General features: G+C 42.2%; 1 protein-coding gene across 1 annotated transcript; it reads left to right on the forward strand.

Moving 5' to 3' along the window:
- Window positions 1-38,638: 38,638 nt before the first annotated feature.
- On the forward strand, window positions 38,639-120,925 carry LOC126234880 (glutamate receptor ionotropic, kainate glr-3-like). Its single transcript, XM_049943620.1, has 6 exons — window positions 38,639-38,922; window positions 56,829-57,078; window positions 68,348-68,686; window positions 69,939-70,003; window positions 109,561-109,794; window positions 120,688-120,925. Exons 1-6 carry the CDS (start codon window positions 38,639-38,641, stop codon window positions 120,923-120,925), a joined length of 1,410 nt encoding a protein of 469 aa, XP_049799577.1.
- The last annotated feature ends 23,254 nt before the right edge of the window (window positions 120,926-144,179 follow it).

Here is a 144,179-nt window from a genome sequence, read left to right on the forward strand (position 1 = left end):
GATACAGATGGCCGCACCGTAGGTGCAACCACTACGGAGGGGTTTCTGTTGAGAGGCCAGACAAACATGTGGTTCCTGAAGAGGGGCAGCAGCCTTTTCAGTAGTTGCAGGGGCAACAGTCTGGATGATTGACCGATCTGACCTTGTAACATTAACCAAAACGGCGTTGCTGTGCTGGTACTGCGAACGGCTGAAAGCTAGGGGAAACTACAGCCGTAATTTTTCCCGAGGACATGCAGCTCTACTGTATGAAATTAATGATGATGGCGTCCTCTTGGGTAAAATATTCCGGAGGTAAAATAGTCCCCCATTCGGATCTCCGGGCGGGGACTACTCAGGAGGACGTCGTTATCAGGAGAAAGAAAACTGGCGTTCTACGGATCGGAGCGTGGAATGTCAGATCCCTTAATCGGGCAGGTAGGTTAGAAAATTTAAAAAGGGAAATGGATAGGTTAAAGTTAGATATAGTGGGAATTAGTGAAGTTCGGTGGCAGGAGGAACAAGACTTTTGGTCAGGTGATTACAGGGTTATAAATACAAAATCAAATAGGGGTAATGCAGGAGTAGGTTTAATAATGAATAAAAAAATAGGAGTGCGGGTTAGCTACTACAAACAGCATAGTGAACGCATTATTGTGGCCAAGATAGACACAAAGCCCATGCCTACTACAGTAGTACAAGTTTATATGCCAACTAGCTCTGCAGATGATGAAGAAATAGATGAAATGTATGACGAGATGAAAGAAATTATTCAGGTAGTGAAGGGAGACGAAAATTTAATAGTCCTGGGTGACTGGAATTCGTCAGTAGGAAAAGGGAGAGAAGGAAACATAGTAGGTGAATATGGATTGGGGGGAAGGAATGAAAGAGGAAGCCGCCTTGTAGAATTTTTCACAGAGCATAACTTAATCATAACTAACACTTGGTTCAAGAATTATAAAGGACGGTTGTATACCTGGGAGAATCCTCGAGATACTAAAAGGTATCAGATAGATTATATAATGGTAAGACAGAGATTTAGGAACCAGGTTTTAAATTGTAAGACATTTCCAGGGGCAGATGTGGATTCTGACCACAATCTATTGGTTATGAACTGCAGATTGAAACTGAAGAAACTGCAAAAAGGTGGGAATTTAAGGAGATGGGACCTGGATAAACTGAAAGAACCAGAGGTTGTAGAGAGTTTCAGGGAGAGCATAAGGGAACAATTGACAGGAATGGGGGAAAGAAATACAGTAGAAGAAGAATGGGTAGCTCTGAGGGATGAAGTAGTGAAGGCAGCAGACGATTAAATAGGTAAAAAGACGAGGGCTAATAGAAATCCTTGGGTAACAGAAGAAATATTGAATTTAATTGATGAAAGGAGAAAATATAAAAATGGAGTAAATGAAGCAGGCAAAAAGGAATACAGATGTCTCAAAAATGATATCGACAGGAAGTGCAAAATGGCTAAGCAGGGATGGATAGAGGACAAATGTAAGGAAGTAGAGGCTTGTCTCACTAGGGGTAAGATAGATACTGCCTACAGGAAAATTAAAGAGACTTTTGGAGAGAAGAGAACCACTTGTATGAATATCAAGAGCTCCGATGGCAACGCAGTTCTAAGCAAAGAAGGGAAGGCAGAAAGGTGGAAGGAGTATATAGAGGGTTTATACAAGGGCGATGTACTTGAGGACAATATTATGGAAATGGAAGAGGATGTAGATGAAGACGAAATGGGAGATAAGATACTGCGTGAAGAGTTTGACAGAGCACTGAAAGACCTGAGTCGAAACAAGGCCCCGGGAGTAGACAACATTCCATTAGAACTACTGATGGCCTTGGGAGAGCCAGTCATGACAAAACTCTACCATCTGGTGAGCACGATGTATGAGACAGGCGAAATACCCTCAGACTTCAAGAATAATATAATAATTCCAATCCCAAAGAAAGCAGGTGTTGACAGATGTGAAAATTACCGAACTATCAGTTTAATAAGTCACAGCTGCAAAATACTAACGCGAATTCTTTACAGACGAATGGAAAAACTGGTAGAAGCCGACCTCGGGGAAGATCAGTTTGGATTCCGTAGAAATGTTTGAACACGTGAGGCAATACTAACCTTACGACTTATCTTAGAAGAAAGATTAAGAAAAGGCAAACCTACGTTTCTAGCATTTGTAGACTTAGAGAAAGCTTTTGACAATGTTAACTGGAATACTCTCTTTCAAATTCTGAAGGTGGCAGGGGTAAAATACAGGGAGCGAAAGGCTATTTACAATTTGTACAGAAACCAGATGGCAGTTATAAGAGTCGAGGGGCATGAAAGGGAAGCAGTGGTTGGGAAAGGAGTGAGACAGGGTTGTAGCCTCTCCCAGATGTTATTCAATCTGTATATTGAGCAAGCAATAAAGCAATAAAGGAAACAAAAGAAATATTCGGAGTAGGTATTAAAATTCATCGAGAAGAAGTAAAAACTTTGAGGTTCGCCGATGACATTGTAATTCTGTCAGAGACAGCAAAGGACTTGGAAAAGCAGTTGAACGGAATGGACAGTGTTTTGAAAGGAGGATATAAGATGAACATCAACAAAAGCAAAACGAGGATAATGGAATGTAGTCAAATTAAATCGGGTGATTCTGAGGGAATTAGATTAGGAAATGAGACACTTAAAGTAGTAAAGGAATTTTGCTATTTAGGGAGTAAAATAACCGATGATGGTCGAAGTAGAGAGGATATAAAATGTAGACTGGCAATGGCAAGGAAAGCGTTTCTCAAGAAGAGAAATTTGTTAACATAGAGTATAGATTTAAGTGTCAGGAAGTCGTTTCTGAAAGTATTTGTATGGAGTGTAGCCATGTTTGGAAGTGAAACATGGACGATAACTAGTTTGGACAAGAAGAGAATAGAAGCTTTCGAAATGTGGTGCTACAGAAGAATGCTGAAGATAAGGTGGGTAGATCACGTAACTAATGAGGAGGTATTGAATAGGATTGGGGAGAAGAGAAGTTTGTGGCACAACTTGACTAGAAGAAGGGATCGGTTGGTAGGACATGTTTTGAGGCATCAAGGGATCACAAATTTAGCATTGTAGGGCAGCGTGGAGGGTAAAACTCGTAGAGGGAGACCAAGAGATGAATACACTAAGCAGATTCAGAAGGATGTAGGTTGCAGTAGGTACTGGGAGATGAAGAAGCTTGCACAGGATAGAGTAGCATGGAGAGCTGCATCAAACCAGTTTCAGGACTGAAGACCACAACAACAACAGATGTATGAAAGTGATGGGGCGATTCTCATGATCGGATCATGTAGATATGTATCTGAATCTGCACGTAGTGAACGGAAAAGCGAACGTATCCAGATGGGGATATGATGGATTGGCTTTCGCCCTAACTGTAAGAAATTTATCGCTATGTGAATAAATGTACGGAAAATTGGGTAAGGTTATGGCAATGAACTATTTGGTTTCTTCTTCCAGTTTGTCTTCTTTACTCTTGCTTGAACACGAGTAAAGAAGACAAGCCGGAAATGAAAAATCTCTGGCGTTCTTTTCGTGTGAAGGACACAGCATCAATTGCCATGACAATGCACATAACAACCATCTTGCACACAACGCTCTAAATCCAGGACTCAAGACTAAGAACTAGGAACAACTGACAATGACTGCGTGAGGTGCGGGTATGGCGCTCAGTACACAGGCCAGACCTGGTGCAGTACATTTCAGCGTCGTACGGAGTATGCCAGGAGCGTTCGCCTAGCTGTAGAAGACCACAATACGAGAGCAGGGCGTCAACGAAGGACACGTTTGTTTTTGAATAGACGAAGATGCTGCACCGCGCTAAGGGTTTCTGGGACTCTGTCCTCAAAGAGTCGATGGAAATACGATTACGTTTCTCAAAAGCTGACATATTCTCAAATGGAAGAGAGCGACATTAGCAAATGTTTGTATAATACACTCCTGGAAATGGAAAAAAGAACACATTGACACCGGTGTGTCAGACCCACCATACTTGCTCCGGACACTGCGAGAGGGCTGTACAAGCAATGATCACACGCACGGCACAGCGGACACACCAGGAACCGCGGTGTTGGCCGTCGAATGGCGCTAGCTGCGCAGCATTTGTGCACCGCCGCCGTCAGTGTCAGCCAGTTTGCCGTGGCATACGGAGCTCCATCGCAGTCTTTAACACTGGTAGCATGCCGCGACAGCGTGGACGTGAACCGTATGTGCAGTTGACGGACTTTGAGCGAGGGCGTATAGTGGGCATGCTGGAGGCCGGGTGGACGTACCGCCGAATTGCTCAACACGTGGGGCGTGAGGTCTCCACAGTACATCGATGTTGTCGCCAGTGGTCGGCGGAAGGTGGACGTGCCCGTCGACCTGGGACCGGACCGCAGCGACGCACGGATGCACGCCAAGACCGTAGGATCCTACGCAGTGCCGTAGGGGACCGCACCGCCACTTCCCAGCAAATTAGGGACACTGTTGCTCCTGGGGTATCGGCGAGGACCATTCGCAACCGTCTCCATGAAGCTGGGCTACGGTCCCGCACACCGTTAGGCCGTCTTCCGCTCACGCCCCAACATCGTGCAGCCCGCCTCCAGTGGTGTCGCGACAGGCGTGAATGGAGGGACGAATGGAGACGTGTCGTCTTCAGCGATCAGAGTCGCTTCTGCCTTGGTGCCAATGATGGTCGTATGCGTGTTTGGCGCCGTGCAGGTGAGCGCCACAATCAGGACTGCATACGACCGAGGCACACAGGGCCAACACCCGGCATCATGGTGTGGGGAGCGATCTCCTACACTGGCCGTACACCACTGATGATCGTCGAGGGGACACTGAATAGTGCACGGTACATCCAAACCGTCATCGAACCCATCGTTCTACCATTCCTAGACCGGCAAGGGAACTTGCTGTTCCAACAGGACAATGCACGTCCGCATGTATCCCGTGCCACCCAACGTGCTCTAGAAGGTGTAAGTCAACTACCCTGGCCAGCAAGATCTCCGGATCTGTCCCCCATTGAGCATGTTTGGGACTGGATGAAGCGTCGTCTCACGCGGTCTGCACGTCCAGCACGAACGCTGGTCCAACTGAGGCGCCAGGTGGAAATGGCATGGCAAGCCGTTCCACAGGACGACATCCAGCATCTCTACGATCGTCTCCATGGGAGAATAGCAGCCTGCATTGCTGCGAAAGGTGGATATACACTGTACTAGTGCCGACATTGTGCATGCTCTGTTGCCTGTGTCTATGTGCCTGTGGTTCTGTCAGTGTGATCATGTGATGTATCTGACCCCAGGAATGTGTCAATAAAGTTTCCCCTTCCTGGGACAATGAATTCACGGTGTTCTTATTTCAATTTCCAGGAGTGTAGTTTATTACGCCACGATCACTTAAAGTTATTTTCACATTACGGGTTGCGGTTTGTAGTTGCCATCTTCAGATGAAATAAGACCACTAAAACGCTTTGTACAGATACATAAAAAATATACGAGGGCTATTCGAAAAGTAAGATCCGAACTGTCGCGAAACGAAAACCACCGTGAAAATCCAAAATGTTTGATTTCCAACATTTAGCTGCACCTTGAAGATACTTTTCTACATAGTTGCCGCTCCGACTTAGACATTTGTAGTAGCGTTGTACCAACTTTGCAATTCCTTCGTCGTAGAAGGCAGCCGCCTGTGTTTTCCGCCAATTCTCTACGCTGGTGTACGGCTGGTTGCCTGGGCCAAAATGTGGTCTTCATAGCCGACGGTTAATGTGAGCAGAGGTGAAACTCAGGGTTGGCCGGTTATGGGGAGTATTGTGGGTGATCAAACACTTCATATCGAAAACGCTGCACGAACACCTTCATTACCCTTGCAGAGAGCGGACGAGAATTGTCATGAAGAAGCAACCGCAACGCTATTTTCTAGGCATCTTCACCTGCTCACTGTGTAATCAAAACTAAAAAGAGTGACGTGATGCGATCGACGGGTTGACTAGAGACACTGTCCAACACATCTCTGCAGAGCTTCATCGAATTTTCACAGTGGTTTCCATTTCGCGACGGAACGGAAATTACTTTTTGAATAGCCCTCGTAATTATACACTTTGCCTGAACATTATGGAGTCACTAAAATATTTCAATGAATATACGAGTATATCATACTGCCATAAGGCAAAAAAAGCTGCCAGTCTTACATGTAAGATTACTTGAAATACGTGCATGTCCCTGCCAAATGACATGTGTGGCACTTACAAATCCTCCGTGAAGTCAAAATTGATGTGGATATAAGAAACGCAGAACCCAGTGGCTATTTAAAATTCGATTGTAACAACGTCTGTGTGACCACGTTAGGATACTTAACATGTCCGTGCCTCCATGTCACGGCCCTCAAACCGTAAACGGCCACACATTCTTGTAAAATTGCACTGTACTGTTACTTCCGTATGTTACTGTGTGGGATACGTAGATATATATCCATCTGTTCGTTAATCTCCGGATCAGATGACACTGACCGTGTGCTGTATGCCCAGATTAATCTGGAAATAAACTATACGAATGCGAGGTGTCTGATCATTCACAGCTATGTGAAAGAACACATACCACGCATTTATATAATATACCGGGTCATAAAAAAGTCAGTATAAATTTGAAAACTGAATACATCACCGAATAATGTAGATAGAGAGGTGCAAATTGACACAAATGCTTGGAATGGCATGGGGTTTTATTAGAACCAAAAAAAAAAAAAATACCGCAGTTCAAAAAATGACCGACAGATGGGACTTCATCTGATCAGAATAGTAATAATTAGCATAACAAAATAAGACAAAGCAAAGATGATGTTATTTACAGGAAATGCTCAATATGTCCACCATCATTTATCAACAATAGCTGTAGTCGAGGAATAATGTTGTGAACAGCACTGTAAAGCATATCCGAAGTTATGGTGAGGCATTGGCGTCGGATGTTGTCTTTCAGCATCCCTCGATATGTCGGTCGATCACGATACACTTGCTACTTCAGGTGACCCCAAAGCAAATACTCGGACGGACTGAGGTCTGGGGACCTGGGAGGCCAAGCATGACGAAAGTGGCGGCTGAGCACACGATCATCACTAAACGACGCGCGCAAGAGATCTGTCGGATATTTTGTGAAATTTATTTTGTTCTAATAAAACCTCATGTCATTCCAAGCATATGTGTCAATTTTTACCTCTCTATCTACATTATTCCGTGATTTATTAAGTTTTCAAATTTATACTGACTTTTTTATCACCCGGTATTCCCTTCGATTTACAATGAATTCACAAATTTCACTGCAAATGCACATTTCTGTTCGACTTCCAGCGGGAATCCAAAATTAGTGAGCATGGAGGACGTGAATGAGGACTGCGGACGGGCGGCGCTAGAAGGGAGTGTAAGTCGGCGGGGAAGCAGGCCTAGACAGTCAACGTACCTGTGACAAGCACTGCGTCTGGGTGGCGCAGCGGTTAACTGAGATGCCTAGTAAGCAGGAGATCCCGGATTTGAGCCCCAGTCCGGCTCACATTTTCACTAGTAGCTACTGATTTCTCACAAAATCTGGATGCAGTTGATATCGTTAGTTCCTTCCCTTTCCTTTCCTTTCTCGCCATCCTCTTTCACTTTGCATGATATGACAATTAAATGTTTTACATGCACCTCATGGTTTACAGCGAGAAGCCTTTTCACAAAGCTTACAAGGTGTGGAATATCAAGCACTCAGTATTTTCATACCCTGTCTGAGATCTACTATTTGTATGATTGAGACTCCACCAGTTTGGAGATCCCAGTATACTACACAAAGACACTAAAGCAAATTGAAAACTATTCATTAGTCTGTGTGGAATATCCTTTATCTACATTACTGTTGAAATTTGTCCTTTTTAGCAACATTCTTTCTTCCTGCATAGCTGCAGATTTTTATACCTTAATTTAGAACGACCACAGCAAACAAACACTAATGACTAAGTTATACAATGTCCATAGCAAGTCTATTGGTGAGGAATGCGAAACATGGTGTATATTCACTTGCGTCTGTGGTAGCTGGGAAGCCGTTGCTAGCGTACAATACGCGATATGCACTCATGGTGCAGCGCTCGCTCCCTGAGCCCTTTGGTGGAACCAGACTACAGCGAGGACCAGACCAAGTTAGAACCAACTCTGTGATCTAACTTTGTGATTCAGCTGCGTTGAATTCGCGACATGAATAGCTGCTGCTTGTAGCGTCAAAGCAGACGTCTACCACCACAGAGATCCAGAAGACCAATTACTGTTAGTGTGCCGGCCCCTGCTGCAAGAGAGAATCGTGGCCTATGAGAAATATGGCAGCAGAGAGAGCAATAAAAGGTACATCTCTGGGAGTTCATTTAACGTAACTTATACTTAATATGTTTTGTGGTTGTGATGTATATGAAAATTATGCTGAGCTATTTTTTCTGATTAGAGGATCAAAATCAATTGCTTGAATTAAGGTAACCATCACCATCAACAGCAGCAGCAACTTCATGAGTCATCTGGCATTCATTGCCAAAGTAAATCCTCGTCTAGCCTCTTCCACCATATACTGTTTCCAGCAACCGGCATACATGTTGCTCATGCACGTTTTCGAGGATCAGCTACGCTTCTTCGATGAGTTCGTCATCAAAGTTAATTTCTTATCTCACGTCGACTTTTTAGCCTGTAGCTAATAGAGGCAAAGGTGGAAAAATGGGCCCCTGCTGGTATTATGGGCCCCCTACATATTTGGAATTACAGGCCATGAATTCTAGCGGAGAGCACATGAGCTACTAGAACTAGTTGCCAAACTTCACTGTAGAGTGTGCAGACGTAGTAGCTATCACGGTTTGTGACTAGTTGTGCTATGAATTTTTTCGCTGTCATCAAAAGTTTGAAAGGTTAGTGTTTATTTGAATAAAACTCGAATTTCTAACATGTTATTACTAAAATTAAGGTAAGGTACGTATTTCGTTTGTTGTTGGGATGCCGTTTTACATTAATTAATGTCGGTTGCGAGCCAAACTAACCGTAGGCAAAATCGTTTTTCCCAAGATGTCGAGGGGCCCCTTTTGCTGCTGGTATTATGGGCCCCGTAAAATCAATCAAATTTAATGGAACCATTTACAAATATTGCTACTCTTTATGTTTCAGATGCCTCGAAGACATCTTGTACCACCAAAAAAATCGAAACGGCAATAGTAGGACAAAGCAAATATGTCAAATGCTATTGTAGCTATTAAAGAGAAAACAATTGGGTTGAAAAAAGCGGTTAAAGTGTACTCTGTCCCTCGTCCTACGCCCCAAAGGCTTTCACGAATCGATAAACCGGTCGAAGAAATAGTTAATATTAAACTGGGCCGTCCACCGCTTTTACCACAGGGACTTGAGGACGAACTGGTTAAATATCTTCTCATTATGGAATCCAAATTCTACAGCCTTACCAGAAATGACGTCAGGTGCATGGCCTACCAGTTTTGCACAAGAAATAAAATCCCTCATCCATTTGTAACGGGCGAAGTTTCTGGTCGAACTTGGTTTGACCATTTTATGTCACGGCACAAAAATATTCTGTCTATTTCGAAGCCATCCGCAACTTCGATTTCACGTGCTAATGAGTTTAATAAACAAGCTGTCGACAATTTCTTCAGTTTACTTGAAGCTGCGTTCAGTAACTACAAATATCCTGCAAACAGAGTTTTTAATGTAGATGAATCAAAAAATGGCTCTGAGCACTACGGGACTTAACTGCTGAGGTCATCAGTCCCCTAGAACTTAGAACTACTTAAACCTAACTAACTTAAGGACATCACACACATCCATGTCCGAGACACTATTCGAACCTGCGACCGTAGCGGTCGCGCGGTTCCAGACTGTAGCGCCTAGAACTGCTCGACCACCGCAGTAGGCAGACGAGTCAGGTCTTAGTGTCGTTCAAAGAAAAATTTCTCGTGTCATCGGCCTGAGGGGAAAAAGGCTAGTTGGTGCATTATCTGCAGCTGAAACACGATCACTTGATGCTTATGTGTGTGACTTTTGTGAATAGACTAGGCGTAGGCTGTGAAAATCATCCCACCAGTAGACTAATTAACAATGTTCGGAGTGAATCTTTCTTTCATTATACACAAAAATTAAATAGAATTATTTTTTTAAAATTTTTGTTTCTTTTTATTTCAAACTACCTCGGGGCCCATATTACCTGCACAAATTCTTGACGCAACAAAATGTAGACTATCAGGAAAAATAAAATTTTGTTTTAACTATTAAAAAGTTGAACCAAAACATGTCGTGACTATTTGCAGGACATACTAGAGAAATGCTTTATGTTAATTTCAGGTGATTATACTAAAAAATAGAAGGTGTTATATAAAAAAAACAAAGTAGGGGCCCATTTATCCACCTTTACCTATAACAAAACGACTAGAGGAATGAAACCAACCAGGAATGAAACCAGCCAGGAATGAAACTAGCAATCGCAATTGGCACAGCAAATCTGATGTTCGTTATTCACATCTCAGTAGCTGACAGGTGTGGTCACCCCACTGTTACTGTGAGCTATTGCGATGCACTAAAGCTATAGTTGCGTTCTACCAGAAGTACAGTACGGTAGTTGAATCTGGAAGAGAAAAACTGGGAGCCGACTACTCTTTTTTGTTTTCCTCTTTGTTTGGTTGTCTCTTTTGCATCTACACTATGTGATCACAAGTATCCGGACACCTTCAAAAACAAGTTATTACATTAGGTGCATTCTGCTGCCACCCACTGCCAGGTACACCATATCAGATACCTCAGTACTCATTAGAATGAGGCACTCCGCGGAACTCACGGACTTCGAATGTGGTCAGGTGATTGGGTGTTACTTGTGTCATACGTCTACACACATATTTCCACACTCCTAAGCAAGCAAAGGTCCGTTTCCGATGTGATAGTGAAGTGGAAACGTGAATGGGCACGTACAGCACAAAAGCGCACAGTCCGACCTCGTCTGTTCACTGACAGAGACCGCCGACAGTTGAAGAGGGCCGTAACGTGTAATACTCAGACATCTATCCAGACCATCACACAGGAATTCCAAACTGCATCAGGATCCACTGCAATAACTATGGCAGTTAGGCGGGGGGTGAGAAAACTTGGATTTATTTGTAGAGCGGCTGCTCATAAGCCACAGATCACGTTGGTAAATGCCCAACGACGCCTCTCTTGCTAGAAGGAGCGTAAACATTGGACGATTGAGCTGTGGAAAAACGTTTTATGGAGTGAAGAATCACGGTACACAATGTAACGATCCGAAGACAGGGTGTGGCTATGGCGAAGGAACGGTGAACGTCATCTGCCAGGGTGTGTAGTTCCCACAGTAAACCCCGGGGCGGTGGTGCTACGGTGTGGTCGTGTTTTTCATGGAGGGGCTAGCTCCCCTTGTTGTTTAGCGTGGCACTATCACAGCACAGGCCTACATTGATGTTTTAAGCGCCTTCCTGCTTTCACCGTTGAAGAGCAATTCGGGGATGTCGATTGCATCTTCCAACACGATAGAGCACCTGTTCATAATGCACGTCCTGTGACGGAGTGGTTACACAACAGTAACATCCCTGTTTTGCACTAGTCTGCACAGAGTCCTCACCGGAATCCTTTAGAGCACTTTTGGGTTGTTGTGGAACGCCGACTTCGTGCCAGGCCTCACCGGCCGACATTGATACCTTTGCTCAGTGCAGCACTCTGTGAAGAATGAGCTGCAATTCGGCAAGAAACATTCCAGCACCGTTTGAACGTGTGCCTGCGAGAGAGGAGGTTTTCATCAAGGCTACAGGTGGGCCAAAACCATATTGAATTCCAGAATTACAGATGGAGGGCGCCATGAACTTGTAAGTCATTTTCAACCAGGTGTCCAGATACTTTTGATTACATAGTGGAACTAGAACCGTACGTCATTCAGTTTATTTTAGTCCTCTGTGCATTTCAGATCGTTACAGAATATAAATAGCATTTTATAAGAGACAAAAATTAGTTGATCGCGTACATTCTGTTCTTTTATGTAATCGAAGCAATTATCTTCGATGCAGGTACAGTTTATAAGCACAAACTAAGAAAATATATTTAGCTGTGGTTGTTAATTTGTACTCACTGGAAAGCATGCCGAATACCTGTTGCTCATGCAAAGGCAAGAGCTCACTGCTTTTATTGAAAAATCGAATGTTTATGAGTAACAGAAACATGCCTTATAGAATTTCGATAACGGTTTGAAGCAGTTATTTTTTAACAGAAACATGTTTTATAGAGTTTCTGCAAAGTATTGAGGCAATTATTGATGTTTTATTAAACGGAAACATGTTTTATAGACGTTACACAAAGCATTGAAGCCACTACTGAATTATTATTTATTTTTTTGTTTTTGAGGTATCTGCGTTTTCCAGCGCTGCCATGTGATAAATCTGTATTGTTTTCTTTATTCTTGCTATAATGTCTCCTGCATTAAACATTGACAATTCAAGTTTTGCTCTAAATATTGTTTATTTTTAAGTACAAGAGAGGATGATAACTGTGTAGAACAAACATGTTCCATGGTTACACGGCACTTTAAATATCGTCCTTCAATATCTAGACGGTTCACTGCCTCTGTTTAAGAGAATCTCGTAAGACACCGATCGCATACGAAAAGACGAGAGCATTATGAGGTAACGCCCGATACGTATGCAACACAGGTAACCTGCAAGTAATGAGGGTAGTTCTTAAACTGACAAAATTCTAGGAAAACTAACGTATTGTACGCTTGTCTCTGGTAGCCTACGGTAGTTTTACAACCCTAACTATAGCTCATCTGCGTGGTGACATTACTGCGTCTGCCCACACAAATAAAACTGAGCATTCATTGTGTGTTGTTAATCGTAGGCATCCTGTGGAAATCGGCCTGCCGGAGTCTTATCTCCGATCGGTCATCCAGCGCAATGTTTTCTCGATCTGGGATACTGAATGGCGCACCCGCAGTACCCCAGAGAAACTCCGTGTTATTATAGGAGACAACGAATGTGTGGCGGTCATCCATGCGAGCCACTCGCAGGGGCTCTGTTGTCCTTTGCCGGATCTGCATCGACCATACTTGGCTAACATTTGCTCACCTGCTCCGTCGCGAGGACCCACCTCGGTGGCGCTGTGGCTCCCGTATGACTATCGTCCACCTCATGTTGGACTGCCCAACTTTAGCCGAACTGCAGCGGACTTTTAACCTTCCCAGCCCCCTCCCTACAGTCTTGGCCGACAGTGCAACAGCAGATTTAGTTTTACGTTTTATTGGTGATGTAACATCCACGAGCTAAGTTTTTGGCTACAGTGCGACGAGAGGAAATTATGCCTCTAACAGTTATAAACATTATGTATTCGACGTACGAAAAAACTTATAAATATTAATTATTTATATAATATTCTATGAAGTAATTGGTGATATCGATGTGTATTATACAAAGACAATGATAATTGTAAACTCCTTTTATGATCTGCGTTTGTCTTTTTTTGTTTTTACCTTTTGTTGGATGGCTTTTGTAGGTTCAACACGCAAGACGCATATCAAACTGAGGTCTGTTAAGAAATTGTAATTATTGTTAATTAGTACTTGAAAATAGAGTTCATTATTATTATAAACATGAGTGAATAATTATTTGTAACTGTAATCCCTCTCTCAGTAAGCATTATCTGTGTAAATTGTTTCTTTCCGCTGCTAGGAGCGCAGCCATTGATGATAGCGATTTGTATCGCGTTTTTGTCTGTGTTTTCCTTAGAAACAAATCAAATGTTTGCTTGATGAAGTCTAAATAGTGCACAATACGAAAGTAGAGTTTCTGTAAAGTTTAATAAGCAGTTAAAATACTTACCTGGTCTAACAATAGAAAGTCTCTATCAATTATCTGCCGCCATCCTAACAATTGTCTCAGCGAAAATTCAAATTACGCAACTCTGCAGACATAAATGCCGAACGTAATACAAATGTGTAAAAATAAATGTGCACCGGTGGTCACGAACTCATTTTAATGAAAATGATTCGAATCAGATTGGTTCTTTAAAAACAGTCCTCATAGCACGATCCTTATAAGAAACTTTTCTAGCTGATGTATGGAGCCGAAGTTAATAACGCACACGAGTTGCGAAGAATATTGTTTCAGGCAACATACGTCAGTGTTGTGCGCGGCTGATATTCGGTGGTTTTAATGATAATTTTGCTGAAGATAACTGCTTCCATCTTAATCAATAGTTGTATTGAATCTGTTGAATGAACTGTGATTTAGTGACACTTACACAACTTACAGACAACACTTTAACACGACGTTAACTTGGAGTTCTTTAGCAACTTGATCAAATCTTTAGCAGCAAGAAAAATTATTTAGTAATTACTCAATGTTATAAAATAAGATTATCATTTCTATTTACAAATTACTTAAATACCAAACCACTGAATAACACAGCGAACGCCACAGTGAGGTTTTTTTTATCGTACCATTTAAGACTGGGCGCCTGGCCCTCTCCCACAATCCTCCACCCACGCTCTCTTTTACGTCTTCGTCGCCCTTGCTTTGCTTTTTGTTTGATTCGTTGTTCGTCTTTTCCCTATGTGTGTTTTTCTCTCCTTGTATTTTAGGCTGGCGGTTGTAGTATGTTTCAGAGTGGCTGGCTCGTCCTTTTTTATCCTTGTGATCAGGCAGCCCCTAGCCATCTACTATGTGATTTTATTCCTTTCACCTATGTTTCTTTTAGTGTATGTCTCCCCCCTTGTTTAACCTCTTTCATTTTCTCTTTCGGTGTGGTTCCCCGTTAGTTTTACCCCATTTTACTTTCCCCAACTCCTTTGTTTTTTAATTGTTTTACCCTGAGACTGGTTTGCTTGAGGAAAAAGGGATTGATGACCATGTAGTTTGGTCCCTTTATAGCCAAAACCAACCTTCCTCATGATAGTATTACCACCATAGACTTCTCCATAAGAACTTCCATGTGAATCTACACCTACATCTACGTAATTACTCTGCTATTCACAATAAAGTGCCTGGCAGAAGGTTCAATGAACCACCCTCACGCTGTTTCTCTACCGTCCCACTCTCGAACGGCATTTAAATTTTTACGTGCGAGCCCTCGTTTCTCTTATTTTATCGTGATGATCATTTCTCCGTATGTAGGTGGGTGCCAATAGAATGTTTTCGCAATCGGAGGAGAAAACTGGTCATGGAAATTTCATGATCCCGTCGCAACGAAAAACGGCTTTGTTTTAATGACTGCCACTCAAATTCACGTATCATGTCTGTGACACTATCTCCCCTATTTCGCGATGATAAAAAACGAGCTGCCCGTCTTTGTACTTTTTCGATGTCATCCGTCAGTCCCACCTGATGCGGATCCGCACAGCAGTACTCCAGAATAGGGCGGACAAGCGTGGTGCAAGCAGTCTCTTTTAGTAGACCTGTTGCACCATCTAAGTGTTCTGCCAATGAATCGCAGTCTTTGGTTTGCTCTACCCACAATATTATCTATGTGATCGTTCCAATTTAGGTTATTTGTAACTGTAATCCCTAAGTATTTAGTTGAATTTACAGCCCTCAGATTTGTGTAAATTATCGCGTAATCGAAATTTAGCTGATTTCTTTTAGTACTCATGTGAATAACATCGCACTTTTCTTCATTCAGGGTCGATTGCCACAGTTTGCACCATACAGATATCTTATCTAAATCATTTTGCAAGTCGTTTTGATCATCTGATGACTTTACAAGACGGTAAATGACTACATCATCTGCAAACAATCTAAGACGGCTACTCAGATTGTCTCTTATATCGTGTAATAGGTCAGGAACAATAGAGGGCCTGTAACACTTCCTTGGGGACCGCCGGATATTACTTCTGTTTTACTCGATGACTTTCGGTCTATTACTACGAACTGTGACCTTTCTGAGAGGAAATCACGAATCCACTCGCACAACTGAGGCGATACTCCGTAGGCACGCAGTTTGATTAGATGACGCTTGTGAGGAACGGTGTCGAAAGACTTCTGGAAATCTAAAAGCATGGAATCAATTTGACATCCCCTGTCGATGCACTTATTACTTCATGAGTATAAAGAGCTAGTTGTGTTTCACAAGAACGATATTTTCTGAATCCGTGCTGGCTATATGTCAATAAATCGTTTTCTTTGAGGTACTTCATAATGTTCGAATACAGTATATGTTCTAAAACCCTACTGCAAATCGACGTTAGTTATATAGGCCTATAATTCAGTGGATTACTCCTACATCCCTTTTTGGGTATTGGTGTGACTTGAGCAATTTTCCAGTCTTTAAGTATATATCCTTCTGTGAGCGAGTGGTTGTATATAATTGATGAATATGGAGCTATTTTATCAGCATACTCTGAGAGGAACCTGACTGGTATCCATCCGTGTTTAATAACTCTGCTTTAGTGGCACTTTCATCAGTGACTTCACCGTTGTTATCGCGCAGTGAAGTGTCTTGCCATTTGTGTGCTTTATGTATGACCAGAATGTCTTTGGGTTTCCTGCCAGATTTCGAGACATAATTTCGTTGTGGAAATTATTAAAAAGCAACTCACATTGAAGAAAGAGCCATATGTCGAACTTCTGTAAAACTTTCCCAATCTTGGGGATGACCAAGAAAGGACTGAAATAAATCTACGAGTCAAAAGTTTATGACCGAATGATTATTAACATGTTATTCCACCTAAGAAACGCAACAGAGAAGCGATTATGCGTGAAATGAATTCGATAAGTCATTGGTGCATTTGAAGAACCAGATATCTACAAGGTTGCACAATTGCAGGATGTTTTGTGGTGCTCGAGGTGGGAACAGTTGAGCTCCACCTGACTCAGAGCAAGTGATTGGTGGCTAACATACTGTAGTGAGTTCATTTTTCATGTTCCTCAAATTAACGCAAGATTCTGGCCGTGTGACACAGGCACTTATCGTGCTGGGCGATGCCATCTCCGTCAGCGAAGACACAGGCATCAAGTTGTCCTCAGAAACCTTCAGGTAGACCAATGCCTTCATGGTACCTTCGATCACTAACAGCTGCGGTAATCAGTCTCCTAGAACTTAGAACTATTTAAACCTAACTAACCTAAGGACAACACACACGTCCATGCCCGAGGCAGGATCCGAACCTGCGACCGACTCAGAGTTGCTATATTAAAAGTTTTGGCTGGTTTCGTTGTCTAGGGGTTAGGATAAGTATTTGCCTCATTACAAGCTAAATACTGCCGAGTCTACAGTATACAATATGAATAGACACATGAATCGAATGGTCGAAGGTCCTATCACTCGGCAATTGCTAATTTTGAACGTAACATAGACGTTTACAATTGAAAGATTGCAATGAAATAAAATCTGCAGGTACTACCTTAACGTCTTTAAATGGTGAGTACGATAGTACAAGTTATTTTGAGAATGTGGTAGGCCTATATTTCTGCAAAACACTTATTGGTGTCGATGGTCCAGCAATTAAATAATATATAAGCTGAATAACAGGGAAACAATAAATTCCTACAGCACGTAATTAGATATGAACAACAACATAGCTCGCGAGATATTCACTTCCAAACACACACTGCATCTTCACTGCAGAAGCCACGGAAATCAAACAAGAGCACAGGTCGGCACTCCGAAATATTTCTATTCTCCGCGACCACATGCAAACTGCTCCACTGTCCAAGTCTTTCCGCCGACTGTGCGTCCGTCGCGCTGTACTGTCCGCGTCCAGCACTCACTCCCGTGTCCTGTGCCGTACCGTCCAGAACTGCCTCTTGCTCGGAACTCCCTCGTGTCCTCTCCGGAAACGATGCTCCCATCCAGTCTCCCCATTCACGAGCGCTGTGACTGGCTAGAGCGCTCGCGCCATTTCTTCACACCAATGCATCAACACACATAATTAAGCACATACGAAGTACTGGAATTACGTTTAAATAACTTGAAATTATTTATATTCCTGCGGCAGGACCATAAATACGCTCTAATAAACATTATTAAATCCATAAACAATTAAATAAACATATATCAAAATGTAGGCCAGGAGCCTAATGTCTCTGTGCTTTCTAAAACAGTCCGCAGCTCGTGGTCGTGCGGTAGCGTTCTCGCTTCCTATGCCCGGGTTCCCGGGTTCGATTCCCGGCGGGGTCAGGGATTTTCTCTGCCTCGTGATGACTGAGTGTTGTGTGATGTCCTTAGGTTACTTAGGTTTAAGTAGTTCTAAGTTCTGGGTGACTGATGACCATAGATGTGAAGTCCCATAGTGCTCAGAACCATTTGAACCATTTTTTTCTAAAACACAGTAAATAATTGACCAGTTTCTTCATGAATAGCATATATCGGATATTAAAAAAGATATAGATGAGTCAATATATATATAAGCATGCTGCTACCATTTTATCGTGTAACTGTGGAGTACTTATGGCCTGACGCTATCGATAGTAATCGGCCACTTTTACCTCCAATACCCCATGTACTACTTAAGTTATATACCTGTAATTCATACCAACTTAGGCTTACACTAATAGCTTTCTAAAGACACGGCGATCGACAAAATCGGATGAATCGTTTATATTTTGGAAATTCGTTTCTGGGTGTTACTGTCTGTTGCCTGGTCTGACACATCGCCTACTCTACTGCTTTTCAGAGCTGGCAAGCACCGATCTCTTCGTTCTGTGACGAGGTGTTGGCATCCAAAAGCTTGTCGCCTACACATGGGGTCACTGTCTTCCAACCACTTTCCACAGATGCTTACAACAGTGACTCGCGAAAGACGACCAGCGTTCCCATATTCGTGGTGCCCATTCCCAGGTGACGGGGCATAGCAATTTGCTTTTGGTCAGGGTAGCTTCTGATCACTAGATATCTGTAATTTCGGCCCTGATCCTCGGTAGAATGATACCTCATTGGCTTATAAAGCGTTACTTCCCACCGCCCCCAGAAGCGTCATGTCGCCGCGAGCAGAGTTCGTAGTGTATTGGGTCATCAATGTGTAATCTACGAGATATGTAGGAAAGACTATCAACTTTAAAAAGATTTGCTTGGTGGTGTAGCCTGCGCATGGTGCCATCAAGGGAAAAGTAAATGAATAAAGTAAATACTGGCTGTGAAAGAATCGTTCCTTCACACTTGTTACGAAGCTACTATAAGATAACAATACATCAACTGCCAGAAATCGGAAAAATTTGAGCCCGAACGAAATCAGAATAATTTTAGCGTGATAAGTGATTTATGAGCAAAGGTTTGTGGTCTCAGTTTCACAAAGCAGTAATACATATGATTTCTAATAATTCAATAGGGGTCCGCCCCGACAACTGAGTGATAGCCGGCACGGTAGCTCAGCGTGTTCGGTCAGAGGGCTGCGTGCTCTCTGTAATAAACAACTTAGTTAAGGAATCAAAGATCAACTTGAACGGATGTCTTGTGACGTCCGCCCCGACCAAACGCAAAGAACTATATCGAATAAAATGAAAAAAAAGAAAAAAAGAAAAGTAAAAAACTAGGTGGTAACGTGCTTGACTCCCGTATAAGCGGGCCCGGATTCGATTCCCGGCCGGGTTGGAGACGGATTGCCGTCCTACGGGCCCGGGTTCGATTCCCGGCTGCGTAGGGGATTTTCTCCGCTCAGGAACTGGGTATTGTGCTGTCTTCATCACCATTTTATCCACATGCGGCCCGCGGGCGGCGAATGTAATAAGACCTGCACCAGGGCGGCCGGACCTGCCACGCAAGGGGCCTCCCGGACAATGACGCCAATCGCTCATTTCCAGTAGGGGTCCAAAGGTACTTTTTGGTTTTATAGAAAGCAGGAACTATAAACTGATTCTGTCGATACCAAAAACTTGTAAAACAAGACGTCGAACTTAAGACTTACTGAAATGAATTATGAGTATAGTTGCGAAGAAATAGCCAGAAAATGAATGTGGGAATATTTTCAAAAATCATTGTCCAGCAATGTATTCGATACTACTAGCTCAAATCTGTTGGAGAATTCTACCAGCCTATTACAAAGCTCATATTTTTCAGTAATTCAGTAAATCCTTAATATTCATTTTTTATAGTACTTCGATCTTACTTACCTATTGGCAGCGATTCCTGTTCCTGTTATACTATTTTCTGCTGCTGTTGCTGTTACCCTACAATCGTCTTACAAGAAATCCTTATCCACCTTTTATTCCACTTCACTGATTCCCACTACGTCTCGACGGAGCCGTTACATTCTCTTTTTAGATTTTGTTTCTCTTTTTAGATTTTGTAACTTCTCTAAAACGTTTATAGTTCTGATATTCCACTCTCCGAATCATCGAATGTTACCGTTTCTTTGGTTGGTCATTTTTCCCTTAGGCAGTCCTCTCACAGATATTCGAATGAGGGACAAATTCTGAATCTTTAGCCAACAGATTTTTCAAGTAAGGGCCCCACGTACTTAGACACACATTGCTCGTCTTACTGCTGTGTTTTCCATTGCCTTGTGTATCCCATGCCGTTGATCAATGCTGATACTTCCGTCTTTTAGTAGTAGTTGTAGTTTCCCACCACAAGAGCAAGGGGTCCACTACCCCGCCCGTTTTGACAATGAAGTTGGCAGAACGGAGATGTCTCCTTGTACTGAGGCTCTTTGGCCGACACTGCTGATGGCTTTCACTCAAAATGTAAACGGTGATAGAGAAGAAAGACAGGTCCTAGTATGTTTTGATTGCTAATGATGGACACTCCCCCTACACTACGCAACCGACAGAACAAATATATCCACAGCGCTCACCAGAGGAAGTGTATAAGATTATACCATGAAAATCAGAAGGTAACCTCTGGTACCTCAATTTCTTGTCATACACTTACGCTTACTACAGAACATGTAGGTTTGTATACTCTTTTAGGAAAACGTTCTGCACAGGACGTCACTCTGTAATGAACTTGAGATTACTTTTGCTTCTCTAGTAAAAAATATGCTCCCCTAATTGGTAAATTTTCCATTTTTCTACCGCTACTGCAGATAGAACAAATGTAATTTTCATATTTAAGATTAAAAAAAAATTTTTTTTTTTTTTTTGCTCCGGCTCTACGTACTTATAAGCCTGAGAGGAAACAATTTCTGCTTGATTTTATTTTATTTACAGGTGCATTAATGTTGCTTAACACTGAGTCCAGAATTTAGCGTGCAAGTGCCATCTTCTGTGCTCGTCACGTGCAGCTCAGATTGCTCCTTCGCCGACCCCACGTATCTACTACAGTCTTGTGATGGTGTAAGCTATCAGGCTCCACGATGTACTTTCGCGTGGTTGCAAACAGCTTCAAAGCCACCTCTCCATCTTTTGCGCTTCCAGCGACTTGTAGACGTCTTCGTAATCAAGTCAAACCCACTGAAAAAAAGCAATAGTACATGAGGAAAAGTATACTGTGAGGCCTGGGAGCTCGTACGTGCTCTAACACCACCACATATGTTCACGTCGTTCGTAAACAACTTCGACGAAGCCACTCCGTCAGCTTTTGCGCTGTCAGCGACTTGTACATGGCGGTAGAATCGTCATACTCAAATAAAACCAATGTTCTGAAAATATAAAGAGGGAGCACATGAGTAAAACGTTTACTGCGAGTCCTGGAATGTCGTACGTGCCCAGACACCACGGCATACCTTCGTATCGTTGAGAAACAGCTTCGACGCCGTCGCCCCCTCAGCTCTTCCGCTTCCGGCGATTTGTACAGTTGGTGGGGTCGTCGTCATACTCAAATAAATCCAGGACTCTGAAGAAAAAAGAGTACATGTGCAAACGATTACTGAGAGTCGAGGGAGTTCGTACGTGCTCAGGGACGACGGCATATCTTCGTATCGTCGGCAAACAGCTTCAACGCCGCCATCCCCTCAACTGGCGCGCTTCCAGCGACTTGTGCACGTCAGCGGCATCGTCCAAATAGGTTCGCTTCTGCAGCATACCGTCTACCCACAGCCACTTGCCCTGAATCTCTGCCTTAACTACACAGCGTCTTTCTTTATATAGCTGTACGACAATGTTAGGCATGGTTTCCGTGGAAACATCCTGTGACTTCATTTCTTCATCCATTGTCGATTAAAATGCCACATGCATTTGTCGATTCTACACAACATCTCTTGAAACATGAAGCGAGGAAAAATGCACTGTATCACACAATGATTCTACGCTGGATAACTAAAGGGGAAACTGAGTGATTTCAGTCCCCAGATATTTTTTCCGAAACTTGCTGTCATTATCTACACATTGCGTTTTTAATCTCCTTGTGCTATTTAAAATTATACCAATGTTTTCCTCGGTAAGGATTCATAGAAACTCCATACACATTATTATGTACTTTTAGTATTAGTGAGAAAGTAGAAAAAAATTTTAAGGCCCCATAGAGTTAATCGAATGACACTATGTTCCACTCTCCGGATAGCTGTCTGTATATTCTTATTTCGTGGTTTCTTTTGACAACTTGGCACAACCGAATTCCCCTCAACCCCTTACTGGCTTAGCATTGGCTTTTCTGAATTTGTCGGCAAAGAAAAATTAGGTTAAAGAAATCAAATGGCTCTGAGCACTGTGGGACTTCACATCTGAGGTCATCAGTCCCCTAGACTTAGAACAACTTAAACCTAACTAACCTAAGGACATCACACACATACATGCACGGGGCAGGATTGAAACCTGCGACCGTAGCAGCAGCGCGTTTCGGACGGAAGCGCCTAGAGCCTCTCGGCCACAGGGGCCGGCAAAATTAAGTTATAAGCTTCATCCCTCTTATCTGAGGAAATGTATCTCTGAGCCAACGGCTGTATAAATACACTTTTGTTTTCTACTGGTTTCGGTTAAATAACCACCTTCATAGGAGTACTTTAAAATACAGAAAGAGAGAAAACATACATAGTATACACAGACAAAAGAAGCACATTTGTGAAGAGCACTCAATTAGAAAGTGCTTACAAAGCTGTTCAATGATGAGACATGAATACATTATCTTCCAGTCGTATGTTCATACAATTGTGCTATAAATTGAGATCAAATAAATTTGGTTCATCTGTGTTAATGGATCACTTGTATGAACATATCATTGGAGTTGACCTGAAGGTAACGTATTCGTGACTCATCTTTGTACGACTTTGTAAGTACTCTCTAATTGACTGTTCTTCACACAAATGTTTCTTTTGTCTGTGTATACTACACATGATTCCTCTGATGCCACATTTTATAGTCCTCCTGTGAAAGTGATTATTTAACCGAAACCGGTAGAGAATAAAAGTTTATTTATACAGCCAATGGTACATGTACATGTACATTTACATCTACATACGTACTCCACAAGCTACCGTATGGTGCATGGCGGAGCGTACCTTGCACCACTAATAGTCATTTCCTTTCCCGTTACTCGCAAACAGAGCGAGGGAGAAACGACTGCTTGTATGCCTGCGAATGAGACCTAATTTCTCTTACTTCCTCTTTGCTGTCCTTACGCTAAATGTAATTTGGCGGCATGTAATGTCCCCACAGGAAATACCCTCTACCACGCACCAATTAATCATTGTCAATCAAACCATCCACGTTCATTCACTTTGGAAAAGTAACTGATCTGATTTTCTCGTAACATATGCGGCGACAGCTAGACGACGCCAAAGTATTTTCTAGCGCGTTTATTCTTTGAAATAACAGAGATGCATTTATGCATTCTCCATTGTTGTTAGAGTGGTAACTAGGACAGCTTCTGGAGTATGGATTGAGGGATTGACGTGTTTCTGAGAGATACATATTCTGATTTTCTTCTCGCTAAATCGAGCCACTTAACATTTGTGCCACTAGCGGTTTGTTTGAAGAGAAAGAGACTGTAAAAGGAAAATAATTAAGACGTGGAATCACCGGAGATCTGGACATGTAATGGAGATGGATTTAATACACAATTTCCTTCATAAATAAGGTTTGTGACTTTTTGTTCTGGAGTGAATGAACGAATGAGTTTTTCTGAATCATTTGATGATCACGTTGGCCCTGTAATTAGTGGGGAAGTTTCAGCTGTGTCGAAGAGAACCTGCAATCACTCATTCTGTGTTAAATCGTCCAAAAAGGCTTCGTACACATCTGGAATTCGCAATCTTTCGTAAAAGGAACAAATTGTCCACACGATTGATTCTCCCGACTGAATGCAGTGTTTAACAGTGTTAAAATGGCCAATCCGTGACAGGACACGTTTTTGGACGTTGCTAAAATAATTTTGTTCTCTGTTTCATGTCAACTACGACGAGGTAACCTAACTGACGCTTGGAAAAGAGAGGAATGACTCGCAGGTGATATAATTGGATCTACAAATAAAGTCGAAAGACAGCACGCTGCGCGCAGAGAAAAGGCCGGATTTATATTTTTATTATCATGATTTGTTAGTATAGTTGAAGTATATGCTTTTTTTGTTTAGTGTTATTTGATTTCGAACATTGATTAACTGTGTTCATGTTAGATGTATTTTCATTGACCTGTCCCAGTTTCATTTATCTGTATATGTAGATTAAGAAGGTAGACACAGAAGTACTCTTGTGTGAACGGAGTTACATATAGTGACAGTAGAAGGGAGTTATATATAGTGACACTAGAACATTTATATGGTTGGATTTATATTTTTATTATTATGGCTTGTTAGTATAGTTGAAGTATATGCTTTTTTGTTTAGTGTTATTTGATTTTGAACATTGATTAACTGTGTTCATGTTAGATGTATTTTCATTGACCTGCCCCAGTTTCATTTATCTGTATATGTAGATTAAGAAGGTAGACACAGAAGTACTCTTGTGTGAACGGAGTTACATATAGTGACAGTAGAAGGGAGTTATATATAGTGACACTAGAACATTTATATGGTTTTAACTAGGGCAATGTTTAGGATGAGTCAAGCAGAGCAAAGCAGCACGCAACAGCTTTCAGCTGTTAGCAATGATAATAATGACGTAGTAAGAAGTGTTGTAGGACCGATGGCTACAGATAGCGCAATAGAATGCCCTGTAGACACGGCTGGAGGTGTAACAGCAAGTACACAGCAGGGATTAGATCCATTGGTAATTATCATGAGACAGATGCAGATGATAACCGAGAGCATGAATACTTTGAAAACCGATATTAACGCGAAATTAGCCTCAGTTACTGAAGGGCAAAATGATTTGAATACGAAATTAGCCTCAGTTACTGAAGGGCAGGAAAATCTGAACACCGACATTAACGCGAAATTGGCCTCAGTTACTGAAGGGCAAAATGATTTGAATACGAAATTAGCCGCAGTTACTGAAGGGCAGGGAAATCTGAAAACCGATATTAAAGCACAATTAGTGACAGTCACTCAAACTCAAGAAGAAATGAAATTAGTCCAGGCTGAGATTAAGCAGCAGTTACAAGACAGTTTTTTCGAATTAGAGCAGCGGATAGAGGCGAAGACCAAGGAACTCAAAGATTAGGCCGAAGAGACGGAACGAAAATTAACTGCACAAATAGAATTGGTGAAAGCACAATGTGAGGAATCTACTCACCGCGTACGTGTCGAAATGGAGGAGTATGTTGCTATTAAGATAGATACTGTACGGGAACAAGTGGAAATGGTTCCGCAATTAATACAAAAGCAAGACGCCATGTCATGTGCAATTGCGCAACTTCCTGAAATGGCACGTACACAGGCTAACCTAAAGGAAAGCGTTGAACATCTGACAGAGCGTCAAGACGTTATAGACCACCAAATTAACGTATTAACGGGTAAATTATCCGAAATCACATTAGAAAACAAAAGGCTAATGTGTGAAAACGTTGAGCAAAATGTTAAGGCAGCATTCCAGAGTTTATCTGGCAAACAGGAAGAGAATTTGTTTGCGAAAGGACTTGAGGAGGTGCGACACCAGTTAGGTGCTGATTTGGAGCATTGGAAACAAACGATAGAAGAGTCGACGCGCGCTTCACAACAAAGCTCAGAACAAATGAATACAGGGCAGCAGCAGAAGTTGGCAGCGACTATAGAGCCAGTTACTGCCCATTCGCACACAATACCGACTTGTGTAAGTAATACAAACATTAAATTGCCACAAGCGGGCTGTTCGCGTGAATTCTTATCTAACGGAGATTACGAAAGCCTTTGCCATGCAGAAGAAAAAATGGTAAAGCATAGGCAATTCCAGATTTTTAATCCTGACAAAAGGGGGGTCCATCCAATTGTTTTTATTCGAAGTTTCAGAGGAGTGCTACCCAGAAATTGGTCGGAGTGGCAGAAGATCAGTTTTGTTACAGGATATATACAAGGTTCGGGGGCGATCTGGGCCTCGGACATGACTTCTGTTTGCTCGATATATGACGATTTTGAGAAGGCGGTTTTAGCAAAGTTCTGGTCAGAAGGGGTACAGGAACGCCTAAGGCAGGAGGTGCTCTACCCAGAGCCTTTCTCCTTTTCGAAAGGAAGCCTTAGAAAGTATTTCGAAAAATATATAAATAAAACGAGATACTGGGACAGACCTATGCCTTTGCCAGACATAATAAACATACTTAAGGCAAGACTACCAACTATCATCCGGAATCAATTGATTTACGGCAACGACAAAGACTTGGAGTCGTTCCTCAAGACGTTAGACCATATAGATATTATCGAAGAGAACAACCAGAAAGCCCGTAATAACAGATTCCAATATAGGGAGATAGAACCTCCGCCAAACGGTAGGCAAGGTGGAAGTATGTGTTATGCCAATGGCGATCAATCGACACTTAGAAGGAATGAACAGACATCGTTAAGTAATGGAGAAACCCCTCAAAAACCGAGCGAGGTGGCGCAGTGGTTAGACACTGGACTCGCATTCGGGAGGACGACGGTTCAATCCCGTGTCCGGCCATCCTGATTTAGGTTTTCCGTGATTTCCCTAAATCACTCCAGGCAAATGCCGGGATGGTTCCTCTGAAAGGGCACGGCAGACTTCCTTCCCCATCCTTCCCTAATCCGATGAGACCGATGACCACGCTGTCTGGTCTCCTTCCCCAAATAACCAACCAACCAACCAACCAAACCCCTCAAAATCTCAATAGTAATCCCGGCAATGGTCTTGCGAGGGGCTATTCAAGGAACAACAGGAACGGGAAAAGATACAATCCCGTGTGGGGGAACGAAAGAAATTTCAGACCCCAAGCCTGGAATAATAACGATAGTGGGAAGTGGAATCAACCGGGAGGAATGAATTCAAATAGCCAACATCAGTGGGGACGGACATCTACGAGTCAACCGGTAATTACCGAAGTGGCGGATGATGTCTACCAGCAGACAAATCAAAATCCAGCAAACTTGTAAGGACCCACTAGTGCCCCGGAGGAGCGGTCAACAATTGGTTGAGGGGCAACAGGACATGTGTATCCATGCTAACGTATAATGATGGACGATTACTGGCAGATGAACTGACCGAGGACTTAGAACCACAAGATGAGGGTAAGGAACAGATGGCAGTAGCCGAAGTGCAAGTCATTATGGAGACCATACCTATAGTGGCGGTTTTAGACACAGCTGCAACCACAAATGTTATTTCGGAGGCACTATTCAACAGGATCAGAAATATAAGACGAGTACCAATTTTTCCAGTTCAAAATTCCAGAATAATAGGCGCCGTTGGGGCTCGATCGGCTAATGTAAAGGTGCAGTCACTACTTGGTGTGGAATTCGGAAATGTAGCAATATTAAGCAAATTCTTGGTTGTGAAAAATTTGGTGGTAGATTGCATTATCGGAGTCGACAGCCTACGTCAATACGGATGCAGAATAGATTTTAAAACAGGAAAAATTTGATTGAATGTTAATAAACAAGAAATTGAGTTGGAGTTGTTGAGAAAAAAAAGCCTTACGAGAAAATATAATTGTGGGATCAGTGTGCAAGTAATCAGGACGCCCCAAAATTCTAAAGAGCACGTAATTAATGAGTTCCAAGTCAAAGAAGATTTCGGTCAATTAGTGGTTCAAAAGTTAAATGAATCCGACTGCATTATCGAAGATCAGAAGAAGCAGCTCAATGAATTATTATTAACGTATGAAAACGTTTTTGATGAATGGCCAGGAGTTATTAAGGGATACATACGCCATCTCTACGTTAGGCCACACGAAACGTATTGTAGAACTTTCTATCGTGTTCCCTGGAGGTTAAAGGCTCAAGTTCAAAAGGAAATAGATCGCATGTTGAAATGGGGTTTGATCGAACTGTCTACAAGCCCATACTGCTTCCCATTGTTAGTCATGCCAAAAGCAAATGGGACTGTTAGACTGATACTCGACGCCTGAGAAATAAATAAAATCATAATTCCAGTGAGAACACATCCGGAAAACATAGACGAACTTATACAACGGTTCCAGGATGTCCAATATTTGACGAGCATTGATTTGCGGAGCTCTTATTGGCAAGTCAAGCTGGATGAGTCATCAAGGAAGTATACGGCTTTCATTTATTCCGGAAGAAGTTACCAATTTACTGTAGTTCCTTTCGGACTCAACATTAGTGCCAGAATCTTTATAGCAGCTCTAGATTTTGCACTAGGCCCAGAACTCAGAAGCAGGATAACAATGTTTGTTGATGATTTGCTTATTGCATCGAAAACTTGGGAGGAGCATATTACCTTACTGAACCGAGTGTTGGACGTGTTCAAAACCATGGGAATAACTGCTAACCTACAGAAATCCCATTTTGCAGTAAACAGAATCAAGTTCCTGGGGCATATAATTGACGCAAAGGGAATTTTACCAACCAAGGAGAAGCTAATTGCGATTAGTAAGTTTCCAACACCCAGGAATAGGAGGCAATTAAAAGGGTTTATGGGCCTTGCCTCATTTTTTAGAAGATTCATAACAAATCAGGCGATGAACGCAGCAGCTCTAAATAGTCTGTTGAAGAAGGATGTGCCCTGGCTCTGGACATTAGAGTGTCAAGAAGCATTCGAAGAGATAAAGAAGCAATTAGTAAATGCACCGCTTTTGTACCATCCGGACATGCAAGAAGAATTTTACTTGTCAACAGATTCTTCGAATGTGGGTATTGGAGCGTGCCTTTTCCAAGTACGCAAGATAAATGGACAACTCACCTTCTGTCCTATTGCGTTTGCTAGTCGTGTTTTGTCCAACTGTAAACGAACTTCCACGACGACAGAATTAGAGGCTCTTGCGGTCATCTGGGGATTTAAAAAATTTCATTATTATCTATATGGGTCAAAGACTATCATATATTGCGATCATCAATCATTAACGTTGTTACAAACGTGTAAACTGTTACACCCCAGACTGGCTAGATGGACTCTCGCTCTGCAACAATACCAATTTAAGATCGTGCATGTCTCAGGACAGCAAAACATTATTGCTGACGCTCTATCAAGGTCACCACAGGATTTGACCAAAGAGATTGAAGTAAATAATAACTCAGAATTCCCTGTATTGCTGCTGCAGGAAAATCCATATAAGATGTACTACGTCAATTAGTGTGCGCATATGGCACAGTTACAGAAAAGAGATGCTCAATGGGGAAGTGTCATTCAAAGGTTACAACAGCAACCTTCGGATCAGATGGCCAATTATTACAAGCTGGTAAATAGCGTATTATTTTTCCGCTGTGGAAGGCCAAACAAAATTCGTTGGTGTGTTTGTATACCTGAGGCGCAAATTGAGAAACTCGTATGGTTCACCCATTTAACCTGGGGACATTTCGGTGCGACAAAATGTGCAGACAAGATAAGTGTGTACTGTTATTTTCCCAGCATCAAGCGCAGAGTGTATGACGTCTTGAAGAAATGCATAATCTGTCAAAAAGCAAAGCTGGATTCAAAAGGGAGTAAGCACCCATTATGCTCTATATTAGTCCGAGAACCAAAAGAATTAATTTCGTGCGATCTGTGTGGACCGTTACCTACATCAAGAGGAGGTGTTTGATGTGTGTTGGCATTTCTCGATGTGTGTACGAAATACGTAAAACTATACCCGATAAAGGCGGCTACAGCCAAAGTAATTGTATTAAGATTGACAAGGGATTATCTTCCACATGTTGGTATACCTAGGGCGATAATAACAGACAATGCTAAGATATTCACGGGACTCCGATGGAAACAGGCTTTGTCTCAAGTCGGTGTGAAACACATACTAACATCATTTTACCACCCACAAGGCAATTTGGTTGAGAGAATTTTTAGAGACTTCAATCGATTTATGAGGACCTATTGCCATAATAAGCAGACTGCGTGGGCAAATTATGTGGAAGAATTTGAGCAGATATACAATAACATGCCCCACTCCTCCACTGGATATACACCTCATGAACTGATGTTCGAGGCAAAAGAAGAAAACTTCTGGACTGAACATATGCCCAAAACTCAGGAAACTGAGATGCCTTGTGAAGAAAAAATTAGGCAAGCCATCATAAATATGACACAAAAGGCTGATCAGAGAAAACAACAATATTACAAATTAATCAAAGGGGTACAGGCGTACCACGTCGGAGAGAAGGTACTAGTCAAAAGACATACCAAATCATCCTTAATAAAGAGGAGCATAAAGAAATGGGAGTTATTATATACTGGCCCATACATCATTCTACAAATTCCGAACCCTGGGGCTTATCTGTTAGCATACCCGGGATCTAACAAAATTAAGGGGTTATTTTCCCATAACGACTTGAAAAAATTTAATGAAGATTAGAAGATAGGGAGGAATGGTGTTGCGAGTGACAGAGATGAACGCTCGAAAAAACATAAAAATAAACTGTGTGTGTTTAGTGTTAGAAAACGTTAAACTGAAATAATTAATCAGTGACACAGATTGTAGAAATAGTGACTAACTATTCCTATCGAGTGCTGCAAAGAAGACAGTGGAGATAGGCTTCACCTGTGTTTGGGTAAACATTGAACTTTATCATTGCTAATGTCATCAAGATTTATAAAGGATCTGAATGACCTTCAAGAAGAAAGAAATGTTTCCCGAAAATGACGCTGCATAATCAAAAGAGGTTCCCAGTGAATGTTCATATTTAATTTCAAGTGCACGCTTAGATGTGTAAACGTGTGAAGTGATGCGTTTAGGCAGTGAATCATGAGTGACGGTTAACGCCGCAAAGATAATTTCCCGCGCAAAACAATTGACGTCGGCGCGAGAGTTAGAATCGATACAGATGACACAGATATGCTTTGTAAGACACTCGCATCAAACGCGAGGGGAAACTGATTGATGTTGAATTTCAAAAAAAAAGTGTCATAATTAGACGTTAAGAGTTCTTGATTTATTGTTGAATGTCAAAAGAAAGTAATATTCATAGAATTAGTAGTTATTTAATGGGTCTTGTTCACTTTCGAATTTTGTTTGAAAATCCATTTCCATATACATGCATGTATGAATGCCGGATGAATCAGAGAATAAATGAAAGAAGTGAATCCACATTCCTCACTACTAATAACTTTTACATTACAGCAATCAAGCGGAGAAATATATGTATTTAGGATAAAATTTTTATGAGTATAGATAAATGATATGACTTTTCAAGGAAATGATGGATTATGCCTTTGTATAAAATGAACCACACTTTCCATTATTCGATGATTTGAATCCAAAATCTACTGCAAGTTGCATGAATCCTTTAAATTACGAAGAACAAATCATTGACAGAAAATGTGTCAGAATTTTTGGACTTACAAGCACAAATGGTGATGCGAAGTCCAAAAGAAAATTCAAACTAGAGTAATTATTAGCATGTTTTCGGCAACAGCATTAGTCAATGGATAAATGGAAACTTTAAGTCAATGGCTAAATTCCTTGCAGTACATCGTAAGAAAATGGATGCATGAAGCCATAGGGATTTTGTTTTCAAAAAGGAGAATCTTGGACGGTGGAACCTAACCAGTTCTTTTACAGAAAGAGTTTCGCTTTCGGTCATTGCTACTTCTTTTGGAATGAATGTTGCATGTGAAATCTGGTATCCCTGTTCCTTCTACTCTTCCCATTGTGGGCCGCGTAGAAGACCGACGACAAATGTGGACGTCGGGGACATGCAAGATCCGGGGGAGTTTCAGCATCGCAAGATATTGTCCTGGGAACAAGACTATAAAAAAAGAAACTCGAGTTTTTTTTTTGTTTTTTTTTGTTTTTTTTTGCTAGAGGCACAAATCACTCTTCTCCTAATCGTTATATAAATCGATCCCTATCTTTCCTTTAGAGATCAATTTCAAAATTATTTTTTCTCTTCTGTAGGCTTTCCTATCTTCTATGTATCGTAGGCTGGGGGGTCTAGGCTTAAGAGGTTTTCCAAGGTTTCCCTGCTTAAGAAAGTTCTCGAATGGGTAGACCCGGATAACAGTCTCATGAAAGATCATCTTCCTTGGTTGTGCACAGCAAACATAACACCTTGATGCACGTAAAAGACATACAGCCGCGGTACCTGTCTCTTCATTTCTTCTGTTTTCAATGTTTCTTTTCTCCGTCTGTCTTAAACATAATTATTTCTTTTTCAGTCGGAGGACTGACACTCATCACTTCCGGGTTACCCACACTAGTAGTTAGCTCGCGAAGTGTGTTCTGTAAATCAAAATTAGGCTCACAAACTTTGCTCGCTGCGAGGGGCATTGTAATGTCCCCACAGAAAATACTCTCTACCACGCACCAGTTAATCATTGTCAATCAAACCATCCACATTCATTCACTTTGGAAAAGTAACTGATCTGATTTTCTCGTAACATATGCGGCGACAGCTAGACGACGCCAAAGTATTCTCTAGCGCGTTTATTCTTTGAAATAACAGAGATGCATTTATGCATTCTCCATTGTTGTTAGAGTGGTAACTTGGACAGCCTCTGGAGTATGGATTGAGGGATTGACGTGTTTCTGAGAGATACATGTTCTGATTTTCTTCTCGCTAAATCGAGCCACTTAACATTTGTGCCACTAGCGGTTTGTTTGAAGAGAAAGAGACTGTAAAAGGAAAATAATTAAGACGTGGAATCACCGGAGATCTGGACATGTAATGGAGATGGATTTAATACACAATTTCCTTCATAAATAAGGTTTGTGACTTTTTGTTCTGGAGTGAATGAACGAATGAGTTTTTCTGAATCATTTGATGATCACGTTGGCCCTGTAATTAGTGGGGAAGTTTCAGCTGTGTCGAAGAGAACCTGCAATCACTCATTCTGTGTTAAATCGTGCAAAAAGGCTTCGTACACATCTGGAATTCGCAATCTTTCGTAAAAGGAACAAATTGTCCACACGATTGATTCTCCCGACTGAATACAGTGCTTAACAGTAATAATAAATGTAAAGATCTCTTACAGCAAGTCAGCCAACAAACGGGAGGCCCTTACTTTACTGTATAGATTTATGTGTGAAGGTGAAGGGATCTTAAAGGCAACAGATACACGTCTAGACAGACAAGACATTACACAAAGTTAGCGGCTAGCTGCATTCATCATCTATTCTTAGAGGAAGAGACGACAACTTATTATCTTGATAAAGGCAGTAGAGTCGTTCTACAGTCAGATGCAAAAGCGTGTTCTCTAAATTTTCTCAACAGTGTTTCAAGCAAAAAGGAAGTTGCCCACCTTCCGGGGATTCCTATTTGAGTTCATGAAGTATCTCCGTAACACTCGCAAGTGGGTCACCGGTAGCAAATGTGGCAGCACGTCTTTGAATTGCTTCTATGTCTGTCTGTAATCCAATATGATCGTGAGCTCAAACACTCGATCAGTACTCAAAGACGGGTTCCACAAATATTCTATAAGCGATCTCCTTTTTACATGGGCTGAATTTTCGTAAAACTCTCTCAGCGAACCGAAGTCGACTGTAGTCTTTCCCTGTTACCGTCCTTATTTGCGCATTCCATTTCATAACGCTTTACGCCCAGATAGTGGTTGTGTTCAGCAGCACCCCACTAATACGAAATTCAAATATTACAAGCCTGTTTTTCCTACTCAGCTGTATTAATTTACGTTTCTATACTTTTAGAGGAAGCTGCTCTTCATCACACCAAACAGAAATCCCGTGTAAGTCATCCTCCATTCTTCTACAGTCACTCAACGACGAAACGTTCCCTTATAGCACAGTAGCATCAGTCAACAGTCCTAGACTGCTGCTCATCCGCGATTTCTGCTCACATTATACGTTACATATTTTATCTCTATAAGGAACATGAGCGGTCCTATAATATTTCTCTGGGACAGTACTGACGATACCCTAGTCTCTGATGAGTACTCGCCGTCCAGGGATATGAACTAGGCTCTCTTACTTAAGGAATCTTCAAGCCATTCATATCTCTGAGAACTAGTTCCGCATGCTCAGCAGACTTTCATTAACAGCCTGCTGTGTGGCAACGTGTCAAAAGCAGTTCGGGAATACAGGATTATGCTACACTCCTGGAAATTGAAATAAGAACACCGTGAATTCATTGTCCCAGGAAGGGGAAACTTTATTGACACATTCCTGGGGTCAGATACATCACATGATCACACTGACAGAACCACAGGCACATAGACACAGGCAACAGAGCATGCACAATGTCGGCACTAGTACAGTGTATATCCACCTTTCGCAGCAATGCAGGCTGCTATTCTCCCACGGAGACGATCGTAGAGATGCTGGATGTAGTCCTGTGGAACGGCTTGCCATGCCATTTCCACCTGGCGCCTCAGTTGGACCAGCGTTCGTGCTGGACGTGCAGACCGCGTGAGACGACGCTTCATCCAGTCCCAAACATGCTCAATGGGGGACAGATCCGGAGATCTTGCTGGCCAGGGTAGTTGACTTACACCTTCTAGAGCACGTTGGGTGGCACGGGATACATGCGGACGTGCATTGTCCTGTTGGAACAGCAAGTTCCCTTGCCGGTCTAGGAATGGTAGAACGATGGGTTCGATGACGGTTTGGATGTACCGTGCACTATTCAGTGTCCCCTCGACGATCACCAGTGGTGTACGGCCAGTGTAGGAGATCGCTCCCCACACCATGATGCCGGGTGTTGGCCCTGTGTGCCTCGGTCGTATGCAGTCCTGATTGTGGCGCTCACCTGCACGGCGCCAAACACGCATACGACCATCATTGGCACCAAGGCAGAAGCGACTCTCATCGCTGAAGACGACACGTCTCCATTCGTCCCTCCATTCACGCCTGTCGCGACACCACTGGAGGCGGGCTGCACGATGTTGGGGCGTGAGCGGAAGACGGCCTAACGGTGTGCGGGACCGTAGCCCAGCTTCATGGAGACGGTTGCGAATGGTCCTCGCCGATACCCCAGGAGCAACAGTGTCCCTAATTTGCTGGGATGTGGCGGTGCGGTCCCCTACGGCACTGCGTAGGATCCTACGGTCTTGGCGTGCATCCGTGCGTCGCTGCGGTCCGGTCCCAGGTCGACGGGCACGTGCACCTTCCGCCGACCACTGGCGACAACATCGATGTACTGTGGAGACCTCACGCCCCACGTGTTGAGCAATTCGGCGGTACGTCCACCCGGCCTCCCGCATGCCCACTATACGCACTCGCTCAAAGTCCGTGAACTGCACATACGGTTCACGTCCACGCTGTCGCGGAATGCTACCAGTGTTAAATACTGCGATGGAGCTCCGTATGCCACGGCAAACTGGCTGACACTGACGGCGGCGGTGCACAAATGCTGCGCAGCTAGCGCCATTCGTCGGCCAACACCGCGGTTCCTGGTGTGTCCGCTGTGCCGTGCGTGTGATCATTGCTGGTACAGCCCTCTCGCAGTGTCCGGAGCAAGTATGGTGGGTCTGACACACCGGTGTCAATGTGTTCTTTTTTCCATTTCCAGGAGTGTATATTCCTGTTGCCCTTCACCCACGGTTCGTTGCATATCGCGCGTGAAAAGGGCAAACTGAGTTTCGACCGAGCGGTGCATCACGAATCCGCATTGATATGTCGACAGAAACTGTTCAATCTGAAGAAAAATTCTTCCTTTCTAACTTGAAATATGCTCAGTAACTCTGCAACCAACCGACATTAAGTTATTAATTACTAATTTGGTGGGCCACGTACTGGAGTGAATGGGTAAGTGAGAGAGTGAGAGTGAGAGAGAAAGAGCGGGGAGGGGTGGGGGGTGGTTACGAACAAATAGAGCAGCTAGCAGCGTAGAATGGTACTCGAAATTGTGGCCATAATGAAAATAGAATGTAGGGGGAGATGACATGTAGCCAGACGAATGGATGGTAGGCGGAGGAAGCTTCCTCTATATTAGACTCCAGGCAGTCAGGAAAGACCGAGGCGATAACGCAATGGAAGGAGGTCGGATAGATGACATTACAAAACACACGGACGCAAGATTTGTGTGTACAGCCAAAGACCATTATGCTTGAGAAAGTACAGAGGGAAAGAAGGGTTGTCTCCCTCATGAAGACCTAAGTTACAATAACACTATTTACATCGCTCAGTTCGAGCAAATTGTACACTGCCCGGCAAAAAAAGTGAATCATCCAGGAGGGGAAGAGGAAACTTCTTGGGTTGAGAGGGCATGAGGTGTTGAGAGCGTATGTGATGTTTAATCAGTGAGGAAAAAAATCAAGTTAATTTATCAACAACTTGGCAGTATGAATCCACTTATCAGGATGATGATGCAGTCCCTCTGCGCTAGATGCTCGCGTTGATTCAGTTGGAATTTCTGTCACGAAGCGGTTGTGTCTTCTTCTGAGGACAACTGATCCAAACAGTTGTGTTCATTTACTCGAGTAAGAAGCCGTACAAAACTCTACATCACAGGGATACACAATATTAAGGGTTACTTCATGAACAACAATAGCCATAATTCACAATTTACATGGTTAACATACTGAACTAAATGATCTTCACCCAGAACTGAGCAACATAAATTGCTCCGCTTTCAGGGTTGATCACCTCTGCATTACTACATGAAATTTCATCATGTTCTCCGAATCTGATGACTTTTCTGCCTCTTTGAGTCTTTCTATTTTTAGTCTTTCCTTTGCTTTACCTCTCCAGACATTTTTCAACTTCACTTTTATTTCTCCCATCACTAGGTTGTGGTCTGAATTTATATCCGCGCTTGGATAAGCTTTACCAGTGGGTGACACATTATTCGAACACCACATTAGCAGGATTTCCACTCTTCGGCGGAGCGGACGCTGATATGAACGTTCCTGGTAGATTAAAACTCTGTACCGGGCCGAGACTCGAACTCGGGACCATTGCTTTTCGCAGGAGAACTTCTGTGAAGTTTGGAAAGTAGGAAACGAAGTACTGGCAGTAGTAAGGCTGTGTCGACGGGGCGTGTATCGTGTTTGGGTAGCTCAGTTGGCAGAGCACTTGTCCGCGAAAGGCAAAGGTCCCGAGTGCGAGTCTCGGTGCGGCACACGGTTTTAATCTGCCAGGAAGTTTCAGTCAACATGTCCGTTAATTTTGTATGGATAGTATTGACTTTCCTTTTATTCTCAGTGAAGGCTATTTTTCTAATATCCACTGATGTAGTACTTTTACTGCTACGCGAAATTGCATATCATTGAGCCCCAAGAGTAAACAGATTTGAAATGTACAGAAATTTCAGACACTACCTATAGACACAGAGGAAGGATGCCATTTTTAGTACGACGTCAGTGATTTCTATACCTGATCAAGAAATTAATTGTTTTCATGCTTAACAATTAAGGTGTACTCAGTTCCATAGTTACCTTCACTGTATTATCAGGCACAATTTTGATAGTCTCTCTCTCTCGACAGCAAGAACCGCCTCAGTGAGAAATTAGTTTTGGTTTGAGTCTCAGAAAGGCGTTATTGCAATCAAGAAACTAAAAAAAAAAGTGACTGAAACAGAAAAAAAAACGTAATAATTGACATCTGACCAAAACTCGTACAGATAAGGATTGACAATCGTAAGCGAGTAGCTGCGTGGTATATTTTTATCATATGTGTGTGCTAAGGATCCGATCACGATCTACTGAAGTTACTGCCTTTGTGCAGATTGTCGAGTTCCTTGATGAACTATTCAGAGTATCTGAAATATGTAACGAGCGTATGCAACGCATCCATAGCAGTAAAGAGCAGCGTCCTGTGATGCTTGTACAAGTGACTCCTTGCATTATGGTTTCAATAGCAGCGAACGCAAATTAGTGTTTGGCAATGAATTAATCTAACAGAATCAAACGTATTTGCGGCTCCATAGCCTGTGAGCGCGTATAGTACATTGAACAAAGAGAGTCTGAACAGATTTATGAGAGCTCCTGTAGCAGCATTAGCAAACGTGGCTTGCGAACGATGTGCTTTGTAATGCGGATGCAAACTCAGATAACAGAGAATTGTGCATTACAATGAGTTCTGTGCCTCTTTACCTCACGAGATAGAGAGATACCTGCGACACTGTGAAATACGTACGCGTGAGGTACACAGGAACAGCTAGTGTATTTTCCTGTCAGTTTGTAACATTTTGTAATCTCAATGATGCGGTGCTTTTTAAGAAGTATAGTAATGTGTACTTTATCGCTGATATGGACATTGGGATCCGAGCACTGTCTAGGACGTATGCTTCTACAAAAAGATCGTGAAAGTTCTTTCGAACACGTTCTGGACGAGATGACACATGACATTATCATGGCGTACTTTGGGAATTACAAATGCATGGCGACAATTTCTGATACGCCTTATGCCCTATGGGACAAGGCAGCGTCGCTAAGGCCCAGGATGACCTTTGTATTAGACGGCACGGATGACGGTGGGGAGCAGCTGTTGGTGTCCGCTTTGGACGCGGATTGCCTGGGCTTTGTCATTCGGCATGCCGACGCCTCGGCAGCTGTCCACGCTTTGCTGTCTGCGTCGCGCCGGGCCGTTCGTCGCGCCAGACTCCGCCTCCTGCTGCTGCCGGTGGATAGAGACCATCCCGTCAACGCAAGCGACGTCTTTGGTCTCGCAGACATCAAGCTCGTCCCTGATATTCTGGTGGCCAGGACAGCGGATAAGGGAAACAGGTCAGACTGTCCTGCAAGTCTATTTCACTTACTCTAAGTACATGCTAAGCACGACATTATTTTTACTTCAGGAGACTCTAACAATACCACCACTTGCAAAGTAGGTTAGAAATCAGATTAATAACGTTGCTCACGCAGCATATGTTCGCTTTATCGGGCAACAACAAAGTTATTGACTGTGGATGGTATCGTCAGAATGGAAATAATGAAGTCACTGTAAAAAAGTCATTAATTTTGGCACTTATCTTGAATGGATTCCCACGTAGATTTCGTAGAATTTGTTGTGGCTCATCTTGTTGATTCTAGGGTGATTCCACTTTGACTGCTAGAAGGTCCAGATATGTATTTTAGCAATATTTGAAGACCTAACAAATGCGTTTTTCAGGAAATTAATGATGAAACAATCCCAGATCAGAAATATGGTAGAAATAATTTTTGACTTGGTGTTCACGATCCACCTTTTTAGTAAACTTCTTGTAAATTCACATACACTTCTTAATTGTCACATCATCAAAAAAACAGTTTTGTATCAATCTTCACACATTTAATTTCCACTTTAACCAAACGCAAGACTTGACTGTTCTTTTACAAAGCGAAATAACAACTTAACTACTGCAAAGTGAAACAAAGACTGCTCTGTGCGCATTCGCGCCAAAACGGTTACAAGTAAGTCAAAGATTATGACAGTCTCACAGAAATGAATACACACAAGAACCATATCACTGTACTATATCGATACATCGGAGTACCTATACCTTAATAAAACCAAATGTGAATATTGTCACAAAAATATGTCTGTTACGTCGCAAGAAAGTAGTACGATATTACTGGTATCGAGAACTGGGGTCGGAGTGCCGTAATGGTCACGTAAATAAAGAACCAATACAACACGAATGTGATTTTAAAACAGTTAATTTTTTATATTCTGACACATCCACAAATAGCTTTTCAGATTACCGACTCCGACCATCTCGAGTGACCATTTAGGATCTAAAAAAGGAAATTAAAAATTGTGTATGGTTAATGTGTCACACGTAGGGGCGAGTTGCTTTTATTGTACCGCCTCCTAATTTGCATCACTGCTAAAAAATTCGTACCTGTTGCTCTAACTGACATTTAGTGAGGTCAGCATGAACTACGTGCTTCTTGCAGCCATATTGCCAGCTATGAGCTCTGTGCCGTTGATGAACAAGTCGCCTGAGAGACAGCATCGATTTTAAAGGATTTCCACTTCATGGTGTTTTGGTACAGCAACCAGTATGCAGAATGTGGTGAAAACAACACTCTTGGCTACAGAATTGATTATACTGCTTTATTTATCCGTGGTACACGTTTCACTTTATACAAGGCATATTCAGACTGAGCTACATTTAATTACAACAGTATTACAAAGGCTTGATCGTAGCTTGCAACTGGGAGATTATAATATTTTTGAAAGTTATCATTATTGTGTTGGTCAGGGTATTTTGAGTGCCACTGTTACGGCACCGGCAAAAATAGACTCTCCACCTCACCGGCAGTGCGGCACACTTTAACGTTTCAGTGCATGTACTCTGGAACAAATCGACATGTAAGGCAGGGGCTCATGAAAGTAAATACTATGAGACATTCTAAAACGTAAGCAAATATTGTTTTCAACAAAACTTAAGTTTTTTAATTTTTTTAAAATGGGTATCCTGCATTACTTTTTACGCAATCAATAACATGAAGAATCACAAAAAGAATGTCGTCAATCTCAATACATCAATTACATCTCAAGAAATTGCAAAGCGAAATTGACTCTTGAACTAAACAAAACGCGCCGCTATTGCGCCTTCATACAAACGTGAACCCCACGTTGCTCGTAATCGGTGAGCTTATTGCTGGTGTCACCGTTATTAATTGTACTGGGAACACTACAGATGTCCAATGACATACAGTGAAAAATAGGGAAAGGATTTACTCGTTCGCGCTTTACAAAGGCTCTGACGGAGGCATCCTTCGAAGAAATAACGCCGAATCCATGGGCAATAATAAAAGCTTCAAACAAGGATCTGACGGAGCGGTTATGGAAGTTGTACGTAGTTGGGTGACTGGACATCTGTATTGTTTCCAGTCCACTTTACAACAGTGTAAAAAGCACTAAGTGCAGTGCTTGTTGCAACACGGCTACCAGCAACGTTAGGTTCACGCATAGCGGCGCGTTTTGTTTATTTCAAGTGCCACCACTATTAAGTTTCTCGGGCTGTAAATGACATACTGCGATGCAACTAATGTCACTCTTTTTGTGATTTCTCATGTTACTGATTACGTAAGAAATAATACGGGGATCCAGTTAGAAAAGAACGTAGGTTTGAGCTGAAGATAGTACTTGCTTACCTTTTAGAATGTCTAAATGGTTCAAATGGCTCTGAGCACTATGGGACTCAACATCTTAGGTCATAAGTCCCCTAGAACTTAGAACTACTTAAACCTAACTAACCTAAGGACATCACACACATCCATGCCCGAGGCAGGATTCGAACCTGCGACCGTAGCAGTCCCGCGGTTCCAGACTGCAGCGCCAGAACCGCTAGACCACCGCGGCCGGCTGTTTAGAATGTCTCATAGTATTTGCTTTCAGGAGCCCCTGCCTTACATTCATACCCGTGAAAGTCGTTGCACGACATTAGTAGTACTACCAGAGACGTCTGCGCTGAAACGTTTAAGTGGACCACTTTGTATAGCAAAATATGTTGAAGTAAGTGTGTGCTCACATAATGTGTTAAAAGCGAAAAATCAGATAACCTGTGGATGAATACAATAAATTTACATCTGCGAAAAATTTATATAGCTATACGGCGACACACTTTTTTCTTATTTCCAATTATTTTATTCACTCATAGGTTATCGAGTGTTACGCTTTTAACACGTTACATGAGCACCTACCTGATTCGATTTATTTTGCTGTATCTCTTACCAACATTACAGTGGTAAGTTGAAGAAAAATTAAATTTTTAAGCTTAGAAGTTGTGATCAAGAGTTTCTAATGCTACTGTAATTAGTGTTGGTCAATCTGAAGATGCCTTTTACAAGGTGAAACAAGTGTCATCAATAAATAACGCAGCAAAATAATTTCTGCAACGAAGAAGTTTTCGCCACAGCGTTGTTTTGTTGTAGTTTTAATCCAACCTTTTGTACACGTGGTGAACAGCGTTACTGTTATATGCGGTAAGCAGCAACATAATGTTTCATTTATAGGTGAATATAAGTGAAAGAACCTTAGTTTTCAAACTGTCATAAATCTGAATTCCTTGTGGTTCACTCCTAAGGAACTGACAAATATAAAATAGCGCCTTGCATATAATGCACTGGTACAAGTTTCTAATATTTTACCGGTAAAATCTAAAAAGTTTCCTCGTATGATGAGTTTCAAAAAAATGTGTTTTGCATTATTAGCGCAGCTTAATGTTCCGAAATGATGTTGTGAATTTTCTAATTTGCCCTTTAACCTCAGTTATTAGTTAAATAAGGCAACAGAAACTCATAATGGAAAGTGGAGCACAGCTGAATTGCATTTAGCTGGGACACTACATCTGAATGTGATCATGGATCAAATGAGTGTCCTCGCAAGTAAAATATTTCTAAGACAACAATTAAGAGTCATTCTGCAAATCAAAGTATCGCGGTCAAAATAAAGTGTGTTGAGTGCAAATTGGAAGGGTATAATCCTACATTTCAGTTTAACCATACCGAATGTAAGAAAACATGGATTCGACATTGTAGAATGAAACGTATTGTCCAATAGTTCAAATTGAGAGGAAACCGTGGGCAATAATAAAAGCTTCAAACAAAACTTCAGAGATCTAGTCAAGCACCCTGTGAGCTGAGAAGTACCCATGATTTTTTTCTTCTAGAGCCCAGTGAAGCAAAGAAAAGGAAATCTAAAACTAAAGCTCATTAACTAAAAGGAAGGGTTATAGAGACTTAGAGACTCTGCTGGGAAGCCACCACAGAAACTCATTCGCAAAACTGAGTAATGGTGTAGCGAATTGTGCAAGGAAGATCGAATGGAAGAATGGGTTAAATGCATAAGTGGCAAAATGTGGATTCACGCAAATTGCGCAGGGATGGGGAACAGTAGGCAAAACTTCACATTGAACTGTATTCAAATAGTGATGTAACAACTAAAATATGGAACATTTCCTTAAACGTAATCTAATACACATGTTAAGTTCATGGATATAGTCTATAAGCGTGGTACAATTTATTTTCCCAGTGGTAGGAAATAGGAGATCGCTTGCTAATTTGTCATGTTTGTCGATTTTTGGAAAATTTTGGGTAGTGTATTCATTTTTTTCAGAATTTCTACTGTTTAAAACAGGTACAAAAACAATGCATCCTGACGTTAAGGATGGCATTGCTTAAGTACTTTTGTAACTTAATTGTTAGGCTGTTGTTGTTGTTGTGGTCTTCAGTCCAGAGACTGGTTTGATGCAGCTCTCCATGCTACTCTATCTTGTGCAAGCTTCTTCATCTCCCAGTACTTACTGCAACCTACATCCTTCTGAATCTGCTTAGTGTATTCATCTCTTGGCCTCCCTCTGTGATTTTTACCCTCCACGCTGCCCTCCAATGCTAAATTTGTGATCCCTTGATGCCTCAGAACATGTCCTACCAACCGGTCCCTTATTCTTATCAAGTTGTGCCACAAACTCATCTTCTCCCCAGTTCTGTTCAGTACCTCCTCATTAGTTATGTGATCGACCCATCTAATCTTCAGCATTCTTCTGTAGCACCACATTTCGAAAGCTTCAATTCTCTTCTTGTCCAAACTATTTATCGTCCACGTTTCACTTCCATACATGGCTACACTCCACGCAAATACTTTCGGAAAAGACTTCCTGACACGTAAATCTATACTCGATGTTAACAAATTTCTCTTGTTCAGAAATGCTTTCCTTCCCTCTACTTCGAAGATCATCAGTTATTTCGCTCCCCAGATAACAAAACTCATTTACAACTTTAAGCGTCTCATTTTCTAATCTAATTCCCGCAGCATCACCCAACTTAATTCGACTACATTGTATTATCCTCGTTTTGCTACTGTTGATGTTCATCTTATATCCTCCTTGCAAGACAAGGTCCATTCCGTTCAGCTGCTCTTCCAGGTCCTTTGCTGTCTCTGATAGAATTACAATGACATCGGCGAACCTCAAAGTTTTTATTTCTTCTCCATGGGTTTTAATTCCTACTCTGAATTTTTCTTTTGTTTCCTTTACTGCTTGATCAATATACAGATTGAATAACATCGGGGAGAGGCTACAACAATGTCTCAATCCCTTCCCAACCACTGCTTCCCTTTCATACCCCTCGACTCTTATAACTGCCACCTGGTTTCTGTACAAATGTAAATAGCTTTTCGGTCCCTGTATTTGACCCCTGCCACCTTCAGAATCTGAAAGAGAGTATTCCAGTCAACATTGTCAAAAGATTTCTCTAAGTCTACAAAAGCTAGAAACGTAAGTTTGCCTTTCCTTCATCTATTTTGTAAGATATGTCGTAGGGTAAGTATTGCCTTACGTGTTTCAACATTTCTAAGGAGTCTAAACTGCTCTTCTCCGAGGTCGCCTTCTACCATTTTTCCATTCGTCTGTAAAAAATTCGTGTTAGTATTTTGCAGCCGTGGCTTATTAAACTGATAGTTCGGTAATTTTCACATCTGTCAACACCTGCTTTCTTTGAGATTGGAATTATTATATTCTTCCTGAAGTCTGAAGGTATTTCGCCTGTCTCATATATCTTGCTCACCAGATGGTAGAGTTTTGTCAGGGCTGGCTCTCCCAAGGCAGTCAGTAGTTCTAATGGAATGTTATCTACTCCCGGGGCCTTGTTTCGACTCAGGTCTTTCAGTGCTCTGTCAGACTCTTCACGCAGTATCATATCTCCCATTTAATCTTCATCTACATCCTCTTCCATTTCCATTATATTCTCCTCAAGAACATCGCACTTGTATAGATCCTCTATATTCCTCTTCCACCTTTCTGCTTTCCCTTCTTTGCTTAGAATTGGGTTTCCATCTGAGCTCTTGATATTCATGCAAGTTGTTCTCTTTTCTCCAAAGGTCTCTTTAATTTTCCTGTAAGCAATATCTATCTTACCCCTAGTGATATATGCATCTACATCCTTACAATTGTCCTCTAGCCATCCCTGCTTGGCCATTTTGCACTTCCTGTCGATATCATTTTTGAGACGTTTGTATTCCTTTCTGCCTGCTTCACTTTCTGTATCTTTGTAATTTCTAGTTTCATCAGTTAAATTCAGTATCTCTTCTGTTACCCAAGAATTTCAATTTGCCCTCCGATTTTTACTACATGGTCGTCTGCTGCCTTCACTATTTCATCTCTGAAAGCTACCCATTCATCTTCTACTGTATATCTTTCGCCCATTCTTGTCAATCGTTCCCTAATGCTCTCTCTGAAACTCTCTACAACCTCTGGTTCTTTCAGTTTATCCAGGTTCCATCTCCTTAAATACCCACCTTTTTGCAGTTTCTTCAGTTTTAATCTACAGTTGTTGTTGTTGTGGTCTTCAGTCCTGAGACTGGTTTGATGCAGCTCTCCATGCTACTCTATCCTGTGCAAGCTTCTTCATCTCCCAGTACCTACTGCAACCTACATCCTTCTGAATCTGCTTAGTGTATGCATCTCTTGGTCTCCCCCTACGATTTTTACCCTCCACGCTGCCCTCCAATACTAAATTGGTGATCCCTTGATGCCTCAGAACATGTCCTACCAACCGATCCCTTCTTCGGTCAAGTTGTGCCACAAACTCCTCTTCTCCCCAATCCTGTTCAGTACCTCCTCATTAGTTATGTGATCTACCCATCTAATCTTCAGCATTCTTCTGTAGCACCACATTTCGAAAGCTTCTATTCTCTTCTTGTCCAAACTATTTATCGTCCATGTTTCACTTCCATACATGGCTACACTCCATACAAATACTTTCAGAAAAGACTTCCTGACACTTAAATCTATACTCGATGTTAACAAATTTCTCTTCTTCAGAAACGCTTTCCTTGCCATTGCCAGTCTACATTTTATATCCTCTCTACTTCGACCATCATCAGTTATTTTGCTCCCCAAATAGCAAAACTCCTTTACTACTTTAAGTGTCTCATTTCCTAATCTAATACCCTCAACATCACCCGACTTAATTCGATTACATTCCATTATCCTTGCCGTTGGTGGGGAGTTTTGCGTGCCTCATCGATACAGATAGCCGTACCGTAGGTACAACCACAACGGAGGGGTATCTGTTGAGAGGCCAGACAAACGTGTGGTTCCTGAAGAGGGGCAGCAGCCTTTTCAGTAGTTGCAAGGGCAACAGTCTGGATGATTGACTGATCTGGCCTTGTAACAATAACCAAAACGGCCTTGCTGTGCTGGTACTGCGAACGGCTGAAAGCAAGGGGAAACTATGGCCGTAATTTTTCCCGAGGGCATGCAGCTTTACTTTACTGTACTACTTTACTAATCTACAGTTCATAAGCAATAGATCGTGGTCAGAGTCCACATCTGCCCCTGGAAATGTTTTACAATTTAAAACCTGGTTCCTAAATCTCTGTCTTACCATTATATAATCCATCTGAAACCTGTCAGTATGTCCAGGCTTCTTCCATGTATACAACCCTGTTTTATGATTCTTGAACCAAGTGTTAGTTACGATTAAATTATGCTCTGTGCAAAATTCTACCAGGCGGCTTCGTCTTTAATGCCTTACCCCCTTCCGTATTCACTTACTACGTTTCCTTCTCTTCCATTTCCTACTATCGAATGCCAGTCACCCATCACTATTAAATTTTCGTCTTCCTTCACCATCTGAATAATTTCTTTTACCTCATCTCACATTTCATCAATCTCTTCGTCATCTGCGGAGCTAGTCGGCATATACACTTGTGCTACTGTGGTAGGCGTGAGCTTCGTGTCTATCTTGGCTACTATAATGCGTTCACTATGCTGTTCGTAGTAGCTTATCCGCGTTCCTATTTTTTATTCATTATTAAACCTATTCCTGCATTACCCCTTTTTGATTTTGTATTTATAATCCTGTATTCACGTGACCAGAAGTCTTGTTCCTCCTGCCACCGAACTTAACTAATTCCCACTATATCTAACTTTAACCTATCCATTTCCCTTTTTAAATTTTCTAACCTACCTGCCCGATTAAAGGATCCGACATTCTACGCTCCGAGCAGTAGAACGCCAGTTTTCTTTCTCCTGATAACAGCGTCCTCCTGAGTAGTCCCCTTCCGGAGATCCAAATGGGGGACTATTTTCCCTCCGGAATATTTTACCCAGGAGGACGACATCATCATTAAATCATACAGTAAAGCTGCATGCCCTCGGGAAACATTACGGCTGTAGTTTCCCCTTGCTTTCAGCTATTCGCAGTACCAGCACAGCAAGGCCGTTTTGGTTAGTCTTACAAGGCCAGATCAATCATCCAGACTATTGCCCTGCAACCACTGAAAAGGCTGCTGCCCTTCTTCAGGAACTATACGTTTTTCTGGCCTCCCAACCGATACCCCTCCGATGTGGTTGCACCTTAGGTACGGCTATCTGTAACGTTGAGGCACGCAAGCCACCCCACCAACGGCAAGGTCAATGGTTCATGGGATAGAGGATTGTTAGGCTAAAGTAAATGAAATCTCAAAAGTAGAAATTTAGGACAGTTTCTAATACCACGTTAAACCTACTTCTTCATTTGCCGCTAATGAATACAGAATTGGAAAACTACTTAATGATTTTAAATGAAGTTACGGACGAGAATGGTTTTCACCTTAAAACTGGAGAACGTATATATGCCTAAAAAAAGGAAAGCTGTAGCACGTTAAAGTGGTAGATAGAAGATAAAATATTCTAATGTGAAATATAATGGTACCACATGCGATAAAATTGAGCCAACAATTCGGGCAGAAAGTGGAAAACTTGCATTTAAAACAGAAGACAAAGTAAAATATCGTTCGCGAAACGACATAAGGACGACAAATACGACTTGCACCAATTCCAACAAATATGAAGAGCGTTATGTAGGCCAAACGATATGAAAATTACTGATGCCTTAGAAAGACCATACATATGCTAGTATATGCTAGTAACAAGACATAATTACGTCTTTACTTGAAAACTAATTAACGTAACGTCACAAACACGGATAAAAATCTAAAAATTTTGCATTGTTCCACAAGGGACATAGTCTCGACACAAAAGAAGAGCTAGTAATTTGGTACAGCAAAAGGGAACCTACCGTTTAAAACACTGAATTGACGAAACGAGCTCATAACCGACGCCTATTTAACGTATACGATGACCTGCTCTGGAAAGCTGGTCAACAAACTACCCACACCCGAAAATGGTTCAAATGCCTCTGAACACTATGGGACTTAACTTCTGAGGTCATCAGTCCCCTAGAACTTAGAACTACTTAAACCTAACTAACCTAAGGATATCACACACATCCATGCCCGAGGCAGGATTCGAACCTGCGTCCGTAGCGGTCGCGCGGTTCCAGACTGTAGCGCCTAGAACCACCCGGCCACTCCGGGCGGCCCACACCTGCAGCTGCGGACCGCCCGTTCTTCTACTGACGCTTGCTAGAGTAGACTGACTGCGATGTAAACAAACCAAGAGTCGAAGAGGTATCGTTATCTAGTTGACACTGCCCAGCTGATCAGCAATATTTTACGAATTTTTATAACATTTATATGTAAAGTGCAAGACGTATAATGTGCTCAAGTACTAGTTAAATGTTTGCTTTTCATTTATTTATCGAAACGATACGAACCGCCACTACGGATTATTTATGTTTTCCAAGAACGGATTATTTTCTCGTATATAAAGCGTTCAATAGTTTATTAGTTTCACCAACAGTGTGGAGACAATCAAATGGTAAATCACTCCAAAGTTGTCCTCTCGAAGATGTATATTATTGAGCTGTGTGCGGCTCGTGTTCATCCCGTTTATTGTTTTTCATCTTCTCTTACGGTACTGCCGCCTAGTTTTCTTATTCCATTTACTGGCGTCACTAATTTCCTGCCTTACTTGCCCGTGAGTGGCGCAGCAGCGCTTATCGATAAGTCCATTGTCGTACCATCTCTGGAGCGACCGATAGTATTTCCGGGTCGTCGTGTGGCTGGAAGTCAGTAGGAGACGCACCAGCAGTGTAGTCAGGGACAGAGCAGCGGTCGGCAACGAAGGAGCGTCGGGGACGGAGCGCCAGTGAGGTGCGGACAGCCAGTACTTGCCGACCGCTGGCGACAGACATGCACTGTACGACTGAAGGAAACTGGACCGGAAACGACCGTTGGTTGGTCGTTCGGTTGGTCATCCCGTCAGCCGACGTCTGTTTGGTCCTTTGACCGTTTCCGGGTGGTGGCAGTCGGTTGGTTGGGGCAGATTAGCGAGGAAGTCTAAGTGGCGTGTTGTCTGGCCGCAGCCACTGGTGGCGGTTGGAATTCTGAGGCGCTTCTTGCGTGAGTTACGAAGACCGTCGCCCACCGATCCTGGACACTAAAGTTGAGTGCTTATAACACTCCCGTCTGCTACTGCTACACCATAACCTTAAAGCTGGAAACAGGTTGTGAAATAAAACTATTTTGTTAAAGCAATTATGGTATAAAGCAACAGAGCAGTGTTACCCTCTGAGAGGAATTTTGTTATGTTGACTGTGTTGTACCTAACGGAGGTGGCTTATCGGAAATGGAAGTCAGAATTACGTAAATATTTGATCAGTAACAAACAAAATTTTGTTTTCTGCACTGTTTAATGGATAAAGAAAACGGTCGCCAGCCTAACTAGGCAAGAGAATGATTAACATTCTCGTTCAAGAAAATAGTTATTAGTAATTTTAGTGGATAAACACAACCTATACTTTGTCACACGCGAGTGCAGTGAACTCTGACACATACATATGTTTACGGTAAGATTGAAACCAACAGTTAGAGCAGCACCAACTATTTGCATAATTATAACAAACACCGAAACACACTATTACTTTCAGGGCTTACACAAACTGAGTGGTCTTTATAACATTACCATTAACATTCCCTCCAGGATCATAAATTGGACATAGGTTAAGTCTCTCTCAGTTAAATACTTTACTATTTAAAATTCACTGACAGGTTAGTTACCACTGTCTTTCTAATAATTAGATTATGGTTTTCATAAATAGAGATCTTTCCGTTACTTGTTACCTAGCATTAACACAATAGACAAACTGTGGATCCTGTTATATTATTAATATGCACTTCCAATACACAAGAGAGACAAATGCTTAGCAATCATGAACATATAATTTTCACAACTGCAGTTTTCCACTTTTACTACTGTGAGACACAAAATTAACATATATGTAAGATACTGACTCACCTTCTGCGATTTACGACAGGCAGTAATGTAATCATTTACTAAGCAAACCTTTATAAGCCTCGGTGTTGAGAACTTTTAATTTGAAGTTGGCAACAACACATTAATAAGCAGTTTTACTGGGAAAATTATTGTCAGCAAGCATCATTAACTTTAATACACTCTCTTGCCACATTAAATTTAACTATCTTTTTACTATGTTCAAGAGGCATCAATTAGCAAACTGGGTTTTAATGTACTTTCAGTAAGGACACTCGGTAATCACTTTAGTTCAAACGGGGAGGAACCTGAGAGGTGTTATGATGAGGAGAAAAATCAAGGTAGGTACATAAATTCAGATATAAATTACCTTATATTTGAGCACATTAGCACATCCATTAAGCTGATCCTTCACTGTACATCATTATAGTATTACGTTACAGTGATTGCGCAACGTGGTGGCAACTGCATGTTGGTAGGTGGATTCGCAGACAGAGTTGCAGGACTCTGGCCCTTCTTGGTGGCGATGATGAATACCAAATCCAGAATCGTTTCAGCTATTTATCCATCCATCCGAGGCATTGGAAAGTAGCAGAAAAGCCTCTCTCGGAACCAGCACAATATGCATCTTTTACATGGCAGTGCACAGTTTAGTAGCTCGTCCCCGACTCGTAGCTTGTCCATGACTCTTAGCTCGTCCCCGACTGACTATCAGGTCCACCTTTTCTACATAGGCCAGCCACAATTTGCGCGCGCTACACAGTTCCGTTCCCGAGGGGAACCACAACAACTTTTACATACAGAATAACTAAGAATCCTAAGTGAGGATCAGCAGTTTACATAACAGCAACCAAATACATTAAATAAAACAGAACATTTGCACATACTGACATTTCTACCAAAAATTATTCACACAAAATTACAATCATATACTGTAAGTTTTGTTCCCTCCAAATGGGACAAAGCATTTAAACGACAGATATACTACATCGCATAGAATCAGACCATGACTCAAAGTTTTTACAAAGAAAGGGGTATACAGTTTTGTGTTATCTATTCAAACAAACACATTTACAGAAGCACAGCAATGTAACATTAAATGAAACAAAAGCAAAATAAATCAGTACAGCATTAGAGCTATGGTGTTACATGCTCACTTAACCAACTATCAAGCCTCAACTGCCATCACATCTCTTCATTTGATCCTAGTTGCCGCTTTCTGAGAAATTCCCGAGAGCAACAACGTTTGTGTATTAAAGTTGGCTAGTTTGGCAGCCGTTTTCCTGTGTGGTGTTTAATTTAATTCGTTCCTCCATTAACGAAGTGTACCAACTTATCTTCTGCCTTGTGGCGTTGAGGTTCCGGTGGCCTGTCCTGGTCGATGCTGTATTTTTCGGCAGTGTATTTTCGATGTCATGTTGATGTTGTACAGCACGGCGAGTAGTTCGACAGCTGAGATGTTGTAGGTAGCTTTGGGCGTTTATTCTGACTTGACTGGATTGGGCAACAGTATCCAGAACGTTGTGCTAGTGACATCTTGTTGTCGCTTTGCTGGTCGGGTGGAGCAGAACTGATATTGTTGGTTGGTTCTTCGGCTAGCTTTCGGTTTGGTTGCCTTCTGATTAAGAGGTTGTCGGTCTGGCTGCCTGTCTCACCTAAACGTGCGTTAGTGTTACCTTCCCAGGTCGATCCTTGGAACCTTCTGAGCGCCACTCCCTGTGTTTTACAGAGTGATTTCCTTTTTAGTCTTAAGTACTCTGTGTGGCCTCCAGCCGAGTTTTAGCTAATTTAAATTGCAAGGCTTTTCGTCTCGGGCCTTTGGCCGTAAAATAATTGCTCTTATTTGGTATGTGGCCTTCAGCAGAGTTTCAGCCTTTCAAAATTAAAATTGACAGTTCCTTGTGCCTAGGCCTTAAGCCATAAATTTGTTTCAAGTTGGTATGTGGCCTTCTACCGAGTTTTCAGCCTTTTCAAATCAAAAGCTGAAAAAAAAATTGTCTAGGCCTTAAGCTGTAAGAAATATTTTATAGTTTGTCTGTGGCCTTCAGCTTAAATTAAAAATTGGAAATATCTTTGTCTGATCTTTAAGCCGTGAGATTGTTTGGGATTCGTATGTGGCCTTCAGCCGAGTTTCAATCTCTCTTAAATTAAAAATTCAAAATTCCTGTCTTGCCCTTAAGTCATTAGATTGTTATTCTTTAGTATGAGGCCTTCAGCAGAGTTTTACACGAAATATTTTAAGATAAGGCCTTCAGCCTTTTCAAATTGAAAGCTCTTCTTCCCAGGTCTTACGCCGTTAAATTGTTTTCTTGAAATGCGGCCTTCAGCCAAATTCTCAGCCCATTTATATCAAACATTGAAAATCTTTGTCTCGGTCTTAAGCCGTAACTCTATTCTTGATTAATGTGAGGCCTTCAGCCGATTATATTGAAGATAAAAAAAATTTCTACAGAAGTGATACCTCCAGAAGAACTCCTGTGTCTCAGTTCCTTGCTTAGGCGTTGGGCCTTGAATTTTCGAAGTGGCCTTCAGCAGATCTAAATTAAATCAAACGAGGTATTGGAGAGTTGTTGATTCTTGCCCCTGTGACTTTCTGTTTTAAGAAATAAAGTTTATATGTTGAGTGCAACTGACAGCAACTTATTTTGGCCCCTTTCCACAAATATAACCTCATCCGCTGTGGCCTGCTAGCTTAGTGATTTCAATTATATTGTTGATACACTTAATTTTTTTAAGGTGTCCAGGTCGTTAGTGTCCTCAATGTGGTGAACTGGCAGGAGCCAATTCACGGGATTCGGAGGAAGCCGAAAGGCACGCGTTTAAGCTCACGCAGGCTGGCGTGAGGTCTGGAAAATGACCAGGAAATTAGAAAAACGGACGCAGATGGTGAAATACTTAACTTTAATCCATAATTGGTGAACATCGGTCTGACGGTACATGCATCACAATACAAATAGCAAATGATAATGGCGCCTTGCTAGGTCGTAGCAAATGACGTAGCTGAAGGCTATGCTAACTATCGTCTCGGCTAATGAGAGCGTATTTTGTCAGTGAAGCATTGCTAGAAAAGTCGGCTGTACAACTGGGGCGAGTGCTAGGACGTCTCTCTAGACCTGCCGTGTGGCGGCGCTCGGTCTGCAATCACTGACAGTGGCGACACGCGGGTCGGACGTGTACTACCGGACCGCGGCCGATTTAAAGGCTACCACCTAGCAAGTGTGGTGTCTGGCGGTGACACCACACTCAGTTGCTAATGATAAAGGGTATTCACGTTTTTTTTAAGTCATGCCTCAACTCAGCTTATTGTACGATACTTCTCGCATTTACAGTCGGGTATGGTCTTCGGGATTGTAGATAACATTCAGGGAGATGTCCGACTGTATGACCGATTCTGATACAATATACATACTAACTTGAGCAATTTTAGATACTGTAGGAGAAACTTATCCATCTTATCTGTCTTATATGCTCAAAAAATACGAAGCTCTGCAATTTTCTGACTTTAATAATGGGTACCCCAAATCTTTCATCCACACCCATATTTCCTACTTTCGTGTCAGCTGAGAGTTCCGCCACACATTAGAGGTCCGCAAAGTACTCTGTCCAGCCACCCAGTCATGTACTGGTGGCAATGGAACACATCTTGTACTCATTTCTCTGTCACATGTTCTTTTAATTTCATAGAAAATTATTTTGATCTTTCTGTATAATGAATTTATCCTTCCGACGGCAAATATCTATTCCATTCCTCAATATTTTTCTTGTAGGCATCAGAATTTAGCTTCGCTACACTTGTCATTAATTTCGTCCCATAGTGACTTACATTGCTTCATTCTTTCTTTGTACTGTTCATCTTTGTATTTCCTCCATTCAACGATAAATTGAATAATTTTTTCCCGTCATGTAAGTCCTCTTCACAGTTACCATCTTTGATCTTGTACCCCTGTTAACTGCCTTTTTCAGGGATGTCCATTCCTTTTAGGCTAAATTGAGCAGAGGTGATGGTATACATAATTTTCAGACATCTTCAAATTCACTTCGTCACTACTTCAATATCCCACTTGAATAAACATTTACTCTTCCTTTACTACTCCTAAGTGTCAGATTATTCTTATACATTACTAAATATTCATCTGAGTCTGTTTATGCTATTGGATATAGCTTGCAATCCAATATCTATCATAATGATGTAATCTTGCCGGTAACTCCCCGTGTGTCCACGTTCTTTACCATGGATGTCTTCGTCGCGCCATTGCTAAATAGTGTGTTACCCATTACTACTGACATAAGTAGGCACCCTCATTCCTCCAAGACCTTGTCAAAGAGAAAGGAGGTGTGGACAGAAGTTCAGAACACCCTCTCCCCATGGGACGGAAAACTGTTCCCCAAGACTGGAGAATCAGGAGTGAGGGAGTTGAAGATTCACAAAGCCGTGGAGACTGCAATCTCCCCCCTCCTTCCTAATTCCGTCTATTGTCCACATTAGTCTTTTGTGAAGAAGTGAGAGGAGCGAAGATTGCAATTAACTTTCTAGTTTACTTAGCTTTTCACGAAGAGCTGGCTCCAGTTGTTCTTGTCTATGGGTCTGATTCTTGAAGCTGAAAATATCACAGTTTTGATCCTCACGGTTGGATTGAGCTAAATAAATTTGAAGATTATTTTTGCAGTATTTTTATTTTTACGTTAATATATTTTCTCACATTTTAGTATATTATACACTCTTTTAATTTTTCACGTTAACAATGCCGAAATTATATTGTTCGCACAAAATACAAAAATACATCCTATCACATCAGAGGCATGTTTATTGCTCCCTCACTCTGGAAATAATCGTATTCCAGGGGTTTACGACTTCTCTTAACAAATGATTTTCTACTAGTTTCTGTTGCATTATGACTTTCGATTATTGTTTTATGAATGAATCCAAAAATAAACATAGTAGCCAGTACAGAATTGCGTAACTAATAATAGGAATTTTAAGTGTGACAATAGGTCGCAATTTCAAATATTTCTAAAAAAAATAATTTTAACTGTATATTCAAAATTTATAGATTATAACATCGAGATTAAATTTTTATAAAGTATTTCATTTTCATATATTTTAGCTTGAAATATAACATACCGTGTATAAAATTATATGATAGTTTTCAGAGAAGCAACGGAGATAATTCTCACCTGTCAAAATTCGAAAAATAATACTGATATTGTCAATTACTGTTGAGGAAAAGTATTGCTAGCCTCCGTTACAAGACCCTGTATTAAAGACATAATGTGTATCAACAGAAAATGTTGCCTGCAGTCCAAAAATGTCTAATGAAACGGCGGGGAGGGGTGACAGTGAGAAAAATTTTGAAAAAACAATTAAAAGTGTAATATTCTGTGAGTCAAAGCATGGAATGTCAGGAACATGAATGTAGCAGGTTCAAATGGCTCTGAGCACTATGGGACTTAACATCTGAGGTCATCAGTCCCCTAGAACTCAGAACTACTTAAACCTAACTAACCTGAGGACATCACACACACCCATGCCGGAGGCAGGATTCGAACCTGCGATTGTAGTGGTCTCGCGGTTCCAGACTGAAGCGCCTAGAACCACTCGTCCCCTCTGGTCGGCAGTGTAGCAGGGGAACTAGACAATCAGCAAACCCAAATGGAAATACACAGTCTACATACGACATTAGCCAGTGAAGTGAAATGGAAACAAAAATTTCTGGTAATAACAAAACCAGCGGAATATGGTATAAAGGGAGTAGAACTCGTTAAGAATAGGAAAGCGCTGCAAAGAGTGGCTTAGCGCTATCCATCGATTAGCATCGGCAGTAGCCCGAAGCAAAATACAGAAGTGGAGTGAAGATGCCAAACGTGGTAGGTGAAGGGCGAGAGAGAGCGTGTGTGAGGGAATTAATCGGGTAATGCAATAAAGGGAAATGAAAATACGCTAATTATGGGTGAGTGGGCACTATTATAGAAGAAGGAACAAATGGCAGAATTACATAAGAATACAGACACAGTAGCTGGAATAAATTTAACCTTCATATTAAGAGTGTGACTAGGTTTCTTTTCGAAAATGTATTTCATCCAGTCCTCCTTCATTGATGCTTCTACGCTTTACCTAATATCACAAATAACTGCGGCTCCACACTTCTGTTAAATTTGGATGACTAATTCATTTAGCTGTTACTGTATAAAATAGCGTTTCTAATTCCCTATTTTTCTGTTTTCTATGCTTTGAAAACTCTCTAGTATCATTATCCTAAGAAATTAATTTGTGAAGTCGAAATTCATTTGTTGAGCGTGCCAGTTTTCCTTTTCCAAGACTACAGCACACACTTCTCTTAGTCACAGTTTACAGCGTCGTTTACGATGAATGTGTTTTAAATAGACAAAATCCAAAATTCATATTCTTGTGTACATTCTCAAAATTATTTTCCGTCTTTTGCAAGTAAAGCTATTTGGATACTTCACGAGCGATTGATAATTCTTTTTAGCGATTGAAATACAAAGCAGCGAGGCTCAGTAGGTAACCTCATCTTCCATCACCAGCTTCGAGCTGGTGACAGTAAAATTTACAGGTCAAGCGACATGGCGGGACGAGCTGACGGCGGCGCGGTGGTACTCCGGGAGCGGCTTAGACCGGCCACTGGCCGAGCCGTTTCCTAGCAGGCTGACAAACTTGGAGGGCCGCCAGTTGGTTTTCGCGACTCTTCACTATCCCCCATACGTCGTACTGGAAGGGGCTCCAGGAATCCTCGACGGCACAGAGACGCGCATTCTTAGCGAATTCATCAATAAGGTAAGTACGCAAGGGCTACTACTACACGAAGATCAGGTTTTAATAGACCGCAACTGTAATTCAGTCCTTTAGTAATTCACGGCAATTCCTTCGTTTATGCTACGTCTAATGTTCTCAATGATCCTTGCTACTTACTTCAAAATTCATCCTCCTCAAAGATTTTTTGCCATGTAAGGTATATTACAACATGTAGTTGTGAATGTCGAAGAATATCTTCTACAAGTTTGCTTTTCCGTCTGGTAACGGTGTCTTGACGATTTACTTTTTTTTTGCCTTCTCCGTTCAGACTTCTTCATGCCCGAATGAATCTTCAATTTTCTAGTCCCCTTAACAATGCTTAACACATTTGCTCTCCACTCAGTAAGTTAACATCTTGGTGTTCTAAACACTTGCGTAGTTACTATTATAATATGCAGTTACTTGCTTTTGTCATCCCCGGAAAATACAGGCTTAAGGACGAGATCGTTTTATTGACAAGTTATGAGACAGGTAGTTCATCATTTATAAGAGTATAAGGCAACAAAATTTGTACAGATGGAACACGCATGTCAAAGTAAAGGCTGTCCAAACAGTCGCAATCTACACAGAGTGTGCCTCTGTCCTCTGACGACAACGCATGCCTGTATTCTAGTAGAAAGTGATCATGAAGGTGCCGAATGGCATCCTCCAATAGACTGTCCCAAGCATCTTGCTCCTTTTCCTTGCAATTCGGCAATGGTTGTATCAGTTTCTGGAGAACGAGTAAGTTCCCGTTTTATAATGTCCACTCCGAAAAAGCACGTTGCGTCGCCCCAGCGGTGTGTAGACCTTCCTGTCAAGGAAACTGCAGTAGCACAGGGATGAAAGCCTGTCCAATGTGGCCGGCACTGGTTGTTTTACACTGCAGAAACACCAAATGTGATGGCGAGCAGTAAGTGCTGGCCACGCACTTAATGAAACCTGAGATGAAACCTGAGATGAAACCTGTGTGCCGAGGGCGAATACACTTCGGGATAGGCAATTCACATGGCCTTACGCCATACGCGTGTCTGTCCACCACTCGCTTACAGTCAGGAACTACTCTCGACACTGATGACAACAGAGCGCCGTTCCACACTCGTGTCAACTCTTTCACTACATCAGAGTAGCCATACTTGGTGGTTGATATTGAGGATGCCCTTAATCTTATGAAAGGCTACATGAAATTCAAGAAGTAAAAGAGAAGGCATGTGACAATTTGCTACCTAGACAAGTAGAAGATACCAAAAATTGAGACAGATAAGGAAGAATGTGTGAGAAAAGAATAACGCCACTTCAAGCAACTACTGACGTGACGTGGAGATATCTTAAAGAGGTGTCGAAAATACAGCTGATAAAGGCTAGGATTCAATAAGACATAACAACGCAGCCATGGATGGGATATCTGAGTTAGTGAAGGACGAAAGAAACTGTAAAAAAAAAAAAAAAAAAGAGAGGAGTTAATGCCAACAATATAGGTCACTCAGAAATGAAGTTATCCTGAAAAATGGCGAAGCTAAGGAAAAATTGGAGGAATATATGACACAGATACAAAAGTGAAACACGGCGACTTAGGCACTCCGCACCAACAATGGAGTACAGAGTAAGAAGTACAAGAATTAGAGATGACAAACGTAAATGAAAATTGGGATACAGGTAAGAAGATGATTTGGGAAATACTGTATTCATTTCTGAGACTCAAAAGCCTTTTCACGAATTCGGAAAGAATGTATGTCTAGGTGGAGATGCAGTCATTATCTCACAGGGCAGAGCAGGAATTATGCAAGCTTTTAATCAAAGGAGATCTACCTGATGAAATTTCATCATTTTAATAGACTATAATTACTGCAGTTCCAAAGACAACAAGATAGCATGGGTGTGAAAATTAGCGCTCATCCCACAATTGTCTTAAAATAATTCAAGGCAAACGCGAAAGTAGTTTAAATGAGAGAGAACCAATTTTGTTTCTGGAGCATAATATCAGATACGTTACAGGAAACGAGACCTGCGTCGTACTGTCCTCCACGTTGATGATTAAAACGAAAACAATGTGATTGGAACATTCGTCACATGGCTCGCAAAGCTCATACAAACCGTTTACCTCAAATAGGAAGCACATCAGCAAATGCAAACAGAAATTTTCACTTTTTCATAGAATTTTCAGAATTGTCATTGTAAACTAAAAGTACCGAAAGACAGAAAATTACAGTCTCTTACAGCCATTTTCACTACGTACATCTCACTACAATGGAATGTAACATGGTACAAGCTTAAATGAAAGATCATGATTTCTTTAACTGATTCCAGATAACCAAATTTCTGTACACACTCTTTTCCATAATTCTAAAGCTTTGTTAGACATCCATTTTTCTGTAATAAGTAATACATACATTTTATCAAAAGTAAATAATGTACTAACAAGCACATTTCATCAAAAGGAGACACTAGAAAAGTGACCCAGTAATCATGTTTAATGTCTTATCAGGTTGGGGAACTTTTATTTTGAGGAAAGACCTTGCCTCAAAATTTTAGAAGCTCTATCACATAAAAGTTTAAAAAAGAAGTAGAAAAGTAAGGAAAATGAATACCGGAAATATCCATAAAAACTTATATGTTTCCATAAACAAATATTTCCTATGTTCGGCTTTATACTTATTCACGATATTGCACTTGCTCTATGTCTGTGAGATAATTTACTATTCATAAAGTCAATTTATAAAATTTAAAGCTCTTTGCCACACTCTTTGTGTCTTACTGTAATTCCACACAGCGCTTACGTTATCCTGCTTTTTCTAGGGACAGTTTTTCGAAAATGCATGACCCATCGAACGTATCTAAAATTAATTATTCAAGTGAGTAAATACCCTGTTGCAATTATGTAGTTGTTTATTAATTCCAGTTGGGATTCCTGTAGCAGGTGCAATTAATGAGCAATTACATAACTGCAACAGACTCTGTTCACTCATTTGAAACATTATCTACTACTGCTGTGTGCCACAATGGAATGAAATGCAACATATGATACTAATTGTACTCTAATAATGTTTAACTGATTTTAAATGCATTGTGTAAGTTTTATTTTCATTTATTTATTTATTTGTTTACTTTTTGACAAATTATTGAGTGCCGCAGAAACCATTCTAACTTTTGCTTTAAATGGAATTTCCTTATTTCAGTTGCAGTTCTTCTGTACATGATATTTTCCTATTCTGTTTCATGATATTAATTGAAAATTGTTTCTGGAATTTTTTCACTCTCTATCATCCGTCGCTTTTGTCAGTATTCATGTATTTTCCTCTACATTATGGCCCAAAATAAAGTCCCCATTTACAAAATTTACGTAGGTTATTTGAAAACAACAGTAAGAAAAAGCTACATTTTAGTGGTTTACATTTTTTTTTGTTTAAAGTGAAGTTGAGTTGTGTAGAACATATTACAGTTAAATTAATATTTTCTGTGTCCAACTCACGCCTATTTAAAGGCTTGAACTCGATCTGTCTTCACTCAACAAGTTCCTCACAGTTACCACATTAAGTTTCACATCACAAGACATGAGAAATTTTCTCAATTCACTCTATTCTACTGATTACTTTTTTAGACGTAGATACCCTGAAATTCCTAATAAGATTTATGTTCGAAAAATTAGGACCACCGCAACTGCTCTGTACCGATATCTGCGCAACTTTTCTGGACAACAATGGCCTCCCGACTGCTAACATTGTCATGTTGGAAAATGAGTGGCCCAAGGCTTTTTCCACTTAAATGATCCCTTGCAGTATTTAATACCTCATTTTTAAGGATAGGGGAGACCGAGTGTAGTTGATACAGGGTCAAGTTGATACAGGTCCTATAATTTTTAATCGTGAAGACGCTTGTAAGTGGGAACGAGAGTGGAGGGGGAACAGATCGATGTCAGTAACCACATGCATGCTGGAGGAGAACGTTGCTTGCCGCTGCGTTTTGTGAATAAAAACAGTTTTTTTTCAACTGAAATAAAAGTTTTACTACACACTTTCACTTTTTATGTTAACGTTATTCGTGAGCTAATTGAACAATCAAACACATCATATGGTTTCATGGTTTGAAGGTAAGAATATTAACTTAAAACAATAATTTTATCTGCTACCTGTTTCTCGTAGACTTCAGTTTAGTGTAATGGTCTCGTTTCGGTCAAGCTGATACGCTTTTTTGTTTTGGTTTAGTTCATATGGTGTATCAACTTAACCCACAAATATTTTCTTATGTTTTTTTCCTAAAATGCCGAGGAATTATAAAATGAAAACTGAAAGGGGGGAAATACCCATTGATATATTTGAGAGGGCATATAAATAAATTAAGAATGGCTGGATGTCTATCAGGGCAGCAGCAAAAACATTTGGTATAGGCAAAATGACGTTTTATAGGTATAAAGCTACAAAGGAAAATCATCTTGAAACACCAGAAGCAGCTAGGAATGTAAAAATGGGATATGCTGAACATCGACAATTATTAAATGATGACTTGGGACACGAGCATAGTAACTACATTTTAACAAGTGGTAAAATTTACTATGGATTAACTCCTAAAAATGTTCGGGAACTGGCCTATGAATTAGCACTAGTGAATCAAATAAAAGTGCCAGATAATTTGATAAACGCCAAAACGGCAACTTCAGAATGGTTTTATAAATATTTAGAAATCGCATCTCAATCTTTCGTTAAGAGAGCCACAAGCGTCTAGCCTTAGTCAGGCAACTAGTTTTAGTCAGCACAACGTTGGGAGTTTTTTCTTTTTTTTTTTTGGAAAATTTGAGACATGTTTAAGAAAAACATAAGTTTTAAAGAAAATATGTGTGCAATGCAGACGAAACCGGGGTGCAGGCTCTTCAGCGGCCAAGCAAAATTATTGTTGAGAAAGGAGTTCGGTATGTTGCAAAAGCCACTTCCGCTGAGCGAGAGAAAACAGTTACAACAGCAGCTTGTGTCAGTGCTATTGACAACGCTGTCCCCCCACTGTTCATTTACCTTAGAGTGTTCTTTAAAGACTATTTCATAAAGAGAGGACTGCCAGGATGTATTGGTACTGCACACCCATCTGGCTGGATAACAGTGTCATGAGACAATTTCACAGCCACGTAAAGTCAACACCCGACCACCCCTGCCTTTTGTTGCTTGACAATCACGATTCACCATTGTCAGTGCAGGTGTTAAACTTCTGTAAAGACAATGGAGTTGTTTTGCTGTCTTTCCCTCTCACCGCCTACAGCCCCTCGACATATTTGTTTGTGGACCATTCAAGAAATACCACTTTACAGCTGTAGACAACTGGCTAATTAGCAACCCTGGAAAAACTTTAACAATTTATGACATTCCTAATCTCGTAAAAATTGCCTTTGGAAATGCCATGACACCAAATAACATTGCGGCAGGATTCAAAGCTTCAGGGATCATGGCATATAGCCCAGATATTTTTAAGGAGGTAGATTTTTTTGTCAGGCTTTGTAACTGATAGTCATCTTTCTACAACACCAGAGGACCAACAACCTTCTACGTTAGCAGGAGACCAACAACCTTCTGGAGAAGTCCATCATCCTTCTAAATCCACAGAAGTCAATCAGCCTTCTACGTCAGGAGGCGTTTAACATCCTTTAACATCGGTATTAGCAGACATCACTGAAAAGGAGTCATCACTTGTCACTATTGGCCATGGAACTATCTGTCCCATTGTTATGCCAGAACCGATTCGCCCTTTACCAAAAGCAGGAGAGCGTAAAACAAGCGGTAAAGGCAAGCAATCCTTGAAGTCCTGCATTATTACAGGTACTCCCATAAAAAATGAAATAGAGCAAGATACAAAAGAGAGGGAGGGATAGAAGCCTATTAAGACAGAGAAAGGCAAATTAAAACTAATGAAGTTATTTGGTTGCGGAGGAAGAAACAGCACGACAAGCTAAGGGTAAAAAGCGTGGAGGCTAAAAAAAGAAACATGAATCAGAGTCTGACGAAGATTATTTTTGTTTGGTGTACCTTAAAGCTTACTCTTCATCCAAACTGGGTCAAGATTGGATCTATTGTGTTTCCTGCACGAAGTTGGCACACGTAGGGCTTGTGGAGAGGACAGCATTTTTACACTTGTGTTAAATGCCAGTCAGATCCATGTTTGTCTTCAGAATCGGAATGACTTGCCACAACTAAGGGCCTGTGAGACTATGTAAAAATGTTTTGTAATCTTATGTTTAAACGTTGTTTTAAAAAAAATTAATTTTTGTAAAACTAAGAAACTTATTAGAACAATGTAAAATCCATTATATTCATTTTTAAATTAGTCTTTAGAATATTAGTTTTTGTTTTTAATATATTTGTACATTTTAAATCAATAAAACCGTTTCAAAATATATGTTTTGGTTACCATTATCCTGAATTCTGACACCGTACCAGCTGCTCAAAGGCGTCGCAACTTTATCCATAACTGCATCAATTTGCCCAGACTGGGTTAATCTGATACCTCTGGTAAAGTTTACAAAATATTTTCTAGACACTACAGATTTATTTTTATAAAGCTTTGAAAGGAACCATCTGATAGCCAAATAGTTATAGTACCTTACTACGTTGCATTTGTTTCAGTACATTTACAGAGAAAAAAATACAAAAACCAGAAAGCAAAAATCATATAATCTAGATCCGGTCTCCGCTATCACAGTTTTTTTTAACCCTGTAGTGCAGTGACCACAAACCTTAATTTTTCACATGCCTTTAGAACACATTCGCCCCACATAGAGCGAACTTCCCACTTTCCACAACACATACTTTCTTCAGTTCCTCTCTTAGTTGCATCTACAACTTCAAACAACTATTATTGCCACACACGTTAAATTTCTTATCATCAGAAGAAAGGTCCCTTTCTTCCAGTCCCTGTATGTCAGGAGTTGATACATATCAAGAAAGCTTTTTCATTTCTTAATCGTGTTTCTTTGTAGGTGAGCCTTCTTTGAAGGGTTTCTCTTCGTAACGATGAGATCAGAAATGCTTCCTAGCGCTGTTTGATGAGAAGTTGAGATACCAAAACTCTGCCTAGTCTTAAAGCCAGTCTGCCTTAACTCAGTTTTCTGTCTTGCGTTGCTATCATTTTCATTGCCCTGGACAATCTGGTACTGTACGTTTTCTTCCGACCACATTTGAACCTCAAACTGAACTTTCTAGTTTCATCATGTTTCATCGATACATTTCGCGCAGTTCAGTGATCAACTGTTAATTTCCTTGCAAATTTCATACTCGAGAGTCCATCAGCTGTGAGTCCCAAAATCATCCCTTCCTTCCTTGGAGAAATGTCTTTTCTGTTTCCCATGACCTTTAATACCAAACAATTGTTATTTTTTGCTATTATAGCACAACAGACTAATATAAAAATTTCATGGATACATACTGAGTTATTTTCTTGCACGATTCTTCATATAATGCACAAAATTCTCCACAGCAAACAACAGCTGACACGAAAGTGGAGGGAAGACAAGCTAGAGATATCTCATGGAGTGTAATCAAAATTGAGACTATGTAAGTGCCATCTAGTATCAATTATTGTAACCAACTGATTTCTATTTCATTTGATTTTTCGTCATATAAAATAATTCCCTTTCTATTGGTATGTACCGTACAGTACTTGTTCAGTAATTACTCAGACATTAATTGGAATGAATAGAGACCAACTGAAAACTTCACACTAATATTGTTGTTTCTTACAACTATGTTTGTTGAACTATTTTCGTCATTGCTTAACCCCTTATCACCATATTTTAACGTCGCTTTATTTAATTTTCAGTAGCAGTTTCAGTTATCTCAGTACATTATTTCATAACATTTTTTGCAAAACATTACCGAACGTTCTCTTTCTTTGATAATAATATTGTTGTATGGCACACTGGGGCGGTGAAAGCGTTTCGACTGGATGCCACTTCGGCGACTTGCATGTCATTCAGCCAACGGCACCCGATTTTCTTCAGACGGTCAGTCATCCAAATATTAACAGAGCCCAACGTTGTTTAATTTCGGCGGACGGGGCGAAAATCGCGTTTGCAACGTGACAAGGCCGTTTACCAGTTTCTTTGTTCAAGGTATTTTTCTTTTATACGATTGGAATATTCTACATTCAGTAAATACATTTAACATTTCATACTTTATGCGGTATTTGTCAGAAAACGTAACAATGAAATTTTTGTACTTCTTCAGAGTTCACACGCAGTTACAGGATTTCATTAGACACTTTGGGTACAATGAAATTAGCAACCGGAACCGTGTCTCAACGTTAGTCACGGTGGTTAAAATAAGAACACCCTAAAATTGTTTATGACATTTAATGGCATAGCCATAATTAAAAGCCTATTCCAAACGAGTCCCAATATAACAAAACATCACTTACTAAAAAAAAACTATCTAGTTAGGTTTGGTACTTGGCTTGCCATTACCAGTCCAGCTTCTTTCTGGGAACCCCGTACTAAGCCCCCACAACAAAAGGCCGGCTGGCTTGCTAACACACTGTCTGCAGCGGGGTCACGAATACTGAAATACCCTTTTCTCCCTTTTATTATTTTCTGACTATGTTGCAATATCATTTCAGTGTTCACAGCAGATAGGCTACTGAATACCTGACATTTATTCCGACGTCTGATGCTGTTTCCAACGCTAGATCGTCATTTTTCTGTAAGGTGAAGTATATTTACGCTCACTGTGTTTTAGCTGGTGGTGAGTTTATTACGCAGAAATAGATGATTGGTCCTGAATTCTCCGAAACACCATATACGACTCACGCTTTCTTTGAGGACTATGCTCGTTTTGCAGACGAACGTAAATTATATAGAAAAAAAAGGAGATCATATCCAGTGAAGCACTGTAGTCGTTCGCGTAACATTTGCGTTTTTACTGATCTTTTCATTTCCTTATGGGGCTGCTTTTCAAGTCTGACCATATAGCGCTCCTAAGCCTATATAAGTTTTTAACTGAACATAGTTTTTACAATATAGAAAAGTGGTGAAAATGAGGGGTTAAAATATACAAAGTAAGTGGATGAAAACTGACATTTGGTGGTCTTGCAATGCAGGTGAGCGGGAAACATCTCCTGCTAAAGGCAAACCGATGAAGCAGTAGATATGTAGGAAGTTGTTGTGAATTTCAAAGGAGAATTGAAAGGTGTGGAATGAAAAATGGAAGTCTGTAATGAGTACTGGAGATAGAGATTACATATACTTGGTTAATGGATGGGAGGAGAAAAGAAGGATAGCAGATGTTAGGAAGCACAGATCTTTAGATCAGGAGCATAATTTGACAGCAGTTAACGTGGACAAGTATGTGTAGTGTGTGGAGGTGTTTGAAGTGGGACAGATGAGAAACAGTTAGGTAAAATGTGGAGCAATATCGTATTTGGAACGAGTTGTCAGGTTCCTAAGGTCTCTTGCGGTGTTGCACGAATTTGAAAAAGAATGAGAAAATAGCTAGTAAGACATTCATGACGTGAAAGGCGTGCAGACACGGAATGTGAGGTATAGCACGATAAGGACCAGCAGAGAATGGTATAATTTAGGAACAACTGATATCCAACCACCGTTATCAAATATAAGGACGGAACCTTTCGGCTGATGACCAATGCGTTTCTAACTCAAGATGAGAAAAACTCGTTCTGGACAGAAGTATTTCCTTCGTAATGCTGTACATGTACAAGAGGTTCACATTTCATTACTTTTAGGGATGGTAGTATGAACCAAGACCAGACAAAAATGTGCAGTAAACATGAGCTCTAAAATGATTTCTGAAGAGATATAAATATTTGTTCAGCTTTGATGCTCTGAAACACATTTCTTCTAGTGCAAGGCCTTTGGTATTACGACCGACGTATAGACTGATGTAAACAAATGAGGGACTAGACTGTGTTTGGATAATTTTGTGAAATGCAATTACAATTTCATCCGTATACTTAATCAGGTGATATAAGCCTGTTTTTACATAGGAGATATGGTAGACATGATCATTCGTTACCGTCTTTCAAAGGAATCAGGTGTCAAACCTGTGCTCTGTGTGGTGAAAAATATGCAGAACGCAGCGTTTAACTTGCGCAGTTGTTCAGCAGGCTCCTGCTTCGTAATTCCAACAAAGTGTTCCATTAGAACTAACGTATGCTTGGTACTTACCTAGAACTATGAAAAGGTTTATAGTAATAATGCTTAGAGAATAGCATAGAGCTTGTAATTGTTCAGCTGTTACCACAAACGCCGGAACGAAGAGGCGGCATGCAAGAGCAGACAAGGCGGTGAAGAAAGGGCGGCCAATAATTCGCCCCTTGCAGCAAGTGAATATACACGCACCGCCGGCTAGCCTCGGCTGCTTAGATGGGCCCGCGTCTGCAACATGTTCAGTGCTTCGCTATCAAACTGTAGTGTTTTCATGTCGTGTCTCGCTAGCCACATTTGCTACAATCAGGTTAAGTTCAAAATGGTTCAAATGGCTCTGGGCACTATGGGACTTAACTTCTGAGGTCATCAGTCCCCTTGAACTTAGAAGTACTTAAACCTAAGGACATCACACACATCCATGCCCGAGGCAGGATTCGAACTTCCGACCGTAGCGGTCACACCGTTCCAGACTGTAGCGCCTAGAACCGCGCGGCCACCCCGGCCGGCTCAGGTTAAGTATTGTCAATTTGCTTTCTGAAAATAAAACGACTAATTTTATTTGACTGAACTGTTGTACAGAATTCCGAGAACGCTGCACCCTATAGGCACCCAACTAGCAATAAGTGTGGGCAAGACACCACAGCAGTGGATTTATTTCACGACAGTGCAGATGAACAAGCGGTCATAGATCTTAAATCATTCAGTTTAGAGCCCAGGTTTCCTGGACGTTTTTGTCCTCTTTTGGTCCATACCATCATATCTGAAAGTATGGTCTACCTCTTTAAAAAAAAAATTTAAAAAAATAAAAAAACTCCCTGCGTATGTTCTCTCGTCCGCCTTTGTAGCTGAATGGTCCCTGTACAGCTAGGAATCATTTCGTTGACGGCAGGACTGGAACGGGCTGCCCTCAAAGTCGTGGTGCGAACAGTGGAGCTACTTGAATGTTGTGGATCGAATATCTGTGAAACCGCCAGCGGGCGAGAGAGCCGTGTGGTGACTGCTGACTCCATGCCCCTCCATTCCGCTTTCAAATGATTCCGTAGGCTGAGAGTGACACAGTGGTCGGTCGGTCGCTATTGGATCGCACGAGGCCAGAACGGCGGAGCTGCAAGTACACTTGATCTGGTTTTCCTGCAGGTGAATGCCAGTTGGCAAGTGACGGAATACGCCGAGGAGAAGTGGGGCGCCATCTGGGACAACAACGGTTCCGGAAACGGCATCTTGGGCGCGGTGGTGAACGGCGAGGCGGACGTGGCGTACGCGGCGGTCTACCAGTGGTTCCACGAGTACCTGTTCATCGACTACACGCGGCCCTACGTGCGCACCGGCATCACGTGCCTGGCGCCGCGGCCGCTGGTGCAGTCCGGCTGGCAGGTGCCGCTGCTGCCCTTCTCGGCCAACTTGTGGGCCGCCGTCGCAGCCTCCGTCCTGCTCGCCACTATCGCTCTCTTCGCTACCAAGATGGCTACCACCTGGGTACTAGGTACCATCTGTACATCCCTCTGTTTCTCTTTTACTTAACTCATTAACTGCCAGCCACTAATTTCTTGACGTTGAAGTTCAAATATCTACATTCACATCTACATCCATACTCCGCAAGCCACCTGACGGTGTGTGGCGGAGGGTACTTTGAGTACCTCTATCGGTTCTCCCTTCTGTTCCAGTCTCGTATTGTTCGTGGAAAGGATTGTCGGTATGCTTCTGTGTGGGCTCTAATCTCTCTTATTTTATCCTCATGGTCTCTTCGCGAGATATACGTAGGAGGGAGCAATATACTGCTTCACTCTTCGGTGAAGGTATGTTCTAGAAACCTTAACAAAAGCCCGTCCCGAGCTACTGAACGTCTCTCCTGCAGAGTCTTTCACTGGAGTTTATCTATCATCTCCGTAACGCTTTCCCGATTACTAAATGATCTTGTAACGAAGCGCATTTCTCTCCGTTGGATCTTCTCTCTCTCTTCTATCAACCCTATATGGTACGGATCCCACACCGCTGAGTAGTATTCAAGCAGTGGACGAACAAGCGTACTGTAACCTACTTCCTTTGTTTTCGGATTGCATTTCCTTACGATTCTTCCAATGAATCTGTCTGGCATCTGCTTTACCGACGATAAACTTTATTTGCTCATTCCATTTTAAATCACTCCTAATGCGTACTCCCAGATAATTTATGGAATTAACTGCTTCCAGTTGCTGACCTGCTATTTTGTAGCTAAACGATAAGGGATCTATCTTTCTATGTATTCGCAGGACATTACACTTGTCTACATTGAGATTCAATTGCCATTCCCTGCACCATGCGTCAATTCGCTGCAGATCCTCCTGCGTTTTAGTACAATTTTCCATTGTTGCAACCTCTCGATACACCACAGCATCATCTGCAAAAAGCCTCAGTGAACTTCCGATGTCATCCACAGGGTCATTTATGTACGTTGTGAACAGCAACGGTCCTATGACACTACCCTGCGGCTCACCTGAAATCACTCTTACTTCGGAAGACTTCTCTCCATTGACAATCATGCTGCGTTCTGTTATCTAGGAACTCTTCAATCCAATAACACAATTTGTCTCATAGTCCATATGCTCTTACTTTGTTCTATAAACGACTGTGGTGAACTGTATCGAACGCCTTGTGGAAGTCAAAAAACACTGCATCTACCTGTGAACCCGTCAACGGTCACCAAACAGAATATGATGATCTAGCGTATTTGATGGCTGTTCGTTGACAGGATCATCATCCGAAGAGGGAGTCGTTATCGGAGAAAGGTGGTGTTGTTGGAACAGAATATCCCAGGTATACATCCTCTTTCTGCTCTCTTGATTAAATGAGTGTAATATCATCAGCACGGATGATTGATTTTGGCTTTTCGGAATTGTTTAGTTTCATCCCAAAGTTTACCCTAGCCGTTTCGCTGTTGTGGACACGACCTGCTACGTCGTTCTCCAGATGTAGTTGTATATACGCATGTGGCTTGGGTTTTCCATCTGTATGGGCCCTGAACCACTGACTTGTCACTATAGCGAAAGAGTTATTTCCATTTCTCGGTAAATAAAAAAGTCCCGAGTTTATACAGGGTGTAAATTTTAGGTTGACAAACCAGAATAACTCAAGAAATAAGTTTCACTCGAAAAACTGTGCAGAATCCAAAGTTGATTATTTTCGAGGGGGACATCTGTTGGTGCTAAAATTAACCCGCCACCGCAACTCCCTGTGGGATGGGGCGGGAGGCAACTTTAAAATTTCAAATGGGAACCCCCCTTTTCTATTGCATAATCAGATTCTACATGAAAAACTAGGTAAATTTTGTCTTAAAGATATCTTTTGATTCTTGGTAGTTGGCGCTGTAATTCAAGAAAATGTTCTCATTTTTGCGTGGAAAATGGTTACGGATAAATAAAAGAACTTATTCACTTCGTAAATTTTGATTCGCTAAAACCAAAACTCTCTCTCTCTCCCCATTAAAAGTTGTGTGGCCTCATGACCACGAAACAAACAAAACTTATCTGAATCCGGGGAAAAAATCTATATTGGATCAACATTTGTAAATCTCTAATTCCTCTCTCTCAAACCCCAACCTATTGGGTGAGAGGGTGAGTTTAGTTTTAGCGAATCAAAATTTACGAAGTAAATAGATATTTTTTATTTATCCGTAACCATTTTCCACGCAAAAATGAGAACATGGATATTCTTGAATTACAGCGCCAACTACCAGGAATCAAAACAAACGTTTAAGACAAAATGTACGTAGTTTCCTATGTAGAATCTGATTCTGCAATAAAAAATGGAGCTTCCTATTTTAAATTTTAAAGTTGCCTTTCGCGGCAACCCCAGGGACTGGGGTGGTAGGCTACTCTTAGCACCAGCGGATGTCCCCCTCGAAAATAATGAACTTCAGATTCTACACATTTTTTCGTGTGAAGCTTATTCTTCGAGTTGTTCTGGTTCGTCAACTTAAAATTTACGCCCTGTATAACATACGACATGACATATCTGCCTCACTGTGTGCGATCATTTTCAAAGGACTTCCTGTCGAAATCTTGAATCGTTTATGAAATAAGACTATTGACCACATGATTCGCGATGTGCAAAGATGTGAATGAGCATGTTGTTGTTGTTGTGGTCTTCAGTCCTGAGACTGGTTTGATGCAGCTCTCCATGCTACTCTATCCTGTGCAAGCTTCTTCATCTCCCAGTACCTACTGCAACCTACATCCTTCTGAATCTGCTTAGTGTATTCATCTCTTGGTCTCCCTCTACGATTTTTACCCTCCACGCTGCCCTCCAATGCTAAATTTGTGATCCCTTGATGCCTCAAAACATGTCCTACCAACCGATCCCTTCTTCTAGTCAAGTTGTGCCACAAACTTCTCTTCTCCCCAATCCTATTCAGTACCTCCTCATTAGTTACGTGATCTACCCACCTTGTCTTCAGCATTCTTCTGTAGCACCACATTTCGAAAGCTTCTATTCTCTTCTAGTCCAAACTGGTTATCGTCCATGTTTCACTTCCATACATGGCTACGCTCCATACAAATACTTTCAGAAACGACTTCCTGACACTTAAATCTATACTCGATGTTAACAAATTTCTCTTCTTGAGAAACGATTTCCTTGCCATTGCCAGTCTACATTTTATATCCTCTCTACTTCGACCATCATCAGTTATTTTACTCCCTAAATAGCAAAACTCCTTTACTACTTTAAGTGTCTCATTTCCTAATCTAATCCCCTCTGCATCACCCGATTTAATTTGACTACATTCCATTATCCTCGTTTTGCTTTTGTTGATGTTCATCTTATATCCTCCTTTCAAGACACTATCCATTCCGTTCAACTGATCTTCCAAGTCCTTTGCTGTCTCTGACAGAATTACAATGTCATCGGCGAACCTCAAAGTTTTTACTTCTTCTCCATGAATTTTAATACCTACTCCGAATTTTTCTTTTGTTTCCTTTACTGCTTGCTCAATATACAGATTGAATAACATCGGGGAGAGGCTACAACCCTGTCTCACTCCTTTCCCAACCACTGCTTCCCTTTCATGCCCCTCGACTCTTATAACTGCCATCTGGTTTCTGTACAAATTGTAAATAGCCTTTCGCTCCCTGTATTTTACCCCTGCCACCTTCAGAATTTGAAAGAGAGTATTCCAGTTAACGTTGTCAAAAGCTTTCTCTAAGTCTACAAATGCTAGAAACGTAGGTTTGCCTTTTCTTAATCTTTCTTCTAAGATAAGTCGTAAGGTTAGTATTGCCTCACGTGTTCCAACATTTCTACGGAATCCAAACTGATCTTCCCCGAGGTCGGCTTCTACCAGTTTTTCCATTCGTCTGTAAAGAATTCGCGTTAGTATTTTGCAGCTGTGACTTATTAAACTGATAGTTCGGTAAATTTCACATCTGTCAACACCTGCTTTCTTTGGTATTGGAATTATTATATTCTTCTTGAAGTCTGTGGGTATTTCACCTGTCTCATACATCTTGCTCACCAGATGGTAGAGTTTTGTCATGACTGGCTCTCCCAATGCCATCAGTAGTTCTAATGGAGTGTTGTCTACTCCCGGGGCCTTGTTTCGACTCAGGTCTTTCAGTGCTCTGTCAAACTCTTCACGCAGTATCTTATCTCCCATTTCATCTTCATCTACATCCTCTTCCATTTCCATAATACTGTCCTCAAGTACATCGCCATTGTATAAACCCTCTATATTCTCCTTCCACCTTTCTGCCTTCCCTTCTTTGCTTAGAACTGGGTTGCCATCAGAGCTCTTGATATTCATACAAGTGGTTCTCTTCTCTCCAAAGGTCTCTTTAATTTTCCTGTAGGCAGTATCTATCTTACCCCTAGTGAGACAAGCCTCTACATCCTTACATTTGTCCTCTAGCCATGCCTGCTTAGCCATTTTGCACTTTCTGTCGATCTCATTTTTGAGACGTTTGTATTCCCTTTTGCGTGCTTCATTTACTGCATTTTTATATTTTCTCCTTTCATCAATTAAATTCAATATTTCTTCTGTTACCCAAGGATTTCTATTAGCCCTCGTCTTTTTACCTACTTGATCGTCTGCTGCCTTCACTACTTCATCCCTCAGACCTACCCACTCTACTTCTACTGTATTTCTTTCCCCCATTCCTGTCAATTGTTCCCTTATGCTCTCCCTGAAACTCTCTACAACCTCTGGTTCTTTCAGTTTATCCAGGTCCCATTTCCTTAAATTACCACCTTTTTGCAGTTTATTCAGTTTCAATCTGCAGTTCATAACCAATAGATTGTGGTCAGAATCCACATCTGCCCCTCGAAATGTCTTACAATTTAAAACCTGGTTCCTAAATCTCTGTCTCACCATTATATAATCTATCTGATACCTATTAGTATCTCCAGGATTCTTCGAGGTATACAACCTTCTTTTATGATTCTTGAACCAAGTGTTAGCTATGATTAAGTTGTGCTCAGTGCAAAATTCTACAAGGCGGCTTCCTCTTTCATTTCTTCCCCCCAATCCATATTCACCTACTATGTTTCCTTCTCTCCCTTTTCCTACTGACGAATTCCAGTCACCCATGACTATTAAATTTTCGCTTCCCTTCACTACCTGAATAATTTCTTTTATCTCGTCATACATTTCATCAATTTCTTCATCATCTGCAGAGCTAGTTGGCATATAAACTTGTACTACTGTATTAGGCATGGGCTTTGTGTCTATCTTGGCCACAATAATGCGTTCACTATGCTGTTTGTAGTAGCTAACCCGCACTCCTATTTTTTTATTCATTATTAAACCTACTCCTGCATTACCCCTATTTGATTTTGTATTTATAACCCTGTAATCACCTGACCAAAAGTCTTGTTCCTCCTGCCACCGAACTTCACTAATTCCCACTATATCTAACTTTAACCTATCCATTTCCCTTTTTAAATTTTCTAACCTTTCTGCCCGATTAAGGGATCTGACATTCCACGCTCCGATCCGTAGAATGCCAGGTTTCTTTCTCCTGATAACGACGTCCTCTTGAGTAGTCCCCGCCCGGAGATCCGAATGGGGGACTATTTTATCTCCGGAATATTTTACCCAAGAGGACACCATCATCATTTAATCATACAGTAAAGCTGCATGTCCTCGGGAAAAATTACGGCTGTAGTTTCCCCTTGCTTTCAGCCGTTCGCAGTACCAGCACAGAAAGGCCGTTTTGGTTAATGTTACAAGGCCAGATCAGTCAATCATCCAGACTGTTGCCCCTGCAACTACTGAAAAGGCTGCTGCCCCTCTTCAGGAACCACATGTTTGTCTGGCCTCTCAACAGATACCCCTCCGTTGTGGTTGCACCTACGGTACGGCCATCTGTATCGCTGAGGCACGCAAGCCTCCCCACCAACGGCAAGGTCCATGGTTCATGGGGGAAGGTGAATGAGCATATCACGCATGAACGTCCTTCGGATATAAAAGCCAGTAAGTCCAGAAAGAAATGAAGTACCGTTCTGCTCTTAGTTTTGAACAAAAGGCCAATATCTTATCTACGTTTTATTTCCTGATGTGTATGAACTAATATCAACCACAGGTAAAGTTTACGCAGTGCGTTTTACCTCTGCAAAATGTTTAAAACTATGCACAATGTCTTACTTAATTTGACCATTGCAGAAAGTATGACGTTTGACGAAAAGAAATTGAGTACTTTATCGAGTTAAGATATCAGACTGTGAGATGTGAAAAATTTAAACATTTTCATGTTATAGTTTTCTTAAAATATGATAGTAAGTGATTTATTGCACCCAGAAAGTCCAAGCCGACGGAACTCCGCACGTCGAGCACGACCGTTCTTCGTATAGAAAATTCACTAACTATAGAACGAAATGAAGTATAGTTCTACTCTCAATTTTAAACAGAACTTCTACATCTTATCTTCATCTTACCGCCATGAATGAGGTAAAATGAACCATTAGCATAGTTTAAGCAATGAGTTTTTACCTGCGCAAGGTCTTTAAAATTACGTGCAGTGTTTTACTTGATCTGATGCAGCGCAGTAAGTATGTCGGATAACGAAAAAAAATTCGGTTCTTTATCGAGTGAAGATATCAGACTGTAAGATGCGCGAAAATAATTGTTTTCACCTAATAGTTTCCGAAACATCGGATAATAAGTACGTCATATAGGCCAGAACACCGTCTCTTAACACAGGCACAAGCATCTGGCGAGCAGTGCAGCCATAAGAGAAGACGCTGTCAGCATGGAAAGCAGAGGGTACGTCTGTAGCAATGAAAGGGTAAAAAAAAATCCCTCTCCGAAATGAATCCTCACTGTAAATATTGAACACTGTATGGAATAAACTACAGCCTTGTCTCACGCCTATGCCTTCTACATCTAAACTTACTGATGTAACTGTGGTTTCACCGCTAGACACCACACTTGCTAGGTGGTAGCTTAAATCGGCCGCGGTCCATTAGTACATGTCGGACCCGCGTGTCGCCACTGTCAGGATCGCAGATCGAGCGCCACGACACGGCAGGTCTCGAGAGACTGACTAGCACTCGCCCCAGTTGTACGACGACGTTGCTAGCGACTACACTGACGAAGCCTTTCTCTCATTTTGCCGAGAGACAGTTAGAATAGCCTTCAGCTAAGTTAATGGCTACGACCTAGCAAGGCGCCATTTGTACCATTGCATGTATCTCAAGATAGTCTCACTTGTATCACCAAGAATGCTGTATACCAAAGGACGATATAAAAGTTAAGTGTTCTAGTAGCTACGTTCTTTTCTTTATCACATTCATTACGAATCCTGTTCCAGACTTCGCGCCAGTCGGCGTGTGTGTACGTGTGCCCTTTCGGCTACCCGTCTCTGTGGACTGGCTGCATTGTCAGTCCACTACATTGGCGACGAGTCTCAAAGGGGACTTTAGCGCTCGTATTGTATTAATTTGCTTGTGTCATGGCTTCGCCACATTCACCAGATGTACTGTCCGAATTTTATCGCTTGCAGAATCAGCAGACGCAGGCGTTATTGGATGCCCTTGGACAGCTCGTCCAGGGTCAACGTGCGCTACAAACCGATGCAGCCGCCGCCGCTTCATCGCTACCGCAGCCACACCATGCAGTTGCACCCCCGTTTCGTAGCTTTGATGCAGCCGTTGAGTCTTGGACGGAATGGTCCCGACAATTTGGATTTCATCTCGCCGCGTACAGAATTCAAGGTAACGAGCGGCAGCCTCACTTATTGTCTTGTGTCGGCGTGCAAACGTACCGTGTGATAGTGAAATTGTTTCCCGACACGACGTAGCAACTCTGTCCTATGAAGAAATTTTGTCTGCTTTAGATGCCTATTTCAAGGAAACAGTAAATGTCGTTGCAAAAAGGTATGCGTTCTTTTGTACACAACGTACGGCCGGTCAGACTAATAGGGAGTGGGTTGCAACTTTGCAAGGACTTACTAGGGAGTGTGCATTTGAATGTGACTGTGGACTCCCTTATTCAGATACTATGGTGAGTGATGCAATCGCACAGAACGTTTCTGATGTTCGTATAAGGGAACAGATTTTGAAACTAGTAAATCCCTCCCTTCAACAAGTGATAGACATATTGGATAGGCAAGACACACTTGACTTTGCTCAGGAATCATTTGCAACTTCGCCAGCCGTGTGTCACATTAACCGGCCCGCCGGGCCCGCAGCACGGGACGCTAACCGGCCCTCGCGCACATCCGCGCAGCTGCAGCCTAGCTCGCAAACACGTCTGCCGCGTAAGCATGCCAATGCAGTTCTAAAATCATATCTGCGGTGTGCAACTAGACATTTGCGTGAGAATTGCTCGTCACGCCAGGCTATTTGCTTTTTCTGTAACAAGAAAGGACATGTTCAAAGTGTTTGCCAGAAAAAGCTCAGATCAGAAAATCGCAACCATTCCCGGCCCTTTGCTTCACGCTGGCATCGAACCAAGGACACTCAGGCTCGTGAACCTTTGCCCATGGACATTCATGTCGTTCATGCCACTCCGCCCAGTGTTCCTCTCGCTAACAGTGACAGTGTTCGTCCCACAAACAGTGTGCGTCGACGTCGACGGAAATCCCGTCACGTCGCACGTGATTCTGAGGATCGAGCATTCGGTGTCTGTTCACGTTGCACAAAACAGTCGCTCTTGTCGTCAGCAGGACAATAAACTTTTTGTAGATTTGGACTTTGCTGGACAAGTGATACCGTTCCAGCTCGATATCGGAGCTGCAGTTTCATTGCTCAATCACGCCATGTACAAACAACTGGGCGCACCTCCGTTGCGTGCCGCAAATGTTCAGCTCATGAGTTATTCAGGACAAGCTATCCCTGTGTTAGGACAGTGCACTCTTCTTGCCACATACAATGGACAAACAAAACTTGTGTCTTTTTACGTCCTTCGTTCTTCTTCTGCAGTGAACTTGTTTCGTTTAGATTTGTTTCAGTTGTTTAACTTGTCTATAGTCAATCAGGTCCTATCCGTGAATCAGACTGTGCCTTCAGCCAGTGTTTCTAGTCTATGTGATGAATTTGCAGACATTTTTGCACCGGGCCTTGGTTGCGCTAAGAACTATGAAGCACATTTGGAACTGAAAGTGAACGCGCAACCGAAATTTTTCAGAGCGCGCAATGTTCCCCACGCATTGCGTGATGAGGTCGCCTGAACATTAAACGACTTATAATCACAAGGTGTCATTGAACGTGTGCAGGCTTCTCTCTGGGCATCACCCTTAGTTATTTTGCAAAAACCTTCCGGAAAATTGAGACTTTGCGTGGACTTCAAGGCAACTGTGAATCCACAACTTGTGACTGCTACTTTTCCTTTGCCCCGCCCGGAAGATCTTTTTGACAAACTGTGCCCGGGAACATATTTTTCAAAGTTGGACCTAGCAGATGCGTACTTGCAAATACCTGTGGACGAAGAATCCCAGCGCGTCTTGGTGGTTAACACGCATCTTGGGTTGTATCGCTTCAAAAGACTGCCATTCTGGTTGTGCGTCGGTCCCTACTGCTGCGAACTATCTGGACGATATTGTGATCTCCAGAAAGACAGAAGCCGAACATTTAGCAAACCTCCGCACATTATTTCAGGTCTTGCGACAAAATGGTCTTCGCTTGCGGAAGGACAAATGTGTGTTTTTTGCTCGTGACTTACCATATTTGGGACATGTAATCAATGCCCAAGGCATACATCCGAGTCCAGAGCACCTCCGTGCCATACGGGACTTGCCTTCGCCGCAGAATGTGAAGCAGCTACAGGGTGTGTTGGGAGAAATTGCCTATTATCACCGCTTTCTGCGCAATGCCTCTTCCATTTCAGCTCCGCTTCATCGCTTACGCCGTAAAGGTGTTCCGTTCGTCTGGACGACGGAATGCGAACGCGCCTTTCGCCAGTTGAAATCGGCGTTGCTTTCAAATACTTGCCTTACGCCATTCGATCCCCAGAAACCCCTTTTGTTGATGGTAGATGCGTCGGATTTCGGGATCGGGCTGTGCTTGCGCACAAAGATGGATCGCATGATCGCCCTATCGCCTTTGCGTCCAAATTGCTCTCACCTGTGCAAAGAAATTATTCACAGATAGAGAAAGAAGCTTTGGCTCTCGTATTTGGTGTTACAAAGTTTCATGATTTCTTGTATGGTCGTCACTTTACCATCATCACAGACCACAAACCTTTGACATCGCTTTTTCATCCGCACAAGCCTGTACCTCCACGTACAGCGCAGAAATTCATTCGGTGGTCTATTTTCCTCTCGCAGTACCGCTACGATGTATTGTATCGGTCCACTGCTAAGCACGGAAACGCTGATGCGTTGTCCCGTTTGCCTGTTGCTGAGGATCGAGCATTCGATTCTTCCAAACTTGCTTGCATGTTCATTGACTCGGAAACCGATGACGTGGTCGAATCGTTTCCGATTTATTTTCGTCGTGTAGCTACAGCCACAGCTGCTGACCCTGTCCTTGCTACTGTTTTGCGTTTTGTTGCTACGCAATGGCCCTTGTCAAAGTCACAGATCGAGGATCCGTTGGTTCGCCGATTTTTTGCTCACAAGGAGAGACTTTTTTGTACGACGTGGTGTTTTGTTGTTGCGTTCTGATAATGATCAGTCTAGGGTCGTGGTCCCACGATCGTTACAGTCCTGTGTCTTACGGCTTCTTCACCAAGGACATTGGGGTATAGTGCGCACGAAACAACTTGCTCGTCAGCACTGTACTTGGTTCGGAATCGATGCTGCGATTACGAATATGTGCTCTTCTTGCATGGCGTGTGCCGAACAACAATCCGCACCGCCGCGGAAATTCTTTGCATGGCCGAACGCCACTTCCCCTTGGCAACGCTTGCACATCGATTTTGCTGGTCCCTTCTGGAATGCTCGATGGTTGGTTGTTGTCGATTCCTTCAGTAATTTTCCATTTGTTTTCCGGATGTCTTCTACGACGTCTTCTGCCACAATCCAAGCGTTGTCCGCTATCTTTTGCATTGAAGGTCTTCCGCAGACTATTGTTTCCGACAATGGCCCATAATTCATGTCCGCAGAATTTCAGTCATTCTGCAAGGCCAATGGTATTCAACATCTGACATCCGCGCCGTTTTCGCCTCAGTCCAACGGTGCCGCTGAACGATTGGTCGGGACTTTCAAGTCACAGATGTTGAAGTTGAAAGAGTCGCATTCTCGGGAGGACGCATTGTTGCTCTTTTTGTCCTCGTATCGCTCTCAGCCCCGCGATGGTCGCTCGCCGGCTGAGTTGCTCCACGGTCATCCTCATTGAACCTTGATGTCTTTGCTGCATCCGCTGCATCAGGTTCCTGTGCAGCGGCAGCCTCCTGCTTTTGCTCCTGGCGACGTTGTCTTCTCTCGCAACTATCGAGGTTCACGGCGTTTGCACGCAGGGCGCATTCTTCGCTGCCTCGGCCGCGCGATGTATTTGGTTTTGAGGGCCTCTGGTGAGGTGCGTCGGCATCTCAATCAGCTGCGCCTCTGCCGTCGCCTGGGTTCTGCCGCTCCCCGTCTGCTTTCAGCGACGGTGCCGTCCGGTCAGCGCCCTGGGGACCCATCTACTGGCTCGCCTCATCCCCAGGTGTTACCGACGATGCCTTCCATTTTGCCCCATGTCGTCGCGCCGCCGCCGCAGCCGCCGCAGCCGCCGCCGGCGCCGCCCGCAGTGGACGCTTCGCTGCAGCCGCCAAGCGCCTACCTGGGTCACGCGCCGCCGCTCGCTTCCTGTGACCAGCTGTCCTCCATGGAACTCTTGCTCGCTCCGGACCACATGGCGTCATCGCGCGTCGGATACCCCGACGCAATGGAGGTCGACCCTTCGGCCCCTCCTGTCTCATTACGGGCGCATACACCGCATGTTGACGTGCAGCCTGGACTAGGTTTTCAGGCGTTTCCTAGCTCCCCTCGGACCGAATGGCAGGGTGCGGGTGGCACAGCCTCGCCTGTTGTTAGGCTCCCCACCCCATCGCATACGTCAACATGGGGTCCTCCCCACGTTGGGCGGAAGCCTTATCACACGGCCGTCCGCCGATTTGCGGGGGAGGAATGTGGTGTCACCGCTAGACACCACACTTGCTAGGTGGTAGCTTAAATCGGCCGCGGTCCATTAGTACATGTCGGACCCGCGTGTCGCCACTGTCAGGATCGCAGATCGACCGCCACAACACGGCAGGTCTCGAGAGACTGACTAGCACTCGCCCCAGTTGTACGACGACGTTGCTAGCGACTACACTGACGAAGCCTTTCTCTCATTTTGCCGAGAGACAGTTAGAATAGCCTTCAGCTAAGTTAATGGCTACGACCTAGCATGGCGCCATTTGTACTATTGCATGTATCTCAAGATAGTCTCACTTGTATCACCAAGAATGCTGTATACCAAAGGACGATATAAAAGTTAAGTGTTCTAGTAGCTACGTTCTTTTCTTTACCACATTCATTACGAATCCTGTTCCAGACTTCGCGCCAGTCGGCGTGTGTGTACGTGTGCCCTTTCGGCTACCCGTCTCTGTGGACTGGCTGCCTTGTCAGTCCACTACAGTAACTTTATTCAGACTTTTGCTAGATGACATAAATTGCAAAGGGCTCGTTAGTGCTCGGTCTTAACTTTCTCTAACCACATCATCAAAAGCTTTCTCAAAAGCATTATGTGCCTTTTTGTTGAACTTTGCTTGGTTTTCAATAAACTGTCACAAAATAAAAACTATATCTGCTATACTTTTCCGTCTTATTTTTAAAATTCTTGATAAAATTTATATACTGTTTCAAATAAGCTTATCCCTTGTTAGTCCCAAATATGTTTCTCACTTCTTTCTTATATATCGATATTACTTTTGCTCTCTTCTAATTCTGTGGTACTTCTTTTTGACCGGCCGGAGTGGCCGAGCGGTTCTAGGCGCTACAGTCTGGAACTGCGCGATCGCTACGATCGCAGGTTTGAATCCTGCTTCGGGCATGGATGTGTGTGCTGTCCTTCGGTTTAAGTAGTTCTAAGTTCTAGGGGACTGATGACCTCAGACGTTAAGTCCCATAGTGCTCAGAGCCATTTGAACCATTTTGAACTTGTTTTTGCTTCCATCAAATGTTAAGGAAATGTCACATTTTCAAGTATAGTTGATAATCCTAAATGTTTAATTAACTCTGCATTAATTCCATCTAAATTTCTTACTTTCCGATTTCTTTCCGTAGCTGCAATAAGTTCTTTCCTTGTTACATCATCTAGACCTTTTACTTCTATTCCTGTTCTTTTCTTTTTTTAATTTAATTAACTCTACTTTCATAGTGTTATTCAAATGAATTGCATTTGTTTCTGTTGTATTTAACATTTTCAAAGCTTTGTATTTATGTATTGCTAATGTATCAGTCCCAGTCACGGTGATGGGATATCTTCATCCATTGCTTTTGTGTAATTCATCTTCTGTTTATAGATTTGTTCATTTCCCATGGTAGACTTTGAAAGATTTTTGTATATTCTATGTGTTTTCCTTGTTCTGCTTCCGCAATTAGTTTCAGTTGAACTTTTAATGCACACATTCAGAAATATTTACTTTTGTCTCCTGATACCTGACTTGCAGATTCTTTCATTGCTTTTTCTATATTCATCCACTCGTATTCACTTTTGTCCCAAGTAGCAACTTATTCTAATTCTTTTCTTAATCTTGTTTGATGTAGGCCTCTACTACATTCTTTCTGGTGTAAATAAACTTTATAGACCTGTCTCTACTTATGTGTAGTAAAAGGTGTCTTCTGCATCCATTTATCAAAAGTATCAACTCGGAATATTATAAGAAAATGACCAGACCAGATATTTAAATTCCTCTATACTCTAGTATCATTTGCTGTCTTCTTCAATTCAATATTACACAATCTAAATCGGATCTGCATCGTATAACGATCCAAATATATTTGTGAATATATTTTTTGTAGAAAGATGTTAGTTATTATTAGATCATCAAAGGTGGAAAAATCTCTAAGTATTTGCCCATTATGATTAAAAGCTGTTCTCCATAGAGTCCAACTACATTAGGATTTGAATTATCTCCTGCCCTTCATTTAGGTCACTAAATAGAAAGACCTGATGTTTTTGAGTTTATTGGTCCATAATATTTTGTAGGGTGTCATAAAAGTTAACTGATTCCTCAGTCACCCTCCAGTGCATAAAAGTGTTGTTATAGTTAGGTTTTCGTATCATATTTTATCGTTGATGTTACAATTGCTTCGTTTATATAGTCGCAATTTTTGACGTATTCCTCCCATTTTCTGCTTTTGTATATTGCTACACCTTTACTTGCTCTTTCTGTCTGGCATACCACACTGCACAGTATTATATATTTTCCAAAACATTTATTACCCTTCAGCTTCTTCTTAGCTTCTGAGACAGCTGTAAAATCTGTGTGTTGTTATAAAATTATTTTTGCAGTTTCTTCTTCTTTGTAACCAATTTCTCTTCCGTTCCCTGTAGCTAGTCCCACATTCCCAAATGTCAATTTCCTCATGTCTTTTTTGTAGCTAGCGTCATCAGAGAAAATTCAAACTGTTTTCACACGCCATTTTGGAAACTGTGAGTATTTTGCTATGCCCTGAATGGGTTACTATCCAAGAACAGGTAACGTAAGGTAATTTAAAGCGTTATAATACCGTATAATTCTGATTTCTGTTTCAAAGATTGAGTTGTGCACTTCACGTTTGAAATTGTTCCAATAAGATGAAGCCAGATGGCTGAGGATAGGTATAGGTCCTGGTTGACCGAGCTCTCTTGAACGATACTGTTGTAGTAGACACTATCTTACGTCGGCAGTAAACTGTTATGATGCCTCATCGCGCATGTGCCACGTTCCTAACGTGCATGCAGGTGATCGTGAAGCAGTCCTTGATGATCCTGCAACAGAAACCGAAGGGATCTTCGTACATCAATCATTCTTGCAAGAACGTGTGCCCAAATGAAAAGGTTACTAACTGGAGAATGGAAACGGAGCGAGTAGGAACATAATTTTTCTCGTTGTATACTTTACAAATCTAGTCGCCGCTTCTACATCATAGGTTTATCAGTTTCCCGCTGTAGTTCGGCGATTATGTCGAGTTTGAGATCAGTCACCCTGATGTCGTTTTATACTCGTCGACTTGTTCTCTCTAACTGAAGTGTGTAGGCAGGAGCGTAAGGCCAGTCGTGTACAGTACGGAACTTGAAGACACGGGATTGCTGTTCCAAAGTAGCACTGACAAGGCGAAATGACAGACTGTGGAGATCAGATGTCATTTGACGGAGCTGTGTTTTGTGATGCTTTGGAGGATGTAAGACGAAAATTAACTGTTGCAGTATATAGAACTGTAAATGTATTCAATTAGAAGACTGATGTCAAGCATAAATTCAGGCTTCAAACGACAAACATTCAAATTTCGTCCAATGAAAGGAAGTGACTGCATTCATATACATTCCACCTCCAGCATCAGAAAACATCAGACAAGAACTGGGCACTCAACAGCATCACCGTTAGGCCTCTGAGAACAAGAAGAGTAATATTTCTGTACTCTTTTAGTGGCGGCAACTCCTGTTTATGGGTTAACAGCGAGTTGTGTAGCTCATCATTCATTTCTATGACTTTTTCGAACACTGTTGTAAATTTATATGAATAATTACTCACCAATTAGAGAACTCACTTCCTCCTCATGTCATGTACCCTTGTACCCTCGTCACACATTCAATAACGCTATTCAATATTAAAATAAATTTACAGATGTAGATGCATACATAAGTATCAAACACACAGACGCATATAAACATATAGAAGGCGAGGCTTTAACACTGCTTTTGAATATAACTGGAAAACTACAAATCTGACTAAAGAAAAGTTGTAATAAAAGTTGTTCGTCCCGAAGGGAGAAATCCAGTGACACCAAACTGGACTCCCTGCCCAACTCCTGGGGGGGTGGGGGGGTGGGGGGGGGGGGGCACGGGGTAAACATTGAAATCTTAAAAAGGATTCTCCGGGAAAGAAAACGAAACTTTTGCATTTAGCATTTTTCCTCTTGCTGGCGCTGTAATAAAAATGAAAATTTAAAATCGTTGAAAATTATAACATCTCAAGAAATACACATCAGATTAGGATCCCAGGAGATCATGAAGGCAATTATCCTGAAATTTTTATTGAAAACCCGGTTCTTAATAGCAAAAAGGACTTGATTCTACAGAACATAATACATTACTTTGTCTACATTACTGGTGCAGCCTCTTTCACACTTCCCAGGTAAAAGTAAAACTAGTCTTTAATAGATTGATAAGCAAACAAATTAACTATTCCAAATGCTTCTTGTTTCAAGTAAACTGAAGGGGATCACTGACGTCAGCTACAGCAGGGTGATATGCAGAATCAGCGGCGACGAGCGAAAATGTGTACCAGCCTGATATTTTGTTGTTGTTGTTGTTGTTGTTGATCTCATTTTGTTCATTATTGTTCGTTCTGTTAGTTCGAGGCAGACGTGCATGACCTTTGTTCACGTTCATCATTGATTCATTCAGTCAGTTTTCTTTTTTTTTACTACAGAGGGCAGCTAACCCACTGACTAAACACGCTAAGCTACCGTGCCGGCTGGGATTCTAACCCAGAATTCCCTGCGTACTAAATGGCTCTGAGCACTATGGGACTCAACTGCTGAGGTCATTAGTCCCCTAGAACTTAGAACTAGTTAAACCTAACTAACCTAAGGACATCACAAACATCCATGCCCGAGGCAGGATTCGAACCTGCGACCGTAGCGGTCTTGCGGTTCCAGACTGCAGCGCCTTTAACCGCACGGCCACTTCGGCCGGCCCCTGCGTACTAAGCACGTGTATTAGCCACTGCGCCATGCGGGATACAGCGTTATCTACATCTACATCTACATTTATACTCCGCAAGCCATCCAACAGTGTATGGCGGAGGGCACTTTACGTGCCACTGTCATTAACTCCCTTTCCTGTTCCAGTCGCGTACGGTTCGCGGGGAGAACGACTGCCAGAAAGCCTCCGTGCGCGCTCGAATCTCTCTAATTTTACATTCGTGATCTCCTCGGGAGGTATAAGTAGGGGGAAGCAATATATTCAATACCTCATCCAGAAACGCACCCTCTCGAAACCTGGACAGCAAGCTATACCGCGATGCAGAGCGCCTCTCTTGCAGTCTGCCACTTGAGTTTGCTAAACATCTCCGTAACGCTATCACGCTTACCAAATAACCCTGTGACGAAACGCGCCGCTCTTCTTTGGATCTTCTCTACCTCCTCTGTCAACCCGACATGGTACGGATCCCACACTGATGAGCAATACTCAAGTATAGGTCGAACGAGTGTTCTGTAAGCCACCTCCTTTGTAGATGGACTACATTTTTCAAGGACTGTCCCAACGAATCCCAACCTGGCACCAGCCTTACTTGCAATTAATTATATATGATCATTCCACTTAAAATCGTTCCGTACGAATACTCCCAGATATTTTACAGAAGTAACTGCTACCAGTGTTTGTTCCGCTGTCATAAAATCATACAATAAAGAATCCTTCTTTCTATGTATTCGCAATATATTACATTTGTCTATATTAAGGGTCAGTTGCCACTCCCTGCACCAAGTGCCTATCCGCTGCAGATCTTCCTGCATTTCGCTGCAATTTTCTAATGCTGCAATTTCTCTGTATACTACAGCATCATCCGCGAAAAGCCGCATGGAACTGCCGACAGTATCTACTAGGTCATTTATATATATTGTGAAAAGTAAAGGTCCCGTAACACTCCCCTGTGGCACGCCAGAGGTTACTTTAACGTCTGTAGACGTCTTTCCATTGAGAACAACATGCTGTGTTCTGTTTGCTAAAAAGTCTTCTATCCGGCCACACAGTTGGTCTGATATTCCGTAGGCTGTTACTTTGTTTATCAGGCCACAATGCGGAACTGCATCTAAAGCCTTCCGGAAGTCAAGGAAAATGGCATCTACCTGGGGGCCTGTATTTAATATTTTCTGGGTCTCATGAACAAATAAAGCGAGTTGGGTCTCACAAGATCGCTGTTTCCGGAATCCATGTTGATTACTACATAGTAGATTCTGGGTTTCCAGAAATGACATGATACGTGAGCAAAAAACATGTTCTAAAATTCTACAACAGATCGATGTCAGAGATATAGGCCTATAGTTTTGCGCATCTGCTCGACGATCCTTCTTGAAAACTGGAACTAACTGTGCTCTTTTCCAATCATATAGAACCTTCCGTTCCTCTAGAGACTTGCGTTGCACGGCTGTTAGAAGGGGGGCAAGATCTTTCGCGTACTCTGTGTAGAATCGAATTGGTATCCCGTCAGGTCCAGTGGAATTTCCTCTGTTGAGTGACTTCAGTTGCTTTTCTATTCCTTGGACACTTATTTCGATGTCAGCCATGTTTTCGTTCGTGCGAGGATTTAGAGAAGGAACTGCAGTGCCGTCTTCCTCTTTGAAACAGCTTGGAAAAAGGTGTTTAGTATTTCAACTTTTCGCGTGTCATCCTCTGTTTCAATGCCATCATCATCCCAGAGTGTCTGAATATGCTGATTCGATCCACTTACTGATTTAACGTAAGAGCAGAATTTTCTAGGATTTTCTGTCAAGTCGGTACTTAGAATTTTACTTTCGAATTCACTGAACGCTTCACGCATAGCCCTCCTTATGCTAACTTTGACATCGTTTAGCTTCTGTTTCTCTGAGTGGTTTTGGCTGCGTTTAAATTTGCAGTGAAGCTCTCTTTGCTTTCGCAGTAATTTCGTAACTTTGTTGTTGAACCACGGTGGGTTTTTCCCGTCCGTCACAGTTTTACTCGGCACGTACCTGTCCAAAACGCATTTTACGATTGCCTAGAACGTTTTCCATAAACGCTCAATATTGTCAGTGTCGGAACAGAAATTTTCGTTTTGATCTCTTAGGTAGTCTGAAATCAGCCTCCTATTACTCTTGCTAAACAGATAAACCTTCCTCCCTTTTTTTATATTCCTGTTTACTTCCATATTCAGGTATGCTGCTGAGTCGGGAGGTCGGTAAAAGGAGCCAGTTATTAACTTAGCTCGGTTGTTGAGTATAACCTCCACCCATAATAATTCACAGTAACTATCCACTTCTATTTCACTACAGGATAGACTACTACTAAAAGTGACAAATATGCCACCACCGGTTGCATGCAATCTGTCCTTTCTAAACACCGTCTGTGCCATTGTAAAAATTTCGGCAGAATTTATCTCTGGCTTCAGCCAGCTTTCCTTACCTATAACGATTTCAGCTTCGGTGCTTTCTATCAGCGGTGGAAGTTCCGGTACTTAACCAACGCAGCTTCGACAGTTTACAATTACAATACCGATTGCTGCTTGGTCCCTGCATGTCCTGACTTTGCCCCACACCCTTTGAGGCTGTTGCCCTTTTTATATTTACCAAGGCCATCTAACCTAAAAAGCCACCCAGTCCACGCCACACGACCCTGCTAACCGTGTAGCCGCTTGCTATGTGTAGTGGACTCCTGACCTATCCAGCGGAACCCGAAACCCCACTACACTATGGCGCAAGTCGAGGAATCTGCAGCCTACGCGATCGCAGAATCGTCTCAGCCTCTGATTCAGACCCTCCACTCGGCTCTGTACCAAAGGTCCACAGTCAGTCCTGTCGACGATGCTGCAGATGGCGAGCTCTGCTTTCATCCTGCTAGCGAGACTGGCAGTCTTCACCAAATCAGATAGCCGCCGGAAGCCAGAAAGGATTTCCTCCGATCCATAGCGAAACACATCACTGGTGCCGACATGAGCGACCACCTGCAGATGGGTGCACCCTGTACCCTTCATGGCAACCGGAAGGACCCTTTCCACAACTGGAATTATTTGCCCCGGTATGCACACGGAGTGCACATTGGTTTTCTTCCACTCCCTTGCAGCCATATACCTAAGGGGCCCCAGTACGCGCCTGACGTTGGAGCTCCGAACTACCAGTAAGCCCACCCTCTGCAACCGTCCGGATCTTGCGGACTGAGGGGCAACCTCTGGAACAGGACAAGCAGCCATGTCCGGCCGAAGATCAGTATCAGCCGGAGACAAAGCTTGAAACCAGTTCGTCAACTGGAGAGGCCTTCCGTTCAGTCCAGAATTTCTCCCCCTGCCACAACACGAGACGACCTCCCACTCTACTATGGGTGAGGGTTCAGCCTCAATGTGGGCAGTATCCCGGGCAGCCACAGCCGTAGTCCGATGAGCTGGCCATCCCCGACAAACCCCCTCCCGGACCCCCACAGTGATGCCCTGAGGAAAGGGGAAGATGTGGAGTAAGGCACGAATCTTGATTTTGGGTCGGTAGGGAGGAAAGAGTTAGAAGTGATAGCACGTTTCTATGGTGAACCGTTTGGAGTTTCGTTAGGAGACGATATGCTGTTTTGTAAGTGAAGGGTTGGTGGGGCTGAGTTGGTATATGCGCGGTACATTCCCAGCATTGGAAATTAAGTTCGAGTTTGTAACAGTGGAGTTCATACAGACGTGTACAGTGCGAGCGGCGAGGGATGGGAATTTGGTGACATGATAATGGATGCATACGTGCGTGGTAAACGGATGCGGAAGTCAAGGCGGAGTACGAGGCGTTCAAGGAGGGAGTGACGAAACTTCGAAACAGGCGATATCAAGACACCATGTACAAAAAAGTCACATAGAGAACTTGTAGATGTGGAGGATAGTGGAGGAGTGCAATCCCAATGTTCCACGTGTTCGCAGTTTCAGTCTACTGTGGACATTTTGTTGGTTGACAACTTGGTGGAACTTCGATGTTACGTGCCAGTTTTTTGTCATACATATTTTAATGTAATGGTTAGTAGGATACGCGGTAATGATTGGCTACGTGAAAGTCCTTGGCTCGGAAGAAGCACGTGGTTCGTTCCTTATTTGTTGCCTATGTCTTGAAAAGATTTGTTTTGAAGACCCGTTGGTTACGTGAAATTTGAGGAATTGTTGAGATAATCAGGGGGGACTGAAATATGGTAGTAGGAGAAGGAGTAAAAGGAAAATTTACGCGAAAATATGGGCTTCGTTCTAGGAATGAGAGAAGAGAAAGACTAATTGAGTTCTACAGTAAATTTCAGCTAGTAATAGTAATTATTCGTTCAAGAGTCACAAAAGGATTGGCTATACTTGGAATAGGTCGGGAGATACGGAAGATTTCAGTTAGTCAGCTAAATTACAGCATGATCAGACAGAGATTCCGAAATCAGATACTGGATTATAAGTCGTAATAAGGAACAGATGTAGACTCAGATCACAATTTAGGAGTGATGAAGAGAAGACTGGAGCTTAATAGACCAACCAATAAGAATCACTAGGCAAAGAAGTGGGATATGAAGTACTAAGAAATTAGGAGATATGCTTGAAATTCTCTAGGGTTATAGATACTGCGACAAGGAATAGCTCAGTAGGCAGTTCAGTAGAAGAGCTATGGGCATCCCTAAGAAGGGCAATCACAGGACAGGGAAGGGAAAACAAAGGTACAAAGAAGGAAACTGCAATGAAACCATGGGTAACAAAAGAAATGCTTCAGATGTTCGACGAAAGACGGAAGGAGAAAAAAGTTCAGGAAAATTGAGGAATACAGAAATGCAGATCACTGAGGAATGAAATAAATAGGATGTTCAGGAAAGGTAAGGTGAAATCGCTGCATGAAGAATCTGAGGAAATCCAAAAAGCCATTAGTGTTGGAATGACTGACTGAGCAAATAGAAAGGTCAAGACAAACTTCAGAGAAATTACGAGCAAGGATGGTAACATTAAGAGTGCAGTGGGAACTCCACTATCAAATGTAGATAAGCGAGTGAATAGGTGAAAAGACTACATTTAGGGCTATATGAGGTGAACGAATTTTCTTATGACGTGACAGAAGAAGAAATAGGTGTCAATATACAAGAGATGAGGAATCCAGTATTAATATCAGAATTTCAGCTTTGGAAGACTTAAGATCAAATAAGGTCGAAGGGATAGGTACCATTCCATCAGAATATCTAAAATCATTTTCGGAAGTAGCAACAAAACAACTATTCACGTTGGTGTCTAGATTGCATATACCATCCCACTATCGGAATAAAACCATCCACAATATTCCGAAGACTACAAGAGGTGACAAGTGCGAGAATTATCGCACAGTCAGCTTAACAGCTAATGCATCAAACTTGTTGACAATAATAATATACGGACGAATCAAAAAGAAAATTGAAGATGTGTTAGATGACAATCAGTTTGGCTACAGGAAAGGTAAAGGAACCAGAGAGGCAATTATGACGTTGTGGCTGATAATGGAAACAAGACCAAAGAAAAATCAAGACACATTCATAGGTTCTGTCAAAATCAAAAATGCGTCCGACAATGTCGGCTGGTGCAAGATGTTCGAAACTCTGTGGAAAAAGGGGAAAAGCTATATGGAGAGACGGATAATATATTACATGTACAAGATTCAAAGGGGAATAATAAGAGTGGAAGACCAAGAATGTAGTGCTCGGATTAAAAGGGTTTTAAGCGTTTCGCTTTCAAACTGTACATGGAAGAAGCAAGTGGAATTATTATTCCCATTGAAAGGATATACAGTAAATGATAAGATGACATTGCTATCCTCGGTGAAAGTGAGGAAGAATTACAGGATCTGGTGAATGGAAAGAACAGTTTAATGAATAAAGAATATGGATTGAGAGTAAATCGAAGAAATACGGAAGTAATGAGAAACTTAACATCAGTGTTGATGGTCACGAGGTAGATGAAAGGAAGGAATTCTGCTTCCTAAGCAGCAAACTAACTCAAGAGGTACTGAGCAAGTAGGACATCAAAAGTAGACAAGACTTGGCAAAATGGGGATTCCCAATCAAGAGACGTCTACCAGTATCAAACATAGGCCCTAATTTTAGAAAGAAATTTCTGGGTATCTACGTTTGGCGCACAGCATTGTATGATAGTGAAACATGGACTTTGGGGAAACCGGAACAGAAGACAATCGAAGGATTTGAGGTGTCGTGCTACAGACGGATGTTGAAAATTAGGTAGACTGATAAGGTATTCAGGAGGAGGTTCTGCGCATAATCGGAGAAGAAACGAACATATGGAAAACACTGACAAGAAGAAGGGACAAATGTGTTAAGACATCAGCGAATAACTTCCATGTTACTATAGGGAGCTGCAGACGGAAAAATCTATATAGGAAAACACAGATTGTAATACGCGCAGAAAATAATCGAGGACGTAGGTGGCAAGTCCTACTCTGAGATGAAGAGGTTGGCACAAGAGAAAAATTCGTGGCAGGCTCTATCAAACCAGTCAGAAGGCTGATGACTCTGCAACCAGTTGAGATTCCTGGAATGTGGTGAAAAGGGCTACGAAAACGGCACCATCAGTGTACTGAAGGAGATGAACGAAAGAGTCTGAATATTAGGAGATGGTTTAGAGATATCCATCTCTTTGTACGAGATTCTAAATATTTGTATGGACATTTACCAAAATTCATCATTAAAGTTCACATTTTTTCTGGTGTTAACGATTGTTGGCGTTTTTCATGTCTTCGAGGTTATTTCTATGCCGTGTGGAGTGTGGTTAAGAGAATTGCTCGTGTATCTATAGGTTCTCCAGTGGCCAGAACATGATGGAACATGATATATTCTTCACCAGCAAAGGGACGGTATCGAAGATGATGGTACTGTATTCAGTCCCCAAGACAAATGGAATGTTCGTTACATGGCTTCGATCGTTGTAGTCCAATAGTACTTAGGTTCTCCAGTGGCTAGAACGTGGTTGAACATGGTATATTTTTCACCAGCAAAGGGTCGGTATCGAATATGATGTTACTGTATTCAGACTACAGACAAATGCAATGTTCCTTACACGGCTTCGATCGTTGTAGTCCAATAGTACTTACCACGCTAGTTTACGCTGGTAGCAATGGCTCTTAGAAAGTGTAGGTCTTTGTGTAAGAGCCCTCTAACAACAAGATACTGCAACCCCTTGCACCTAGATGACTTTACACATTGAATGAGGCATGCATCTTTCCAGCATTATCTGGTGCAATAAAATACTAAAGTTTACATAGTTTACGCACGCAGCGAGCGATTATTACAAAGCCACCATTACAAGGCACGGAGCAAAGGAAGACCGCTGTGGTTTTCTTGTTGCCTGTTAAAAAATTACACTACCATAAAGATACTGTAGGAATCAAACCTATGGATGTAATGTTTCATCTGGAGATTTCTGTCTGTTTCTACTATTAAGCATATGTGGAAAGGAAAACGCTTCACGAATTCTGAGGTATTAATCACAAATGTGAGGCCTTCGTTCTATCTGCATCTTCTTATTGAGCATCATTTGTGTTCCGAACACCTCTTAAAATATTACCTTACTTCTTAATTGTTAGATGTTAGCTGTCGTGGTTGTTTTATTTAATAGGATGTCATAATTTCATACAAACCATATTATCGATGACAGGTGTCTGCATTTCGTTAATCGACTAATTTCAGGATCAGATTCCTTAATCAACTGTATGATAGATTAGTACACAGACTATTTGGACGATTGTCTTATGTTACGTTAAGTGTAGTGAGAGAGATAATTTCCCGAAACTTTAATGAAAATGAATAAATATAATATAGAAAATATGGACGAAGCTTTCACGAAACGGTGACTATCCTATAATTATTCCAACATTACCACGAGTGTTGGAAAGATTTTTTGCTTCAATTAAGGTTTCTAGAAAGCGTTTTTATCTCTAACAGGGTAAGATATCTTCCCACATCTGAAATAGCTATTTCCAGGAGAATATACTCGATCCTTCAATCATGGCGATATAAACATTTGTATAGACAACTGACAACACGGAAAATATTACGGACTGCATTGCGTTGTCAGCTCGCTGAACCCAAAGTAGAGGATAACTAGTCTGAGCCGTTGTTCCCTCAACATTTACTGTCAGACTGGCAAATGAAACGATTTATAAACAGTGAAGCAGTCAGCTGTCGTTGCGTATCATACATGCCATGTTTGTCTCACATGTCAAACACATACGCCATTCACCGCAATGGCGTTGAAACGGACGGAGACAGCCTCTGTAGGCCAAGCTGATTCGAATTCTGCGAGCAGGTAATGAAAGCTGAAGACTAAAGGTCGGGACACGTCACTCACAGCACGTTTGTTGTCAGATTCCACTCGTAGGGTGACATTACTATTCACATGAACATCAGTAACCAGTAAATTACGCCTTGTATTGCTTGAGTGAGGTGAGACCTCAACAAATTCTAAATACTGGAAAGTGCCGGAAAAGGAATAATATCACCTTCTACCGACCAATAGGTAACGAAGTCTTTAGAGACGGATCACGAGCAAGGATGGGAAACCATATCACCGTGCGTGCTCTTTCAAAGCAACCATCTCGACATTCGAATTAAGAAATTTTCGGGCGTTACTTAAAACCGAAATCTGCGTCGGGAAACGGATATTAAACTTTAGTCCTTTCTTCTATAGCAATGCAAGGAGCCTTCTATGAGGACTTCACGACATAACATGTAAGCAGCTCTTTCGAAGGGTAACAACAGCGCAGCATGAAACCCAAACGGAATTCTCGCAACACTGACACATGCTTTGACGGGTTTCTGGAAAGACAATACGATGCTCTAAATGTGATCTGGATTTACGTCCACAGACACGATTGTTATACGACACTTTACATCTTTGTGAATCGTCGGGTTTCCTTCTGGACCTCCTGATTATATTACTTGCACGTAAAGTACACCAGCGCCATAACAGAGACAGTACCTTCACTGTGTGATAGCGTCTGTAATGTTAACAGCAGATCCCTAAATAAGATTTACCGAAATTTCTTCGCCAGAATTGGCGAAGTAAATATTCCAGAGTTCGAATCAAGAACAGCTGCCGAAATGAGTAACTTAAAAGTAGATATCCACAGTATTATGAAGCAACTACACTCATTTAACAAAATTATGTCTTCTTATCAAGAATGTATACAAGTTAGCTTTCTTTCAGAGTATGTAGATACAACAGCTCCATACTCAATCGGCGAAATATTAGTACCTAATGACTGGAAAGTCGCAGAGGTCTCACCAATACTCGAAAAGGGGAACAGAAGTAATTCGCTGAATTACAGGCCTATATTACTGACGTCGATTAGCGGAAGGATTTTGGAACGTATACTCTGTTCATACATTATGACTTGCCTCAAAGAAAACGGTCTATTGACGCATAGCGTGCATGAATTCAAAAAATATCGTTCGTGTGCAACGCATACCAGTCATTATTCTCATGAAGTAATGAGTATTATCGGCTGGGGATGTTAAATTGTTTCCTTATGTTTAGATTTCCAGAAGGCTTTTGATACCGTTACTCATAAGGTGTGTCTAACCAAACTGTTTGCGTTAGGAGTATAGTTCCCGTTGTGCGACTGGATTTGTGATTTCCTATCAGAAATGTCACAGTTCGTAATAACTGATACGAAGTCATTATTAACATAGAAGTGACATCAGGCGTTCTCCTTCTAAGTGGTATAGGTCTAAATAAACAGTTTATGAGACTATCTGAGCAACTCTGTTACAGTGTTTACCATCTAGTAAGGTAATCAGAAAATCAAAACTAATTGGAAAATGATTTCAGTAAAATACTTGTATGGTGCAAAAAGTGGCATCTGACCATAAATAATAAAAAAGTGTGAGGTCATCCAAATGACTACTAAAAGAAATCCATAAACTTGGGTTAAAAGACAAATCGCACAAATATAAATGCTGTAAATTCTACTGAATACACAAGAACTAAAAATAAGAGCAACTTAAAGTGGGAAGATCACATAGATAATTAGGTTATTGAAGTGAAACAAAAATTACGTTTTATTGGCAGAAAGCAGATTCAACAAACGCACTCAAAGGTCTGCCTGCATTACGGTCGTCCGCATGGGGTCGTCACCAAAAAGGACTGACAGAGAAATCAAAAAAGTTCGAAAAAGCTCTTCTTGATCTGTATTACCTCGGGACAGGGGAGAGAATGTCTCGGATATGATGTTCGAGATGGGGTGGCAGCCATTAAAAACCAAGACGGTTGTCGTTGGAACGAGAATTTTTCACGAAATTTCAGTCCCTAATGTTCTCCTCCGAATGCGAAAATACCCTATTGTGCAAGTGGATACTGAAAAATGATCAGTGTAATAAAATCTGAGGAATCAGAGCTCATATGGAAAAGTTTAAGTCTTCGTTTTTCCAGCGCGCTGTTCGACAGTGGCGTGGTAGAGAAACAGTGTGAAAGTGGTTGTGTGAATGCTCTGGCAGGCACTTAAGTGCGAAAAGGAAAGTAGTTACGTAAGTCTACATTTAAATGCAGGTGTTATGTGTGCAGATCGTTTGGCATTTTTTGAAAGACCGATTCTGCGGTCTCCAGATATTCTTTTGTAAACGGCTAAAATTATCTGTGCGAAATGGGCGCAAAAACATCACGTTGGTATTAAATGGAATGGCTAACGTCCAAGGAGATGCTTCTAAATAACTACAAATACTTGTGGCTCCTTAGAGAACCCTCAATAAAACAGGAATCAATGACGAAATTATTGAAACACCAGCATGACACACTGACAGACCAAGATCATAGTTTATCGATTTCTTCCAACCAGACAGCGAATCCTCAGTTCCCCATGGGTTGTCCATGATGCATAATTCGTAAACAAAATCTTCCACAGAACCACCACCTCACTGTGGCCCAGGTTGAAAATTATTGCCATGAAGCTGTTGATGGAGAAGAAAATGGTGTGCCATTGTATTCGTGACCTTTGTACATCCAGATCCGCCCATCATGTAACACTAAAACTGCATGCGGTTCTGTTGCTGCGTGCGAGAGAAAGAAATAAGTCACATGACTGGATCTACTGCATGCAAGAAGGGAGCAGCCTCAGAGGTCAGTGGAAGCGACGCCTGGCACGCGGAGATGAACAAGACAGCAGCGACAAAAGACTGAGCTGCAACTGTGGAAGGTTCTTCGCGGCTTGCAACGCATCGGATGGGCGACCGAGGAACGGAATTGGAGAACGACAACACAATGAGTACGGCGCCCAGTTGACGCGAGGTTACAGGCAGGTCGGTTTTGTTTACTGAGGCCTGCAAGTCAGTTGGTGTTTTACTACTCTGCTGGCGCATTTTCCGTTCGATTGCGTTTGGTTGAAGTTAGAAGTCGCCCAAGTGTATTGGTCTTCTTGAGGATACCGCAGTCTAAATTTACAATAGCGTGATCTAGTGAGCGTTGAATGATAACTAACTGAATGTACATTAATTCGTCGATTTTAATATTAAACTAATTTCACTCTGCAGAGTCGAAGTGATCACATTCACTGCTAAAATTCTTGCTATGGTACGTTCTGTTTCATTTACAGAGCCCCTGTGCGAGCTAAATTCCGTAAAGCCACATTCCAAGTTTTGACTTACACGTATTTGGAAGAACATTAAGTGTCTCATATCTGTGAGTAAAGTACTGGTTGTGATATTCTTGTCGGATCTGCAACCGGACTATCCAATCATCTAGGCTCATTATTTCAGCGGTATATCTGGCCGTCATCTTCAAGTGAGAACACTGTTTAGTAATCTCGCTGGAACTGTTGACGGAGTGCAAAATGGTGTGCTGTGATGTTTGTGGCCTTCGTAGATCCAGGTCCGCTCATCGTGTAGCACTAAATTTGCATGCGGTTCTGTTGCTGCGTGCGAGAGACAGAAGTTAGGGCCGCGTATGGAGCCACTGCATGCAGGGAGGGAGCAGCCTCAGTTATCAGTGAAAGTGACGCCTGGGCCGCGGAGATGAGCAAGACGGCAGCGAAACAAGACTCGTTGAAACGGGAAAAAACGAAGAACCGCTATCCAGCACCTCTGTCAATACATTCTGACGACTGAATCAGCGACCTTCAGTTTTAGTTAGATAAAAGAGTATCAAAAATTTTCCTTAAAGGGTAACTGTTGCCTCTATTTACAGTGCTGTCTGCCAGTTCAATTTCGACTGATTTCTTTGAAACACAGTCACAATAACGAAACGCAGCGACTATTTGTGTCGCATCAATCTGGAAGTGATAGAGACCTGGTTCTGAGTGGTAACGTCTTGTACCACAAACATTTTATTCAAATTCAAATGAACTAGTCAATTCTCTATAGTGCGTTAATATGACTGTACAAGTAATACTGATTCCGCAATTAAAGCCAAAGAAACCTTCGACAAAAACAACTGTTCACAGAATTTAAATAACATGAGGACATGAGCATTACAACAGCAACTGCTATGACGAATTAGTTACAGGGTTTAACAAAATGACCCAGTGAGTTAAACGGCACCTACACACCATATTTACTATTAAAACTTCAAGAAAGCACCTGTTGGCAGAATATAATAGAACGATTCAATCCAGTGAGTTAAACAGTAGCTGGCCAACAGATTTTCTGTTACAATTTAAGGGAAGCACCATGTGGCACGATTAAATATAATACTCAGTGAGCAGATCAGCAACTGTTAACCAGATTTACTGTTGTTACTCAGAGGAAGAAACTGGTGGCAGTATCTAATAGAATCATCAGTACAATGAGCGGAGCAGCAACTATTACAACTTATACAAAGCAGCTGCTAGCCGAATGTAATAGAATGATCAAAACTGGGAACCAAGTAGCAACTGCCCAATCAATTTATTGTTACAACTTATAAATAGCAAGAAGTGTAAAATTTAGGATGATGATCCAATGAATAAAACACCAACTGCTCACCTGATTTGGCGTTACAGTTATAGAAATCAACTGGTGGCAGAAATTAACAGAACAATTGAAACCATAAGAAAAGCAGCAACTTCCCAACAGATTTACTCTTACAACTAACTAAAGGCAACAGATGATGGACTTTAACAAATTAGAGAAGTTAACTCACGCAGCTGGTATCAGAAATCAATAATGAATATAACTCCATCTTCAGTCTGGATTATGAACTACGTCCGGTCAGTATACAATAAAACAATATCAGTCGCCGTTATTTAGCTATTAGTTTTAGTTTATTTTGGTTTCGGCGATACACTACGTCATCTTCAGGCCTACCTCATTGTAGCAGGCCTGAAGATGACGTAGTGTATCGTCGAAACTGGCAGCCTAAATAACGGCGATTGGTGTTGTTTTATGGGATCAGTAATATGATCCAAACAATTAAGCACTAACAGCCCACTAGATTTAGTCTTACACTTATAGAAATAGACTGGTGACCGAAATCAATAAAATTATCCAGTTAATTTAGCAGCAACTGCCCTCCGAATGTACCCCTTTGCAATTTATAGAAAGCAACCGATGACAGAATTGCAAGAGCCCCCTGTCCGTGATAAACGAAAGACAGACGAACGATCAAAACTTTTTAAAACCTGCCCATACTCAGAAGAGAGCATCTCGAGTTTAAAGGACTGCTTGTGCACACAAGGCACAACAAAGCACAATAAGTAAATATCTGATTACCATGTCGTAGAAGTGACTTAATCTGCATACGCCATTGCCACTTGCACAGCACCCACACTTAATACAACCCGACATTTCCTTGCAGCTCCACTAATACTGTAAGTCTAATAGCAAACTATGGATAGGAAATCACTTAATAGCCGATATAATGTAACACGTTCACTGGCGCTACTATGCTTCTGACAAGTTTTTCAGTAAGCAGGACGGCCTTATTACATAACAACATGTTATAGAGCAAATCGCTCATCGTCATTTCTGAGAATCGATGAGGAAGTCAAGCCTCCAGATAACCGAGACCGCTAGCAAACGTGTACTTTCGTTATGCAGCTGTCATTCAGGACTCAACAGGCCGTAATTAATAGGGCGTCCTTACGACCAGAGATCGGAACTGACTGATTGACAGGTAGCAATCTCGCCACAACAGCAGAATCAGCTTTCCTTCAGATATTCGAACTTGAAGCACGAGTTTCAACCGTCACGTCGGAACAGTTTTCCACCTGGCGATATTCACTGGCCAACCGGGAACAATTAGCACATCGGAACAGCACAGACTAGCGTTTGAAGCATAGCTGCTGGCTAAGCATCCCGCCAGCCCCGAAGACACTGCTCTTGCTCACAGCTCGCTGCCTCCCCGGAAGTGACTAAGGGTGCTGGTCACCAAGGCAGCCCTTAAATCGCGCCCCCATGTGACCTTCCCTCTGGCTGCAGATCCACCGCTCGTCCCACTGCCACAACCAGTGGATTTGCCGACCTAAGGTACAAAGCCAATAGAATGCGAAAAGAATAAAACCGACAAACTGCTGGCACGGATTCCTGACTAGAAATGGAGGAAGAAAGATACAACACCACTGGCCATTAAAATTGCTACACGAAGAAGAAATGCAGATGATAAACGGGTATTCATTGGTCAGATATATTATAGTAGAATTGACATGTGATTACATTTTCACGCAATTTGGGTGCATAGATCCTGAGAAATCAGTACCCAGAACAACCACCTCTGGCCGTAATGTCGGCATTGATACGCCTGGGCATTGAGTCAAAAGGAGCTTGGATGGCGTGTACTGGTACAGCTGCCCATGCAGCTTCAACACGATACCACAGTTCATCAAGAGTTGTGACTGGCGTATTGTGACGAGCCAGTTGCTCAGCCACCATTGACCGGACGTATTCAGTTGGTGAGAGGTCTGGAGAATGTGCTGGCCAGGGCAGCAGTCGAACATTTTCTGTATGCAGAAAGGCCCGTACAGGACCTGCAACATGCGGTCGTGCATTATCCTGCTGAAATATAGGGTTTCGCAGGGATCGAATGAAGGGTAGAGCCACGGGTCGCAACACATCTTAAATGCAACGTCCACTGTTCAAAGTGCCGTTAATGCGAACAAGAGGTGACCGAGACGTGTAACCAATGGCACCCCTTACCATCACGCCGGGTGAAACGCTAGTATGGCGATGAAGAATACACGCTTCCAATGTGCGTTTACCACGATGTCGCCAAACACGGATGCGACCATCATGATGCTGTAAACAGAACCTGGATTCATCCGGAGAAATGACGTTTTGTCATTCGTGCACCCAGGTTCGTCGTTGAGTACACCATCGCAGGCGCTCCTGTCTGTGATGCATCGTCAAGGGTAGCCGCAGGCATGGTCTCCAAGCTGATAGTCCATGCTGCTGCAAACGTCGTCGAACTGTTCGTGCAGACGGTAGTTGTCTTGCAAACGTTCCCGTCTGTTGACTCAGGGATCGAGACGTGGCTGCATGATCCGTTACAGCCATGCGGATAAGATGCGCCGGCCGAAGTGGCCGTGCGGTTAAAGGCGCTGCAGTCTGGAACCGCAAGACCGCTACGGTCGCAGGTTCGAATCCTGCCTCGGGCATGGATGTTTGTGATGTCCTTAGGTTAGTTAGGTTTAATTAGTTCTAAGTTCTAGGGGACTAATGACCTCAGCAGTTGAGTCCCATAGTGCTCAGAGCCATTTGATAAGATGCCTGTCATTTCGACTGCTAGTGATACGAGGCCGTTGCGAGCCAGCACGGCGTTCCGCATTAACGTCCTGAATCGACCGATTCCATATTCTGCTAACAGTCATTGGATCTCGACCAACGCGAGCAGCAATGTCTCGATACGATAAACCGCAATCGCGATAGGCTACAATCCGACCTTTACCAAAGTCGGAAACGTGATGGTACGCATTTCTCCTCCTTACACTAGGCATCACAACAACGTTTCACCAGGCAACGCCGGTCATCTGCTGTTTGTGTTTGAGAAATCGGTTGAAAACGTTCCCTATGTCAGCACGTTGTAGGTGTCGCCACCGGCGTCATCCTTGTGTGAATGCTCTGAAAAGCTAATCATTTGCATATCACAGCATCTTCTTCCTGTCGGTTAAATTTCGCGTCTGTAGCACGTCATCTTCGTGGTGTAGCAATTTTAATGGCCGGTAGTGCATTAACGCGTGTCCGGAAATAGTCGGTGTGCGTGCAGCGACAGCAAACTATCCCGGAACAGAGGACCGAGCTGCTTCGCATCCTCGTCGCAACATATGTTCAAAGAGGCCCCCATGTGATGCAAGGCACGCGCTCACGTTTGTTTATGATCCAGCATACACATAATCGTACTTCTGCTTACATCATGCTGACGGGCCACTTGTCTGGAGCTTGTAATAGGGTTCGTTTCAATGCCCTGCAGAACGTCTTCAAAATCGGCACGTCTATCTGAAACGACCCACGATCACATAAACTCCGAAAAAGGGCTTCAAATGTTGTGTGTTGCGGTTGATGTCTGTGAGGGTACTTGTTTTGATATAGCCGTGCTGGCTCTCCACCGTTTCCATCTGCCTGGCTGTACACAAACACCATCTTTACTTGTTTCCGACATGAATGCCGGACCCTGCTGCTGCTTGCAGTAAGCTACGTGAATCACATAGCCTGCAGCACGCAAGGAACACACGAAACCTGGTGAGAGGTACTGTTATTGGTCAGCGCCATCTACCGTGGCTACGATACATTTCCAGATACATGGTCATAGGACCTTTTTTCCCGCATTTCCCACCGAGTGAGGTGGCGCAGTTGTTATCACAGTGGACTCGCAATCGAGTGGACGATGGTTATGGCTGATTTAGGTTTTCCGTGATTTCCTTCAGACAGATGCCGGGATGGTTCCTTTGGAAGCGCACGGCCGACTTCCTTCCCCATCCTCTCCGAATCCGATGACCTCGCAGTTTGGTCTCCTCCCTCAAATCAACCCAACCCCATTTCCAGTCGGGAATCCGTCCCTAGAGTTTATCAGTTTTACTATTTTGCACCCTGTATAATGCTACTTTAGCATATCTAAAAAGAAAAATATAGAACGCTAATTTAGACCAGTTTAGAAATACTTCGAATCAGAAGCAGACCTTGATAGTGAGTTGAGGAGGAAGGAACTTCCGAATCTTAAAATTAAATTTCAATCTCAACCGTCGTTTCTTGTTAAGCCCTCACAAAAAACTCTTTCATCAAACACGGCATCTCTTCGTGCAGCAGAAGAGCTAATAAAACATGTAGAACCATTTGACGATGCACGTTTGTTAAGAAGTGCCTTATGGCAGCTAGTGAGTCCTTGCTTTGCACATCAACTTATGTGTTTGATAAAACTGATGTTATCGGATTTGAATATAAAAGATGACTTGCTTAGAATTTTGCCTTTGAAACACAATATATAACGACAAGATCTTTAAAGTGCAGTCGAATGCTTCATTTCTGAAATTGATTTGACATTTCAGGAACTTGCGTCTGTTTCTAATGCTGGAGAGCCTTTCACGATAGGCAAACTCGAGAGATTTACTACCTTGCGTGCAAACGACGAATGTATCCCGCCTTTCCCTAAGTATCATTGTATCGTACATCAACGAGTGCTTTTTGAACACGCTTTGAAAATGGTACTTATTATGGGTATTTCCAGAAAACTGTTAAATCGGTTCGCTCGCAGTCATCACAGAGATGGAAGTGTTATTAGTCGAATTGGATAGCCTGTACGGAGACCTGCTATTGCACACCGAAGTTCGATGGCTGAGCGGAGATATGGTTTTAAACATACTTAGAGAACAACTGAAAGCGAAAAATGTTTTGTGTCTGAAAGAGAGGAAGATTACACCAACACTATATGATTTCAGCTGACTGTTGAATCTGGCATTTGTAAATGATATCCAGTTAAAGTAAATCAGATAAACAAGGAATCTCGAGGGAATAGCCAAACCTCCGTAACTACTATCTCTTCTGTAAAGTGTTTAATGCGAAAACTTGACCTTTGGGTAGCACAGTTACAGAAATGAAATGTGGAACACTTTCCTGAAATACAGTTAGAACTGTCGGATCAACAAACATCGTAGGATCAAGAAGCAACAAAGACATATACGGCCAAACCGACAGCACTTAAAACAGATTTTGAAAACCGTGTTCTCAATTTCAAGGCAATAGAGCCTGTACTAGCTTCCATAACTCAACCTTCCAAAAAAAGTGGATGTGAATAACATTTCAAGTGAAATGAGCGAGACTGAACTTGAAGAGGAAATAATACGATTTCAAAATGACCTTTCCTTAAATCCAGAGTACAATGAAGATACCTTTTGGAAATTAGTGAGTGCAAAAACGTACCCTAAAAATGTGAAAGTGGCATCGTATGATTTATCGTTTTTGGATCAGTTCCTCTATGTGAGGCACCGTTTTCAACCATGAACATAGTGAAGTGTAATTGTAGAAAAAAACTGATCCTCATTTTCAGACAGTGTGACGTCGGCTCTGACAGGTGATTCACAGGGTTATAATAAAGTTGCCGATGATATGCAACGACAAGTAGCTCAGTAAACTTTTCTCGACATTTATGACGGTGTATATTTAAATTTCTTTTCACAGTCGTGATGTCTTGAAAAGTGAGTGGTAAGTCCACAACTTTTCATGGAGAGAAAAATGACTTTTATATATTTTGTATAATTAATACGGTTAATGTAGGTTACAGTGCTGTTTTGTACTTAAACCTTTGCGAATTTTTGTCATTAGATCTCTGAATGGACTAAGTTAGGTGCGGTATAACTCAAGCCTAAAAAGACTGAGCATATCTGCTGTACACCATTACATTTACAAACGGCAGCTGTCCATCAATTTCCATCTCCATGGTGAACTTCATGCTGGGATGACGGCAATTAAAATGATTCAGGAAATCGTTCAAAGCGTTGTTCCATGTGGCACACCATAAACGTATAGTTGACATATCTCCAAAAACAGTGAGGTTTTAAAAATGCTTCCCCCAGAGTCCTGTCTTCAAAACACTCCCGAAAACATATTGCCGACCGTGGGAAATAATAGACTTCCCATAGCCGCTACATCTAATTGTTCAAAATATTTGTCATTAAAGAAAAAAAAGACAGTAAAGCTTAGAGACTTTCTTGTCCAGCTTTTTCAGTAAGTAATATCATAGTCTCATCAAGGGGAACAAGTGAAGCAGTAGAAACCTTCTTTTGAAGCCTACGTGTATTCACGGTTGAATTCATTGCAAAATAAGCGACAAAAATGCCTTTGGTGACTTCGTCGGGGCGAGTTCTACGACCATTGCGTTGCTTTGTCGAAACTTCCTATTTCCTGAAGCGTCGGGACGGTGGGTTCTTGACGGAATATCGGTCTATGCGGAGTTCGTCTGCTTCCGTCGCAGTAAAAGTAATGATAATGCAATTTTTAATCAATTACTGCTTTTGCTATATATATTCCTTAAACTTGGTACATTATTCTACTGTATCGGTATTGTAAAGAAGAAAATTACATCGGAGTAGCAGTTATGTTATCTTTTTCTCCAGAAATAAAAGCCATGTCTACCTTCTATTAGTGGTGTACATGTACTCACACAAACGGTCAATCTAAGATGGGTTACTGAACGACCGGAGTGCACATTCCTTGTGCTTCCATTTGTTTACCTCCAGTTCCAGCAAGTGGGCGAGTTACGACACCCCGAATACCTACACACTGTGGTAGTAGAGGAGACGGAATGTTAATTTTTTGTTACGTTTTAATAACGTCACGTTTACTTGAATGATACACTGTGATACGTTTTTGAGTAGATTTTTAGGAGAGGAAGGGGTTACCTAATAGAAGATATAAAGTGCCATCAGAAGAAGACGTACAGGTGTTCGTATTTTCATAACGAATAAAGTTGCATGAGAGGCAATAATACTGTTTAATTTCCCCTTGCAGAAAGAACATTTGGAAATATGTTTCATTTGGCTTCTGAACCACAAGGTGATTAGAGTGGTCCAGATAGCTGATACACCACGCATATAAATCTATTAACCATTGACGCTGATAATGATTTTCTTTTCTCAAGAAGTACTGAAGAACATTTACAGAATGGTTAGACCCAGATGAACCTCCACAAAGACTTCAAGGGGTGAACTTTGCAGCACAAACAGATCGGTTATATGGTTACGCATGAATTAAAGATCAAACTAGAGCATATTAAGGAATTTAAGAATGAATTATAGAAACAGTTCTCTGGGAGAACAACAACAACTCGGAGACATTGTGAATAACAAGAAATAATATTCAACTCTCAAAACCATTTAAATTATGATAAAAATAAAAAAATTCAGAAATGGTGAGGTGCTTCTAAATGCTACACAGCTACACAAGTATGACTGATGAAGGGATGCTGTGGGAGTCTGGACACAAGTGGCAAAGTTTGTGACGAGACTGCGAGTTGAAGACATCAGATTTGGTGCAGACGACATCTGAACCATCTCTGTGGAATGCCTGTACCAGATACGAGGTAAAGATCAGCTGTCATCAGGTCAGTAAGTACGAGGTGCATTCCGAAACAAGTGGCCGTTTCGTGGCACATATTATTTGGAACATTTTCCTCTGAATCACGATCAAAGTCGGATATTGCAGCATCTCTTCGGAGTCAACACCTGAACGCGAGTTGCATGATTCATTTAGGTACATACAGGGTGTTTCAAAAATGACCGGTATATTTGAAACGGCAATAAAAACTAAACGAGCAGCGATAGAAATACACCGTTTGTTGCAATATGCTTGGGACAACAGTACATTTTCAGGCAGACAAACTTTCCAAATTACAGTAGTTACAATTTTCAACAACAGATGGCGCTGCGGTCTGGGAAACTCTATAGTACGATATTTTCCACATATCCACCATGCGTAGCAATAATATGGCGTAGTCTCTGAATGATATTACCCGAAACCTTTGACAACGTGTCTGGCGGAATGGCTTCACATGCAGATGAGATGTACTGCTTCAGCTGTTCAATTGTTTCTGGATTCTGGCGGTACACCTGGTCTTTCAAGTGTCCCCAGAGAAAGAAGTCACAGGGGTTCATGTCTGGCGAATAGGGAGGCCAATCCACGCCGCCTCCTGTATGTTTCGGATAGCCCAAAGCAATCACACGATCATCGAAATATTCATTCAGGAAATTAAAGACGACGGCCGTGCGATGTGGCCGGGCACCATCTTGCATAAACCACGAGGTGTTCGCAGTGTCGTCTAAGGCAGCTTGTACCGCCACAAATTCACGAAGAATGTCCAGATAGCGTGATGCAGTAATCGTTTCGGATCTGAAAAATGGGCCAATGATTCCTTTGGAAGAAATGGCGGCCCAGACCAGTACTTTTTGAGGATGCACGGACGATGGGACTGCAACATGGGGCTTTTCGGTTCCCCATATGCGCCAGTTCTGTTTATTGACGAAGCCGTCCAGGTAAAAATAAGCTTCGTCAGTAAACCAAATGCTGCCCACATGCATATCGCCGTCATCAATCCTGTGCACTATATCGTTAGCGAATGTCTCTCGTGCAGCAATGGTAGCGGCGCTGAGGAGTTGCCGCGTTTGAATTTTGTATGGATAGAGGTGTAAACTCTGGCGCATGAGACGATACGTGGACGTTGGCGTCATTTGGACCGCAGCTGCAACACGGCGAACGGAAACCCGAGGCCGCTGTTGGATCACCTGCTGCACTAGCTGCGCGTTGCCCTCTGTGGTTGCCGTACGCCGTCGCCCTACCTTTGCAGCACGTTCATCCGTCACGTTCCCAGTCCGTTGAAATTTTTCAAACAGATCCTTTATTGTATTGCTTTTCGGTCCTTTGGTTACATTAAACCTCCGTTGAAAACTTCGTCTTGTTGCAACAACACTGTGTTCTAGGCGGTGGAATTCCAACACCAGAAAAATCCTCTGTTCTAAGGAATAAACCATGTTGTCTACAGTACACTTGCACGTTGTGAACAGCACACGCTTACAGGAGAAAGACGACGTACAGAATGGCGCACCCACAGACGGCGTTGTCTTCTATATCTTTCACATCACTTGCAGCGCCATCTGTTGTTGAAAATTGTAACTACTGTAATTTCGAAAGTTTGTCTGCCTGAAAATGTACTGTTGTCCCAAGCATATTGCAACAAACGGTGTATTTCTATCGCTGCTCGTTTAGTTTTTATTGCCGTTTCAAATATACCGGTCATTTTTGAAACACACTGTACGTTTAGTAAAAATGGTTCAAATGGCTCTGAGCACTATGGGACTCAACTACTGTGGTCATAAGTCCCCTAGAACTTAGAACTACTTAAACCTAACTAACCTAAGGACATCACACACATCCATGCCCGAGGCAGGATTCGAACCTGCGACCGTAGTGGTCGTGCGGTTCCAGACTGTAGCGCCTTTAACCACTCGGCCACTCCGGCCGGCTGTACGTTTAGTAGCAATATGTATAATAACTGTATTTTTGTGAGTTTTGCATACTGGATTGGGACAGTCTGTAGTATGAACTCATGGAGGACAGATATGTGCAATAGTTGCTTCATAATGCGTGTAGACGATTGAGTGCGACAGGTCTCGGGACTTGTAAATCTCTATAGAATGTAATGTATTTAGGAAACTTTTCCAGAGTATATATTTCAGACTCAGAATTGCTGCGAGTAATTCAACACATCAGTCCGTCACACACACACACACACACACACACACACAGCATTGAAACAAATGTAAATTAGTTAATTAATAAAGTGCAGCCATAGTGTGACGAGATCGATTTATCCCGCCAGCCAAATCCTGATCGTCATTCAATCAATTTCCAGCAAACTTTCTACACGATGAGTAGGTATATACATCTACATCTACATTTATACTCCGCAAGCCACCCAACGGTGTGTGGCGGAGGGTACTTTACGTGCCACTGTCATTACCTCCCTTTCCTGTTCCAGTCGCGTATGGTTCGCGGGAAGAACGACTGTCTGAAAGCCTCCGTGCGCGCTCTAATCCCTCTAATTTTACATTCGTGATCTCCTCGGGAGGTATAAGTAGGGGGAAGCAATATATTCGATACCTCATCCAGAAACGCACCCTCTCGAAACCTGGCGAGCAAGCTACACCGCGATGCAGAGCGCCTCTCTTGCAGAGTCTGCCACTTGAGTTTATTAAACATCTCTGTAACGCCATCACGGTTACCAAATAACCCTGTGACGAAACGCACCGCTCTTCTTTGGATCTTCTCTATCTCCTCCGTCAACCCGATCTGGTACGGATCCGACACTGATGAGCACTACTCAAGTATAGGTCGAACGAGTGTTTTGTTGGCCACCTCCTTTGTTAATGGACTACATTTTCTAAGCACTCTCCCAATGAATCTCAACCTGGTACCCGCCTTACCAACAATTAATATTATATGATCATTCCACTTCAAATCGTTCCGCACGCATACTCCCAGATATTTTACAGAAGTAACTGCTACCAGTGTTTGTTCCGCTATCATATAATCATACAATAAAGGATCCTTCTTTCTATGTATTCGCAATACATTACATTTGTCTATGTTAAGGGACAGTTGCCACTCCCTGCACCAAGTGCCTATCCGCTGCAGATCTTCCTGCATTTCGCTACAATTTTCTAATGCTACAACTTCTCTGTATACTACAGCATCATCCGCCCTAGAGTCCACTGTTCACTTCGAAGTCTAAAATCGATCACAAACACACTATTATTGAGCCTTTTTTATGCAAGAATAATTATTGTACTGTACGGTCGCAATATCGTTGACTTCTTTCTACGTCACACTGACCTCTCTCCGATTGTTGTAAGAAATATTGCTAACGTAAGGTGTTCGGCGATAATAACAGTAGATCAAAGGTTCAGAAATGTCTCTCGAAAATTAAGTTGAGCGGAAGATAGTATGCACTCTTGATGGTAGTATCTTAATCTGTTACCATTCGCATTCGTAGGACCGTGCTTAGCGGGAAATTCGCTGCCTATGTAACTAGACCCTTGGAAATGCCATCAATTCGCTTAGTGCCTGCAGGCTCCCGTGTATGACTTGATAACACTACTGTTTATTGTTTTGCTTTCGTTCTCCAGAGTAGTGTTCCGTACAGGCAGCGTTGGTGGTGCTGCGGATGGTCGCTACTCGACGGTGGAGGACTGCTTCTTCCGGTCGGTGGGTCTGCTGGTGCTACAGGCGCCGGACGTGGAGCGGCGCCACACACGTGTCGTGGGCCCCACGCGCCACGTGCTGTCCTGGCTGCTGATCGCCTACCTGCTCGTCACCGCCAGCTACGGCAGCGGACTCTCCTCCGTGCTCACCGTACCCAGGTACACTCTAAGAGGTTTAGGTGTCGTAACATTCACTCTTGACATAAAAGGAAATGAACAGGATCATCTGTGGCTGAAGACCATTGAAGTTCTTCCAAGAAAGGGTGCAATTATCTTTATAATTTCTTAAAGCTGCACAGTTCTTTTTTGGCAGGCTTACGGAGGGTAATAGCGATCAGTAGCGAAGATGAGTATTTAAATGAGTAACTGAAATGCGCTCGCATGTTGCTGTTGTTGTTGTTGTTGTTGTTGTGGTCTTCAGTCGTGAGACTGGTTTGATGCAGCTCTATATGCTACTCTATCCTGTGCAAGTTTCTTCATGTCCCCGTACCTACTGCAACCTAAATCCCTCTGAATCTGCTTAGTGTATTCGTCTCTTGGTCTCCCTCTACGATTTTTACCCTCCACTCTGTCCTCCAATGCTAAATTTGTGATCCCTTGATGCCTCAAAACATGTAATACCAACCGATCCCTTCTTCTAGTCAAGTTGCGCCACAAACTTCTCTTCTCCCCAATCCTATTCAATACCTCCTCATTAGTTACGTGATCTACCCACCTTATCTTCAGCATTCTTCTGTAGCACCACATTTCGAAAGCTTCTATTCTCTTCTTTTCCAAACTAGTTATCGTCCATGTTTCACTTCCATACATGGCCACACTCCATACAAATACTTTCAGAAACGACTTCCTGACACTTAAATCTATACTCGATGTTAACAAAATTCTCTTCTTCAGAAACGATTTCCTTGCCATTGCCAGTCTATATTTTATATCCTCTCTACCTCGACCATCATCAGTTATTTTACTGCCTAAATAGCAAAACTCCTTTACTACTTTAAGTGTCTCGTATCCTAATCTAATTCCCTCAGCATCACCCGATTTAATTTGACTACATTCCATTATCCTCGTTTTGCTTTTGTTGATGTTCATCTTATATCCTACTTTCAAGACACTGTCCATTCCGTTCAACTGCTCTTCCAAGCCCTTTGCTGTCTCTGACATAATTGCAATGTCATCGGCGAGCTCAAAGTTTTTACTTCCTCTCCATGAATTTTAATACCTACTCCGAATTTTTCTTTAGTTTCCTTTACTGCTTGCTCAATATACAGATTGAATAACATCGGGGAGAGGCTACAACAATGTCTCACTCCTTTCCCAACCACTGCTTCCCTTTCATTCCCCTCGACTCTTATAACTGCCATCTGGTTTCTGTACAAATTGTAAATAGCCTTTCGCTCCCTGTATTTTACCCCTGCCACCTTCAGAATTTGAAAGAGAGTATTCCAGTTAACATTGTCAAAAGCTTTCTCTAAGTCTACAAATGCTACGAACGTAGGTTTCCCTTTTCTTAATTTTTCTTCTAAGATAAATCGTAAGGTTAGTATTGCCTCACGTGTTCCAACATTTCTACGGAATCCAAACTGATCTTCCCCGAGGTCCGCTCCTACCAGTTTTTCCATTCGTCTGTAAAGAATTCGCGTTAGCATTTTGCAGCTGCGACTTATTAAACTGATAGTTCGGTAATTTTCACATCTGTCAACACCTGCTTTCTTTGGGATTGGAATTATTATATTCTTCTTGAAGTCTGTGGGTATTTCGCCTGTCTCATACATCTTGCTCACCAGATGGTAGAGTTTTGTCATGGCTGGCTCTCCCAAGGCCATCAGTAGTTCTAATGGAATGTTGTCTACTGCCGGGGACTTGTTTCGACTCAGGTTTTTCAGTGCTCTGTCAAACTCTTCATGCAGTATCTTATCTCCCATTTCGTCTTCATCTACATCCTCTTCCATTTCCATAATATTGTCCTCAAGTACATCGCCCTTGTATAAACCCTCTATATACTCCTTCCACCTTTCTGCCTTCCCTTCTTTGCTTAGAACTGGGTTGCCATCTGAGCTCTTGATATTCATACAAGTGGTTCTCTTCTCTCCAAAGGTCTCTTTAATTTTCCTGTAGGCAGTATCTATCTTACCCCTAGCGAGACAAGCCTCTACATCCTTACATTTGTCCTCTATCCATCCCTGCTTAGCCATTTTGCACTGCCTGTCGATCTCATTTTTGAGACGTTTGTATTCATTTTTGCCTGCTTCATTTACTGCATTTTTATATTTTCTCCTTTCATCAATTAAATTCAATATTTCTTCTGTTACCCAAGGATTTCTATTAGCCCTCGTCTTTTTACCTACTTGATCGTCTGCTGCCTTCACTACTTCATCCCTCAGAGCTACCCATTCTTCTTCTACTGTATTTCTTTCCCCCATTCGTGTCAATTGTTCCCTTATGCTCTCCCTGAAACTCTCTACAACCTCTGGTTCTTTCAGTTTATCCAGGTCCCATCTCCTTAAATTCCCACCTTTTTGGAGTTTCTTCAGTTTCAATCTGCAGTTCATAACCAATAGATTGTGGTCAGAATCCACATCTGCCCCTGGAAATGTCTTACAATTTAAAACCTGGTTCCTAAATCTCTGTCTTACCATTATATAATCTATCTGATACCTTTTAGTATCTCCAGGATTCTTCCAGGTATACAACCTTCTTTTATGATTCTTGAACCAAGTGTTAGCTATGATTAAGTTATGCTCTGTGCAAAATTCTACAGGGCGGCTTCCTCTTTCATTTCTTCCCCCCAATCCATATTCACCTACTATGTTTCCTTCTCTCCCTTTTCCTACTGACGAATTCCAGTCACCCATGACCATTAAACTTTCGTCTCCCTTCACTACCTGGATAATTTCTTTTATCTCGTCATACATTTCATCTATTTCTTCATCATCTGCACAGCTTGTTGGCATATAAACTTGTACTACTGTAGTAGGCATGGGCTTTGTGTCTATATTGGCCGCAATAATGCGTTCACTGTGCTGTTTGTAGTAGCTAACCCGCACTCCTATTTTTTTATTCATTATTAAACCTACTCCTGCATTACCCCTATTTGATTTTGTATTTATAAACCTGTAATCACCTGACCAAAAGTCTTGTTTCTCCTGCCACCAAGCGTCACTAATTCCCACTATATCTAACTTTAACTTATCCATTTCCCTTTTTAAATTTCTAACCTACCTGCCCGATTAAGGGATCTGACATTCCACGCTCCGATCCGTAGAACGCCAGTTTTCTTTCTCCTGATAACGACGTCCTCTTAAGTAGTCCCCGCCCGGAGATCCGAATGGGGGACTATTTTACCTCCGTAATACACTCCTGGAAATGGAAAAAAGAACACATTGACACCGGTGTGTCAGACCCACCATACTTGCTCCGGACACTGCGAGAGGGCTGTACAAGCAATGATCACACGCACGGCACAGCGGACACACCAGGAACCGCGGTGTTGGCCGTCGAATGGCGCTAGCTGCGCAGCATTTGTGCACCGCCGCCGTCAGTGTCAGCCAGTTTGCCGTGGCATACGGAGCTCCATCGCAGTCTTTAACACTGGTAGCATGCCGCGACAGCGTGGACGTGAACCGTATGTGCAGTTGACGGACTTTGAGCGAGGGCGTATAGTGGGCATGCGGGAGGCCGGGTGGACGTACCGCCGAATTGCTCAACACATGGGGCGTGAGGTCTCCACAGTACATCGATGTTGTCGCCAGTGGTCGGCGGAAGGTGCACGTGCCCGTCGACCTGGGACCGGACCGCAGCGACGCACGGATGCACGCCAAGACCGTAGGATCCTACGTAGTGCCGTAGGGGACCGCACCGCCACTTCCCAGCAAATTAGGGACACTGTTGCTCCTGGGGTATCGGCGAGGACCATTCGCAACCGTCTCCATGAAGCTGGGCTACGGTCCCGCACACCGTTAGGCCGTCTTCCGCTCACGCCCCAACATCGTGCAGCCCGCCTCCAGTGGTGTCGCGACAGGCGTGAATGGAGGGACGAATGGAGACGTGTCGTCTTCAGCGATGAGAGTCGCTTCTGCCTTGGTGCCAATGATGGTCGTATGCGTGTTTGGCGCCGTGCAGGTGAGCGCCACAATCAGGACTGCATACGACCGAGGCACACAGGGCCAACACCCGGCATCATGGTGTGGGGAGCGATCTCCTACACTGGCCGTACACCACTGGTGATCGTCGAGGGGACACTGAATAGTGCACGGTACATCCAAACCGTCATCGAACCCATCGTTCTACCATTCCTAGATCGGCAAGGGAACTTGCTGTTCCAACAGGACAATGCACGTCCGAATGTATCCCGTGCCACCCAACGTGCTCTAGAAGGTGTAAGTCAACCAACCTGGCTAGCAAGATCTCCGGATCTGTCCCCCATTGAGCATGTTTGGGACTGGATGAAGCGTCGTCTCACGCGGTCTGCACGTCCAGCACGAACGCTGGTCCAACTGAGGCGCCAGGTGGAAATGGCATGGCAAGTTCCACAGGACTACATCCAGCATCTCTACGATCGTCTCCATGGGAGAATAGCAGCCTGCATTGCTGCGAAAGGTGGATATACACTGTACTAGTGCCGACATTGTGCATGCTCTGTTGCCTGTGTCTATGTGCCTGTGGTTCTGTCAGTGTGATCATGTGATGTATCTGACCCCAGGAATGTGTCAATAAAGTTTCCCCTTCCTGGGACAATGAATTCACGGTGTTCTTATTTCAATTTCCAGGAGTGTATTTTACCCAAGAGGACGCCATCATCATTTAATCATACAGTATAGCTGCATGCCCTCGGGAAAAATAACGGCTGTAGTTTCCCCTTGCTTTCAGCCGTTCGCAGTACCAGCACAGCAAGGCCGTTTTGGTCAGTGTTACAAGGCCAGATCAGTCAATCATCCAGACTGTTGCCCCTGCAACTACTGAAAAGGCTGTTGCCCCTCTTCAGGAACCACATGTTTGTCTGGCCTCTCAACAGATACCCCTCCGTTGTGGTGGCACCTACGGCACGGCCATCTGTATCGCTGAGGCACGCAAGCCTCCCCACCAACGGCAAAGTCCATGGTTCATGGTTCACCAGCACATTAACAGCGGGAACAGGGTCCCTTGTTCGAGCCCCACCCAACATTCAGGTTTAATACTTCCAAAAATTTATCAATTGTATTAATTGCTAAGGGGTGTAAGCTGGTAAAGGAGTACGCAAAGTCCTCTGAAAGACAGTTGCCACTGGGCAGACAGCACGGAAATAAATACTCAAGCACAAAGAAGATGTAAGTTTTTAAATGGCAAAATGAAAAGTATCTTATCAGCTTGACTATAAAACACTAATTAAAACACAAATAACTATTAAAAGAAAATTTAAAATAAACATAAATAAATAATAAAGTATCAATACTATTTGTAGAAAAAATCTACGTAAATGAATTCTAAATTCAACACATTAATCTGTAAAAATAGTAAATTAATTAATATTAATCAATATAATAAAAAATATTTCAAGGGAGATCCCACATTCGAGTCCCGGTCGGGACACACATTTTCAACTGTCCCCATTGATGTATATCACGCCTGTTGTCAGCTTAGGGTCTTCATTTAATTATCATTGCTCGTTTTTGTTGCACGAAGAACCGCTTATGACAGAAGTTTGTACAACCCCTCCTGCCCAACCACCGATTGGGCGTGAGAAGAGAGCGTAGTGCTGCATATAGCTAATTTCCAGAGTGACACAAGCGTATTTAAAGCGTCTAAGCCACACAAAAAGCGTCACGTACCATTAAAGTTTTGAATAACAGGTACTTCATGTCGACAGCTAAGCTGGTGCGGAGGCAGTTATCACAAAGGTGACTAGTCTAGGAAAATAAATCTAGGCAGTGTTTGATATTACGTTACAGACGACTTCCAACAATCTTGACTTTAATTTGTCGGAATGGAAAATTTCTTACTCATACATCATTTCATAGTAGTTCGTGCAGCACAGATATTATGATAATTTATTAATAATGTATATTTTACTAACGATGAAACACTTCCTTGTTTGTTCTCCATAGTCGATACGATAAAACGAAATGTCATTTGGTTGACGACACTAACCTTTTCCTTAAACCAGACACACTTGACGAAAGAAAAATTAATGCTTTCGGGGCTTCACAGTAATTACTAGAGGTTTTCTTTTCTTGTTTTTCAGAATTGCGGTGGAGAAGGAAATGGTCCTGGCTGTTGCTCTACATACTGTGATGCACACCGGGCATACTTAAAGCAATTCGTAAAACATGCCAATGGAAACTGATAACACACAAATGACTGAAATCTGAGGATGCTGTTCTCCTGATAAACCTCAAATGACATGGAGCTATAGGAACTTCTATTGTCCAACAATTTCCTGAAAAATACTTTCCACAGACGAAAACATTATTTTTCAAGAGGCTTACTGGTTAATGGAATATTAATTTTATCAACAGTCTTTTCGTTATCCTCCTCAAAGACCGAGATGTTATTATATCCAAGCAATGAATCCAACAAAAGCAATCTTTTAATTTCTGCAGCTAGTTAGAAACCATTTTGATGAAACATTAAAAATTATTCTTTCCTATTGTTTCCGATTTTCATATATCATTATAAGAATTTTGAAACTAAATAGCCTTTCTTTAACTTTTGGCCTTAATATGCCCTGAGGTACCTGAACACAGACATAAATAAATTCATACATATCACTGGCATTGTTGTATACGAATGTCTCATAGCATTAATCGATTGCACAATAGACTCTCTCTCTCTTTTAGCCTCGAAACAATAAAGTGGGGTTTGCTCTCAGGTCTTTCACGAAATCTGATAATCCGCATTAGACATAGCAAATGTGAGGATTACAGCAACTTCCGTCTTCATGTCAGCTATGAATTAATAGCACCACTTCTACATCTTTACTTGATTTCGATATCGTTTTCTGTGACTTCCTTTACAGTGTGATTGCTTCAATCTCCTTAACACGGTTGAAGACGCCTAAAAATCAGAAATATTCATCTCAATTGTCATTCGAAGGTCACAGTCTAGTAGATATATATGACTGTGCATGACCTCTCACGAGCAGTTCTGCATGGTTTATATCTCAAGAAAACACCTCTAAGGAAGTTTTGATCATTTATTTATTGAAATTTAGGGGTTTATCATGTTATTATTGAGGGTGACTGGAATCTGTTACCTACATACACGATAAATCTTTTAGATAGTGTTACTTTCACTATTTTGCGAATTTCATTTTTGCACGTATTTAACTCCATCTAAATCTTTCTTCAATTCACACAGTTCACAGTCAGATTTTACGAAGCTCAGAGGGATCTGCACACCGCTTAACATTAAACCTAAAAGACAATGGATACCATTGTAAGACGTCACGGTCTCCTGACCTTAATTGCTTACATATTCCGCCCTCACAATCATATTTCGCACATCAAGACGCTTCATTCGAACCCAAGATAAAGTCAATGTTGTATGAATTTATGTAAACTATATGCAAATAACAAGTAAGTGCACTGTGGTTGAAATACTCGAGGCTGGCGTACACACATACATTCCAGACACGACGGTCACAGGAGCTTTTAGTTCGAGAGAGGCAGACCACACGCCGGGAGGCCACTCGCTTCAGAGAATGAGTCAACCTTGGCCGCCCGTGGAGTAGACAGCGTTTGCCCGAGTGAAAGGGGAAAACGACCCCGTGTTCGGCTTAAAAGCAAATTCCGCTACATTGTGTGGGAGCGCCCAGCCTACGCATTCTTTACAAATATAGCATGCAGCTTCAGAGGTTTTCACAGGGAGACAGCAAATGCCAAACGCCGATGCTACAGACTCCCGGATTGCTCGCCTTAAATGAACGACATTCCCCCGTTTTAGAAGAGCAATGCTGATTGGCAGACAATATTTCTGATGCCTTCAGCTCAAGGAGTAACGGAAGAAACCGAAAGATATACCCCTTCACGTCTGGCGTGGAGATGGTCCATTCCATTGTCACTCTTGGAGCGAGAACACGTAACGATAGCGTGTGCGCTCGTACGTGTACTCAAAGAGCGAGGAACAAGTCTCTCCTCAGTACTCCACTGGGAGAGCACCTCTGTCGAGAGTGAATCGGAGTGCGACTCTGTATTGACTCCTTGTGATTAATCGTTGTTCACTGTGTTGGCCACCACACTTATTGTGCGGTGTGAATGGACAGAGTTATAGTTAAGTGCCCGCAAGCGAATTTTGAGTGGAATCGCGGTGGATTGGTTATCTGACTGGTGTACCACGCCAATAGTTAGACTAGGGGCGAATAGGAGTCCTTGACTTCATTAAGGTGTACGGAGAGTTTGATTGGCGAAGGTCAATCCAGATAGAACGAGAGTTATCTTATTTGTCAGCAGCGAGCAGTGCAGATAGCAGTCATTGCAGCTTACGGTATGGTGCGCTGCAGCTCTTGCGAGCCCCATATTTCCTCCACAACAGTACACTTCACTGCATTTCACACGAAACAGCCTCAACCATACCTAGCAGCATTCTAACGGATAATTATTCAAGTTGAGTAGGTGCGACTCTCAGCCATTCTGCCAATTCAACAACCATCTTAAACTTTGTATAGATATTTCATTAGCGAATCCTATCCTTAAGAGGTAGCTTCACATTCCAAAAAGAACCTGGAAATAACTTGTTCAGTTCATAACTAAAAGTGCCATTGTAATTTCTCAGAATTTTTGCAAAATAAATAATAATTTTCGTTAGTTTCATGTTTTTCTTACACTAACTAGCACTACTCCAGTACCCAAGTATCCCACTAGTTACGTAAGAAATTTTGTGAAGTTTTGTGTCATTTCCTTACAGTGGACAACTCCAGAAGATATTTATTGCTGAAAGTTTTTCAATCATTTCTCTTTGGAACGTTAGGAGTGTATGTCTGACTTCTGTAGCAGTGTGGGGGTGGAAATTGCATCTTGCAGGAGCCACAGGGTAAAGGGTACATCTCATATTAATCTGTTGCACAGAATGACAGAATAGCACCCACACGTTCACCACAGAAAATGGCGACCCTGCCAGGATAGTTGAAATAGGTAAGCTACCAGGATAGGAAAGTGTCAGGATAGTTAGGTACAGCAGGTCGCAGCAGTAGCACTTTGTAGAACTTTCTTTCATGTATTAAATATTGGGATCAGAATAGATACAGGTAGTGAAGAAAGCACAATTGTAGGGAAAACGGCTTGTGTTATTGTGTTGGAAAATTTTGCATTTTTTTACGATTTTTGTGTAGCTGTTAGGGCATAGGATTTTCAGGTGATAGGCACAGACGCAGAGTGACGCAGAGACGCAGTGTGGCGCAGCATCATATAAGTTAGAATTAACAAATAACATTTTTCTCAATTTTGCAAGCGCACAGGTGGAGATTGGAGACTGTAGCAGAGCAGACAGAACATTATTCGAGCACTCACGACGTTGTTGTTGATGTTGTTGGTTCAACCAACTGGTAAGTGGTCGTACAGTTATGTAGATAGGGTTGTGGCGTGTTGAAAGAATTTCCATGTTAACGAGAGCACAAGCCAAAAGGTTACGTGAGAGACAGCAAGTAGACAAGATGGGGTAGAATCAACCAGTCAGCAAGTAAACGAGCTTATTGAGAATAGGACAGAAGCTGAACCTGAGAATAGGACAGACGGTGAATCAGAGAATAGGACAGTCGGGGAGCTGCAGAATCAGCAGGCTCAGTTAGACTGGGATAAAATTGAGACAGATCAGTCAGATAGGAAATACCAGGTAGGGAACATTCTGAGCCAGGAATAGATAGTTCACATAGGAAATGGCAAAGATTATAAGCGAAACGAGCGCAGGAAACGCGTTTGTTTGCCGCATATTCAGGGACAGAATACGCGTCAATACAGTCAATGAACTGGCAGTTAGCTACCGTTCAAAGAAAAGTAGACAGTGAGGAAGAGGGGGAACATTTAGAATACGTCGAACCTGTCGTACACATTCTAAATATGCCCCAACAACAGACACAGAATTTTGCGGAATTACGAGCGCCATGAAAAGGTTCCGTAACATACGCAACTGTACCTGCAAACACAAGACATACACAACAGAGAGGGCAGAATGCAGAGTTGTTTGCGCCACGTAATGGTCCAAAGACAAACACAACTAATCCTCAACACAGACAGCACGGTTGATTGCAGTTATGAAACTTAGAAACCCCACAGCATAGCCCAGTAAACGACGTAACTGACCGAGTGGAAAACAATAGATCGAGAATACACAGTTCAGCAGAAGGTAGTGTTATAGGACAGGACTCGATCATGGAGATTTTACAAAAAATGAATGCTGGTATGAAGAAACAAAATCAGGATATTAATACACAGATAACGAAACAGAATACACAGGTGACAAAACAGTATCAGAACTTGAGACAAGAGGTTAAGACACAGATCCAACAGGTTAAAATCCAGTTGGAAGAAGGGATCGCCAGAATTGATAGTCAGATCACTCAGATAAACAAAGACGCGAAAGAATCTAGAGAAAGAATTCAGGTACTAAGGTCAGCAGCAATTACCCACTGACGTGGACGAGGTCCAATTGGCATCGTAAACTTTGACAAAAAGGTGGAACGTTTTACGAGAAAAGCCAGTCGAACAGCAATACAAATTTCGGAAGAACAAGCAATTCAAAGCAAGGTCACAAAGGTTGCACTGAAAAAATATGATCAGCGGATCAATAAAATAGAACTTAAAAACCAGCACAGCTTTTTGAGGAAAACTGTTAATAAACGTTCCTGAGGAAGCGCCATATCATTTCCGTTCGTGAGAACAAACATCCTTCAAACTAAGACTTTTGTGTCTTGGTATCCAGTAAGGGTATTGAAGACCATTCTGTTGAGCACTGTAAATGCATCAACGGCATCAGATTCGGCACACACAAAATTCAAATATCAGTATTTCCAAAAACTTTGTTTTTATACTAATGGTGGTGGTATCAGTTGTTCAACTTTATTTGTGCTCTGTGATCCTGCTGCAGGTACGACCCTCCCATTGACACCGTGTCTGACCTGCACCACAGCGGCCTGGAGTGGGCAGAGACGCACATTGCGTGGCTCAATTCACTGCGAGAGCGAACCGAGGAGATCTTCAGAGACCTCTGCCGGCGTTTCCGCGTGATGAAAGAGGGCGATCTGCACGCCAGGACCACAACGCGGAACCTAGCCTTCCCCATGGAGCGGCTGCCTTCAGGTAAACTAAATGGGGGCGTCTGCTGACTGCTGTCCAACGAGGAAACATCACCAACTTGACGTCATATTTTAAGGAGGATAAAACCGCGCTTGCAAGATATCAGCCCCTGCAAATGGTCCCACACGAAAATGTGAGCCACAATTCTGGTAGTACGAAGTTATAACTTCTGAATGATTCTCTCCCCCGAGTCCTTTTGCTTTCCCCTCCACCGCTTTCCCTAATCCTTTTTGCATCCGCCCTGCCCCCCTTTCTTCTACAGGTATGTCCTCTCCCTCCATCGGCTGCCCCCTTTTTTCCCCCTCATCGGTCCGGGTCCTCCTTCCGTCCCCATCTGCCACCGCGTCGCCTCTATAGTGCTGTGTAAAGTGAATGTTCAGTGTTGTGCGTCCATTGTCAGTGTTAAGAACAGCCACCATACTGTAGCTAGTTGTTTTTTTTTTATCTCACGCGAACAGAAACGCGAACAGAAACGTCGCCGTATTTTTTTTTTTTAATTTTGCCTGTCTACTTACTGTGTGTCTTCATCCGCATCGTCAACGACGTGTTTTTATATTTTAAATTCCACAACTTTCCGCCATTTTTCAGTTTTTTACAATGCCGCCGTTCTATCACCGGTTTTTATTGTTTGTTTACATTCTCATTACGTTTATTAAATTTTCTGTAGGCTGTAGAGCGCGGCCTATTACGCTGCCGCCAGCCGGCTCCCTTGGGGGAGGGGGAATCGAAATGCAATAAAGAAAAAAAAATGTCTGAACGTAACAGCATTTAAAGACGAGGACACAATATTGTCGCTCCCCCCACTGAAGCTGCCTAATGCCCGAACGCGAATTACTGTATAGTGGAGTAGAAGGTTTGTGAAGTGCTATTTTGTTCATAGTGTCAAAGTGAGAGGTTTCTAATTTGTAGCAGTTCCCAGAGAAACCCTTGCTTTGAAAATGATTGTGGTTCACAAATGCAGTGTAAATGAATGATATATATATATATATATATATATATATATATATATATATATATATATATATATATATATATATAACAAGGATACCTTTAAAATAATATTGAACATATATGTGTTTGTGAGGTTGACGTATTACGTACTATTTCTATTGTGTGTGTGGTTTCTGTTCTCTCAGACATGAATGAAGGAACAACATACACATAATAGTAATATATGTACGTCTTAACGGCATTTCATGACATACCTTCAGAGTAAATGCACCCTACGACCGACCTCGTGTAGGAATCACGCTAAATGCTGCGAGAAATGAGGATGGTGTACAGAAGAGCGCCACGGAAGTAATGTGCGGCAAATATAGTGACTGGCCGAGAAGCTTGCTCGTGTAGCAGAAGCGATGCTGCTTTAGGCAATGGTGAGGCGAGCACTCCTTCTTTGCGTATCTCCTGTTGTGACGCTTGCGAGAGAGCGCGCATTTGTATACTTCCGCATAGCGGTTTGTCTCCTTGTTCGAATTCACCGATCACCATGACGTTTTCCCATCCCCAGGCCACGATTAAATTAACGGTTCCTTTGGATCGTGAACCACAGAAATCGTATGAAGTGGGACGGTTTATACGGGACGAAATTCGTCTTCCGCGACAAGATGCTTGCGGAATTCATTTTTCAATCCTTAGTACCAGTGTGCATATAAGGCTGGGGAATGAGGAGCTGGGCGCAGACGTTGTGCGGCGCCATGTTAACTAACGATCTGAAGTTCCGATACCGTGACGACCATATAGGGGCTGTCGTGGTTGATAACGGTGCTTTTGGCCTCCGAAAGTTGAGGGTTTTCGAACTTTCGTCTGAGGTGTCGTCGGAGGGTGGTGGCCTCCTTTAAACCTTACGGCAACGTCAGTGACGTTGCTTAAATGTGAAGACGTTCGAAATAAAGCGTGTCCTCAGTGTTGTCCGTCAAATAAAAAATGAACTGAGGAAACGCGTCCCTTCTACTCGGTAAGTGCCAGCAGCAGTGCTGTCCTCATGTACGATGGCCAGCCGCGCACTTGTTCAGGTTATGACCAGGAAGGTCATGTCCGTTCTGAATGTCTCCGACGTAAACTGGTTTAGTTGTTGATCGAAGACATCGCTCTCCCTGTGGCGCCCGCTGTGTTACACCTGTATCTTACGCGCCAGCTGTAGGGCTGCCCACTGTGCCCATTCTGAATCAGTTGGCACCGGCGTCGACTCCACTCGACGATGCGATGGACGTTTTGTCTGTCTATCCTAAACAGTCGCAGGAGTTAGTACCAACGGACGACGGCCGCCAGCAGAAGCAAGCCAACTGACCCGACCCCATAGTTGTTGAACATGGTGGAGTACCGACCTCCGCTTTTCTGCATACGGCCACATATGGGAACACAGCCGCCAGTATCCGATACGAAACAACGTGTTGGGAAGCAATGGACGCCGAATAAACGGAAAAGACAACGCCATACGCCTTGTGATAGTTGCGACCATCGGCTGTGTGAAAAGGATGACGGTCCTACTACTGACGATGCGCTGTCTTCTAATGCTCTAGGACTGGACGACGCCACTTCTTTCCCCACCTCCGTCGCCAGTCAGCCTCCACCTAAAAATACCGAGCTTCCCACGCCTGCATCTAATGCGGTTGCCTTCTTTCCTGTGTCTGATGCTATCTCAGTGGACGCATCTCTAATAGTGTCTCACTAAACTGCACTAGGGGTGCCGGCACGGTAGCTCAGAGTGTACGGTCATAGAGCTGGTTGGTCTCTGTATTAAAAAAAACTGAGTGCAGCGACCACCAACGAACATCAACGGATATCACGTGACGTCCGCTTCGACCAAATACAAAGAACAAAATGCAAAAAAAAGGGGTAGCATCTTTCATTCATAATCAAAACATCCTCGGTCCCGAGTTCGAAGCCCGCCACCCCTTAAATTTTGAATAATAATCAGCATTGGCGGCCGAAGATTTCCTACCTAAGAAATCTCCGTTCTGCCAACGGCCTTTTCAAAGAGGGCGGAGGAGCGGACTGTGGCTCAGGGCTCTCTCTTTCCCTTGGGGTGGTAAACTACCCCTAAAGGCGGAAGAATCAGCAATTATCAACGGCATGAGGATGCCGAAGGCAATGGACACCACAGCACTAAAGACACGTAACGTATATCCACAGTTCAGGACATGTGGCCTGTTAATGAAAAAGTATCATGATGATCTCTCCGTGGGCAAAAGATTCCGGAATAGACCCCTTTCGGATCGCCGGGATTGGACTGCCAAGGGGGAGTTGGCCATGACAAAAAGATTGAATAATCAACGAAATAATAACAATCTACGAGTCAGGGCGTGGAACGTCAGAAGCTTGAATGTGTTAGGGAAGTTAGAAAAAACTGTAAAGGGAAAAGCAAAGGCTCAATCTAGATATAGTAGTGGTCAGTAAAGTGAAATGGAAAGAAGACGATTTCTGGTCAGATGAGTATAGCGTAATAACAACAGCAGCAGAAAATAGTATACCGGGAGTAGGATTCGCTATGACTAGGAAGGTAGGCGAGGGAGTGTGTTACTGTGAACAGTTCAGTGATAGGGTTATTCTTATCACGATAGACAGCAAACCAACACCGACAACGATAGTTCAGGTATACATGCCGACCTCGCAAGCTGAAGATGAAGAGATAGAGAAAGTGTATAAGGATATTGGAAAGGGGATACAGTGTGGAAATGGAGATGAAAACGTAATAGTCATAGGGGACTGGAATGCAGTTGTAGGGGAATGAGTAGATGGAAAGCTTACAGGTTAATATGGACTTGGGAAATGGAAAGAGAGAGAGAAGAAAGACTGATTGAGTTCTGTAACAAGTTTCACCTCGTAATAGCAAATACTCTGTTCAGGAATCACAAGAGGAGGAGGTGTACTGGGAAAAGGCCGGGTGACACGTGAAGATTTCAATTAGATTACATCATGGTCAGACAGGGATTCCGAAATCAGATAGTGGATTGTAAGGCGTAACCAGGAGCAGATATAAACTCAGATCACAACATAGTAGTGATGAAGAGTAGGCTGATGTTTAAGACATTTCTTAGGAAGAATCAATACGCAAAGAAGTGGGCCACGGAAGCACTAAAAGGATGACGAGATACGCTTCAAGTTCTCTAAGACTATAGATACAGCAACAATGAATAGCTCAGTAGGCAGTACACCTGAAAAGGTGTGGACATTTTAAAAAGGGCAATCTCATAAGTTGGAAAGAAAATAATAGGTGCAAAGAAGGTAATTGGAAAGAAACCATGCTTAACGGAAGAAATAATTAAGCTGATCACTGAAAGAATGAATACAAAAATGTTCTGGGAGACTCAGGAATACACAAATACAAGTCGGTGAGGAATGAAATAAATAGGAAGGACAGGTAAGCTAAGACGAAATGGCTGCATGAAAAACGTGAAGAAATCTAAATAAAAAAAATTATAGTCGGAAGGACCGACTATGCACACAGGAAAGTCTAACTAGCCTTTGGTGAAATAAAAAGCAAGAGTGGTAACATAAAGAGTGCAACCGAAATTCCATTGTAAAATGCAGAGAAGAGTGCTGAAAATAGGAAAGAATACACTGAAAGCCTCTATGAAGGGGAAGATTCGTCTGATGTAATAGAAGAAGAAACAGGAGTAGATTTAAGATCAGATAGGGGATCCAGTATTATAATCAGAATTTAAAAGAGCTTTGGAGGACCTCAGATCAGTAAAGGCAGAAGCAATCGATAACAGTCCACCAAAATTTATAAAATCATTAAGGGAAGTAGCAACAAAACGACTATTCACGTTGTTGTGTATAATATATGAGTCTGGCAATATACCGTCTAACTTTCTAAAAAATATCATCTACACAATTCCGATGACTGCAAGAGCTGACAAATGCGAGAATTGTCGCACAATCAGCTTAACAGTTCATGCATCAAAGTTACTGACAAAAATAATATACAGAAGAATGCAAAAGAAAATTGAGGATGTGGCAGATGACGATCAGATTGGATTTACCAAAGGTAAAGGTACCAGCGAGCAAATTCTGACATTGTGGTTGATAATGGAAGCGAGACTAAAGAAATATGAACGCACATTCATAGGACTTGTCCACCTGGAAGAAGCATTCGAGAACGTATGGTGCAAGATGTTCGAAATTCTGAGGACAACAGCGGTAAACTATATAGTGAGAGACGGCTTATAAACAACATGTTCAAGCGCGAATATGGAAAATAAGAGTAGAAGACCAAGAAAGAAGTGTTAGCATTAACAGTGGTGTAAGACGGGATGCTGTCTTTCGCCCCTACCGTTCATTCTATTATATACCGAAGAAGTAATAATGGAAAAAAGGAGAAAGCTTCATGAGTGCCATTAAAATTAAAGGTGAAAGGATATCTATGGTAAGATTCCCTGACTGCATTGCTATCCTCAGTGAAAGAGAAGAAGAATTACAGGATTTGTTGAATGGAATGAAAAGTTTAATGAGCACAGAATATGGATTGAGAAATCGAAGAAAGACGAAAGTACTGAGAAGTAGCAGAAATGAGAAAAGTGACAGACTTTACATCAGGATTGATGGTCATGAAGTAAATGAAGTTAAGGAATTCTGCTGGCTAGGCAACAAAATAACCAATGACAGACGGAGCAAGCAGGACGTCAAAAGCAAATCAGCACTGGCAAAACAGGTATTTCTGGCCAAGACAAGTCTACTTGTATCAAACATAGGATAGAGGAAGAAGATTCTGAAAATATACGTTTGGGAAATAGCACTGTAGGGTAGCAAAACATGGACTGTGGGAAAACCGGAAGAGAAGAGAATCAAAGCACTTGAGATGTGATGCTTCAGACAAATGTTGAAAATTAGGTGGACTGATAAACTAAGGAATGAGGAGGTTCTGTGCCGGGATGACATATGTTAAAACATCAGGGAATGACTTCCATGGTACTACAAGGAGCAGTAGAGGAAGACAGAGATTGGAATACATCGAGCAGTTAATCGAGTACGTAGGTTACAAATGCTACTTTGTGATGAAGAGGTTAACACAGGAGAGAAATTCGTTGCGGGCCGCATCAAACCAGTCACAAAACTGATGATGCCCAGCGAGACGTCTGTTTCCTTGGCAGATGACGTCTATGCTGTGGATGAAGGTTCTGTAGGTGTAAAGAGCAATGGAAATACCTTGGTGGGGCTGCCCGGTTACAGTGATGTGCCCTTCCACTGGGACCTAACGGGGGCCACGCTGTGCTTCGTCCGTGTTTGAATCGCCCATCTTCCTGGTGACAGCAGTTTTTAAACGAATCGCATAGCCACAGTCATTGTCAATACCATTTGCATACGCTACAAACTGGCTATATTCCTGCGGACGTTGACGTGGCCCTACTACAGGAAGTGCATGTTGACACTTTTGTGCTCCACATGTCTTTATGCCACACTTCTCCCATGCTTCCCCTGTTGGTAGTGGATTGCTGATCCTCCTAGCAGATGGTATTCTCACTGATACATTTGCCTATCTCTCTGCTGCCAGAAGTATGGCTCTTACATTTAGTGGCATCGGGATCATCAAATCTATGATCCACCTGGTCCGGGTCGCCGCGGGCAACGTTCCACTTTCTTTTCTGAGATAATCAGGCCTCTCCTCCTGGGTCGGCATTGATCATGTGAGGCGATTTCAACTCCACCCAGACCCCCAACGACCAGCTGCCGCGTTACATTCAGTGCGCGGTACTAGCGGCAATTCTCCAGCTGCTCAACCTTGCGGACTCTTGGAAGCTTGTTCATGGTGATCGTCTCGGTTTTATGAGCTTCACTATTCTATGGTGTATAAAAACCCTCGGTATTGTCGGTGAGGTGCAGACTGCTGGAGCCTGACACGTTGCATTCTCTGACCGTGACACATATTCCTGTGTGTATATGACGTGGTCGGGGGACATGTTAACTAAACACGATCCATCTTACTTCACGTGACCGCCGGCAGCTCATCGAGACCACGTGGACAGCTTGTCGTTGACGCCGTGATGCCCTGTCATGGTGGGCGCTCTGGGCAAGCCTGCCCTCCTCAAGGCGTTCAGTGGTTATGGAAGGCAGGACGCAGCGTGGCGGCGACGAATCCAAGCTATTTACTTCGCCATTTTCCATGAATATACTGTGATGCCGTATTCAACAGGGCGTCAGGCGATGCGGAATCGTGCCAAGGCATAGCTACGTCCATGTCTCACTGTCACCTTGAGAAAGATACATTTAGGGCGTGTACACACAATGGCTTAGCAGAGGATCGTCCATCTATGTATTATGTGGTGGCAGAACGTCGACACTGTCGGAGGACTTAAGACTGATAAAGGGTTGCACTTAGATACTCAACGAGATATAGGGTCTGCCCCCGGTGTATGTTATGATATGCTGTACTCTGCATGACGTCACCACCCTGCTAACATTGTGCCGGCCTCGTGACTCTCCTTTGCTTCCGTTCCCTTGGATGCATTGATGAATCTGCTTGCCGACGTCACCGAGGTCAAAATCCTATCCAGGCGGATTCTTAGAACAAGTCGCCTGTCGCTGATAACCTGCCACTGGAGTTTTATCGGATGTTTCATCCCCTAATAGAGCAAATATGGGCGGAAATTTGTCGGGTTTTATATCACCTCTCGTGCAGATCCCAGACGATTTCCTCGACGATCTCCTCATTTCCCATCCACAAGCCTCCGATTGCTTCACGAACATGTCATTACCGCTCCTTGATACTGCTAGGCAGTGACATGAAGATCCTTACCTGGCTGTTAGCTCCACGGCTTAAACGGACAGCCCAGTATGTGGTTTTTACAGATCAAACGTCTTTGGGATAGGCTAATAACATCGGAACTGCTCTCTGTTCCTATTGGAACAGTATCGCTGTAGCTCACACTCGTCGCCTGCCTGGACTTTTGACAACTCTTGACTTCAACCAGGCCTTCAAACGCTGCGCAGAATGGGATACCCCGATACTACCAAAGATGTCGTAATACGTCTCCTTCGTGGAGCTGCTCCCATCTTTGTCCATCGTTCGATGAACAAAGGCTAGCCACTCTCTGCACTATGCATTCGCCATGGAATGACTGCTACGGAAACAATATGTAAATGTGTATATACCCTACGTGACACAGTCACTTCCTATTCCACTGTCCATGTCACACCGAATACTAGCTACGGTGGGTTCATATGTTTTCCACGACTTGTTGTTAAAGCTAAGGTGTGATATCCCCACCCTTACCCCAGTGCAGATTAAGCCGATCACTCGCTAAAAACTGGAAATATGTGTTCGAGTCCGATTCCGGCACAACTTTTCACTTGTAGCCACTGAATTATTCTAACACCCTCACGCAGCTGACGTCTGCATTTCTCTATATTACATCCTGTTAATAATTATTACTTTTTGCGTAGAGTAACATTTGATCTCAAACAAGATTTCAAAACACACTCAGGAGGCGTAACCTCTCCCCTGTAATCTTCCTGCGCCTTCGACATCCCACGAAAAGAGGGCTCTGTTTTTCATTCCGCTGTACAGTACTTCGCCCTAGGGCAATAGGCGACACCAGTGAGACGGAGCGAGTGACAACTGGCTGGTGCCCACCAAAGTTTAAAAGCTGTGCTTTGAAACGGTTATAACTGCGTACTGTAAGAATTATGCGTCAAATTTATGCGCGGGTTCGATTGATGGGAGTGACATTTGGACCTCTGTTTTCTTCATTTTAAAATATTAGGTCAAGTGGCTGATATTTCCACGTTAGGTATCGAAACGAGAACGATGTTCGGCAATGTAACGAGACAGCACTTTCATCAACATTTGTTGGATGTGCAGTCAGACTGAGTTGCTAATGCTCTTGTAGTTGCTGTTGTTGATGATGTCGTGGTGTTGTTGGTGGTGGTAGTGGTGGTGGTCGTATTCAGTCTGAAGACTGGTTTAATGCAATTTCCTTGTTGGTTATCCTTTCCAAGCCTCTTCGTCTCTATATAGCTACTGCAACCTGCACTCAACCTTACCAGACACCGCCCAGATGACAGCGAAGAGCGAGTGTGCAACTAGTTCACAGCTAACGGTTTAAGAATTAATCTCTAGGGACTAAAATTGATCTGCTAGCAAGAGAATGTATTACTGGTCACACACTAATCGAAACACTGTGCGTAAAATTCAGTCACATACAACTAGCAGATAAGTTAAAGTGAAGTTATGAAAGTAGGGTTATTACAAACAGTGTAACAGTAAAGCTGTGAGGGCAGGTGATATGTCGTGCGTGGGTAACTCACGGAGTAGTCAATCAGGCACAAAGGACCAAGGTTCTGAGCTTGAGTCTCAGTCAAGCTATAGTTTCAATCAACCAGAAAGTTTTAGTTTTTCATTAGAATTCTCATTTTCTTGACAAAGGTACTATCAAGTACATGTAAAATTTACATAAGCATTTTCACAAAAATACGGTTTCGCAGAGAGACCTCCGGTAAGCTACGTATTGTTACCGTTTTGCTGTATCCTACAAAACGCTTCCTATTATTACTCATCTAAAGGCAAACAGTATCTGTAGGACTCGTCCATTAGTCACAGTGATAGAGTGTGTATGTGGTACACACTGCATACTTAACTACTTTTCCCATTTCCTGAAAATCTCCGCCGTTAACAAATTTTGCACGTGGAACGTATTGTTTGTAACAGCTGATGCGCAATACTTTATTTGCTTTTATTCTTGAGCAAAACGTTGACGCATCCCCTATCCCTCCAACAAAATCACCTACGAACCTGTCCTAATTCACTCCATTTTCTGTGTTAAATGCGCTGAAGATTTTGTTGTATTAATTACAGCCATATCAAGAAGATGGTACACTCTGCAGTGCCACCATTTCACTTTCATTGTCACTGTTAGGGGTCACTGACTTCTCCTTATTTGGTAGTTTATCCAGTATCACTGACCAAGCCAAGCACTTCGCAGATTGAGTAATTCCGTGGCAGAGAAAAGGAAATGACTCGACTCTTACGTGTCTCTGGCTACAGAATGAAAGTGCTCACGATTATCTTGTTTAGTACGAAAACTGAATCACAGTAATGACTAGCGACACGAAAAGCATAATTTTAAAGACGCATCAAGAGACGCCACCGCCATAACTTAAGTTCTTTGAACTGTACAGTGAAAAGAAATAAGCAACTTACAGACAGCAGAACAAAGTTCTATAGATGATCGTTAGAGGTCAGTAGTTATCGGTAAAAGCCATTTTGTATCATCAAATCACTGATTATCTACTTAGGAAACCGGAAAAAGTGGGGTTTCCACAGTAGCCACTGGCCAACAGAAAGTTGTCTAGGTCAATGACAATAAAAAAAAACGGTTTGGACTTGTCTGTGATCAATACAATCAAAATACTAGAATCGAAAAATAGTTTTGATTTTACTTCATTGTCTATAACTCAGACAGCAGCGATGTACCGCTGTACAAAAATATTTAGCAAGCTCCCATCTAATATGGAGCAAGATTTTTGAGAATTTCAAAATAAAAACGTACTCGTTAACCAGCCTCAAAGCAATTTCTTTGGCTGTCTGTATACAATAACTGTAGAGTTCTGTTAGTTCCATGGGAAGGGCTTATTGCGTAGCTCTGTGACAAATACTGTTAACATGAGTCATTATGTACAGATACTGGTAACTATTTTGTTTGGAAAATGCCGATTTCGTGATGTCAGTACCAAAGTACCAATATGAAATAACCAGATCCCATTTAGTGTAACTGGCAAGGAACGGTTTTAGTCATAGTAGCAGCTTTCTTTCTACTTTACTGGGTCCAGTTTATCTGGCACTATCGTTAAGTGGTATAGTGGTAGATTATTCTTAAGGCAGTGTCGAGATTTACTTGTGTTCACTGCTACCATCTCTACGAATTTCCCTGTGGAATACGATGAATGGATTTCTAGTAGCTTCTACCTGTCATATTACGAGAGATGTGCCACAGTAACTGGACACTGGACGCTCCATTCGCTATGAGGACATTTTCAAACTCATATCTACTTATGAAGGTTTCAGTTTTCCATGGTTTTTCTAAATAACTTAAGTAAAATACTGTAGTACTTTAACAGAAATGCTTTCCCGTGTTTGAGTTCTTACTCCGTTTCTACGTCACATCGTCGCCGGGACAGTAAACTTTAATCCTCCATCCTTCTCTCCTTCCTTTGTTGTGTCACCACGAACTTACTTCCTCAGTAGCCTCGCTATAAGGAAAGTTTGTTCCAATACTCCGACGTCACTGAAACTTGCCTGCCGTCAGAACTAAGAGTTGTTCACAACTGTTACGCGTTGTTTTTACCTGTTGTCTTATTCAAGCATTGTGTCGTAGAGTTTTTAATAATTCCTCTGTTTGCGCATGACACTGGAGAAATTATAAAGGTAATCGACATAATTTCATTTTCGTGATTGTCTATTGGTTGCCATTGTATAACACAATACTAAAAAATAGCCATCATCTACCAATGAAACCTCTTCGTTTTTCATATATGCAGCTCTGTTTACCCTTTTTTTCTGTGTCACTCCACTAGCGACTTATGTTTCATTTCGTACCGTCTTTTATTATGTTGATCTCTTTTTGAAGTTGATTGTCTTTCTCGTCTTACACATTTCCTAGCAACTGAGGAGACTATATTATTTGCTAGGACAGTTTGTAACTTGAAATTTCACGTTCGTTCCACATGAATTATTGGAGAAATCTGAATGTCAGTTTCCCTGGAGCCGTATACAGAAACACAAGACGTAATAAGAGAACATTGATGTACAAAGCACAAAATTTTTTCTGCTACTTGTTTACATACTCGTTTCCTAACTGGGAAGATCATAGCGTGTTGTAGCTTTTGTGTGCATTTTTAGTGTATTCTACCGCTAGATATTGAAACTACGAGTTCTCTGTTACAGGCGACTGAACGTTCCTGTCTTTTTAAGTGTATTCCCGAGACCAAAATTTCTTTAAATGAAAGGGAAGACGGAAATCCACTCGAGTAAATACCCTCGAATCAATAGTCCACCATACGTTACTGAAACACCTTGAAAAATACGTTATATGGGGTGAAGCATATCTCACCAAGTTTAACCACAACTTGGCACGCTTCAGCAGTGTGCGTTTGGTGCCTCTTGTTCTGAAAGTCCCATAGCCATGTGCAAAAGGAGAATCTCTGACGGTAATGACAGCTGACTTCCAAAGCCATAAAGGGCTTCAGTACCTGTCCCACAAAGCCACCAATGCGGGCACCCGATAATAACGCATTTCATCAGGGACTATTTGATGACAATTGGCAAATAACCATCGGCATCAACGTGTTCTCTCTTCGCTCATAAAGTCCAGCCTGCATTAAAGCTGAATTCCAATAGGTACAACGTTTTGTTCATTAATAAATACCTACCATACCAACAGACGGGAAAAGAAAGAGATGCCATTTCTAGCCGCTTCACTCTCTCATGAGTAATTTTCGTGTTAGACAATGCGAAGCCTGGTGTGGTATGACGCTGTTGACTCTTTTGCACAACGCTAGTTCAATATGCCTAGATAAAAGCCGTCCAGCTTTATAAACAATACGTTGTGATTTTACTTTTACGCTCTCACGCGATCTTCCGAACACATGAAAGTTGTGATTAATTGTCACAGAGTCAGTTTTTGTTTGGTGACAGCCGTGATTAATTCTCAAAGCGTTGTTGTTTGTTATTTGAACGTGCTCTGCGTCTGTTTTCGTGGTTCTCTTAGTTATTCCAGAGAAATGAAATAGTGTCCATAATTAGAGATTACGGCCACGGATTCTGTTTTATGAATAATTCCTGAATTCCTGCTTCCTTCAAAAAGTTGTGTTCAGAAACTGATAACAAACTGACGATCCTTTGGTGATGTCTCTGATTGCAAGCGCAACCATAGCGTTTCAGTTTGAACCCCGGAAACGCATTCAAACTGCAAACTATTAGCTAGAGAAATTGTGTCAGGCGCCTTCAACATACAGCAGTTAAATGTACGTTTTGTAATTCTGTACTGATGTTCGTACAGCTGGCAATCTTACCGCGTGGGATATGTTCAGAAAGTACTTCCAGCTAATAATGAGAAATGGGTTACGTGCGATTTGTGAGTGACTGATAAAATACTTGTTGGCGAAGATACTGTATTTTGTAACTAACTAGCGATCCCGGCGATGCTTCGCCATTGTTAAATACCGGAATTGTATATACATCTTAAACTCCTTTCTCCATCTTCTGTCTGGCCATCTTCTCCTCCCCCATCTTTACGTCAATTTCCCCCTCCCCCTCCCCCTCTCTGAACTTGGGCCTTGTTTATTGTTATTACCAACATACGCGGGGAATAAGAGAGAAACCTCTCTAGCAAATGCATTTGTTAGGATAGCAGCTTAAGTGACAGTATTTCTCATAGTTTTATCTGCAAACTGGTAAGGTTACAAAGTTTCGGGCGATTCAGATTTTGTGATAGTGTTCTAATCCTAAGTCATATCCCATAACTAGATCATAAATATTTTCTGTAAAACCGACAGCAAGGAAGAAAACAAAACATAGTTCTACATACAATTTACATACAATTTTTGTGGGAAAATATGTATAAGGAGAAGGAATTTGTCTAATGGTTTACATGCCCTATTATCGTTGTCGAAACGGACTGCGAGAAAGAATTCGAAACCCCATATTATCACAACGCAGCACACCACTTTCATTCTCGCAGTCCGTTTTAACAACAACCTCTACTTTGTTATTTGAAAGAATATCCTAAGTCTGTCTGAATGCTCATTGTTGTTGTTGTTGTTGCTGTTGTTATTGTCTTCAGTCCTGAGACTGGTTTGATGCAGCTCTCCATGCTACTCTATCCTGTGCAAGCTTCTTCATCTCCCAGTACTTACTGCAACCTATATCCTTCTGAATCTGCTTAGTGTATTCATCTCTTGGTCTCCCTCTACGATTTTTACCCTCCACGCTGCCCTCCAACGCTAAATTTGTGATCCCTTGATGCCTCAGAGCATGTCCTACCAAGCGATCCCTTCTTCTTGTCAAGTTGTGCCACAAACTCCTCTTTTCGTTTAAAAATTTGAAGCAGATCGATCAAGAACTTTTCAAGATTTTTGCTAACTATGTTTCTCCTTCATAATTAGGTTTTTGGTAACAACGTTTCCCCTTAGTATGTTAATACATCTTTATACAGCGTGAATAAAAATTCGCGCACTCGGACTTCGCAACGCAATTCCTGAAATACTAGCAATACAAAAATGTCTGTCACAATATTTCAAATGGCTCTGAGTACTATGGGACTCAACTGCTGAGGTCATAAGTCCCCTAGAACTTAGAACTACTTAAACCTAACTAACCTAAGGACAGCACACAACACCCAGTCATCACGAGGCAGAGAAAATCCCTGACCCCGCCGGGAATCGAACCCGGGAACCCGGGCGTGGGAAGCGAGAACGCTACCGCACGACCACGAGCTGCGGACATAAAAATGTAAATACAATCGTTTTCATTGGTCAGCTTTTAAGAAAACCTTTTGCACGCCGTGGACGCGAATTGTTTCGCACCATTGCATCTACTAGATCCCCAAGTTGTTTTGTGTGTACACTCCACCAACGTCCCCATCGATTTATACTAACTTGGCACGGCCAGATCCGTTACACTTTGCAAATAATATCGATGGGGGCCATTCAGGGAGAGTACACAGAAAAAAAGTTGACCAATTAATACTATTGTAGTTCCACTTCTGTATTCGTGGTAAATAACTGCGAATATTTTGTAAGACTGTAATCACTGTATGACGATTCGGACGCCAGATACCGTACCACGCATTCTACTTTCAGCAAAAAAAAAAAAAAAAAAAAAAAAAAGCTCAAACTAGAATCGAACCCTAGACCTCCCCCATGCTAAGCCAAAACGCTATCCACTTCACAAGCTGCACAGCACTGCTGAACTTCCTGACAGTTAGTTAACGTACATGTGATTACAGTGTTACCAGACTGCCAATCTTTAGCGTCCATTTACTGTCCGAAATATGCACAGGAAAAGATTTTGTGACAGACATTTTTCTACTGCCAGCATGTGAGGGATCATTTCTGTATCAATGCTGTTCTTTTATGGAACACAACCTACGACCAGCTTAGAGACAGAAGTGATGACACTTTCTGCAGGATCTGACCATCATTTTGCAGGACAGTGCTCGAGGACGTACAGTGCAAGCTGTTACTAATTTGTTTCAATGATTGGTCTACTAAGTGCTATACAACCTACTGCACTCCCCTGACTTAAGCCCTCGTGTGTTCAACTCGATTTCTAAACTGAAGGAAACACTTCACGGCATTCGCTTCAGAACTGCTAAAAATTCGTCGGGCAATAGACAGCGCCGCTCGAACTGTCAACACAACTGGCACTGCTAAGAGTATCCTACGACTTGCACTTCGTTGGCAGTGGGTTGTACACGATGCTGGTGAGTACTTTGAAGGTCAGTAAAAAGTTTGAAACACGTATCTCAAAAATGGTTCAAATGGCTCTGAGCACTATGGGACTTAACATCTATGGTCATCAGTCCCCTAGAACTTAGAACTACTTAAACCTAACTAACCTAAGGACAGCAGACAACACCCAGCCATCACGAGGCAGAGAAAATCCCTGACCCCGCCGGGAATCGAACCCGGGAACCCGGGCGTGGGAAGCGAGAACGCTACCGCACGACCACGAGATGCGGGCAACACGTATCTATTTTGTACCAGCTGTAAATAAATAGTTGCATCTATTAATGCTCCAACCCTCGTATTTGTACATTAAATATTATGCAAAAATTTATAGCCTATGTCTATCCAAATGTTCGTTATAGAATCGTTTAAAAATTTGAAGAAAATTGGTCAAACAACTTTAAACAACGATTTTATATAGTGATATAGATGAAACTTAGTTTAACCTTTCCGATCATGTGAATAGCTAGAGTAGTTGGTACGAGTCCACCGGAAACGGTCACATTGTGGGTCTGATCATACTTGCTATAAGTAAAAAAACTACCTGAGTTCGGTGCGCGGTTTCTGATACTGAGAGTATCGGCCCGATGTTATCTGAAAACATTCACTATAGATATATTTATCTACAGCTTATCTAAATAGTATCTAGAACTTTTGCTCTCACATGAACAAACAGAAAATACGGCACTGCTTTTTCTTCATGGAGCTTCCTCCCACACGTCTCGCCAATCGCCGTGTCGTATTCATGAAGCTTCCCCAGACGAACGTACAAGAAGCAAAGTTTTGTGGCCATTTTGCGCTCCGTTTTTAACTGGTTATGGTTTTTACGTACAGGGGTATTTAAAAGTGGAAGTGCATGAAAATATACCCGACAAGGTAGCCCAGCTGAAGGACAACGTACCCCGGAGTAAGTAAACATTTGATGTGACAGTTCTGCTTAATATTATTTTCAGTATGTTATTTCAACAGCACAAAAATGCACAGAGATGCAGTGAAGAAAGCAACGTAAAGTCAGGAGAATACATATAAAATGTTACGAGAAAATACACAGTTCTGTCTGTGATTCCATATATTTCCCACTCATCAGCTACTTAGGGTTAGTAAAAATCGGTGGTTCAAATCTCCGTCTAGCCGTCCTGAATTAGGTTTTCCGTGATTCGCTTGAGGCGAATATCACGATGGTTCCTATGAAAGACACTGCCAATTTCTATACCCGTTATTTCTTCATCAAAGCTTGTGCTCCGACACTAATGACAACGATGTCGACACCGAGCGAGATGGAACTGTGGTTAGCGTAGTGGACTTGTATTAGGGACCATGACACTATTGCGTGTTACCCAGTGACTCGACTTGGAATCCAGTTTCTCAGGTTTCTGTTGAGCATGTTTTTGTTTTGGAACCATGTCTATGGGCTTCACGTAATGTACATACTCCTTTCCACGAGAATCCAGCTAGTTCGTACTTTCACGAAACTAACGTAGGATTGGCATGTCCCCAAATGACCAGCGACTCTGCTTACTTATGCAAATGTTTAACAGGTTCTACATTTGTAGGATACTAGTTGCAAATACGAGTTTTTATTTCTCCTAATACGTATTCCTTAACACTTTCACTTTATAGTGATTGTCCACTGGGCCAGTGTTTCCGAACCAGTAACGCTGTGCAATGTAGATAGGTAAATTACTATACAATGTCGCATACTGTGACACCATAAAGCCAATCTCAATGCAACTCAGTTAAGATTTGAAATCTCTTTCTTACAGGTCAGAAACAGAAACAATTCTTTCTGTTTGTCACAATGGCTTTAGTTCATATGGCTTGAGTTCATAAGACCGCCATAAATTTAATTACATTTAAAATTTTGTTTTCTGTTTGTTTTAACTTTTCATATACTTCCAATAAAAGAAATTTAATGAATTAAAATCTCAATATTTTGCTATCTACATGTTTTCAGTTCAATGATTAAACGCAGTTGAACAAAATATATCTGATTTTCTAAAGTAGGTTAGCTGATTTAATATATGTTCCAAAATATATCACATAGAAATTCTATTATTTTGCATTCTGTGTTGCAAGGGATACAGAGAACCCTTTTAGATTTGACCCATCATAGAGTTTAGTTTCAGTCAAGCAATAGAGAACCTGGCACTGGATAGGAGGATACACAATTTGAAATAAAATCGAAGGGTAATACGGGTTCCGGCATACTCTTTGACCGGAGATATAGCTTCCGAAAACGTTGGCCGAAACGAGGTACTGAGACTGTTTTCAATTTAGGAAATGTGTGATTCAGACACTGCTTGTAAGTACTAAGTGAATATATGTGTAATTTTTAACGCTCTGTTCCTCCCTGTCTTTCGTAGGAAACTTCCTAGTCTTGATGACTTTTCACCTCTACATTTATAGTATTCCTCTTAGTTACACACCCGCTGTAACTGTAAAGTGAAAAATTGAGGGAAATGTAATATATCCAGCTCGTGATAATATAACTAGCTAGCAAAAACAAATTGAAACTGCGCTTGTCGATAGCAGCTGCTCGACGGTTTTGGTAATTACTGTTTCTCTTCTGGTAGTTGACTTTCTTGTATCTTATGGCCTTTTTTTATTTTCTGGTAGGAAACAGTTTAAATATTGGTAGCTTTCTTTTTTTAAAAAAAGAAAAAAGAAAGAACGTCGTATGCCATACGTATATAGAAGGTTTCCCTTCGAGCAGGCTGCGAAAAATTTTCTGAGTAGTTTGAATACTCCCAATCCTTACAAACCAGTATATTATGTCCTATCAGTTATAATTAATAGTGGATACCTAAATACGGCAGCTTGCTATCGAAACCTTTCATATGCATTTATTTTTAAGTAATGAATACAGCGGCTAGAAAAATATAGATTCTCCGAAGTTACTACGGAAACTGCACTGGCTCTCATTTGTAAGTAGTCCACATTGCTTGGAAAGTGAAAGAGAGAGGAATGTTAACCAAACACGTCATACCAAAAAGAAAAAAAAATCTTTAAGCATGCTGATAGGATTCTTTAATGGGATTTGTTAGGAATGTTAGAATTTCTCAGTATCGACAGAAATTTAGTTACTTTCTCGATTTTTAAGAGCCATGAAATTTGACATACGTAGGCCCATTTTGGTTGAAATCTGACACCTCCCGATAGAACTCAAGCATTCCCCGAATTCCCTTTCGTAAATACTAGACCCTTATGTTAGCACACATGTGTTGTCAAAATAAATTTTCTGGTCGCTATTCTGGTGCTCCACTTTACAGCTTTCGCACTTTTTCTCAAGCTTATGTAGTTCATGCTTTTTATAAAAAATGCCTCTGAGCACTATGGGACTTAACTTCTGAGGTCATAAGGCCCCTAGAACTTAGAACTATATAAACCTAACCAACCTAAGGACATAACGCACATCCACGCCTGAGGCAGGATTCAAACCTGCGACCGTACCGGTTGCACGGCTCCAGACTGAAGCGCCTAGAACCACTCGGCCACTCCGGCCGGCCATGCTCTTAATACATCTTCCATCATCCCTTTTGTATAGTTGTGTGTACCACGAACACAACACAGCTTATAAACTTCCGCAGTGTGGAAAGCATGAGGCCGGGTCGTTGAAGGCTTGAAAAGTACCCTCTAACATCGAGTAAAAAATTTAGGTTGTTTATCATTTCTCCTGAGAATCTCACCTCACAGATCTGTTGCCCTGCACATCATCAGCCAGAACAATATGCCCAACGACCTACTACCGACATACACCCGTCCAGACGATAGCAGCGGGACGTGGCGAGGAATTACTGCTAGTCAGACACATGCAAACTGCATGTAGTACCAGTGAACGTGCTGTCCGTGTCTAGAATGGGGAAGGCCCGCAGTCCATCTGAGCTTGACCACTAAAGGACTGTGATGGTCCGAAACCTCGAAAAGAGCATTTCGGAAACTACACGACTTAACAGGTGCTTCAGGACTGCTGTGATCAGTGCCTTCAGCACATGGTGAAAGCAAGGTGCGCCCACGTGCAGGCAATGAGGCCACGTGCCGACATCGTGGGGTTGGGGAGACAGCACTCATTACGGATGTCGAATGTAGTAGACTAGACAGACTGGTAAAACGAGAGAGGCGGCCAACATTGGCAGTACTAACATTAGACATTAATGCTAGGCAGAGTACCAGTGTGTTTCAAAACACACTGCACCGAACACCCCTAACGATGGTTCTACGTAGCCGACGATCCTTACATGTGCCACTGTTAACACTACGACATCGGCAACTATGACTGAAATGCGCACGTGGCCATCGGTTCTGGATGTTGGCGCAGTTGCAGTATGTTGCACAGTCTGATGAATTGCGATACCCTCTTCATCATCCCGATGGGAGTGCACAAATACGTCATCTTCCTGGGGAACAGTAGATAGTGTCGGAGGTTCCATGCAGCATTTCGCGGATGATGCTGTAGTCCACAGAGAAGTTGCAGCATTAGAAAATTGCAGCGAAATGCAGGAAGATCTGCAGCGGATAGCCGCTTGGTGCAGGGAGTGGCTACTGACCCTTAACATAGACAATTGTAATGTATTGCGAATACATAGAAAGAAGGATCCTTTATTGTATGATTATATGACAGCGGAACAAACACTGGTAGCAGTTACTTCTGTAAAATATCTGGGAGTATGCGTGCGGAACGATTTGAAGTGGAATGATCATATAAAATTAATTGTTGGTAAGGCGGGAGCCAGGTTGAGATTCATTGGGAGAGTCCTTGGAAAATGTAGCCCATCAACAAAGGAGGTGGCTTACAAAACCCTCGTTCGACCTATACTTGAGTATTGCCCATCAGTGTGGGATCCCTGCCAGTTCGGGTTGACAGAGGAGATAGAGAAGATCCAAAGAAGGGCGGCGCGTTTCGTCACAGGTTTATTTAGTAAGCGTGATAGCGTTACGGAGATGTTTATCAAACTCAAGTGGCAGACTCTGCAAGAGAGGCGCTCTGCATCGCGATGTAGCTTGCTCGCCAGGTTTCGAGAGGGTGCGTTTCTGGATGAGGTATCGAATATATTGCTTCCCCCTACTTATACCTCCCGAGGAGATCACGAATGTATAATTAGAGAGATTTGAGCGCGCACGGAGGCTTTCCGGCAGTCGTTCTTCCCGCGAACCATAAGCGACTGGAACAGGAAAGGGAGGTAATGACAGTGGCACGTAAAGTGCCCTCCGCCACACACTGTTGGGTGGCTTGCGGAGTATAAATGTAGATGTAGATGTAGAACAGCTCCTTGACACCTGCAGTGCCGGACGGAGACAAGATGGAGGTGGCTCCTTTATGATTTGGGAACATTCACGTGGTTGTCCGCGGGTCCAGTAGAGCATGTGCAAGGCACGATGATACCAAGGAATGCCGTGCACTGTTTGCAGACCACGTGGCAGTGGCATATTTCAGCTAGATAATGCGCCATGCCACAAGGCCAGGAGAGTAACGGAGTGATTCGAGGAACACAGTGTTGAGGTCCAATTGGTGAGCTCCCCAGATCTGAACACGAACAAAAACATCTGGGATGTGATCGAGCGCAGCGTCAGAGCTCTTCTTTCCCGTCTCCGGATTTTACGGGAACTAGGTGACTTGAGTCCGCAGATGTGAATCCAACTTCCTGCATCGACCTACCAAGTCCTCATTGCTTCCATGGAACGATGCATCACCGCTGTTATCCATGTCAAAGGTGAAAGTACCGGCTATTCGCTAGTTGGTCATAATGTTCTGGTTGATCAGTGTATACGGTTGCCTTACAGCCTGGGAAGAAGGCATTGTTTTCCGCGCCTTTGGCAGAACTCTGTTTGGTATCCTTGAACTTTATCCATATAGCCATAAGGCATTGTTCAGTCAAAAATTGCAATTTCGGTTCCAAACTATTGTTGTTATTAAACGACTAGATTAATTCACTGGACGCAGCTTGCTTCGTCAGCAGTACCTTATGCTGAACATAAGAATATGCTGGTCCTATTATTTATTGGCAATTCTCTTGCATCCCTGTGGCAGTCGATGTTCACCTACGCATGTGAGTACTCCACATACGGTGAACACCAGTGCTGAATATGATGGAGTAACGTCACCCTATTCGCTGTCTGTGAAAATTATGCTAACTCTTGAAATGTGTAGAGAACAATGTGACTGTGTGGAACCAGTAAGAGACTCAAAATTACATTCTACGGCACACCTGAATGAAAACAACACTTATTTAACAAAGAACGAAATTTTATTTTGAGTTACACTGTTCCGTCGAGAGTAAAGACGGAAAACATTTTATAGTACTCATGATATTTCTAAACCAAGTGCTTCAATTGGTTTACCAATTACAATGATAGACGTGATAGGTAGCTTCATGTCTTTTCTCGTAGATATCAGAATTTGAGAAAGATGTTCTTTTTTACGTCTCACATAAGAATTACCGTGGGGTTCAAAATTCACCCACAAAATCTTGTTTCGTATTGCTTCAGCAGCTAAACTCATTATCTTCTTTTCATCCTTCTTGTTACTTAACTTCCAAAGAAACAAGTGTCGAATAAATAGTCTTCAAGTCTCAAGGATAATTAAGTGTCTAAATCAAAGTATGAAGGCTAATAACTTTACCAAACCAGTAAAATAGTGAGCTACACTGCAGCAGAATATAAAAGAGAGTTAACAGACAAAGAACTACAATACTATAACATAATCAACACAGTAGCCCTGTGAATTTCTCAAGCTGATTAAGGAAACAAAAAGGGATAGTGAAGTCGAGGCTGTTCATATCTGGATATTTAATTTTCTTTGTGTCACTAATGACTCCTTTTAGTACCGCAGTGAAGTTCACAAAATAAAAACTTTGCTATAATTTTTTCTTACATTGCACGGTAAATCATTAGCTCCTTCCGTAATCACTTTTCTGTATTTTGTATATTTCACAATACATCACTGTAATGTACCCGCTAAGAAATTTAGCCAAGTACTGCCTCAAACTGATCTAAACCGTTAGACAGGTTATTGTGTTACTTTTGCAAAAACTGAAGGTGTATCGTAAATGACGCTCGTTTCTCTTTACCACAGCAGGATTGGAATAAGAGCGTCAATAGATCCAAGAACCATCAACACACCAAACTATCCTCAAGCTTATATTTTGGAAAGTACAGTCGTTTTCACTACTCGCAAGTCCGCAGTCTTCTATTTGATCATCTTACATTTGATCATTTATCTACAAATTGATAACTACGTTCTAAATTTGGATGCTCGAAACAAATATCTGTCTGTAATGCACGAAATGCAGATCTCTATGTTTATCAATTACTTCAGATATGAGACTCACTATAACACAACGGAAATGTAGCATGACAGTGTTGTTCCATTGATCCACAGTTGCTGGTTATATTATCCTAATGATCTGAGATTACGTTCGTGTGCAGTTCAATAAATTCTATTCATATTTTGTCATATTCGTTTTGTCTATTCTTAAGATCATTCATCTCGATGACCTGAGCAATGTAATCATTTAAATTTACACGTAAAGATTTTCATACTTATATATCGACGTAGTAATTTTAAAATTATGAACGGTTCTCGCGGTTTCCGACTGAATTGAGGCTTTTTAACTTATACTATGTGATAAATGATGACTAACTGAAAACCTAAGCTGCCGACAGGTGTTGTTGATATACCTCGATGTGGACAGCTAAAAATGTGTGCCCCGACCGGGACTCGAACCCGGGATCTCCTGCTTACATGGCGGACGCTCTATCCATCATTTTTTTTCCATTTTGTTCGTTATTGATCCTTGTGTTTGGTCGTTGCGGACGTCGCAAGACATCCTGTTCAAGTTCGTT

Source organism: Schistocerca nitens, chromosome 2 (assembly GCF_023898315.1).
Source record: "Schistocerca nitens isolate TAMUIC-IGC-003100 chromosome 2, iqSchNite1.1, whole genome shotgun sequence".
NCBI classification, from domain to species: domain Eukaryota; kingdom Metazoa; phylum Arthropoda; class Insecta; order Orthoptera; family Acrididae; genus Schistocerca; species Schistocerca nitens.

Bases quoted from the DNA above. Each gene is read 5' to 3' on its own strand.
- LOC126234880 (XM_049943620.1), top strand. From the start codon at position 38,639: ATGACCTTTGTATTAGACGGCACGGATGACGGTGGGGAGCAGCTGTTG. The intron at 68,687-69,938 runs GTACTAGGTACC...GTTCGTTGACAG, and splicing joins CCAAGATGGCTACCACCTGG to GATCATCATCCGAAGAGGGA. The intron at 109,795-120,687 runs GTACACTCTAAG...ATCCTGCTGCAG, and splicing joins TCCGTGCTCACCGTACCCAG to GTACGACCCTCCCATTGACA.